Below are 144,179 nucleotides of genomic sequence, written 5' to 3' on the forward strand. Positions count from 1 at the left end.
TCAGAGTTCGTGGTTTTAGGCCCCACATTGGGCTCTCTACTGTCAGCAAGGCCAACTTCAGATCCTGCCTCCCTTTCTCTCAGCTCCTCCCTCCATTCACGCTTTCTTTCCCTCTAAAAAATAAACATTAAAAAAAATTTTTTTTTAAATCAGAAGGGTAGATGTGGTAGCAGACACTCTATTGTAGATTAGAGGACCAGTATTTCATTTCATGAAAGGTTTTGTAAACTTTACTACTCAAGAGAAGTATCAAGTTACTGTTTTCGCACTAGACGAACTAGTACATTAGTTTTAAAGTCATGTGCCCCTTTTCCAAAGAAGACATCCAGATGGCTAACAGACACATGAAAAGATATTCAACATCACTCGTCATCAGAGAAATACAAATCAAAACCACAATGAGATAACACTTCACACCTGTCAGAATAGTTAATATTAACAACTCAGGAAATAACAAATGTAGGCAAGGATGTGGAGAAAGGGGAACACTTTTGCACTGTTGGTGGGAATGCAAACTGGTGCAGCCACTCTGGAGAACAGTATGGAGATTCCTCAAAAAATTAAAAATAGAACTACCCTACGACCCAGCATAGGTATTTATCTAGACGATAAAAAAATGGTTATTCAAAGGGGCATAGGCACCCAAATGTTTATAGTAGCACTATTAACTATTAATTGTTATTAATATAAATTATTAACAATAGCAAAATTATGGAAGCAGCCCAAAAGTCCAGCAACCAATGAATGGATAAAGAAGGTGTGTATACTGCTAGGAATTTACCCAAGGGATACAGAAATGCTGATGCATAGGAGCACATGGACCCCAATGTTCATAGCAGCACTCTCCACAATAGCTAAAACATGGAAAGAGCCTAAGTGTCCATCAACGGACGAATGGATCAAGAAGATGTGGTTTATCTATACCATGGAATACTACATGGCAATGAGAAACAATGAAATCTGGCCATGTGTAGCAACATGGATGGACCTTGAGGGTGTTATGCTGAGCGAAATAAGTCAGGCAGAGAAGGAAAAATATCACATGTTTGCACGTATAGGAGGATTGGGAGGAACTTAACTGAGGACCATGGGGGAGAAGAAGGGGGGAAATGGTGGGGGAAAGGGAGAGAAGCAAACCATGAGAGACTCTTGAATGCTGAGAAACAAACTGAGGACTGATGGATGTGGGGGGGAGGGGGGAGGGGCATGGAGGAGGGCACTTGTGGGGATGAGCACCGGGTGTTATATGGAAACCAATTTGACAATAAACTATTTGTTAAAAAAAAAAATTAAAAAAAAAAAAGAAGGTGTGGTATATATACACACACATACACCATGGAATATTACTTGGCAATCAAAAAAGAAACCTTGCCATTTGCAACAATGTGGATGGAACTAGAGTGTATTATGCTAAGTGAAATAAATCAGAGAAAGACAAATACATGATTTTCCTCATATGTAGAATTTAAGAAACAAAATAGATGAACACAGGGGAAGGGAAGGAAAAATAAGATAAAAAAAGAGAGGGAGGCAAACTGTAAGAGACTCTTAAATACAGAGAACAAACTGAGGATTGCTGAAGGGGTGTTGGGTAGGTAGATGGGCTAAATGGGGGATGGGCATTAAGGAGGGCACTTCTTGGGAGGAGTGCTGGATGTTACATGTAAGTGATGAATCACCAAATTCTATTCCTGAAACTATTATTACACCGTATGTTAACTAACTTGAGTTTTAAAATCTTTTTAAATTACCATTATAAATAAATGATAAATATAAAGTCATGTGCCCATTTAGTACTTTAGGGCTAAGTAGAGAATGGAAGATATGCCTTTGTTTGAGAAGGAAGGATGAACTAAAAATATTATTGGATTAATATGCAAATGACCATGTGAGCATTCTGAAGGGAGAGATATTATGTGGGTTTCTTGTGCCCAACATGATGAGAAAGGTAGGAGGTTTATACTGAGGAATCAAAGAAAACTATAGGTCATAGAATGATATGTGTGCATTAATGGCAAATGTGTAAAAATAACATGTATAAAATAGTAGAAAGAATAGGTGTGATTATCTAAAATTTTAGAGGACAGGTTTAATCTCTTTAATGGTTATATATATATATTATATTAATCATTAAAATTTTCCATTTAACTTTCATTGCAAAATGGGTTATATATGGGATGAAAAAATTCTTGCCCTAACTTTTACACTAATCTACTGGGTAACTTTAGACAAGTGATTTAATATTTGGGGTACTTGAGAAACATTATCATGATATTTTTGCATTTGGTGGATGATTTTAATAATGATATATCCAAAAAGGTTTGAGGGTTCTTTTGGAAGAAATTTTACATTGTTTCATTAGAATTTAACATAACTTGCATTTGCTACAAATTTTTTAAAAGCCTTTTATCTTTGGATTGTTTTTCTGGTCCAACAGCTCTTATTAGGTTACTCCAAGGCTTTGCCAAGCTATAACTAAGCCAATATTGATTCTCTGCAACTACTTTGAGCTCAGCATTGACCAATCAATATTATAGCACTTAGAGAAAGAGAACTTTCTAAAAGGATTTCTAAATAGTGGAATAATACATTTAATCCAAAACATTATATGCTTTCATAAGAAAGTTTGTTGGCCCTAAAATTTAATTTAAAAAATCTTTAAGTGGTATGTATTAAAATTTACTTATTATAACTTTACTTGGAATTTTATAAGCCAAGTTTACTTCGAATTAACTATAGCTATAAATGTACTACTTCTAACTTGTGCCCATATTAATTAATTTTCATGTTTATTCAAGAGGCATAGTCTGATAGAAGATTGATCAAATCATAAAATTTATCACAAAGAACAGTTCTGTAAATAGAAGAAAAAGGGGAGACAATTAATGGGAATATAATAGACTAAATACTTTGTTACTGATGAAGCCTGAAGTGATGTGCCCTTCCCTAGGGCATCATCCTAAGAATTGTGATTTTACTGCTTACTCAAGATCCCTCTGCCTGAAAAATCATATTGCTCTTCATCAGGGGGTATATAATTTATCAAAACACTCTAGAAATTAATTGAATTATTGCTCATTCTATATCACAGTAGAATCATTCTGGATCCTAGTCACTATCCAATATAGTCCCTGTGCTCTACAAGGATTAGGCAGATGACTATACCAGTTGAACCCACCAGACTCTATGTCTCTGCCAGGAATCTGAATCCTCAGCACAGTGACACTTGGGTGGAATGAAGGCCCTTGGAGTTAAGTCATTCCAATGATCATACCGAAAAGACCATCCTTAAGTGTCTTCTCGAAAGACCAGAGTTGTTCTGGTTTCTATTCCTCCCGAGGTGAGGTGGTTCTGTTCTCCTTTCTTTGATTCTGTGAATCACCCAATATTCTTCCCATATTGGGGGCAGGGAGTAATAGTGATCACTGAAGTTGGCTGAAGTTAATTTCTGTAGTTTGTAATCAAAGATCCCCAACTAAAGCAGGCCAAAACATGTGTATACACAAAATCAAACACACTATATAAGACAATAAATGATAGATGTCAAGTGAATGATATAGACAGTAAGTGTTATAATAGCTCAGAGGTGCTAGATATCTCTGGGGTCTGATAAAGCCAATGTAAAGAGCATTTTTATAAAGGAAATGGGGCATACATCATTGAGTTACTACCATCTGCCCAGTGGGTGACATCCATGAAGATTGGTGACAAGAGTTCAGACTCTGCTCAAATCTTGGCTCTGTCTGGCTATATGATCTCATTCAAGGGAGTTAGCCTCTTTGTGCCTCAGCATCCTTTATTTGTAAAATGGAAATAGCAATACTCCTATCCATAGGTTCATTATAAAGGTTAAATCACATAACATTTGTAAAATTGTAAAATGGTATTTAGCACAATACTAATAAGCTCTCCATTTTATTTTATTTTTTCCTTAAATAGTTTATTGTCAAGTTTGTTCCCATATAACACACAATGCTCATCCCAACAAGTGCCCTCCTCCATGCCCATCATCCCCCTTTCCCTCTCCCCCACCCCCTTCAGCCCTCATTTCTCAGCATTCAAGAGTCTCTCATGGTTTGCCTCTCTCCCTCTCCCCAACTATTTTTCCCTTTCTCCTCCCCCATGGTCCTCCATTAAGTTCCTCCTAATCCACCTATACGTGCAAACATATGGTATCTGTCCTTCTCTGCCTGACTTATTTCGCTCAGTATAACCCCCTCAAGTTCCATCCATGTTGCTACACATGGCCAGATTTCATTGTTTCTCATTGCCATGTAGTATTCCATCATATAGATAAACCGCATCTTCTTGATCCATTCATCAGTTGATGGACACTTAGGCTCTTTCCATGATTTGGCTATTGTGGAGAGTGCTGCTATGAACATTGGGGTACATGTATGCACCCCATTTTAAAAAGAAATGAATCAATTATGTATTTCTTGGCAATGGTTGAGAAATCAAACTCAGCTCTCTCCAGAGTGAATGGCTGAAATGAAGCAATATAATTGGTGTAAGAAGATGACAACACAAAAGGGACCCATTCTTCATCCCCCTCACCCTACCTCCCTCCACACACGCACACATGAGGGAATCTCATCAGGGTCTTCGACTGTGAAGCCATGATCCACTATTAAAAGTCTTTAATCACTAAAATTAATGACTTAATTTAAGAAGTCTTTAATAACTTGCTAATGTTATTTCATTAGCCTTTAGTTGACTGTGAGATAAGCATTCTTGTCACTATTACCCAGAGAGAGGCACAATGAGTAAAACATCTTTACTCAAACAATCCAAACTATCACCAGAAGGTTAAGAAATTGATTTTCATTAATTTGATGTTTTCCCTAATTCATAAAGCCATGTTACATTTATGTATGGCCCAGTTAGACTAAGAAGGCAACTAATTGAATATTTCTTTTCATTAGGAAATCTTTCAGAATTTCCAAACAAAACCAACTAAATTCTCAGCTCCTTGAGGGAGACGTCTGCCAATGAATAGAGTACATTTATAGGTGACATGCTAGAAGTAAGTCAAAGATGAAGTAACTGGTTCTGACTGGGACACATTAGGGAGCCTTCATACGTCTTTTTGCTTCTACTCAGTATCATTCTCACAGAAACCTAAATGACGTTTTAAAATATGAACAAATCACACAGACTTCCTTATTTGTACCCTTTGTCCCATTTGCTGTAGCTATGTAACAAATGACCTCAGACTGTTGTGGGGGGAAAATACCCAGTTTTTATGCTCATGAATTCTGTGTGTCAGGAATTCAGACAGGGCACAGCAGAGATGACTTGTCTCTGCTCCATGATGTCTGGAAGCTTAGCTGCTGCATTCAGAGGTTGGGGCTGGAATCATCTGAGGACTCGTCTTCTCTCCTGACTGGTGGTTGAAGCTGGCTGTTGGCTGGGAGCTTCAGTACCTCCCCACGCGGACCCTCTAGGTGATCTTTCTATGAAGACCAGTTTGCATTTCACCACAGCACAGTAACTAGGTCCCAATGGAAAGTATTGAGAGAGAGAGAGAGAGAGAGAGAGAAACTGTATTTTTTATGACCTACCTGCAAAAGTCACATGGTTTCATTTCTGCCATATGAGAAGTGATAAGCCCCATGCCTACCCCTCAGACTGAGGTAACATAAACTCCACCTTACAAAGGAAGAGTGTCAGTCATTTTGTGTTTCATTTTCTTCCTTCCTTTCTTTCTTTCTTTCTTTCTTTCTTTCTTTCTTTCTTTCTTTCTTTCTTTTTACAATTTTGTTTTTGACAATGAAATAAGTATCCTCTTGTGATTCTTTTTTTATGAATATAATTTATTGTCAGATTGGCTTACATACAACACCCAGTGCTCATTCCAACAAGTGTCCTCCTCAATGCCCATCACCCAGTTTCTCCTCTCCCCTACCCCCTCATCCATCCAAGAATCTCTTCTGGTTTACTTCCCTCCCTCTTGGTTTGTAACTATTTTTTCCCCTTCCCTTCCCCCATGGCCTTCTGTTAAATGTCTCAAGGTCCACATATGAGTGAAAACATATGGTATCTGTCTTTCACTGACTGATTTATTTCATGTAGCGTAATACCCTCTAGTTCCATCCACATTGCTGCAAATGGCAAGATTTCATTCTTTCTCATTGCCAAGTAGTATTCCATTGTATATATATATAAACCACATCTTCTTTATCCATTCATCAGTTGATGGACTTTTAGGCCCTTTCTTTGATTTGGCTATTGTTGACAGCCCTTCTATAAACATTGGGGTACATGTGCCCCTATGCATCAGCACTCCTCTATCAGTCATTTCATAAGAAGAGTGTGTGGATGGGATTCATGTCGGTGCAGCTATCTTTGGAAAACTCCATCTGCCACACTTTTCAATGGCTACTTGTTGCTCTTAGAAAAATTCAAACTTCTGGGGCGCCCGGGTGGCTTAGTCGGTTAAGCGTCCAACTTTCGCTCGGGTCATGATCTCGCGGTTCGTGGGTTTGAGCCCCGCGTCGGGCTCTGTGCTGACTGCCAGCTCAGAGCCTGGAGCCTGTTTCGGTCTGTGACTCCCTCTCTCTCTGACCCTCCCCTGCTCACGCTGTCTCTCTCTCTCTCCTAGAAATAAATAAAACATTAAAAAAAAAAGAAAAATTCAAACTTCCTTAATAATCTATGAGGTCCATGTAGTCTGGATCCCCACCTACCTCTCTGAACTTATCTCCTACCTCTCTCTTTCATTTCCTGTATTCTAGTCACACTTTTTTTTCCGTTCCATGAGCTGATTAAACTAAACTTTTCTTTTACCTTAAATACTTTGACCCCAGATCTTTATAAGCCTGCTTCCTTGACATTCAAGTCACAGCTCATATGCCACTCCTCAGAGATGTCTTTCCTGGCCAAGGCTCCTCCTCCCATTATTCTCTGTTGCCTTACCCCATCTCATTTTTTCAGTCACCCATTAGAACCTGAAGTTAAACTATTCATCTGTTTGTTTACTCATTTAATTTCTATCTCCCACCTACACTGCCCCCTTAGAGCAGGGTTCTAGCCTGCCCACCTTCCTGTCTCCAAGCCTAGAACAAAGAGGCTTGGCACATCACAGATGTTCAGTACATATTTGTTGAGGGAACTGAGTAAGAGGGAATGATGTTTGTTCCGAGCCTTAAAAGACAAGCAGATTGGCTTTTAAAAATAATTTTACTGAACTATATTGATAGTTCCCATAATTCACATATCGTATAGTTGGTCCATTTATTCTTTATTTTTTTAATGTTTATTTATTTTTGAGAGAGAGAGACAGAGCACAAGCAGGGTAGGGGAAGAGAGAGACAGAGTCACAGAATCTGAAGCAGGCTCCAGGCTCTGAACTGTCAACACAGAGCCTGACGTGGAGCTTGAACTCTTGAGCTGCGAGATCATGACCTGGGCCAAAGTCGGAAGCTCAACCAACTACCACCCAGGTGCCCCAAGTTGGTCCATTAAATGTTTACAATGCAGGGTGCCCAGGTGGCTCAGTCAGTTGAACATCTGACTTCAACTCAGGTCATGATCTCACAGTTTGTGAATTTAAGCCCCATGTTGGGCTCTGTGCTGTCAGTGCAGACCCTCTGTCCCCCTTGCTCCCTGCACTTGTGCGCACTCTCTCTCTCTCTCAAAAAATTAACGTTAAAAAAAATAAAGTTTGCAATAAAATGGCTTTAGTATATTCATGAGTTATACAACCATCACTACCATCTGATTTCAGAAACTTTTTGTCACCCAAAATAAATGTCATGCCTATTAGCAGCCATTCTCCATTCCCCCCAATCCCTAGCAATCACTGGTCTACATTCTCTATATATAGATTTACCTATTCTGGACATTTCAAATAAATAGCCTCATACAATATGTGGTCTTTTATGATCGGCTTCTTTCACTTAACAATCTTTTCAAGATTCATCTATGTTGTAGCATATATCAAAACTTCACTCCTCTTTATTGCCAAATAATATTCTATTTTATAGACATACAACATTTTATTCATCCATTCATCAATGGATAGACATTTGAACTGTTTCCACTTCTTGGCTATTGTGAATAATGCTGCTCTGAACACTTGTGCACATGTTTTTATTTGGTCATATGTTTTCATTTCTCTTGGGTATATTTCCTAGGAATGGAATTTTCAGGTCATAATAGTAACTTTTTAAATTAAAATTCAATTTAGGGCGTTTGGGTGGCTCAGTCGGTTAAGCGTCCAACTTCAGCTCAGGTCATGATCTCATGGTTGGTGGGTTCGAGTCCCGTGTCGGGCTCTGTCCTAACAGCCAGCTCAGAGCCTGGAGCCTGTTTCGGATTCTGTGTCTCCCTCTCTCTCTGCCCCTCCCCTGCTCACACTCTCTATCTCTCTCTAAGAAATAAATGAAACATTTTTAAAAATTAAAAAATAAAAATTAAGTTAAAATTCAATTTTAGGGGTACCTGGGTGGCTCAGTTGATTAAGCATCCAACTTCGGGTCAGGTCATTGTCTCATAGTTCATGGGTTCGAGCCCCTCATCAGACTCTGTGCTGACAGCTCAGAGTCTGGAGCCTGCTTCAGATTCTTGGTCTCCCTCCCTCTGCCCCTCTGCCCCTCCCTGACTCATGCTCTGCCTCTGTCTTTCTCAAAAATAAATATTTAAAAAATTTTTTTAATTTAAATTTAATTTTAAATTCCAGTAGAGTCTGCATACGGTGTAATATTAGTTTCAGGTGTACAATATAGTAATTCAGTACTTCCATAGGTCACCCAGTGCTCATCACAAGTGCCCTCCTAAATCCCCATCACCTATTTAACCGTTCTCCCTACTCCCTCCCCTCTGCTAACCATCAGTTTGTTCTCTATAGTAAAGAGTTTCTTTATTGGTTTGTTTCTCTCTCACTCTCTCCGTCTCTTTTTACCTTTGCTCATTTTTTTATTGTTGTTGTTTCTTAAATTCCACATATGAGTGAAATCATATGGGATTTGTCTTTCTCTGACTGACTTATTTTGCTTAGCATTATACTCTCCAACTCCACTCATGTAGTTGCAAATGGCAAGATTTTATTCTTTTTTTAAATGTTTTTTATTTATTTTTAAGAGAGAGAGAGAGAGCGTGAGCAGGGGAGGGTCAGAGAGAGAGGGAGATACGATGAACCATGAGATCATGACCTGAGCCGAAGTCAGACGTTTAACTGACTGAGCCACCCAGGTGCCCCAAGATTTTATTCTTTTTTATGCTGAATAACGTTCCATTGTATTTATATACCACATCTTCTTTATCCATTTATTTATCAATGGACATTTGGGCTACTTTAATAATTTGGATATTGTAAATAACATTGCTGTAAACATAGTGGTGCATGTGTCTCTTTGATTTAGTGTTTTTGTGTTTTTGGCTTGGATCATACTCTATGTTTAACTTTTTGAGGAACTGTCAAACTGTGACTGCCTGTTTTACATACCACCAGTATGAGGGGTTCAATTTTTCCACATCCTTGTCAACACTTGTTATTATCTATCTTTTGGATTATAGCCTGATGAATGTGAGGTTGTATCTCATTATGGTTTGTCCATATGGATGTTTATTGATTCCTGACGGATGTTGAGCATCTTTTGAGGTACTTACTGGCCATTTGTATACCTTCTTTAGAGAAATACCTATCCAAATCTTTTGCCTATTTTTATTTTTTTTAAGTTTATTTATTTTGAGAGAGAGAGGGAGAGAGAGACAGAGAGAAAGAGACAGAGAGAGAGTCGAGAGAGAGAGAGAGAGAGGAGAGAGAGAGAATCCTAAGCAGGCTCCACACACCAGTGCAGACCCCCAAGCAGAGCTTGAACCCATGAACCATGAGATCATGACCTGAGCTAAAGTTGGGAGCTTAACCAACTGAGCCACTCAGATGAGTCTCTCTTGCCTATTTTTAATTTATTTCTTTATTATTGAGTTGTAAGAGTTCTTAACATATCCTGGATGTAAGTCCCTTATTAGATATATGATGTGCAAAGATTTTCTCCCATTCTGCAGGTTGTATTTTCATTTTGTTGGTGATATTGTTTTTATCATAAAATACATATTTTTTAATTTTCTTTGTTAATTGTTTATTTCTGAGAGAGAGAGAGAGAGTGAGCAGGGGAGGGGCAGAGAGAGAGGGTAGGCACAGAATCTGATGCAGGGTCCAGGTTCTGAGCTATCAGCACAGAGCCGGATGCGGGGCTCAAACTCAAGACTTGTGAGATAATAAACTGAGCTTAACCGACTGAGCCACCCAGGCGCCCCTAGCACAAAATATTTTCTTTTGATAAAGTTCAATTCATCTATGTTTTCTTTTGTCACTTCTGTTTTTGGTGTTGTATTTAAAAAAACCCTTGTCTAAAAGGCAAATGTTTTTATATTTCAGGAAAATTCAGTGGGAGAGAGATGTAACGAGGGGAAGCCATCTGATCATTGTTATATAAAGGCACGGGAAAACAAAGAACCAGGTAAGGTGTTTTCAGAATTCAATGTGTCTCGAAGCAGAGAGAGAAGGGGTTGTCTACAGTGCCCTGAATATGCAGGGATTTTACACAGAGGAGGGGTGGAGATTCAGGAGTCATTACCACGGGGATAGTAGCTGAATTCACAGAAGCCCAGTATACTGAGCGAGAAGGGATGAGCTCTGAGGCTTGAACCTTAGGGGGCACCAACATTTAATAGAATAAAAGAAGAAAAAGCTCACAATAGAGGTTGACCAAAGACATGGGAGAAGAATCAAAAGATGTTGTGTCACAAGGATCAAGAGAGGAGCAGGTTCTAGAAAGAAAGGTGTGATCAATACAATGTCCAATGAAATAGTTTCCAATGATGGTTAGTAGGTCAAAGACTGAAAAAATCTACTGAATTTGGTATTTGGTCAGTCATTGCTGACCTTGGTCAAAGCATTTCAGTGCTTTAGTAGCAGAGAGGAAGCCTGACTTTGGTAGAATTGAGTACAATAACGAGATAAAGGACAGGTTTACAATATATCAGGGCTACTCTTTCCAGAAGCTTGATTATGAAGAAAGGAAGGATAATTGCCCAGACAGACACCCAGAATCAAAGCTAGGACTTTACTAAAATTATCTTGAGAGGTGCCTCGGTGGCTCAGTGAGATAAGCATCTGACTCTTGATCTCAGTTCAAGTCATGATCTCACAGTTTGTGGGTTTGAGTCCCACGTCCAACTCTGTGCTGATGGTGTGGAGTCTGCTGGGGATTCTCTCTCCCTCTCTCTCTATCCCTCCCCCGCTGTGCACTCTCTCTGAAAATAAATAAACTTAAAAGACGTTTGAATAAATGAATAAATAAAATGATCTTGAGTTTGTGTGCCCATCAGAGTTCTAGGTATTTCAAAAAGAAGGGAATTTAATTCATGAGATTATGTGCTTAAAAAAATCAATGGAAGGGTCAGGGTACCTGACTAAGTGAGAAGGCCACCACTGACTTTCAGCTTCAAGATCACATCATCACAGCAGTAATCCATGGCTTCCACCACTGCTAGCACATAACTGCCAGCATCATAGCTTTCCTACTCTGAGCTAGTAATGGGAAGGAGACAGGTACTGGTTCAGAAAACTAAGTCACCTGTGCATGCAGGAAGTAGAGGCTTACTCCCTCTAGTAGTAACCCAAACATATCTTGGTTAGAAAGAGAACCCTAGTTTCTAGATGACTAGTAGTTTGTAATTAACCTTGAGCACTATGTGTGAAGCACTATGGTAAGAATGTGTTATTCAGTTTAATTCTCACAACAAGCCCACTTAGTGAGGTCAGTTTTCCAAGGCCATGCTGCTAAGAAATGATGGAGCCACAATTCAAACCCAGGTCTGTCTATTATCACATGTGCCTCTGTGACCAGGCAAAGACAGAGATGTCTGCTATGTGTCCACTTGGGACACAGCAGGGAAGACAGGCTTCTATCCTCAACCGGTCTTTCAAGAAATTGGTTTGGAATCCTCCAAAGTGACCTGGGGTGGAACCCCATTACCAGTCCTGGAAAGAGAGTTATAAAGTGAGTCGTGTTTCTTATTCATGCACCAATAATCTATTCACTAGATTGGTATGTCTTTTCCCTGCTGTAATCAAACTGCCAAAATTATTTCATTTTTTAATTTTAAAAAGAATCATATTACTGCCTTTTAAAACATTGATGAAACCCATTGATCAATCACCAGCACATTCCATTTTACCTTAGCACATTAAGATAGCAGAGGCTATATTGACTATATGCTGTAACACATCAAAAATAAAATAAGCATGAAAGCTTTGGGCATTACTGGTATGGTATCAGATATTCATATAAAAGCCCAAAAGCCTTGATGAAATGCCTTGTCATCATCCAATCTTCATTATTTAGTATAATATTGGAAGCATTTAAAAGAACACTGTAAATAAATTAATCTTAAAATTTAATCTGTTCTATTTTAATCAGAGGTAATCCTATCAAGAAAAGCTCAAAAAATGACTAAGCATCTTAACAAGTTTATATAACAGTAAAGTTTTTCTTAAAGTATTTTATAATCTATGTTATTTCATAATTCATTATTCAATTATTTATTCATTCATCCAGCATTTATTGGTGACCTGTGGTGCTACAGAGAAGAGCTCAAAAGGCTCATCGTGTATTGGGAGAGATAGACAAGTAAAAACATTCAACCAAACTGCTTGTTTGGATCAGCCACAAGGTCAGGAAACCCCACACCTCCTCACATGCATATACCCAGTTAACATCTTGGAGCTGAAAGGGTAGAAAATCTGACATTATCTTTACTTGAAAAGAATAAAACAGTGGCCAGGTCAGGGAAAATACTAGAAGTTTCTTGGGGACTTGCACTTTATAATTTCCTATATTGTTTGAATTTCTCTACAAGCACATACTAGTTGATAACTTTGAAATATGGCAAAATGTAGATGTTAATAAGGTTAATATCAGAAATTATCGGCATGATTTTTCTCTTTTGTTTTTCCTAGCACATATTTCTTCCAGTTTACAAAGACACCAACCAATCTCAGGAGGAGATTAAGAGATTTGTTACAGAATGAGAACATTGATTGCTTACTGGGTGCCAGGCACTATTCTAAGCAATTTACATATAATGCAGAGAGAAAGATCAGCTTCTGACCTTCAAATAAGATTGTGCAGCCAAACAAAAACACCTGTTTTGGGGGCACTTGGGTTAAGCATCTGACTCTTGATTTCAGTTCAGGTCATGATCTCATAGTCCTGAGATCAAGCCCTGAGACGGGCTCTGAGTCGACAGCAGCGTGGAGCCTGCTTGGGATTATTTCTCTCTGCCCCTTCCCTGCTTGTGCTCTTTGTCTCCCTCAAAATAAATAAACATTTTTAAAAAAAGACAAAAGAAAAAATAAAACAGGTTGTTGAATAGGGAGAGGATTTCCTAAATTCTTTTATTAACATTCCTCTCCTAACCACTAGAGACCAGGCCTGGTCGACTTGGCTCAGACCATTCTTTTTTTTTTAAATATTTTTATTTATTTCTAGGAGAGAGAGAGAGAGAGAGAGAGACAGCGTGAGCAGGGGAGGGTCAGATAGAGAGGGAGACGCAGACTCTGAAACAGGCTCCAGGCTCTGAGCTGGCAGTCAGCACAGAGCCCGACACGGGGCTCGAACCCACGAACCGCGAGATCATGACCTAAGCGAAAGTTGGTCGCTTAACCAACTAAGCCACCCAGGCGCCCCTCAGACCATTCTTTCCATGAGTAGAGAAGACACCTTGTTGAGGGGGCTCTAACTACTCTGTGATAGAAGAAAGGTGTGTTCCTAAAGAAGCGGAGAGGGAAGTCATTCCTCTTCAGCCAGCCCCAGAATTGTGGGAAAAGAGAGCAAGGCAAGCCCAGCACAGTCAGACACCTGTGTTGAGTACCTAGAATGGGACTGGGGAAGACACTAAGGGCAAAAGGAGGTCCTTCTCTCCCTTTCCCCATCTGAGACTCTGATAAGAAGCCTCATTGCAGGCTGCCTCATTTCAACCCAAGAAGGGCCAGCATGGCCAGGCAGAGAAAAGTCGTGAAATTTAACTTCAGAGTCACCTATGCTTTCCACATGAGGCCCTCGTGACAGAGAGTATCTGAGAATCTGGCTGAGGATCCAAAGTGCCAGTGAGGTAGGTAAGGGACTGCAAGATGGGATGGGATAAAATGGGAGTCATAGACAGTCAGAAGGTGTAATAGTGGGAGGAGGCCAGGGAAGGCAGAGTGAGTCAGAAAGAGCTATCAGAACGAGAGGCAGAAACAGAGAGACAAAGAGATATCCATGCCTCACAGCAGCCACAGGCTTTAGAGCAATGGCAGCAATGTCAAGAGCAACTAAATGGTTAAGAGTAGAAGAGGTTCCCAAAGACCACAGTGTTCCCCTCAGCCCCAAGGTCAGGCAACCCCACACCTCCCCACATGCATACGCCCAGTTAAAATCTTGGAGCTGAAAGACAGAGTAAGCTTTTATTTTCCAAGACAGACTAACATCACTTTTTAAAGGGAGTGTTTAAATTATTGGATCAGATTAAGTTGAAATCAGGAAAGGCTAAATGGTCATTGTTTTTACCAGCAGGGAGGAATGGAGGAAAAAGACTGGATTAATTAACAAAAGGACTACAGCTTCTCTGTATTTTGGAGATGTGGTATGAGTTAAATTCACAATCCTCCTAAATAAATGTGAAAATCAATTACAATGCAGAATATTAAATGCTATGGAAAGAAGCATAGGGTGCTATGGGAGCTTTACACGGGAGAAGTAATTGCTGTATTGGATCAGACCCACCGAGGATCCAGCCCAGGATTTGGTCTTTCCAGTGAAATCTCGAATGCTGAGCACTAGATTACAGAGCATGACTGATTCTGACTTTGCATTCCATCAACTGGAAAATTGAGGGTATTCCTTGAAATATCACCAGCTTCTCATAGTATCCCATTACATATTGGCATTCATTGATTTCTCCAACTCTTCTTGAACATTTTTACATATTTGTACCATCTCTCAGAGGCTTTTCATCTCTGTAGAGAATATTTCTGAAACTTCTGTTTGTTAACATCCAATTTTGATGAGTTAGGAAGAGTGAGATGACACAGGTCTGTGTATCAGAATCTTCCTCTTCAGATAGCTTTCCCCAACCTTGAGAGGGAAAAAAGAAAAGAAGTCAAAGTATATTAATGTTTGAAATACATATGGTTTGCTCAGAATGGCTGAAAACCTAAGTTTTATTTCATCACTTGCAGTTCTTCCTCTTGCCCCTAGAAATAACTCCAGTATAACCCATGACGTTGTCGCTGTCTCTTAAGTAGAATAAGTCGATGGTCAGTAATTAAAATATCTAGTTTCCTGTCATAAACAAAACTTTAAGCATGGCTTAATCGTCAGTGTTTTCGCCCTTTCCTAGCTTGGGCTTGCTGCAGAGAGAAGATAAAGGGATGTGGTCACTTGCTTTCCTCTTTCCCGCCCCCATGTCAATTCCTCCTCTACCCACATTGCTAAAAAAAGGAGGGGAGGGGAGGAGAGGGAAGGGGACAGCAAAGTTCCTACTTGACCAGTGTTGCTGTGAACCAATGTCTGTTCTCTAGCCAGTATTTAAACTCCTTTCTTTTTTGTTGTGGGTGCTTTGGAAACCCTCCTCCCTTTTTCCCTAGGGTTCTCTCACCTTCAGCTCAGTTGTGAAGATTCAAGGCATCCCTATTCCTAGAGGTCTCTCACTCCTCCTCCACAATGGAACTGGCACTATCTCCAGCCTCTCTTCCTATAGACCTTCCTAGACAGGACCGTTTCCTGTGAGGTTTTAGTTGCAGACCACAGAAATCCTTCCAGATCATTTAAACAGAAGGGGTCTTACAACTAGGTTGTAAAATTGAAAGGGCTAGAAGAACATGCTCTAGGCAAAGCTTCTAGAAACAGCTCCTACTGCCAGGATCACATCTCCTTTATGGTCAGGAAAGCTCTCACCAAGGCTGCAGGATGCTCCTGAAACTACCTCTGCCACCACCCATCTGAGCCAAACAGGTACCTCACATTCTGCTGCTCACCCGCCTTCATGCAGTTCCTCATGTGAGTCCATATGAGTGCAGATGACAGTGGGAATACCGCTCAAGGGAATCCATGAAACACAGCGTTCACTCAGCTCTCTAGCCTCTCATACAGGAAGACACACCAGGAGCCTAGAATAGATACCAAGGGATGCAATTCACAGGACCTGGTACAGGAACCAAGATCTTTGTTCATGTGAAGCTCATACCTGGTTGTGGAAAAGAAACAACAAACTCCGAGAGGGTGTCTTCACCTCAGGATTCTCTCCTTTGCTCAAGGGACATTATTAAGTGATCCCAATCCTCTTTCTCTTGATTTGAGATGAAGAGACAAGCACTCCCAAAATTCTTGGATCACTTTTTACACTCTATTCCATGTTAATAAAACCCTAATTTGGTCTAGGAATAAATCACAGCAGACTCAGGCCTTCTTTGCCAGGGACCACTCTCAGGGTGAGCATAGGACCCTACTAGGGGATTCTGGGAGACATTTTTCTCTCACATGAGAAAGAGGCCTTTGAGGCAAAATCTTTTTTTTTTTTTTTTCTTATCATGCAATCCCTGTTCTCTGCCCTCACTTCTTGTATTGGGTGTTTTGCATGGAGACTCTAACAAGCCATCCAATGAGGCAATGGGGCAAAAGGGCTGAAGATGAAAGCCATCCATTGAGAAGAAAGAGTGGAAGAAGAGAAGTGATCACGTCTTGATGGCACCACTGAAGTGCAAACCAAACTAGGGCCTGTTGTCAGGTTTTTTGTCAAGTGAGAACACAAACACTTCGATGACTTAACCAATTATTAATCAGGCATTCTGATACTCACAGCCTGATACATGTTGACTGAGACTGAGTCCCGGGGACCTGTGATAAATAAGAGAAAGAGAATGAGAGAGCCAGTCTGGGCCTAGGAAAATGATGCAAATACAGCCCAAGTCAGCAAGTAAGTATTTTCATGTTTCTGCATAGTTAGGACTTTCTGAGCAAGTTTTGCCAGAACCTGGGTTAAAGAACAAGCCTTAGAAGTTAAAATATGGCTGTGACAGCATACAATGAGAGCACTGAGAGATTTACCTCCTAAGACATATGTATTTACCTTTCAGAGGTGGGGGTGGGGGAGCAAAACCCAAACCAGGGGGACATCACACAAGTTACAGACCAGGAGAGGCTTCTCTTGTCTTTCTCCTGGAATCATTTACAGTTGACTCTTGAACAATATGCGTTTAAACTGCTCTGGTCCAGTTACATGTAGATTTTTTTAATGTTTATTTATTTTTGTTTTTGTTTTTTGTTTGTTTGGTTTTTTTTTAATGTTTTTTATTTATTTCTAGGAGAGAGAGAGAGAGACAGCGTGAGCAGGGGAGGGTCAGAGAGAGAAGGAGTCACAGACTGAAACAGGCTCCAGGCTCTGAGCCGGCAGTCAGCACAGAGCCCAACGCGGGGCCCGAACCCACGAACCGCGAGATCATGACCTAAGCGAAAGTCGGACGCTTAACCGACTAAGCCACCCAGGTGCCCCTGTTTATTTATTTTTGAAAGAGAGACAGAGAGAGAGAGAACAAGCATGGGAGGGGCAGAGGGAGAGGGAGACATAGAATCCGAAGGAGGCTCCAGGCTCTGAGCTGTCAGCACAGAGTCCAATGCAGGCCTCAAACTCACGAACCGTGAGATCATGACCTGAGCCGAAGAGGAACGCTTAACCAACTAAGCTACCCAGGCGCCCCTACATGCAGATATTTTTTTTGATAAATAAAATACAGTACTGTGTGTTTTTCTCTTATGATTTTCTTAATAACATTTTCTCTTCTCTAGCTTATTTTGTTGTAAGAATACAGTATATAATACATATACAAAATATGTGTTAATCGATTTAATATTATCAGTAAGGCTTCTAGTCAATAGTAGGCTATTAGTAAGTATTAAGGAATTCAAAAGTTGTATGTGGATTTTCAACTGTGCAGGGGGTCCATGCCCCAATCCCCCTGTTGTTGAGGCATCAAACATATTTATGTATTTATTATTTATTTATTTTTTTCATATAGTTAGGCTCTATATAAAGTTGTCACGAGCAATGAATTTGTAAACATTAAACATTGCTCATGGGAAAGATATAGGTAGGTTCCTGTGAGCCTCTGGCTGCATTTTCATCAACTGATCTATCTCTCTCTATATATATAACCTCACCTTATGTTTGTTTCTGTTTGAAGACGGTTTATGTAACTTGTGTGGTCGACACATAGCTTATTAACATTCATCTCATGTGCCTTAGTCCCTTTGGGCTGCTATGACAAACCCTATAGACCAGAGAGCTTATAAACAGCAGAGTCTCATGGTCATGAAGATTGGGAAGTTCAAGATTAAGGTTCTGGTGGATGCTGCATCTGGTGAAGGCCTCTTGGTTCAAAGATGCCCATATTCTTGCTGTGTCCTCACAAAGTGGAAGGGAACAAGGGAACTCTCTGGAGTGTCATTTGTAAGAGCACCAATTTTATTGCCCATGGGGGCAGAGCCTTCATGACTTCGTCACCTCCCAAAAGCCTCACCTCATTTTTCTTTTTTTACAAATAGTTTATTGTCAAATTGGTTTCCACATAACACCCAGTGCTCATCCCCACAAGTGCCCTCCTCCATGCTCATCCCCCCTCCCCCCCACATCCATCAGTCCTCAGTTTTTGTCAGCATTCAAGAGTCTCTCATGGTTTGCCTCTCTTCCTTTCCCCCACCATTTCCCCCCTTCTTCTCCCCCTTGTTCCTCAGTTAAGTTCCTCCCAATCCTCCTATACATGCAAACATATGATATTTGTCCTTCTCTGCGTGACTTATTTCACTCAGCATGACACCCTCAAGGTCCATCCATGTTGCTACACATGGTCAGATTTCATTGTTTCTCATTGCCATGGAGTATTCCATGGTATAGATAAACCACATCTTCTTGATCCATTCGTCCGTTGATGGACACTTAGCCTCTTTCCATGTTTTAGCTATTGTGGAGAGTGCTGCTATGAACATTGGGGTACATGTGCTCCTATGCATCAGCATTTCTGTATCCCTTGGGTAAATTCCTAGCAGTGCTATTGCTTGGTCATAGGGGAGTTCAAACCTCCACATTGACATCAAACATATTTATAATTCCAGCAGGTAAATACCCAGGACCTTTCCCTTCTCTTCCCAAGGAAAATGAGTATACCATAAGCAGCAAAGGGTTTTCTCCCTTTCTCAGGAGGGGAAGGGTGAGAGATGTCCCCTTCATATATAAACTCTCAGATTCTCAATTTAGAGGGGCTTACTCTCCTCCAGTACGGAACCCAGCACGTATTGAGTGACATGTGGCTTTCATCATATCACTTTGGGGGATTGGGCAAGGGAACCCATAGTTATGGATGACTTCAGTCTCTGCTCCAGAAACTCATGTTTGCCTTCAGGATAATATAAATAAATGTAGATACTAAAAATTTATCAGTCATAGTAAGAAGACTGTGTGTGGTTCTTTACTAGTAAATATGTGACTCAGTTACTAAAAAGGCTAATGTGATACTAGATTGTGTTGGTATACAATGAATGTGCTATGCAGGTATATCAAGAGAAACAAATGTATTTCAGTCCTCAGTCCTAACCTGATGCAATCATTTCTGGATTTACATTTTAATAGGATAACAGAGATAGAGTTTCTACCTCCAGAAGAGGTAGCCAGATAAGCTATGGACTTGGAGACCATGTCATTTTAGCCAAGGTTGAAGGATTGGGGTTTTCTGAAGGGTCATGATACATATGAGGGAGAAGATTCACTTTCTTTTGATTGCTCAGAAAAAACTGCCCACACTCAAGGAGAAGCAGATTTTAGCGTCATACAAAGAAGAATTTTTCTTAAAAAGTTCAGTGGTGCAATGAGCTGCTTTGAAAAGTGGTGAGTTTTCTTGTCATTGGAACTGGGGGAAAGTGGGGTGGTCATATGCTGGACAGGTCGCAAAGAAATCTGTGTTTCTGTAGAAGTTGGTCTAATTGAACTTTTGGGACCCTGGCAACTCTGTGTCTCCACAAAGTCTAATTGGTCATCATCTGAATATTCTCTTTTTTGGCCATTGTCCTATAGAGTTCCCCTCCTTGACAGAGTTGTTTCAATTTCCAGACTTGAAGCCAACACTCTAATCACTTACTTTGTCACTTCCAGTAAGTTAATCTCCTCACTATAGTAGAGACACCAATACTTCCTATTTCATAGGGTTAATTATGGTGATTAAATGAACTAGTACCTGGAAAGCATGCACAGCATTTAGAACAGAACCTAACAAGCACTCAATATGTAATGATTAATATTAGTTTTTTGTATCTTTGGTTATTGCCTTTCTACCTTTTACTTGGCTGCCCACTCATCCTTCACACCTCCGTTAGTTTTAATTTTCATGCCTCTTATTTTCAATGAGTTTGAGTCCTTGCTCACACAGTAAAGAGCCATGTGATGAATTACCTGCTCATATCTTTTCTCATTTTAAAATTATTTTCCTACTGTATTCTATTATTTGTTAGTCATTTTACTGCCAAGTTATAGGAGCTTTGTATATACTAGGTCTATGATAATCCTTGTAAATATTTTTCCAGCTTATCCTTTGTGTTTTGACCATAGATATTTGACATGCAAAAAGAAAGTTTTTAAAAACATGTTAGTATTTATCAATCTTTTCATTCCTGTCATTCATGCACAGCCACTACTCCTCTATTCTTCTTGACTCCAAATGGTGATTAAAAGGTGTAATCCCTTGCACTAGCATTACGAAAAGTCCTGATGTCTTTGTAGACACACAAAAGAAACTGCTATGTCATTAAGATGCTTTAACATTGTGCTTTTAAAAGTGACCCTTTCTTGGAAATAATTTTCCAGTGTCTCTGCTGCTAAAGAACAGCTTCTCATAACATCCGATCACTTACACAGCTTGAGTGTCTTTTGTAGCCAAGTCACTACGGAGGCTCCACTGCAAGGCTCCAGACAGACGGGAACTTATTGTAACCATTATCCTTATCTGCCGGTAAACATCAGATTGCCAGCCAAACCACACACCTGTAGCAATAGGGAAACTGAGTCCCTGCTGTTTAAATAAAAGGTCCTGAATTAGGTAGGAGTGATGTTGACATTTTAGCTCCATCTCTGGCCAGTCACCAAAGAAAGCCAACTATGCTGTATTGGACTTGGTGTCAGAAGATCTGGTTCATTCAGTTCTGTTCAATTTCGTTCGTATTTTCTGACCTTTTATTAAGTGTCAGTCACTATGGTTGGTTATAGGGAGAAAGAAGATCACATTAGTCTTCTGTGTAGTATAAAGAGCTCATAGTCTAACAGGGGAAATAGGATAATCATTGACTACATCAGAGTTAATGATATCCAGATACACAGAATATGTTTTGAAAATACAGAGAAGGCGGGGGCACCTGGGAGGATCAGTCTGTTAATGCATCCGACTTCGGCTCGGATCATGATCTCACGGTTCCTGGGTTCCAGCCCTGTATCAGGCTCTGTGTTGACTGTGAGGACCCTGCTTCAGGCTCTGTGTCTCCCTCTTTCTCTGTGCCCTGCCCTGCTTCTGTGCGTGCTCTCTGTCTCTCAAAAATAAATAAATAAAAACATTAAAAAAAAAAGAAAATACAGAGAAGAAACTTGAAAAAGAAACCTTAATTTATCTGTTAAGTTTCTCCTAAACATTATCTGCTCATACCTATTTATTTCCTGAGTAATTTTTATTCATAACACTTTTGACACCAGATGAGAGGTGTTTTTCCCTCCTATCACCAAATACAGTGTCTTTTCCAAAACCACTTCTCTGAGGGGTCCAGAATTCAATTAAGTTCTGACTCTAACAATCCAGAGTTACTTCAGGCTCCACAGGTGAAGGGCTCAAGCCTACCAGGCTGCTCCTACTTCGGACCCCAGTCACAAGTCCTGGGCCTCCCATACTTCTGACGAACCCGCTATAACTGGGGTTCTCATGACCTCTCAGGCTAGATAATTTATTAGAATGGCTCACAGAAGTCAGGAACGCACTAAGGGAATGTGATGGGTTGAATGTTAGCCCTCCAAGAGATATGTACGTGTGTGCCAGGGACGCTGACCTTAGCCTTGGGGTCCAGCAGTGGGCCTGATGCTGGTCTTCCATGTCCCATGGAGTGAAACTGGCCCACGATTCCAGTGTTTCGCCCACCTTTTTGAATTTCTTTGATTTCAATTTTTATATTTCTAATTACCATGGCTTGGGGCAAAGGGAAGCCAAGGAGTCATCTAGACTGATGGCTGTTGCACAGCCATATTTATTTATGCTTCCCTGTTTTCAAAAGAGGTATTTGCTGTCTGGCAAAAAATATGTTTACTGTACATATTCAAGACTACAAAAGCCATTGACAGTATCTAAGTCTCTGTCTCCTAGAAATTCCATAAAACAACTCATTAAGGCATGTAGAAAAACAGACAAAGCACACACAATGGAAACATTAATATATGAATGGGTACAAAGTTATTCACAACCCACAGAACAGTTACATGACATATTGAGATAAGTACCTTTTCTGAGTGGAAAGCCTACTTGGGAGAGTAATGAACAGAAGGGAATTGAGCTCCTCTCTGATCATCCATAAAGTTTTAGGGGGAAAATGGAATTCTAGAATTTGACGATTATACGGTTTCCTTAAGTGAGCAAGCTCTCTACAACCGGCTTGTTTCAATTTAATTCCATTCACAAACATTTATTGTGGTAGGTGCTAGAGACAGTATGTCAGCTGAGTAAAAAAATCTGACTCAAAAAATTCACAGTTGGGGGCGGCAGGGAGAGACATACAAATAATTAAGTTTTGATGGAATGAGCTGTAACTCATGGAATCAAAACTTAATGATGTTATACTCATTATGATGGTATGAGTATAATAAATAGTGTCTACTCAGAGCTTTACAGGGACATGGGTGTGGCAGCAACAGTTTTTCTGGGTGGTTGTCAAGGAAAGTTGCAAAGAAAACGTGATTTTTAGGTTGGACTTTTTGGTGGTCATCAGGCGTTCACCTGGAGGGTGGAGTCTTATCCACGGCAGGGACCAAAGACTGGGCAGCATTTTAACCCTGTGCCTAGTGAGCCCGGCCAAAAAGGTCACCTCTGGCATCCGCAGAAGTTCGGAGTTCGCCCGCCATCAGGGGGCGCTGTGGCCGCGCGCCGTCCGGCCGTTGCGTTTCCGGGCCCTGGTGCCCAGCGCCGCCATCGCCGCCGCGCGCGCCGCCGCCGCGCGCCGCGAATCGCCGGCTGGTCCCGTTACCGGGGCAACCGCCGCGCCGACTCCGCGCAGGCTGGGACCTTCTCTCCGCGCCATTTTCAAACTGTCCCAGATCCGGAGCCCGAGTCTGGGGCGGAAGGAGCCAGCGAGGGGTGGGACGAGGCCTGAGGGGCGATGCGGCCGCAGGCAGAGGGAGCGGCGGCCGGAGCTGCGGGTGAGTGCAGCAGCGAGGGAGGTAGGCCCGGGCGTGCCGGCGGCGCCCTCGCCGTGGCCTCCCCGGCGGTGCCGGCCCACCGGGCCCGGGCGATGCCGGGAGGGGGGCCGCGCGGCCGCGGGAGGAAGTGGGGCCCGGCAGGGCGGGGCGCAGAGACTCCCCGCCCGCCCAGCGTCCGCCACCCCTGCACTTCTACGCCTGGCAGTGAAGCCGCAACCCAGGGGTCGTCCAGGGGCAGCTCGAGCCGCCGGGTTTCCTCCTGCGCTTCTGGCCGCGGGCGTCTGTGCGGTCCTTGCACACCGGCCTGCTGCCTTCCGACGGGTTGATTTAAAAGTTAAATTGCCCTGTTGAGTAAGAATCGTACGTGCTTCTTGTAAAAAATGAAGTGCCCCAAAGCGTAGGACTAGAGCCGTTTGGTAACCTTTGTTTTGCATTTTCGAAAACATCCCCTCTCCCTTCCAGTCTTTACTGGTTTAAGTTTGGCACTGAAAGACTTCGAGACCACCTAACTTAGTTGGCGTTTTGTTTTGTTTTGAGCCCCTGTGCAGACATACGGCAGGTCACTTTTGTAAAAGTAAGATGTACTGGCTCTCAGACACCTGCTTTCCCAGAGTCAAGCTAGTGAGTATTTCTAAACACGTAAGGGTGGAGGACCTTCAAACCTAACCTTTTATATGGTTGTGCTAGAAAATTTCGGGAGAGCTACCTTGCTTGGGTGATGTAGGTGAGCGAAGATAGCAGCCCATAGGTGAGGAAAGCGTACTGCATGCTTTTTGTTCTTCTTGGGGGGATTTTCATCTTTTTTGTCTGCTCTGTGCGTCGATGATTTTTTTGATTAGTTTTCATTCTGCCTCGGCCTGCATGTGAGGAAGTAGCGTTTCTTTCTGGGTAACCAAAGCTGGTAACAGACAAAGAGGAGAAATGTTTGAGTGGTGAGGCCCTGCTAGTTCTTGGTTTGACAGATGTTTGTCTTAATTTGTTTAAGTGTTTGTTTTTGAGAGAGAGAGAGAGACAGACAGACAGACAGACCTGAGTGGGGGAAGGGCAGAGACAGAAGGAGACAGAAGCTGAAGAGGGCTCCAGGCTCTGAGCCATCAGCTCAAAGCCCAACTTGGGGCTCGAACCCACAAAGAGTGAGATGGTGACCTGAGCCAAAGTCTGACCCTTACGGACTGAGCCACCCAGGCGCCTCTTGACAGGTGTTTTTCTGATGTCTTCAGAAGTTTCTCTAAACCATTCCTGCATCAGTCAGGTCCCTCTTGTGGAAGGAACCTAGAAAGTCCATGGAGACACAACTGAAAGAAAAGGTTAGTAAGGGTGTGGAGAGAAGATTTGTCGAAAGGAGTTATCAAGGAGAGGTACTTCCTTAGAAGTGATTTGGTGAGTTGCTGCAGCTTAGTATAGATACTACACTTGCTCTTAGCCAAAAGGCCAAGAAGGATGGCACCTAGGTAGAGAAACCAGAGTGCTGGACCAGGGCTCAGGAGACCTGAATGCCCACCTGATTTGTGGCCCTGTGGTTTGGGAAAACTCTCTAGAGAACACCTTTCCTCGCCTTTGAATTGGGGATATGTCTAGTAGGCCATGTCTCCCTTATAGGGTAAGTTGTGAGGATCAAAGTTTGTGTGTATTCATTTGCATTCACATTTTATAAATTGGGGAAAAAAAACAATAGAGCTGTAAAACAAAATTGTATTTGGCTTAGAAATATCAGTACTAGCACAGTACTTAGAAAAGAGCAAAGGTTCCAAACAAGCAATCTTTGGATAACTCCATTTTAGGGCAGATTGAGAGAGAATCTATTCATAAACATTGAAAAAGACAAGGATAAAAATATGTGCAGAGATACTTTATGTGTTTGTATCTTTTTTTTTCACAGAAGTAAAATTTATGTGGTGAAATGCACAGATCTCAAGTGTACTATTTGAAAACCTTTGATAAATGTGGTATACTTGTGTAACCGGTACCCCAATTAACCTAATATTTTCATCACCCCAGAAAGTTCCCCTTTAAACCTCCTAGCTGGTCTCCACCCACTCTGTTGACCCAGGCTGACCCAGCCCACAGCTGTTCTGATTTCTATCTAGATAGCTTCATTTTGCCTGTTCTTGAATTTCATGTAAATAGAACCAACCATACAGTATATGTGTCTGGCTTCCATTGCTCAGATGTTGTCCAAATTAATTCATGTGTTTGACATACATCATTAGGTCCTTATCTTGTATTTCTGAGTAGTAGTATATTGTGTAAATATCTCATAGTTTATTTATACTTCTGCCATTGATGGATATATATACGTTGCTTCCAGGCTGGGAATATTATGAGTAAAGTTGTTGTGAATATTCTTGTAGAGTCTCTTTGTGGATGTTTATTTTAATTTCCTTGAGTTACAGAGTTATAGGGTAGAAGTTTGTTTAACTTGATAAGAAACTGCCAGACTTTTTCCACAGTGATTGTACATTCTTGTCAGTGTACACTGTGAAAATTCCAATTGCTCCAAATCCTTGACAACATTTGGTCTTGTGCTTTTTATTTTAGCCATTCTAGTATGGGTGAAATTGTACCTCATTATGGTTTTAATTTGTATTTCCTTGATAACTAAAGGTGATGAGCGCCTTTTCATATGATTGTTCCCATTCAGTCACCTTTTGCAAGGTGTGTATTCAAGTCTTTAGCCCATTTTCTTTTGAATGGTCTTTGTTATTGAACTATAAGTGTTCTTTATGTACTCCATATACAAATCCTTTGTCAGGTATTATGAATATTTTCTCCCATTCACTTTTTTTTCTTAATGGGATATTTTGATGGAATGTTTTTAATTTAATGAAGTCTAAAAACTTATCAGATTTTTCTTTTATATTTAATGCTTTCAAAAAAGGCTTCTCTAAAGATTCTCTGCCTACCTCATGTTTGGGAAAATATTCTTCTTTGTTTTCTTCTTTATTTTTTTTTTTTACACATAGATTTATAAAGTCTGAATATTCCAGAAAGCTGCTTACCTGAAGAGAAACAAAAAGTAGTTGATTCATATTAAAATAATATTTTCTTCTTACAGTGAAACAGTAATAGTAGCTATAATAACAGTAACATTTTACTCCTTTCTTTTAGGACTTTAGTTTGGGGGAGTGAAAAAAAACTAGTTTTGGAAGACAAGATGACTACAGCTGCAGAAAGAAAATATATTAATATTAGAAAAAGATTGGATCAGTTGGGATACCGCCAGACTCTCACAGTGGAGTGTTTACCTTTGGTAGAAAAACTTTTCAGGTAAAGATGAAAATGCAGTTCTAAACCTGTGTGATCCTTAATCCCATTTATCTAGTTTCCTTTGAACTTTGTGTTATGGTAAAGAAATGCATGGATTTTTTGTTTGTTTGTTTGTTTGTTTTTATAAAGTCCTTCAATCATCTGAAGCTCATCTATTCTTAGATCCTACTTCCATGTCATCAGTTCAAGGCCTCCACATTGCAAAACTCTCTGGGTATAGTTCATAGTAGATGTTTCTGAGAGTTTTCTCTGTGAATAGAATTACAGTTTTTTTATGAGACTTTTCTGATAGAGTTGGGAGTTCTGTGTCTACCTCTCTGGTCTTTAATTACTATCATTTCATAATGGTTCTCCAGTATGTGGTTGGTTATTATTTTAATGGTTACATGTTACTTTAGGTGAAAGATTCTGTGTGATTTTTGTTCTTTTTTACATGAATTGTTACTGTGATTTGAGACAGGAACAGAGAAATTGCTTGGGAAGCTTTTGCAGTAGGGCTCCAAGCTGTGATGATGGTAAGGAGAGACTGGAGGAGGATACTTGGTGGTCTTTTTTATGGCTTCCAGAACTCTTCATGATGTAGTTCTAGCTCTACAATTCAGGGTAAAGTATGTATAACTTTCAGAAACTGGCAAACTTTTTCTACAGTGATTTTGTACTCCTGCAGCTTCATCTCCCCTGTATTTAACCATTTGAAGCTCCCTAAACGTGTATACTCTCGCCCTCAGTCTGTCCATGTGTTATTCTGTCTGCCTGGGAAATCCCTCTCTCCTCTCCCTCTTGCCCCATGCTCGTTTAACTGTAATGGCCAACAGGAGTCTGTCACATCTGCTAAATGTTAACCTTCACTACTTAAATCATTGTTGGAAACTTTTCTTGTGTTTCCTTTAGAATGCAAACTCTGTAAGACTAGAGACTGACTTTACTATACCTAGGACAGACTGAACACATAGTTGGTACTGAAATTGTTGTTGAGTTTATCACACAGTATTAATTAAACCTTGACAAACTGTCAGCAGGATATAAGCTTCATGATAGTGGTTTCTCTATTGTATTCCCTGCTCAGTAAATACTGATGGATGAATATTCTGGTCTGTGTGCTTAGGGGTAAGGAGCTGATTCTTAATCTTACATGCTAGCAATTAGCATGTATCAGGCATTCAATAAAATTTTGCTGAGTGTACAGATAAGTTTCACAGATTCCACAGTATCAGGTGACTAATATTGGAAGTGGGGATGAGTGAAAGGGGAGCTTGAAAGATGAATATGTGTATATGTTTCATAACTTTTTTTTTTGAGAAATTTTTGAGCACTTGGTACCTTGAAAGACCCCTAGTGTTTCTGTTTTTATTTTTTAAATTTTATGTATTTGCTTTAAAGGTGTATTTGAGAGAGAGAGAGAGTGCAAATGCACGCAAGATTGGGAGAGGGGTAGAGAGAGGGAAGAGAGAATCCCAAACAATCTTAGAGCTGTTGGCACAGAGCCTGACATGGAGCTTGAGATCACAAACTGTGAGATCATGACCTGAGCTGAAATCAAGAGTTATTTGCTTAGGCTGAAATCAAGTCTGATGCTTAACTGACTGAACCACCCAGGCGCCCTTGTTTTTAGATTTGATCTCACTTAGCATCAACATTTAACATTTTTAGAAATATATTTTTAGTTATTAAAAGTTAAAGGAATGTTTCCTTGTATTTATATTTTCTATTCTTTCATTTCAGTGACCTAGTTCATACTACAGAAAGTCTTCGGAAATCAAAATTATGTGCTGTAAAAGCTGAAAAAGAAAGTGCCAATTTTGATTTTGTTTTGGAACCTTATAAACTTGAAAATGCAAGATTGGTAAAGGAAAATAATGAATTATACCTAGAATTAATGAAACTGAGAGAACAATCAAGCCAACACATTAAAGGTAAAATTTTGTGATTTATAAAATGTAATATTTTATGCCTTCTTTCGTTTTATATGTAGGGTTGGCATCTATGCAGAAATGTAATACTCTTCCCCCTGACAGTCTTGAAATAATGTAGAGTGTGTCGAAAGAGTTCCCAACAAGGAAAATAAATTTGCATTTCATAGCTATATTTATCCTCACTATATGGCGATTAAATTTTTAGAATTAAAATTGCTATAGAAAAAGGCACAGCATAGGGAATATAGTCAATGATATTGCAATAGCATCATGTGGTGACAGATGGGAGCTACTTGTGAACATAGCATAACTTACAGAGAAGTTGAATTACTGTGTTGCATACCTGAAAATAATATAACGTGTGACACCTATACTCAAAAAAATTAAAAAAAATTTTTTTTTAGTGTTTACTTATTTTTGAGAGAGAGAGAGAGAGACCAAGTATGAATGGGGAAGGGGAAGAGAGAGAGGGAGACACAGAGACTGAAGCAGGCTCCAGGCTCTGGCACAGAGCCCAGTGTGGGGCTTGAACCCATGAACCGTGAGATCGCGACCTGAGTCCAAGTCAGACACTTAACTGAATGAGCCACCAGGCACCTCCCCCCGTTTATTTTAATTAATAAAAAAATAAAATGCTATAGAATATATTAAGTGCTGAAACTAAAGAAATGTCCTTGAAATAACCTCTTACTAAAAGTAAGAGGAATAAAGTGAGGTGAAAGCCTTCTATCATTCTGAATCTTTAGTACCCTGTCTTTGAACTCAGAGATTGAATAGAATGATTTCAGGGCACCTACGTGGCTCAGTCGGTTGTGCAGTGGTTCGTTGTTGAGGTGGCTCAGGTAATGATCTCACGGTTGGTGGTTTGAGCCCTGTATCAGGCTTTGTGCTGACAGTTCAGAGCCTGGAGCCTGCTTCAGATTCTGTGTCTCCCTCTCTTTTTGCCCCTCCCCCATTCATGCTCTGCACACATGTCTCTCTCTCAAAAAAAGAATAAACATTAAAAAATTAAAAAAAAAATGATTTCAAAGGTCCTGGACAGAGGATAATTGTATGGCTATCTTATTATACATTCTTGTTATATTCAGTAGAAAGCCCTGTCTAATACTTGGCATTAATTCATAATCCCTCAGCTTCATACCCAGTTTACTAAGTTGGATCAAAAGCTGTAACTTATATTAAGCCACATAGCAGGAAAAAAATATAATTCCCTTTTTGTTTAGTGACTTATTTGTAATTTGTTAACTGTGGTAGAATAGGTAATAGTTTTTCAAACAAATCTTGGCTAAGAATTAGATGGAGCCTTTCAAATTAATGTGATTTTGTATTTTGTGAAATGGAAGGCCTTCACAGATTTCTTGATCTGTAAAATAGTTTTTTTAATCTTTTTCATTTTAAGAGTTGAAAACTACACTGAAGAAGTGTGCACATGAAACAGCTGATCTGAAATTTCTAAATAACCAGTATGTTCATAAACTCAAACTTTTGGAAAAAGAGAGCAAAGCTAAGAATGAAAGAATTCAACAACTTCAAGAAAAGAATTTGCATGCTGTAGTACAAACTCCAGGTGGGTCTGTTCCTTCTCAAAACAAATGATATATACCTAATCTTTTAAAAATATTGAAGCTGTTGACTAAAATAGGACTTTGGATTTTCATGCTTAGACTTTAGTATTTGAAAAGATGATTTGGATCATCACAATAAACTTTTCAATTTGTTTCTGAAGATCCAGGTAGTATTTTATACAGTGCTTAGGAACTTCTATAATAGTAGCACCTTAGGTACACGTAGTTTAACTTCAGCGCCTAGAGTTTTAAGGAAACTTAAATCATTATTTAAGTTCCTTTTTAAAATTATTATCATCATTTTATTTTATTATTTTTTTCCAACCCAAATTGTTTGCAGCTTTATTAACGATACTTTTCATAAAGAATCATGGTGTTTCAGAGAGGACATGGACAGTCAGTTATTAACAGTATACAACAACTTTCAAACTCCTTTGAAATGGACTTCAAAATTCAGTGAACTACCAAAATCAGAAAGCCATTTAAAACCCAGTGACGTCTTCATTTGATGCTCTGAACAGGAAAGGTTTAGGGTAAAGGTTGACATTTCACATTTAGCATGTTGTTTAACAGCTTTTTACAAGCCAGCCTTAACTTTCAGGAAATGAAATGAAAATGGTAGAATTATCAGTTTGAAGATCCACAGGCTAAAAAAGGATCTCTTAGATGGCTGCCATCTCAATATTATCATTATTTTAGTTGTAAAGGTAATCCATACTCATTAAAGAATTTAGAAATGATATATTTTCCTTATTTCTTAGTTTATTTTACTGTTTTTTAGCTGTATACTCAATAGTTCTTAAGACAAAAGAAATGATGGGGCATATCCAGAGTTGAGGGTGGAGAGGCATAAAGTTGGTGGAAGAATCTCTAGTATCAGTGACAAGATGTCTGAATGATGGGATGAAGATTATTGAGAGTGAGTGAGGTATAGGAAAATGCTGGTTTATGAGATGAGGTAGAGACTGAGGGATCAGGAGCATAGTGAGAACCAGGAGTGATTTAGTCAGAATGAAGACTGTGATGAAGGGAGTTGGAGATCTATATGCTGGCACAGTTCCAACTGGTGACGAAGACCAAGCGTAGTCATTTTATGGTGTCCCTATAGCCAAATGGAATCATTGAGGATTGAAATGTCAGGAGATGAGATGGAGAGGGAGATTTTGGGGTTTTCTAAGATTTCCTGAGAAAAGAATGGGGCAAATTCCAGAGAGATTCAGGAGGTGGAATCTATAGATTCCACTATATGTGACTAAATGTGAGGGACTTGGGAAGTAGAGGAATTCCCAGATTTCTTGGCTAGTGAATGAGTGGATAGATGATGGTACTCTTTTTAAGATTGAGAAGGTGGAAGGCAGAGAAGGAGTTCACTGTGTTTGTGTCGTGGAACATCCACATTGAGATTTCTAGTATGCAGTGGGATTTGTGGTGTAGATCTGTTCTTAGAAGTGTGGTCCCAGGGGCTCCTGGGTAGCTCAGTTGGTTAAGCATCTGACTCTTGATTTCCTTTCACGTCATGATCTCATGGTTCATGAGGTGTCATGAGATCAAGCCCCAGCTCAGACTCTAGCTCTGAATGTAGAGCCTGCTTGGGATTCTCTCTCCCTTTCTCTCTCTCTGCCCCTTCCCAACTCACACACTTGCTCTCTTGCTCTTTCTCTCAAAATAAATAAATAAACTTAAAAAAAAAAAGGCATGTGGTCCCAGATGAGGATTCGAATTTGGGAGTCATTAGAGTATCATGGTAATTGAAGCTATGGATGGGATAGGAATTAGCTAGTGAGATTATGTAGACTGGGACAGAGGAGAACCAAAGACAGACCCTAGGGAAGTTGGCATTTAAAGGACTGTGGAAGGAGAGGGTCTTTGTCAGAAGCTGAAAAGGAGCAACCAAGGTGAAAAACCAGTAGGTAAGGGAAGGAGATAATGGCTTGCCTTGTTTAGTGTGTAACCATAAGCAAGTCATTTAAATACGTTTGACCCAGTTTCTTCATCCTCAAAATGAGGTAAGTGTATGCAAAATTTGTTAGGATTTTAATGAAGACAAGGTTGTGGATTATGTTTGTTCTTCATGACAATAGATTTGTCTTTCAAGTGTGTGTCTAATCTTGGCCAGATGCTCAGAAAGGTAAGCTATTTATAATTTGGACCAAGACAGTATATATCTACCCATAAAAAGAAATGACTCCTGCTAGTTTCCAGGATAATTAAGTAGATATTTCCTACTAATTCAGGTTGTAGCATCATTTTATGTTATAGATGACTTTGATTATATACTAATTTTGCCACATAAAGTTTCTCTTATCTCTTATTTGCTTAATAAAGCAGTATTTATTGCTTAATAAAGGTTTTTTATTTTAGTTATCACTTGCTTAAGCTTCTCGTTTGACAGTTTCCTTCTGGTGATGATTTCTTGAGTTCATAATAGGAAATACCACAAGGCACACTCAACTTTTAATCTTGCCAAAGTCTTGTCCCCATCCAGTGGAGGAATAGATTAAATCTGAGTATATGTACCAAGCATGCAGAAAATAAAACTTGTTTCATAACCATGTCTTGTTGAGGTTTTCAGGAATGCATTGTATAGTTAAAGATCAGGGTGTGAGTATTTGTAAGGGAGGAGATACTTTATCACTAGGTTATATGAGCTAGTGGCATACTTTATTACAAAAAGCCTAACCTTCTGGAATATTTAATTCTAAGACAATGTTTTGTTTCTTTTAAATGTTTTTGAAGTACACATTTGTTTTTAGGTGGCAAGAAAAGAAGTATTGCTTTCAGGCGCCAGCGTATGCAGATAGATGAACCAGTCCCTCCCTCTGAAGTCAGTTCATATCCAGTTCCACAGCCAGATGACCCTTACATCGCAGACCTCCTGCAAGTGGCTGATAACAGGTGCATTAAATACTTTTTTGCTAATTTCAGTTAATCAATTTGATTAACTATAAGTTTCCTGATGATAGAGCTTCAGTCTTCTTGACCTCTTGACTCCAGGGCCTAGTACAGAATTTTGTGTAAGTACTCAAGAAGTACTTTCTAAATGTATCCTGAATATAAAATGTTTTTATTTGTTTTGAACTTTGATCTCAAATAGATCATAAATCTGATGTTTCTGTTCATATCTGCTTTAAAATAATTTACTGCCATCTAGAACCTATTTTAGTAGAGTTGCTTTAATGTTTAGTTTCATTGCCCAATTCATCTTTTATAGGAGTCTTTATTACTTCAGATTATGTCAAATGCCAATGAACATGATAGATTTGTAACTGGCTTTGAAATTCTTGCTTCATGATTCTCTAGCTCTATGTGTTGGTTTTTCCTTATATTAGAATCAGATATAAATTCTATTTTAATTAAACTTCATTAAACTGAGAAAAGCACAATGTAAGTATTCTGGGGATGTAAAGATGAGTAAGATGGTATTGCTGCTTTCAAGAAGCTTATATTCTAACAGCAAAAATGAGATGAGAAATACATAGAATGCCATTAGGAAAATAATAAGGGGTTCAAAGGAGCAAAAGAGCACTAGTGACAGTCTCTATGGTCATAGCTGGAGACACATTCTAAAATACATACTACACTAGTAGAAGTGGTTAGTGCAGATAACTATTTTTTAGGTTATGTAAAGAATATGGAGGAGTTTTTTCACTTTATTAATCTCAATATAACAGTCCAAAGGAAAATTACTTGAGATACTGATTAGGATCTCTTAGTTATTCTCACTTGGTGTTACATAACTAAATTTATAATTATCTGAACTTAATTGTGAAGTGTTTTATTTTTCTGTTACAGTTGTAATCTAGGACTTCTCAGACAGCATGTTAGTATATTTAAGGAGGCTTTTGGTCTACATAGATGTCATTTTTTGTTATCTTTTACTCTTTAAAATCTTTCTTTTCTATCAGACCATCATGGGTGGCATTAGTCTCTTAAAGATCTTGTTTTTATTTGCACATATACATAGTCTGTATGCAGAGTTATTCATGTGCAATATATATGAGTGCAATTGCATACATACTCTTCTAACCCTAGATAAGTAGGAAAAGTTGGTTCCAGTAACAGCAGGGACCGGGTATTTCCAGCCTCACTGACTCTAGTCCATGGAAAATCTCTCTTAAAAGCTGAACTGGTTTCAGGCTTTATTTTTCCAGTATGAAAGTGGTTATGTCATACTTATGTTAATGTTTGGCAAAATTTGATGTAGTATAAATACATTTGAGCAGTTTGTACAATTAGATAATTTGGACAAATCTTGATTTTGTTAGAATTAATAAGTTCCAGAAAGCAGTAGATTTTTGCTGTAGCTACTTGGTAAATTGTAGTATTTCTCAATATTTTTCTTCTCCAGGATTGCAGGGTAGTTCATTAGAAAATACAGGGTCATTTAGAAAACACACTTTGATTCCTTATTTCACTTAATAATGTTGTGAATTCTAGACTACACCCTCTAGTTTCTTGAACCTAAGAATTGACAGCAGTACCTCAGAGAGCTTTTTTTGTTTTTTTGTTTTTATGTTTGTTTATTTTTGAGAGAGAGACAGTGTGTGCCCTGGAGAGAGCAGAGAGTGAGGGAGACATACAGTCTGAAGCAGGCTCCAGGCTCTGAGCTGTCAGCCCAGAGCCCAACATGAGGCTTGAACCTACATACCCAGACCATGAGATCACGACCTGAGCTGAAGTCGGTCGCCCAACTGACTGAGCCACCAAGGCGCCCCCTCAAAGAGTTTTAAAGGTCAGAATGCAATAGTAGGCATAATGTATCTGAGTTTCAAATTATTTACCACTCAGGGTTTTTTTTTATCCATTCTTAGAATGTGAAATTAAATCTTCAAGCTAATGTACTCTGCTTATATTGTGCTTAGGAACCCTTTGGCACAGCACTTCACACCTTATTGAGAAATAGAAAGTAGAGAATTTGTAGGGGAACACATCTAGTTTCATTTCTTGTTATTTTGTATTTCTTAACAAAACTATATTGGCAGTAGTTATAAATGTGTTTCAGAATTCAAGAACTTCAAGAGGAAGTCCACCAGTTAAAAGAAAAGTTAGCAGTGATGGAAAGTGAACTGAGAGATTATAACCAGCAGGTAGGATTTTTATATGCTTGCATGGTAGGGATGCATGGTTGCATTGTTGGGATGGGTATGCTGTGATTATGAATAAAATTGGTTTATATTTGGGATTACTGATACTGAGTTTTTATACAGCTTTTATCTTTCCTACCAATTTGTTAATAATAATAGTAGCTAGAGTGGCTTAGGTGGCTTTAGAACAAACAGTTCAGTCCCTTCATTATGCATTGAGGTAAATAGTAGTTTTTTTGGGTTTTTGTTTTTTTTTTTTTTTTTAGGTAAGTCCTCTTATCTCCCCAGATATTTTATTTTATTGTTTCCATCTTGGGAGATATTTTATTGAAGTGCATTATGCTTTAAAGTAGTATCTTACATAATTTTTTTGCTCTTACTATAGATTTTGTCATTTTGAAAAGAAGTCATTTTGAGAGTGGTACCATATTTTTTGTTGTATATTCTCTGTAAGAGCTAGTAAAACAGTTTTCTAAAGAAGCTGGGGAATTAATATTGCAGGGTTAGGTCATAACCATAATAAGCTTTGTTCTTTTATAACTTCTGTTGGTATTTTGGCTAAATTCTGATTTGTGTAATTACAGGCTTTCTTAATGTGCTTACTGAAGCTTAAATTGGGTAACATGTTTTTCATTTTCTGTACATGACTATTTTTTTGGAGTGAAGTGATCTGCACATACAAATATAGACGTAACTTATGTTTGGTATAACTGTTAAGTTTATAAAGTACTTTGAAGATTATTCAGATAAAAATGGAGTAAAAAACGATAGTGATAATGTCAACCAAAAAACTTACTATATGGAAAGAGATACAACTTGTCCATATTTGATATTTTCACAGTTGAATGTTATCATTTTTTAATTTATAATCATACTTCATCACATTTTTTTCTAAGTACTTTATGAACATAGCTGACCAGTCTTTATCATCTTTGTGAGGTGGCTGAGGTGTTTGGAGAAAATAACCTGACCATTCTGATTGAAACCATCAATTTATTGTGGTTATCAATCTTAATTGAATCCACTCTGCTGCCTGTCTTTTTTGCTTTTTTTTTTTTTTGCTTGAGTTCATTCTGTTTTATCAGACTATATTCCAAATGTTGCTGTTCTCCCCAAGCTCTTTCACCCAATCTATAATAAATACCCTTGTTATCGAGATACCACCTTGTCTCAACTTCCTGTCTCTATCTTTAAAATTAGCAATGTTGGGGTACCTGGATGGCTCAGTTGATTTAATGTTCAACTCTTGATTTCAGCTCAGGTCATGATCTCACAGTTTGTGGGTTCAAGCCTCGCATTGGACTCTGTGCTGACAGCGTGGAGTTTGCTTAGGATTGTCTTTCTCCCTCTCTATCTCTGCGCCTCCCCCACTGACTGTTTCTTTCCCCACTCCCCCATAAATAAAGAAACATTTTTAAAAAATAAAATAATTATCAGTGTTCATGCTCAGGTTCTCGAGACTTAATGAGTAGTGTGGTATTCTTCCTATTTGGAAGACTACCTGTGTGCTTGGCTCTATTTCCTCCCTTCATATTTTGCTTTAATCACTTTTTCCTTTTTTCTTTAACAAACTCATATATGGTCACTTTACAGCTAGTAATGCTTTTAATTTTCCTAACAGTCCTAGAGGGAGGTGTTATCATGGTCATTACTAACATCCCTTAAAAAGATCTCCTTTAGGAGAATCTGAGTGGCTCAGTCAGTTAAGTGTCCAACTCTTGATTTTGACTAAGGCCATGATCTCACGGTTTGCAAGTTCAAGCTCCACATTGGGCTCCATGCTGACAGTACAGAGCCTGCTTGGGATTCTGTCTCTTCCTCTCTCTCTCTGCCCCTGCCCACTCATGCTCTCTCTGTCTCTCAAAATAAATAAATTAAAACATTAATAATAATAGTAATTTTTTTTAAAAAGGTCTCCTTTAACTCTCTCTCCCTTTTGCTAATGCCATCTCCTCCCTTATGTAAACTTCTCTAAAGACTATCTTACTCTTCTGTCTCCACTTCTTCACCGCCTGCTTCCTGGTGCGTTCTGGCTTCTGCTTCCCATTACATAAATGGGTTTAGTAATGACACCAGTGACATTAATTGCTAGATCCAAAAGGACACTTTTAGTCTCTATTTTCTTGACCCCTTTGTAATATTTGACATTATTGATAACTTCTCTTTGAAACCTTTTCATGACTTCATTTTCTTTGAGTTTTCCCTTTTTTTAATTTTTTAAAATTTTTTAATGTTTTTTATTTCTGAGAGAGAGAGAGAGAGAGACAGTGTGAGCAGGGGAGGGTCAGAGAGAGAGGGAGACACAGAATCTGAAACAGGCTCCAGACTCTGAGCTAGCTGTCAGCACAGAGCCTTACGAGGGGCTTGAACCCACGAACCATGAAATCATGACCTGAGCCGAAGTCGGTCGTTTAACCGACTAAGCCACCCAGGTGCCCCGTCCCCTCCTTTTTTTTTTTTAAATCTCTTATAATTTCGTCTTTGCTTTTTTCCTCTGCCTGTTCCCTGAAATAGTATTGTTTTTCAGGATTCTGTCTTTGGCTCCTTCATCTTTCCTTGTGTATTTTCTCAGAAGGTCTCATCTACTCTCTTAAAATATTCTCTTTATGTTGATAACTTCCCAATCTTTCTGGCTCAAATCTCTGCAGAGGTCCAGACCTATGTGTCCAATTTTATACTGGAAATTTCCACTTGGATGAAAGTTCTTTGTACCATATGCCTGGTACTGAACGTGTTATCTTCTGCCTCAAATCTGTTTTTTATCCTGTATTCTCTACATTGGTTGGTGGCATCACCATCTGCCCAGGCCAACATTCTCTCATCTTTCTAGATCTCATTCTCTTCCCTTTGCTTACCACTCACCAAATTGTCACTTCTAAGTACTTTGTAAACTTACTTATCTAGTAAGATAAAGTACTTCTGCTCTAACTTATCTCACTGCTTATTCTACACCTTATTCATCTCTCGTTCATTCCTCCAAAAGGTCTCCCTGCCTCTGATTTTATTCTTAATCATCTTTTAGTGCAGAACAGTCTTTCTCCTTAGCAAAGTATTCAGTATTCAGTACTTATAATTAGTTCCTGCCTGATTCTTCAGACCCAACCGTAAGTTCGCTTGCACATTACAATCCAGTCTTACTGAGCCATTTCTGCTCTTTCAATCATACTGTATGGCTTTATGTTTCTGTGACACTGCCTGGAACATTCTTCCTTTCTTCTTTCTCTTCACAGCATAATTTATAACCTTTTTGGGCATATGTATTTGATAAAGCCTTCACTAATTTCCGTAGGAATATGGTTATATCATGGAAAGTAAATCAGTTTATTCTCTTAATCACTTTGGTGTCATATACCTATTTATTCTACCATTGAACAACATATTATACAGCAATTATTATTTTACTTGCTAGTTTTCCTGGTAAAACTGTGTTCCTGAAAGTTGGAAACAATGTTTTATTCATCTTCATTTACCTAGAATTGTGTTCAATATTGTTGAATTGAGTGCTTGGTTTTATAGTTTTCATGTTTTTTTGAAAAAATACAAGACTGTAAATGTGTATGTCTGTGTTTCCAAATTCGTGCATGTAAGTGTGATTTCATGGTTGATGGTGATCTCTGTGATTTTGTGTGTGTTGTTTTCTAAATAATAGTTAATTAATTAAACTCACCCCAAATTCCTATCCTTTTTAATATTGAGTGTCAGTAGCACTTCTTTCTGTGCTACATTTATTCATTTATTCTATGTTTATTCCACTAGGTACTGAAGTTGCTCAGATGCTGTTCTAGTACTCAGTCATTTCTTTTTATGTAAACATTGCCTAATCTTGGAGGAGGGGGAAAAACAAAAATTAAAATTAATTAGGAAGAATCTATTCAATAGAAATACTTATAAAAGCTTTGTTGACAATCTTATTTTGACATTTTCTCTGTTTATTTTTGCTCTGTTTATATGCATTTTATAATCCCATATTCATGTGGATACATATAGGAGTGTTAATCTCTTGTATACATGGTGACACATAAGAGAAATGGAAGTATATCCAAAGAAGTGTCCAGCCTTAATTATTTCAGTTTAAAGCAAATTTTTTAAAATGATAGCATGACCTTTTGTCTTCAGATTGAGCTAAGAGAACGAGAGATAGAACGACTGTCAGTTGCATTGGACAGTGGCCGCTCCCCTGATGTTCTCTCTCTGGAGACTAGAAACAAAACGAATGAAAAGCTTATTGCTCATTTAAATATTCAGGTAATGACATTTATTAATTATTTCATTGTGTATATATGATTGTTAAGTGTTTCTGACAGTCCATGGATTTGTAAAAGTGAGAGTTGTTTACTAGTGTATTATTTGCAGTGGAAAAAATTTGATAGAGCCAAACTATCCAAAAATAGGATGCAGCTATTAAAAATCATGTTTTAAAAAATATTTAATGAGCCAGGAAAATATATATACCATAATGTTAAATATTTAAAAGAGGAGAATAGGCATGGCTGAGTGGCTCAGTCGGTTAAGCATCTGACTCTTGGTTTCAGCTCAGGTCATGATCTCCCGGTTTGTGAGTTCGAGCCTACTCGGGATTCTTTCTCTCTCCCTTTCTCTCTGCCCTTACTCTGCTAGCACACTCTCTCTCATTCTCTCAAAATAAATAAACATTAACAAAAATTTAAAGGAGGAGAATAAACCATAGATACAATGTGATCTTGAGTTTCGTTTTTAAAAATGTGTGTATGACACTGGAAGAGAATACACTAAAATATACTAGCAGTTTATCTTTGTGTGACGAGATACTCTTTTTGAAAAATAGAAGATACTCTTTTGAAGAATTTTCTTTATTTTTGAAATTTTTATATTTCTTTATAAATTTATAAATGTCAAAAAGATTTTAAAAAGGAAATCCAAAAATTAAACATGTAATAGATTCCCTTGCCATGTGTCTGACCTAAGAGTAAAAGAACAGGAGAGTTCCATAAAGCATGTTACCTCACCTTTAGAAATTTAGAAATTCTGACTGGACCAGAACCAGAATAGAGTAAGTCATGAATATCAGCAGTAGCCCTAGAGCAGTACTGTCTAATACAAATAAGTTATGAGCCACATATGTAATTTAAAATTTCCTAGGAGTGCCTGGGTGGCTCACTCGGTTAAGCATCCAACTTCAGCCCAGGTCATGATCTCACTGGCCATGGGTTCAAATCCTGTATCAAGCTCTGTGCTGATAGCTCAGAGCCTGGAGCCTCCTTCAGATGCTGTGTCTCCCTCTCTCTGCTTGCGTTCTATCTGTTCTATCTCTCTCAAAAATAAACATTAAATAATATAATTTTCTAGTAACTAGATTAAAAAAATAAGAAGAAACAGATGAAATTAATTTTAATAATACATTTACCTCAGTATATCCAAAATATAATTTCAGTGTGTAATTATTGTTGTAAAATGTTGATGTTGTCAGGGCACCTGGATTGCTCAGTCGGTTAAGAGTCCGGCTTCAGCTCAGTTCATGATCTCACAGTTCGTGGGTTCAACCCCTCATTGGACTCTGTGCTGACAGCTAGCTCAGAGCCTGGAGCCTGCTTCTGATTGTGTATCTTCCTCTCTCTCTGACCCTCCCCTGTTCACGCTGTCTCTCTCTCAGAAATAAATAAAAAAAATTAAAAAAAATTTTTAATGTTGATGTTGTCATATTTTCCTTTTTTTCTTTTTTGTACCAAGTATTTGAAATCTTGTGTATGTTTTACATTTATAGCACACCTCAGTTTTGACTATCCACAGTATGCACATGTGGGTGTTGGTGACTACTATATTGGACAACACAGTCCAGAGTGAGATTATCATTGTAGTGATATTCTTGTCATAATTGTAGAACTCTCTGTTGAGAAAAAGTTCACACAAATGTTTTACTTTTCCTTTCCTTCCATGTTTAAAAATTGAATGCCAATGGTTATATATTTGTATTAAACCACACATTGTCAGTTTTGTGAATCAACAGTGTAAGATTGCAAATTTAAAATACCTCTGGTTTAATTTTCAATATTTTAAAAAATACAGTATTTTGAAATATTTAGGATATTTTTGAAGTATTTATATTTGAAGGATATATTTGAAGTATTTAGGATAATTTCCCAATTCATATACCTATGAATTACAAATTCAATTTAGGTTGACTTTCTTCAGCAAGCTAATAAAGACCTGGAGAAGCATATACAGGAGCTTATGGAAACCAAAGAAACAGTAACTACTGAAGTTGTTAATTTAAGTAACAAAAATGAAAAACTCTGCCAAGAATTAACTGAAATAGACCAGTTAGCACAGCAGTTGGAAAGACATAAAGAAGAAGTACTTGAGACTGCTGATAAAGAACTTGGGGAAGCAAAGGTATGTCTAGGTTGTGGGAGCATTTGTTAATTCGTCTAGAACATAGTGAGCTTAAGCCCATTGATATCTGATTGGGTCTTTTGATTTGTTTGTCTTGTAATTCAAGTTTTTCCACTTTCTAAATTTGGCTGTGTTTCTGAAGCATGCTTCAGGCTAGTTCTCTAGACTTTGTCCTATTTTCCTTCAAGATTTTCATCTCTGTTCTTTTATCTGTCTTGTGAGTGAGCTGTGGAAGTTTGTCTTCTATGTCATTTTGTGCTCATGAACCTTTAAAAAAATATTTTGAACAGTGTATATCCTTGCATACTTTTAAGTTGGTAGCTAACATTTTTCATCTTTAAGTTTAAATAGATACAAAAGGGGGCGGCTGGTTGGTGCAGTGGAGGAGTGTGCATCTCTTGATCTCAGGATTGTGAGTTCGAGCCCCACATTGGGTGTAAAGATTACTTAAAAATAAAATCTTTAAAAATAATAATTAATAAATAGATACAAAGGATGTAATTTCAAGTCTATTGATCTCATAAAACTGTCTCATTGTTCCTTTAAATATAGCTAGTAGAATCTAAATGACCCTTTTTTCTTGAAATTTCCACAGAGTTTTATCCTCTTTTAACATATTTATGCTTGAATATCTTTTCATGATCACCCTATCAAATATCTCTGTAGTAAAAAATACATGAATTGAAATATTTTATTTTATTTATTTATTGACATTTTTCATTTTAAAAAATATCCTCTGGGGCACTTGGATGGCTCAGTCGGTTAAGCATCCAACTTTGGCTCAGTTCGTGATCTCGCGGTTTGTGTGTTCAAGCCCCACATCAGGTTCTGTGCTGATAGCTCAGAGCCTGGAGCCTGTTTCAGATTCTGTGTCTGCTTCTCTCTCTGCCCCTCCCCCACTCGTGCTATCTCTCTCTGTCTCAAAAATAAACTATAAAAAAAAGTAAAAAAAAAAATGTCCTCTGACTACAAGGTTCAAAGTGTTAACATTTTCCTCTGAATAGTGCTATCACCATAATTATCAGTAATTATTGGATCAGAGTAACAAATACAGCACAAATGTGGATAAATACATACTAAATTAAAAAGTAAGATTTTATTGGAAATATATCTCTTAATGAGATGTGTCTTATTAATGCATATCTTAATAAATATGTATCTTTAATAAATTTCAGATTTTCTATTTGCCTGATGCTTCAAAAGTTTTTCATATTTTTGAGATAGTGTAGCATTAGATGCATCCTTTTGCTTAAAATTTTTTTATTTTTTAATGTTTGTTTTTGAGAGAGAGAGAGCGTGTGAGTGGGGAAGGGGCAGAGAGAGAGGGAGATACAGAATCCGAAGCAGGCTCCAGGCTCTGAGCTGTCAGCACAGACCCCAATGCAGGGCTCGAATTTGCAGACTGTGAGATCATGACCTGAGCTGAAGTTGGATGCTTAACTGACTGAGCCACCCAGGCACCCCTCCTTTTGCTTTAAAAAGTGGGAGAGGGGGTGCCTGGATGGCTCAGTCACTTAAGTGTCGAACTGTTTGGTTTTGGCTCAGGTCATGATCTCACAGTTTGTGAGTTCGAGCCCCACATCACGCTCTGCGCTGGCAGTGCGGAAACTGGGATTCTCTGTCTCTTTCCATGTCTCTCTTTCTCACTCTATCTCAAAATAAATACAGTTAAAAAAAATAGTGGGAGAAAAACAGCTGTGAGAGGGAAAGTGGGAGAGGAGAAATCATGAGATATGTAGACCCATCTGCAGGTTTTCAGGTTGATAATTCTTAAAAAGGATTGTATATCCAGGTACATATACACTATAACTACATGTATACAGTAGTTTTACCTAATTTTTGGGAATTCTTCATGTTATCCCAGGAATGGGTGTAACCCAGTTTGAGGACCAGTATTCTACATCACTAAATCAGTTTTATACAGTGTCATCTCCACTAATTAGTAGATTAAAAGGAACATGCTTCAGCGTAATGAAGGCCATATTTGAAAAGCTCACAGTTCATGTCATACCCAGTGGTGAAAGATTGAAAGCTTTTCCTCTAGGACCAGGAACAATGCAAGGATGCCCATTCTCACCACTTCTGTTCAACGTAGTACTACTAGCCAAAGCAGTTAGCAAGAAAAAGAAAGAAAAGGCATCCAAATTGGAAAGAAAGAAATAAAATTATGTTTCTGGATGAACAGATCTTATATGTAGAAAATCCTAAAGATTTCATGAAAACTAGAACTAATATATTTAACAAAGTTGCAGGATACAAAATCAGTGCACAAAAATGAGGTGTGTTTTAGTATGCAAACAAGTAAAATCCAAAAGGAAATTAAGAAAATAATCCCATTTGCAATAGCATCAAAAAGAATAAAATATTTAGGAATAAACTTATCTAAGAAGGTAAAAAAAATCTTGTATGCTGAAAACTAAAACATTGCTGAAAAGAATTGAAGACAGAAATAAATAGAAAGACAAACTATGTTCATGGATTGGAGGACTTAATATTACTTACATATCCATAGTACTCAAAGCAATCTACAGATTCAGTACAATCCCTATCCATATCCCAATGGCATTTTTTTATAGAAACAAGAAAATTATAAAATCTCAAGAGACCCAGAATAGCCAAAAGAGTCTTGAAAATGAAGACTATAAGGGCTCCTGGCTGGCCCAGTTGGAAGAGCCTCTGACTCTTAATCTCTGGATCATGAATTCAAGCCCCACATTGGATGTAGAAATTACTAAAAAAAAAATTAAAAAAGAAAGAAAATGAAAAATATAATTAGTACAGTTTTCATTTTGTTTTTGTGGCTCTGTTTTATTGCAACAGTCCTGTATCTCATTCCTCTCTTTCTGCCTTTTTCTGCATCCTATGCTCATGCACACAACATACTGAACATAGTTTCTCAAGTCCCATTGGCAGTGGTCAAGAATCACAGCTTGGCTCACAAAAGATTCCTATTGGGTCAAAATATTTTAACATTGGCAGTAGCAGTTGGAGAGATAGAAAAATTAGGAAATGACAATGCCCTAAAAGAACTCCAAAATTAAGGTTCAAGGAAGACCCTATAAGTGTACAGGCAAAATAGTTTTTAAGTGGTCCTCTTGTTTCAGATGTTATAAATAGCTCCCTGTAAGCATTCAGGATACCAAGAAATTGAAGAGAATCCTGGACTTTTCTCATCTTCACTGAAATTGAAGTTTAAACTAGCTAAAGCCACAGGGTGTGTGGGTGGCTCAGTTGGTTAAGCCTCCAACTCTTCATTTTGGCTAAAGTGATGATCCTATGATTAGTGAGATCAAGCCCTGTGTCAGACACCGTGCTGTGCTGACAGTGTGGAGCCTGCTTAGAATACTCTCTCTCTCTCTTTCTCTCTCTCCCTCTCTCTCTCCCTCTCTCTCTCTCTCAAAATAAATAAACTTTATTTTTTATTTATTTTTTTTAATTTTTTATTTATTTCTAGGAGAGAGAGAGAGAGACAGCGTGAACAGGGGAGGGTCAGAGAGAGAGGGAGACACAGACTCTGAAACAGGCTCCAGGCTCTGAGCTGGCAGTCAGCACAGAGCCCGATGCAGGGCTCGAACCCACGATCCGCGAGATCATGACCTAAGCAAAAGTCGGACGCTTAACCGACTAAGCCACCCAGGCGCCCCTCAAAATAAATAAACTTTAAAACAAAACCAAACAACAACAATAAACAGCTAAATATCCCTGGTGAGAAGGAACACTACTTGAAAAATGACTTGGTCTTATTTATATGCAGCATGACTTAGTGATAAGTATTCTTGACTTTCAGGTCTGTACTTAATAAGTGTTTTATTCCTAGAAAGAGATTAAAAGAAAGCTTTCTGAAATGCGGGATCTTGAAGAGACAATGGCAAAACTTCAACTGGTAAGTAGATATCATGTCAAATTCCAAGAATTTTTGGTAAGAAAATTTATGTGCTTTATTTTGCATATATTTTTTTAATTGATAGATGTAATTTACACACTATATTCGCTCTAGTAATAACATTTTCATCACTCCAAAAAGAAACATCATACCCATTAGCAGTCACTCCCCATTTTCCTCTACTCAGCCTCTGGTAACTACTAATATACTTTCTATTTCTATAGATTTTCCTATTCTGGACAGTTTGTAGAAACGGAATCATATAGTATGTGGCCGTTTGTGTTTGGCTTCTTTCATTTAGCACGGTATTTTCAAGGTTTGTGCTTGTTGTAACAAGTACTTCCTTTTTATGGCTGAGTCATATTCCTTTGAATAGATGTATTTCATTTCATTTATATTTTTATAATTCTTTAATTTCATATATTGTAAATTGCAAGTTAAATTCGAACTTGGAAAATCTATTGGGAATATTCTTTTAACTACTTCATGACTTGTCAGTTGAGTAATATTAAAACATTAAACTTACTTTAAACATTGTTGCCTTTATTAAAAACACTCAGTCCTGGGGTGCCTAGCTGGCTTAGTCAGTGAAGTGTGCAACTCTTGATCATGGGGTTGTGAGTTCGAGCCCTGGGTTGGGTGTAGAGATTACTTAAGGATAAAACAAAACACTCAGTCTTCTTTGAATAGCTTTGCTTAGTATTGTAAACCATTTTCCTAGATATTATTTGTTCTGGTAGTCTTCATATGAGAAAAGTAATAATCATCCTAGCATAAACCCAGAAATAGCATATAGTTCTGTAGTCTAGAACTGACAGAATGTCTTGCTTACAGGTTAAAAGTCCTGGGTGGTCACCCAAAAGATGATTGAGGATTTTTTTAATAGCCATTAAATTGGATGAGTTTCTGCTATGATTAGAAACTAAGACTAATTTCCAAGTTTTCTCATTATATATACTCTTTATACGGTGTAGCAGCAATGTTCTGGTGGCATAAAGCAAATTAGAAAATGAAATCCCACTCCATGAAGCCAGTGTGAAGTGCTGGCATATTGTAGATGCTTGAGTATTTGTTGATTTTTAAATGCTCACTGTGAATCACAGTGGCTTCCTTTTTATTCAACTACAGGTATTCAAGTCAATACTGAATAATTGAATTAACTAAACCTGCTAGATGTTGTCTACTCTTGAGTCTCATGGATACTGTGAAATTCTCTCATGAGGTCAATAAACAGAAAGTAGATGTTTTGGTGATGTTAGTTTTTACTAACAATGTCATGTAGGGATTTTTGCTTTTGTTCACTACTGTTGTATGTACACTATAAACAGTCAAATGTGATTCATGATACTTGTCTCAGAACTCTGACCAAGTTTCAGTAGTATTGGCTGACAGTAAGATGCGGTGGTTATTTTCTGACCTTTTTTATTTTTCCCATTAGTGCTATATTTATGTATTTTTAAGATACATACTAATGAAATTAATAGCTGATATTTATTAAGCACTTGCCATGTGCTAGACACTGCAGAGTGCTTCACATCCTTAGTTGCATCCTCACCAGTGAATCCTTGTGTCCAGGTACCAATCTTATCCCCACTGTGCAGATGAGGCAGAGAGAATGACCAGCATAGTTACTGAGACTTATGATAGTCTTAGAACACTATGTCTTTGTTCTGCCTTCCTTTAAAAGTAAAGTTTTAAAACTTTAATTCATTCATGTTAAAAAGTAGAACAGTATGCTAAACAAATGAAAACAAAATTTAATAACTCTCATAAAGGAGCACTATTGATATTTGGGTTTTATGCTCCTTTTAGCCACAATTGACAATTAACTAGTTGAAACCGTATATTTGACTAACTGAAAGTGTGTGTCTGTGTGTATGTCAATTACTCTTAATTTAATGTACTTACTAAAACATCTATTTTAAATGCTATAATATTTTATACAGTTGTTAGAAATCTTAATTGTAGTATTAAAATTTGCAGGAATTAAACTTATGCCATAAAGAAAAGGAGAGACTGAGTGATGAACTCCTTATAAAATCAGACCTGGAAACTGTTGTTCATCAGCTTGAGCAAGAAAAGCAAAGACTTAACAAAAAAATGGAAAGTTTTGCAGTTACAGGTAAAATATGAAACGTTAATAACTTAAAAAGTGATTGTGATTACCTCCTGAGGTATTATTTTTCTTGGTAGATTATCTTTCATTCATTCAATAAATATTTGTGGAGTGCTTGCTATATACCAGAAACCCTACTAGGTGCTGTAAATACAGTAAAAAAAATCTCTGTCCCTCAACAACCTTACAGGATTCTTTTATATTTTGACTAGTTAGTACAGGGAACCCTGCTTGAATATTTTCCAGTAGAAGTATATCCTTCTTTGAGGCAGATAATAGAATTAAGACTAAGAGGAAAATTTATGAAATAGTGAAAAACTGAAGTGCATAATCTTTGAAAAGAAATACACTTGTTATCACCTGAGAGAACATGTTCATTCATTTCCCACCCCCCTGCTCCACCCCCAGTAGGGTAACTTTTTGCCAGATACCAGCCCTAAATGAGTTGGTTTAGGAAACACATAAGAATTCTTCCACTCACTCATTCATTCAACAAATGTGTATGAGCCTGTTGTGTGCCAGGCTCTGTTCCAGGTACTGGGATATATAATAGTAAACAAAATATACAGTGCTCCTGCTCTTGCGGAGCCTTTCTTTGTTCTAGTTAGACAATTTAGTAGTGATTAAATGAAAATGCCAATTTGAGATGATAAGAGGTATTAAAATGGGGGAAAATACGCCAGAAGGTGGACTGACCCAAGGTCTCAGAGATAAGACACCAGCCAGATAAAGATTTGGGGCAGAGTTTTCCAGGCAGACGGAATGGTAAGAGCAGAAGCCTGCTGCCCTGAAACTCCATGTGTCTTTGGAAGTAAAAGGCCAGAGTGCTATGTTAAGAAGAGGCTATATTCTAGGCTCTTTTGCATCCATGTGGATAATCTATTTGACCCCTTCTCTCCTTACTGGCTGTAAGCCTTGAGCACATTACCTAACTTCTTTATGCCTTAGTTTCCCTGTCTGTGGGGTTAATGATGGCATCTACCCAAAAGATTCTTGTGAAGACTAAATGGGTTAATACTTTAAAGTGCTTAGACCTGTGTATAGAAGTTTGCAGTTTACTTCCTTTCATAGCTAGCTATGGCCTATCATTTCAGTGTGATCTTTCAGATATATGAAACTCCCTGTTTTTCTGTGTTGGCGAATGCACCCCCCTGCCAAAAATCCAGGCACAGGTCAACCCAAATATTTACCCTCTATACATTTACACTTGAACAATTAAGCACTGCATGTGTATGCACCAGACACATCAATAGTACTGTAAATTAGATGGTCCTGAACCTTAGCAGCACATTCAGTGATATATGGAAATCTTACTCTATATTTCTTACCCTTTGATTTCCTACTGTCTGCGGGAAACATTTCAAATGTTTTCCATGTTCAATAAACCTGTGACTCTCATTCCACTTCCCATTCTGAGTAGGCAATCTTCAGGTTCCCTAAGAGAATGGAAGCCATCAGGGAAGCCTTCTGTCAGTTTCCTGTCCCCAGATCTTAAATTGTCCATCTTTATCTTCCCTCCTGTAACTATGGAAGTCTGTCTCTTAGGAAAGGCCACTGCCTCCATCTGTTTTCTGGATCTCTAATTTTAAAACCTTACATATTAATTGTCTCCTTTCCATAATTTTAGTCTGTACTGTTTTTGTCCATTGGCATTTAAACATGCTCACCTGATATGTTTCCTGAGGCAAGGGAAGCAAAAGAAAAAATAAACTATTGGGACCACATCAAAATAAAAAAACTTCTCCATAGCAGAGGAAACAATCAACAAAACTAAAAGGCAACCTGTGGAATGGGAGAAGATATTAGCAAACGACATATCTAGTAGAGTTAGTATCCAAAATATATTAAGAATTTACAAAACTCAACACCCAGAAAACAAAAAATCCAGTTAAAAAGTGGGTAGAAGACATGAATAGACATCTTTCTAAGGAAGACATATAGATGGCCACAGACACATGAAAAGATGCTCATCAGGAGTGCCTAAGTGGCTCAGTCGGTTAAGTGTCTGACTTTGGCTCAAGTCATAATCTCATGGTTCATGGGTTTGAGCTCCACATCAGGCTCTGAGCTGTTGTTGTGGAGTCTGCTTGGCATTCTCTCTCTCCTCTCTGCCCCATCCCGTCATGCGTGCACTCTTCTCTTTCTCCTCTTTCTCTCAAACTAAGAAAAAGAAAAGATGCGCATCATCACTTACCATCAGGAAAATGTTAATTAAAACTACAATGAGATACCATCTCACACCTGTCAGAATGGCTAAAATCAACAACACAAGAAACAACAGGTGCTGGTGAGGATGTGGAGAAAGGGGAATCCTCTTGCACTATTTGTGGGAATGCAAACTGGTATAGCCACTGTAGAAAACAGTATGGAGTTTCCTCAAACAGTTAAAAATAGAACTACCTTATAATCCAACAATCATACTACTAAGTATTTACTCAAAGAATACAAGAATATTCAAAGGGATACATGCACCCTGATGCTTATAGCAGCATTATCTACAATAGCCAAATTACGGAAAGAACCCAAATGTTTATTAACTGGTGAATAAAGAAGAGGTGGTGTATCTATACAATGGAATATAAAAGAATGAAATCTTGCTGTTTACAACATGGGTGGAGCTAGGGAATATTATGCTAAGTGAAATAAGTCAGAGAAAAACAAATACTATATGATTTCATTCATATGTGGAATTTAAGAAATAAAACAAATGAACAAATGGAAAAAGAAAGGCAAACCAAGACAGACTCTTGGGGTGTCTGGGTGGCTCATTTAGAAGAGCATGAGATTCTTGATCTTGGAGTTGTGAGTTCAAGCGCCATGTTGGGTGTAGAGATTACTTAAAAATAAAATCTTTTAAAAGAAAAAGAAAAACTGATCATTACCAAGAGGAGGTGGGTGGGAGAATGGGTTAAATAAGTGATGGTGATTAAAGAGTGCACTTGTCATGATGAGCACCAGGTGATATACAAAAATAAATGACTTTTAGTAGCTTATATTCTAAAACTTATTGATATAATTTATTTGGCTAATTGTAAAATGTATATCCAACACTTTTATTATTTAACTAATTTACAGAAAGAGAACTTACTCTGGAAGTTGAAAGGATGAGGCTAGAACATGGAATAAAACGTCGTGACAAGTCACCCTCTCGTTTAGATACATTTCTGAAAGGTATAGAAGAAGAACGAGATTTCTATAAGAAAGAGCTGGAAAGACTCCAACATATAATACAGCGAAGATCTTGTTCTACAAATTATTCTACACGTGAAAAAATTCCAATATTTAAAACACTAGAAAAGGTAATACCTCTTTTTAAAGATGATTAATAGGCAAGAGTGAATTTTTATGAATAAACTTTTCTGGTGTTATTGTATTAAATATAACTTTATTCACACTTGCTTTTTAAAAGTTTTTCTTAATTTTGATTCTTGTTTTCTTACATGACCTATACTGTAGGGACACTGCATTTATTAGGAAAACTACTTAAGAACAAAGTATAACATACTGATTTTTGTAAATTAAGGAAAGATTGAATAGCTCATTAAATGTATAGGGTAAGTGCAGGGACATCTGGGCTTCCAGAAACTGGAACCAGTAATTCATGCTACTGGACATTTCCTTTCTTTCTATCCTTTCCTCTTATTATCAGCTGCGTTTTCTTTCTCAAAGCAAAATGGCTTTGTCCACATGGCAGACAACATGGCTTCCTACTATTCCCAGCCTTGGACTAGTCAGGAAGGTGGGTCCCATTGTACACACCAGACATCTTCCATGTTAACCATGCAGCAGAGGGAAGGTAGAGGGTATGAGTGTCAGGCAGATCATCCCATTTGTCTACTATAACCACATTTATAAGCTGTTAATCTAAAACTAGGTAAAGTTAACCGTGGTTCATGAGAGATTAAAATTGTGTAACTCTGTTTTAGGTCTCAGTTATTTTCAGTGTTTTATGAGTATAATTTGAATTCTTCATTAAGTGTTTCTTTTTTTTTTTTTTTCCTTTTTTTTTAAGCTTTGGAGCTACAGGAGTCCTGGAGGCTTATGACGCTAACATTATCTACACACTAGATAAAATTAGGGGTAGTTGGGAGTAAAGCTAAAACTCAAAACATTTCATTTCAAATATTTAAAAATATCAGGTCATTGTGACATATACATGAAGATAATGGGTTTAAAAAATTCAGACTTGGCTGAATTTACTTGTTTCATCATCTTTTTCCTGAAGATCCTGTGTCCATTGTCAAATGGTTTTGGATTGTTTTTATGATTAGACTCTATTTTTTAACCCCATTGGCTAATGACTGAATTTGATTTACTGGTGTCACTAGAAACACTATCTATGTTGTCTGTTACAAGCAGAGGGAATTGGTGGGAAAATATTGTGTAAGTTAATTTATGTGTTACTGAGTTGTTTTTTAAGCCCCATACATACTTAAGGCTCAGAAAAAATAAATCCCTGAATTGATCACCTTCATTGCGTAGGAGAATCTTCCACAAAATGGTTGATTAGTTTAATCAAGTATTTATTAAATAAAACTGAGTAGGAAAATATCTCAAAGCTTTTAACCTAAAGATTTGATTTCATTAACTCCTTGAGTGGGATTCACAATTGAAAAACAAATGAGAGATATTGGTATTAGGAGAGACTTTTATCCCCTTCAACTTATTTTCTTAAAATGTTCTAGTGTTATCTGACTCAAAGAATTCACTTTCTAAAGTTTAGAAAGTTAGAGTATTCAGAGCATTTTGGAATTCTCATAGTAAGTTGGGAGAATGGTCGGGAATCGTGGGTGTGTAAGTGACTGAAGTGGGTGGAGGGTAAAACAGTTGTGATTCCTGGGCACTAGAGAGTGCATCTGCACCTCAACGTGGGTATTTTCAATATGTTTAGAAACTACATGGCAAACAACAAAGATCTCCCTGAAGCCAGTTTGGTTCAAGCTGTGAGTTTTCAACTCCTGCTTTACAGCATACTGTTAGGCACAGTTTCTTGGGATTGCAGTAACTCGGGGGAAAAATTGTTCTTTTTAATATCAGTGATCTTTGTCAAAAATACACCTGTTGATTCTCTGCTGTTTGTTGGGTGGGCACTGCCTCTTCTTACCTCATACTCACTATGGTTCCAGTTGTAAGTTTTGGGTATAGTAGTAGTGGAAAGGGTTTTAGAGTTGGAGGCCTGATAGAAGTTACAACTCCACAAACTGTTGTTATGACCTTGGACAAGTTCCCTCACTTCATGGAACCCGTTTCCTCATTTGCAAAGTGGGGAACGTAGCTCAACCTCTTATAAAGGTTACATGAGATCATTAGGGCCCAGCATAACACCTAGTTCCTAGTAGATATTTCATGTTATTATTTGCTGATTCAAAGCACATTAGGTCTAGGTACAAAGTTAGGTTCAGTTGAGCAGATACATACTGAGTGCCAGCTATGAACTAAGCACTGGACATGAGATGAAGACATAGTTACTGTGCTCATAGCCTTTAGTATTTTGCATGTGTGTGTGTATGAGCTTGTATATGTGTGTGGTAGGAACGATGAAGTGGTATAAGGGAGTTATTAACAATTACTTATGAACACAAATATAAATATCTGCATATTTATGTCCATACAGGGTATATTTAGAAAAGAGCTAGAGTTCCTGCTTAAGAAGGCCAAATGAATGGATAAAGAAGATGTATATATATACACAATGGAATATTATTCGGCCATCAAAAAGAATGAAACCTTGCCATTTGCAACAATACGGATGGAACTAGAGTGTATTATGCTAAGGAAAATAAGTCAGTCAGAAAAAGACAAATACAATATGATTTCAGTCATATGTGGAATTTAGGGAATAAAACAGATGAATATATGGGAAGGGAAAAAAGGAGGGAAGCAAACCATAAGAGTCTCTTAACAATAGAGAACAAACTGAGGGTTGATGGAAGGAAATGAGTGGGAGATGGGCTAAATGGGTGATAGATATTAAGGAGGGGACTTGTGATGAGCACAGGGTGTCATATGTAATTGATGAATCACTGAATTCTACTCCTGAGACCAATGTTACACTGTATGTTAACTAACTAGAATTTACATAAAAAATTGGGGGGAGGGGGTGGAAAGGCCAGTCACTAATGTTAGAGAATTCGTACATTTTACCAAGTACCATGCTAGGCACTGAAGATGTGGTAATAGCAGACAACTACTGTGTCCCTCATGGAGCTTACATTTTAGTGCTAAAGATGTGTACTAAACACATAATCATGTTGGTAACTTTATAAGCTCATTTATAGTGTTAGTGAAGAAAAGATAAAAGATGATTTCATAATGCTCTGAGAATACATACAGGGAGATCTAAATTAGATTGGAGGAACACTTGGATGGCTCAGTCAGTTGGGAATCTGACTCTTCATTTCAGCTCAGATCACGATCCCAGGGTTGTGGGATTAAGCCCCATGTTGGGCTCTATGCTGAATGTGGAATCTTCTTTTTTTTTTTTTTTTTAAATGTTTTGTTTATTTCTAGGAGAGAGAGAGACAGCGTGAGCAGGGGAGGGTCAGAGAGAGAGGGAGTCACAGACTGTGAAACAGGCTCCAGGCTCTGAGCTGGCAGTCAGCACAGAGCCCGACGCGGGGCTCGAACCCACGAACCGCGAGATCATGACCCAAGCGAAAGTCAGACGCTTAACCGACTAAGCCACCCAGGCGCCCCTGAATGTGGAATCTTCTTAAGATTCTCTTTCTTTCTCTCTCTGCCCCATCCCCTGCTTGTACTCTCTCTCAAATTAAAACAATTTGTATATGTATAAATAAATAAATATTTTAGATTGGTCAATCCGAAGACTCCTTAGAGAAAGTCACATTTAAGCTGAAACCTAGACAGTAATAAAAATAGACTTGTCAAATTTTTTTTTTTTTAATGTCCCAACTTTCTTTATAACCAAGACCCCCAGTTCCCACCCCACCCCAGATATTCAGCTTAGCTTTGGGGGAGAAGCTGCATGAGCAGTGACACTTCTGCCAAGCTTGCAGCTCAGGGAGATGTGCAAAATGAGTCCCTCGCTTCTGGGCTTTTGCCGTACTGCTGAATTTTGTTAGCTGTGGCCCTCTCTCTGTGTGGCTCCAGTGCAGTGGGACAATACAAGTCTCAGCTCTGCTTCGTTTTAGTGCTCAATGGTCACATCTGCAGGACTGTCAAATCTTTATTCACAGAAGTTTCCGTTTATTTTTTTTATTTTTTATTTTTTACAAATAGTTTATTGTCAAATTAGTTTCCACATAACACTCAGTGCTCATCCCCACAAGTGTCCTCCTCCATGCAAACCACCTCCTTTCTGTAAGATATTTTTATGTAGATATGGTTAGGTTACAGATTTTCTCTTATAGTTATCTAAGCCTTAATTAAGTCCTCAAACTCTAATCTGCTTTTGTCCTATAAAATGTCATTTTAAAGTGTCCAGATAACTAATCTCACCCATTATGCCTTGATTTTGCTTGCTTAACCAAAAAGATAACTTATTTCCAAGTGGCAGGTTAGGGGTACTTACAGATACCAAGTCTATGTTGGACATGGTTATGTGCACAGTAGATACTGATATCATAGATCAGAATGCTTTCCAGTGTACCAGATTATCAGATTATCTCAACCTGGGGCTTCTGCAATTAGTACATTAATGCTAAGATATCTTAGATTCCAAGTTGACATTTACCACCTTTATTTTCCACTATAGTTGTGAAGATAGTGGGTCTTTTGAATTGGACTAGAACAATAAACCTAATCCTGTTTTAGAAATGTTGGAAGTAGTTGCTTATTTGATGAACATCCTTAATGTATACTCCCAGTAGAAATATTTATATTTATCTCTGCAAAAATAGACCTCACATAGGTTGGGACTGGAACAGGTGGGGAGGTTGGTGTGGCTGGGAAACTGTTCTTAGATTCAGTAAAACAAAACAAAAAACACCAAAGAAACCCCTGAGGAATATGCTAGGCTGTAATAGTTAACTTGCAGTGGGTAAGTAGGCACACACATACCCTCCTAGTTCCTCCCCTGGAGTGGGTTGTAATCTAGTGGTTCCCAGTAGTTAGCTTGCATGCGAATCACATGGAGGGCTTGATAAGCCATAGTTACTGGGCCCTGTGTCCATAGTTTCTGATTCAGTCTGTCTGGGGTGGGCCTACAGAACTTGCATATCTAACAAGTTCCTTGTTACTGTTATAAACAACTCCAGGAGGACATCTGAAGCATCTGATGGGACCTGATCAAGTGGTATCATTGGCACTAGGGACCCTTCCTGGGCATTTGAAGGCTAGGAGATTTGCCCCAATACTGCCTGCACTCTCATCTCCTGTTCTCAAAAAATTGTGTGCTTTTGATCTGTTAGCATTATTTAGTCACTGTCATTACCAGCATCCTGTGACAACCATATGGTGATAATTATAACAAATGATAACTTCTGTTTTTAAATTGTGTTTCAGGGTGATTACAACTCAGAAATTCATCTGATCATGAGAGAAAGAGATGAACTTCAGCGTATGCTGGAAAGATTTGAAAGACATATGGAGGATATACAGTCCAATGTTAAATTATTAACAGCAGAAAGAGATAAACTAAGTGTCTTATATAATGAAGTAAGAAATTGATTAAGCCAACAAATTATATCCAACAGTTTAACTCTAAGGGAACAGTATAAATCTTTTAAATTACTGTAATATATGTACCTTGTGATACTCCTTCATAATTAGAATTTTCTATTACTGTCATCCTTTTCCTAAAGCAAAAATTTCTATTATTTTTTCATATTTATTCTTCCTCTTTTCCAGTTCTATGTGTCAGGTCTATTAGAGATAATCTCTTCTAAAATTACCTGGAACAGATCTTAGCCTGACTCTGAGCCAAGTTTATCCTTGGGATTCAGACATGTTAGTAGTCTGTCACACAGTGGGTAGCACCCATGATTTGGTATATTTGCTCCACACCAATCTCCCATGAAATTCCACTGCTACTTTGAGAGAGGGAGAAGGAAATGTAAGTTAAAAGGTTAAGTTGAGGGGCGCCTGGGTGGCTTAGTCTGTTAAGCATCCGACTTTCGCTTAGGTCATGATCTCGCGGTTCCTGGGTTCGAGCCCCGCATCGGGCTCTGTGCTGACTGCCAGCTCAGAGCCTGGAGCCTGTTTCAGTCTGTGACTCCCTCTCTCTCTGACCCTCCCCTGCTCACGCTGTCTCTCTCTCTCCTAGAAATTAAAAAAAAAAAAACAAAAAAAACATTAAAAAAAAATAAGAGGTTAAGTTGAATACGCTGTTTTTACTTTTGAAGCTTTTTTTGGAATCTCCAGCTGCAAATTGATTCATTTCTGGGCTTTCCCCACTGTTGGCTTGGATTTCCGCTTTCTTGAGTCTGCTTGCTTAATTACTAATAGTCCATCTGCTCTCTGGTTTCCAAAATTCTGTAGCTTGCATTTCCTCTCAATCTCTTTGTCTTTTTGATTTTTTTTTTAATTGTTGTTTTTATTATTTTAATCCCTTTACTCATTTTGTTTAGATTTGGGACGAGAGCAAAGGTAGCATGTGTGTAGTTTGCCTTTTTTTTTTTTCACATGGGAGCATATCCAAAGCATTTTTTATTTATATCTTTTAATTCTTTAAGGCTCAGGAACAGTTACGTGCACTAAGACAAGAATCCACCCAAACCACAGTCTCCCATAATTTTATTAGTCTTATGGAAAAGGAAAAAGAACTTGCATTATCTGACTTAAGAAGGATTATGGCAGAAAAAGAAGCTTTAAAAGAGAAGTTAAAAGTAAGTAATAAGATCAACTTATTTTTGAAAGGAAACTTATGGAGAAAATGGAGGTCTTTCTAAATATATTTTCCTGTAAAGTGATTACTTAGAATGTACAACTAGATTAGGAGGTTGGCAAACAATGACACATGAGCCAAATCCATTGTGTTTTTGTATGACCATGTGCTAAGAATGATTTTTACATTTTTAAGTCCTGTAAAAAGTATTTCATGATACACAAAAACAATGAAATTCAAATGTCATGTCTTCTTTATTATCATCATGCTGGTGGGTATGAAGTAGTATCCATTGTGGTCTTGATTTGCATTTCCTTGATAGCTAATAATTATCAGGCCTCTATTCATATGCTTATTTAGCCATTTGTATATCATCTTTGAAGAAATGTCTATTCATTGCTTTGTACATTTTTACAGTGGGTTGTTATTGGACTGTAAAAGTATTTTATATACTCTTAGTACAAGCTCCTTATCAGATATATGATTTGTGAGTATTCTCCCCCATTCTATGGCTTGCTTTTTCATTTTCTTAATGGTGTCCTTTAAAGCACAGGGGTTTTTAATTTTGATAAAGTCCATTTTGTGTATTTTTTTCTTTTGTCGCTTGTGCTTTTGGTGTCCTATTTAGACACACAGTATTTTATATTTTATAATCTCCAAAAAATATGTTAATGTACATAGAGCACTTAATAGAGTTCAGAACATTATAAGAACTCAACATAGCTATTATTTTTACTATTATGGACTGTGTAGTTTACTTTCAGTAGATATTATTGAATTAATGCTTAGAAATCAATAGCTAAAGTTAGGAATGAGGACATTAAAACATTATAATGGTAGTCTTCATGTCATACATTTTCAGTTAAAATTTTACCCCAACAGAATACTTTTAATTGGGATCTTTTGGAATACTGCCTTCCAGAATGTGCTTTCTTATAAAAATAAGTGTTAAAATTACCAAATGGAAAACTTCTGTGCAATATGGCAACTTTTAGCACAAGCTACTGATCTATTCTTTTCCGTATTTGTTGAAAGGACCAAGGAATGTAAAAATAGGAATAAAAAATGCAGTAGCACTCAAAGATAGAAAAAGTGATATTCTATTACCAGAACCTTTCTAGATTGTAGGAGGTAAGATTTATGAGTTAATAGTAGGTCTTTTACTTAAAACTAACCATCTCAATCCTTAAGCTTCCTCTTGTAATTAATTTCCTCTTATTCTTTTACCCACACAGATGTCAAACTAGGCGGCATCACTGACTCCTCTCTCCCTTAAAGCTCTTCTCTCTCAATCAGTCACCAAGTCCTATCTGTGCTACCTCTTAAATAATATTTAACATTTATTAAGCCCTTTTCATGTGGGAGGCTCTGTTCTAAGTGCTTTTTACATGGCTTCCCTTAGCAAATCATCATAATTGCCTTTTCAGATAGCTAATGCTTACAGATGTGGTCTCTGAGTTACAGTGAGTTTAAATACTGTGTCCAAGATCACCTAACTATAAAGTCACATGGAGTCTGGCTCCTGAGCTCACATTAGTTCCTCTTGAATCTGTCTACTTCTTTCTATTACTCCTCTGCCATCCTCTTCTGGCCATTATTCTCTCTCCACTGTATTTATGTATTAGCAGCCTCTCAAATCTATATTTTATACTGAAGTTAGAGTCATCTTTCAGAGATAAAAATCTGATCATATCATTTCCAATTTAAAATCTGTTAACTGTTTTCAAAGACTTCAGTGATTGGATCTTGCCTACTTCAAGGTCTTGCCTTCTTTTTCCCAAACTTATTTCCTCCATTTCCCACCCCTCATTTTCATGACTCCAAGCTTAATGGACTTTTTCTTGTCCCAGTTTTCTACATAGGCTATTGAAAAACCATTTACCTCTTTGAGTACCGTCACATGGCTGATTCCAACTCATCCTTTAGAGCCAGGTTAAACATCATTTCCTCACATAGGAAATGAACTTTAAGCTCTAGATTGCCTTTCAATATGTTGCATAAAGTTCCTTTTCCTAGCAGAATATTCATGGTTTTATAAAGTGTCTTGTTTAAGGTTTGTCTTTTCTACTAGACTTTAGTAACTATGACGTCAGAGGCTTAATCCATTTTATTCACTATGTATTCCTAATACCTTGCTTGGTGGTTGGTATATAGTACGTACTCAGTACTCGTTGAAGGATTTAATAAACAAAAAATGAATACACATTCACACAGCACAGTGACCTTTCCAACCAGGTATGTAATCCAAACATCGGGTGTCTGTCTGTTTTTAATAAGTAACATGGATAGAAGTATGAATCCACACAAGAAAAATTCTCAGAGAACATAGCTTATATCACTTGTCCTACACGTAGCATCAGCAATAGTTGGATAAAGTAACACAACCGTAGAAATAGCATTGGTTTACACTGTTGACCAGCCCATTGTTGAAATTCTGATCGCTTGCATGGCCCTGTAGTATTATGTTCCTTTGTCATTGTGAATTTTTCTTTGCACTCTGTTCCTCTGACATCTCTCACTAGGGGCATACTCATGATCTTACTTAACCTGCTGGGTTTTTTCCCTTTATAGTTGTGCTAATGGATTGGCCTATATAAATCTTTAAAACAAATCCATACCATTCTGTGTCTTTTGTTACAGTTACACATGGAGGTAGAATATAAAAGATAAGAAACTCCTGTCCCTCTTTTCTTTCAACCAAAAGTATTATTGTAAAATGTCTAATGATTTCCTTTCTAAAACATTTCCATATTTTAAAAAGACAAATAGAATAGTGCTATAGACTTGTTTACTCTGGTAATTTTGTTATCTGATATGAATGAATATCTTCTATACAATTCTTTTTCAGAATCTCCAGGAAATGAGTATTTTTGAAAAATCAAAATTAGAAAAAACTATTGAACATTTGACACGTGTTAATCATCAGGTAATTATCAAACTGGATTTGGAGTTTATTGTGTTGTATGAATAGCTATTTCATTATATATTCAATATACTATACTATAGACGCCCCTATATTATATGTTTTTAAAATTACAAAGTATTGGGGCACCTGGGTGGCTCAATTGGTTAAGCATCTGACTTTGGCTCAGGTCATGATCTCACAGTTTGTGAGTTAGAGCCCCACCTCGGGCTCTCTGCTGTCATACAGAGCTCACTTCAGATCCTTTGTCTCCCTCTCTCTGCCCTTCTCCAGTGCATGCTCACTCTCTCTGTCAATCTCTCTATCAAATAAACATTTAAATAAAAGACAGAATTACAAAATAGTGTGCTAGAATGCTGTATAACAGTTATTTGGAATGTGTACTTTGACGCTGACTACTTGGGTTCATATCCATCTCTGTTACCTGTTACCTGTAGGTAAGCTACTCAAATTTTCTCTCCCTCAGTTTCTTTATTTGTAAAATGGGAATGGTGCTAGTACTTAATTCTTAAGCTTTTGTGAAGATTAAATGAGTTAATATATGTCAAGGACTTAGGAGGGTCACTGACATGTTGTAAGCCTCAGTAGGTATTAGTTACGATTATTGCTGTTTTGTTCTTTTTAAAAAATCATTATACAGACAGGGAGGAAAAAATGAAATTTGTTTTCATTATTGCTTTTTCCCTCTATATAGTATTTTTAATAAATTGATATGTGTTCTGGAAGTCATTTTTTTCTTGGTATTTCATTTTGGCTAATTTCCTTTACTGTGTCTTCACTGTTTTTATTTACCATGTCTACTAATTCTGTCATCTGTTTCTATCAACTTTGGGTCAGTTTGGTTTTTTTCACCCCATCATGGGCTATATTTTCCTGATTCTTTGCATTCCTGGTAACTTCAGATGTCAGATGTTGTGAATTTCACCTTCTTGGTTGGTGGATTCCTATAAATATTTTTGAGGTTTGTTCTGGGATATAATTAAGTAGATGAAAGTAGCTTGAGCCTTTTCAGTTTTGCTTTTAAGCTTCTTTAGGTGGGACCAGAGTAGCATTTAGTCCTGGACTGATTTTGTTCCACTGCTGGGACAAAACCATTTGAGTACACTGTGTATTGCCCCATGAAATCTGAGGTTTTCAAATGACTCTTGGGAACAGGAATTACTCCAGGCCTACATTATTCCCTTTAACTTTTTGACATTTTTTTTGTCTGGCCTTGGGTAGCTTCCTCTATTGAGCTCTGATCTCAGGGTGTACCTTTAAAAGATCTCTGGAGCTTTTAGCTCTCCTCCTATATATGCTCTGCAAACCCTAACTGCGACCTTCCTTGATTCTCAGTCTTATCTTCTGAACTTAGGGGAATGACTAGCCTTCACCTGAGTTCCTTTCCCTGTGCCACAGCTTGGATTTTCTTGAAGCAGTAAGCTCGTAGGGCACATCTCATTTGTTTCTTGTCCCTCAAGGGTCACTGTCCATCATTGCTTGATGTTAAGTGTCTGGAAAATCATCATTTCATGTATCTTGTTCAATTTTTAATTATTTCAGGTAGAAGGGTCCCTGTCACTACATCTTGCCCAGAAGCTGAAAGTGAGAATTAATGAACTGAAAAATAGACCTAAAGTACTAGAAGTCATTGGAAAGAGATTGGGTTATAGAAAATGTAAAATAAGTTAAAGCCTTAGAGAATAACGTGAGAAAGTCTCAGATGTATTTAGTCACAATTGTAGGAAAATGCAATAGAACATGAGACAGGTAGTATTTGAAAAGATAATGACTGATAATTTTCTAGGTATTTTAAAGACACAGGAATCCTCAGATTCCAAACGGACAGTGAATGCTGGGAGTATGACAAATCCCAAAGAAGATAAATAAAAAGAAAATCCATACTATTTTAATAGAGATGAGCAATGTAAAATACGTATGAATTTGCAGGACCTTTATGAAAAATATTATACAGCCTTATTGAAAGATATTAAAGAAGATCTAAATAAGTGGAGAGCTATATCGGGTTTATAAAAAGGTGACAGACATCATGTTTATAAAAAGAATAAATTCTCTTCAAGCTGATCTATAGAATTGATGTAATTCCAGCTGAAATCTCAAGAAGGTGATGTGCGTGTGTGTGTGTGTGTGTGTGCGCTCGCACGTGTGCGTGTGAGAAAATCAACAATAGATTTTAAATTTTACATGGAAACAAAGAGCTAAGAATCACAAAGAGATTTTAAAGAAGACCGTGGGTGGAACTTACCCTACCAAGTATGAAGCCTTTAGAGTCAGTAATTAATATAGAGTGGTAGATCACAAGGATTAAAAGAGAATGATAAAATCCAGTAGATAGTAAACCTAGAAATATATGAAAACTTGATATATCAAGGACTCAGATCAATGGGAAAAGAAAGGATTATTTAGTAATTGTTTCTGGGACAGTTGGCTATTCACATTATATGTGTATTAAAAAGGAATTAGAGGGCACTTGGGTGGCTCAATTGGTTGAGTGTCGATTCTGGATTTCGGCTCAGGTTGTGATCTGGTTTGTAGGATCAAGCCCCACTTGGGACATGCTGACAACCCAGAGCCTGCTTTTGGGATTCTCTCTCTTCCCCTCTCTCTGCCCTTCGCCCACTCATGTGCATGTGCTCTCTCTCAAAAATAAATAAACTTTAAAAAAAGAAAAAAAGGAATTATATTCTACCTCAAATATACCATACCCAAAAATCAGTTCAAGTTTACTTGAAATTTTGAATGTTCAGGGCGCTTAGGTGGCTCAGTCAGTTGGGTGGCCGAATTTGGCTCAGGTCATGATCTCACTGTTTGTGGGTTCGAGCCCCACATTGGGCTCTGTGCTAGCAGCTAGCTCAGAGCCTGGAGCCTGTTTCAGATTCTGTGTTTCCCTCTCTCTCTGACCCTCCCCTTCTCACGCTGTCTCTCTCTCAGAAATAAATAAAACATTAAAAAATTTTTTAAAAAAAGAAATTTTGAATATTCAAGAAATAGTGACAAGTTTTGAAAGAAAATACAGGAGAAAATATTTTTGATGTTGGGGAAATAATAATAACAGCAATCATTTATATAGCATTTACTCTGTGTCAGGCACTTTGTTAACATTTTATGTAATTTTAATTCTGATAACAACCATAGGAAGTAAATGCTAATGTTATCCTTATTTTGTAAAGAAACTGAGGCAGAAGGGAAATTTACCTAACATCACACAACCAACAATTGTCTGTGCCAGAATGTATGCTCCTAAACAAAAATGAAAGGAAACATAAATAGGGCCATATTGACAAAAACTTGGTTTTTTGTCACTTGGTTGTTCACCAAATAGCCATAAATTGAAAAGACAAGCCACTGAGAGAATGTGCTGTACATTTAACCTAGAAAAAAAAACAAGACGTGAATTGACACTTTATGGCAGAAGAAATTACAAATGTTTAATAAACATTAAATGGGGTTCTATCTCAGTAATAGCAGAAATACAAATTAAAACTAAAGTGAAAACATTTTACATCTATCAGAAAATTGTATCACATCAGAAATTAACAAGTTATAACACATTATTTAACAAATATGTGTTGTGTCAGGAAGTGCAAACTGATACCCCTTTGGTGGGTATTTTGGCATTACTTAGCATTCATTCTATGATCCAGCAAATCCATTTCTAGACATGAATCCTGCTTGGAGGTCAACAAACTGTGGTCCCCAGAACAATTGTGGCCTCTAATCTGTCTTTGTAATAAAGTTTTTATTAGAACACAGTCATGTTCATTTGTTACACATTGCCTGTGGCTGTTTTTATATTACAACGAAGTAATGGCAGCAGACCATAGGGCTCACAAAGCCTAAAATAATTAACTCCCTGGTAGAAAATGAAAAACAAACTTGATGTCAGTTTTGAGGAAAATATAAATGGGGGTAGTATTTCATACAGTGAAGTATTACAAAGCAGTGAAAACGAATAATAGCTGCAAACATCAGTATGCATATATCTATGTCATATATATATATATGTCATATATATATGTCAAAGAACATACAGTATCTATGTAGAGTTCAAAAATATATAAACCTTAAGATGCCTGGGTAGCTCAGTTTGTTGTGCATCCAACTTTGGCTCAGGTCATGATATTACGGTTCATGAATTCTAGCCCCACATTGGGCTTACTGCTGTCAGTGTGAAGCCTGCTTGGGATTCCCTTTCTCCCTCTCTCTGCCCTTCCCCCCCCCCATCAAAAGTAAATGTTAAAAAATACATATATATACTTACATACACATATATAGATAGTTACATACACCTAAATTATATATTGTTTAGGGATCCATACTGTTCACAAGTATTTTAAAGGTTCAGATAATATATTTTTATGCCAGGTAATATAATAGATACACAAATGTTCTTTTTTTATTCTTTTTTTTTTAAATATTTTTATTTATTTCTAGGAGAGAGAGAGACAGCGTGAGCAGGGGAGGGTCAGAGAGAGAGGGAGATACAGACTCTGAAACAGGCTCCAGGCTCTGAGCTGGCAGTCAGCACAGAGCCCGACGCGGGGCTCGAACTCACGAACTGCGAGATCATGACCTAAGCGAAAGTCAGACGCTTAACCGACTGAGCCACCCAGGCGCCCCTCTTTTTTTATTCTTTATACTATACATGGACTCTTGTTTGTACAAAGAGTTTTGAAATATTTTTAATGCAAAATAACCCCACAAAAAGTTTCCGACTTCTTTATCTCCGAAACTACCACTCACAACCCCTAACTCCTCCTGTTGTTTACCTCCCTGTTTCTAAATAATGTACTTGTAATTGCTTAGTCTTACTTAATCGATTTAAGATTATTTAATGAATTTCTGTGATGTTAGATGATGACTTAGCACTCTTCCCTTTTTCTTCTGCCATTACTTCAAACATAATTTTATTACATAGTATACTTACCTTAGTAGTTACTGTCTATGTTATGACTTCTAATGGCTCATGGGTCAGCCATATGGGATAGCACCACTCTTGCCTTTTCTCTTACATATCTTCTTCCTGGAGTTAATAATTGCTTTTGTTTTGTTTCATTTTGCTTTTTGTCACTTTTCTGTTTTCATTAAACCGATTGCTAATTTTTGTTAAGAACGCCAACCGCTGCCCCATGCCTTTCAATATTTTTTGAATATTCAAACCCATCAATTCTGTTGTTTCCCGCTGAAAACTTTCCATCTTGAGCTTTCTATCTTCTTGTTCAGTTGTAGACAATGTCTTTCTCTTAAGAATTTCCTGTCTCCCTCTCCTGTATTGAATCTCATGTTTTCTTCTTGATTTTTCCCTTTATTCTGGTATAGGACATTCTCCAGTTTCCTGGAAAAGAATACATGGGAGGAAATTTTTTTGGTACACTACTTATCTGAAAATGCCTTTATTCAGATTTCATAATTGATCTATGATTCAGCATAGGTATATGGAAATCTAGATTAGAAAATTATTTTCACTAAAACTTTTGAACACTATTTTCCATTTTTAACTTTCTTTGAGATGCCTTATACTCTTCTGTTTCCTCGTCTTTTGTACATGTTTTTATTTCCTTTTTGTTGTTGTTTATTTTTGAGACAGAGAGAGACAGAGCATGAGCAGGGGAGGGGCAGAGAGCGAGGGAGACACAGAATCTGAAACCGGTCCCAGGCTCTGAGCTGTCAGTACAGAACCTGATGGGAGCTCAAACCCATGAACCGTGAGATCATGACCTGAGCTGAAGTTGGATGCTTAACCGACTGAGCCACCCAGGCACCCCAACATGTTTTTATTTCTGAAAACTTTTCTCCTTATCTCCGGTTTTTAATTTCTTGGGTAATTTACTATACTATTCTATTTTCTCTCTCTGGAACGTTAATTTTTTGTTTTTGTTTTTTAAAATAAGCTCTGTGCCCAACATGGGGCTTGAACCCTTGACCTCAAGATCAATAGTCACATGCTGTACCTACTGAGCTGGCCAGGTGCCCCTCTGGAACTTTTATTAGTTGATTTTGGTCCTCCTAAAGAGATCTGAGGTTCTTATCCTTTCTCCCTTATTTTCCTGTTGACTTTTTATTCTTTCTGGGACATTTCCTCAACTTTATCTTCTAAGTCTTCTATTGATTTATTTAAAAATTTTTATTTTTGCTTCCCAAGAAAAATTTCTAGAAAGAGGTGTGAGGAGCTCTCTGGTGTGTGATGGTCCCAGTGTAGATTTTTAGCCAATCTCCTTGTTCAATTCTCTTCCTGACCCCAACCCACCACTTGGTGCCATCATGTGTTGAGTTTCTTCAGGGCAAATCAGCTAGTTACTCATAAATATTACCTACTTTTGTCACTTTAGATCAGTGTTTCTCATGTGGGGTCAGTTCTGCCTCCTAGGAGATATTTGGCAATATCTGGAGAATTTGCAGTTGATATAACTAGGGCAGAAGGTGCTTCTCATACCTGGAAATACTGCTAGAAGGCCTCGCCTACTCAGAAGCCTGGGATGCTGCTAAACATCCTACAGTGCACAATGCACAGGTTGGCCCCTCCTCAGCAAAGGATTGCCTGGCTCCAAATACCAGTAGCTCCTAGTTTCAGAAACCTTGCTTTAGGTTATATCCTTCTTCCGCTCTGAGTCACTATTCTATCTACTTTTTGTCTTCCACAAATTATTGAAGTCACTCATCCACTCTTGTTCTCCTTCTTGTTCTCTATGCTCTTATGAGTGGGTAACTTTCTATTCCTTTACTGTCATTTTAGCACTGTTTCCAGATGGAGGAAATATGTGTGGTCAGTCTCCAGTTTTCACTGGAAGACTTCTGTTTATCACAAATATTTTTTTAGTTTTAAGTTTTACATATAGATCATTATTCCATTTAGAATTTATATGTAAAATAAAATTGAAATCTAGCTAATTTTCTTCTCTAATGAGTGGCTCTCCCAACTCTGTTTTTAAAGAGCTTTTTCTTTTCCCACTTCCCTAAAATGCTACCTTTTCTAAATTTACATCTGTGTATATGCATTTGTTCATCCATGTGAAATCCACACTGTTTTAATAGTAGCTTTCTAATTTATTCTGATATAAGGTAAGTCTACCTATGTTCTCCCCTAACCCCTACAATTTTTCCTATTTTCTTAACTTATTTTCCCTAAGTGAACTTTGGAATGAAATCTAAGCCACTTTCCCTGTTTTAAAAAGGTCCTGTTAGTATTCTTAATGAAATTTCACTGAATTTACCAGTTATTTCAGGAACTTTTGATACATTTCCAATATTGTATTTCCATTCAGAAACGTGTCTTTACATGAAATCCAGCTGTGTTTTATGTCCTTCAGGAAAATTTTATAGTTTCTTCATCTAGGTCTTGCCCATTTTGTGTTTGTGTTACAGTATTTTCTGCTCTGATTTTTCCTCAGTTCAGGTCTATGTACTTACTGTCTTTTAGAAATTTCTCAGTGTTCTTCTCGCTAATGGTTTACCTTCCTTTTTTTATTGCTGTTATGCATATATTCTTTTCTTCCTTTATTGCTTTTTTTTTTTTTTTTTGGTATCTTCTTTTTCATTTCACTGACCATGAAAAGGAGAGATAAATAAATGTATATGCCCATTCTGACATCTAGAACCTAAAGTGCACACGTGACTATTAAAGAATTGTTAAATAGGGGCGCCTGGGTGACTCAGTCATTTGGGTGTCTGACTTCGGCTCAGGTCATGATCTCGCAGTCCATGCATTTGAGCCACGCATCGGGCTCTGTGCTGACAGCTCAGAGCCTGGAGCCTCTTTCAGATTCAGTGTCTCCCTCTCTCTCTGCCCCTCCTCAGCTTGTGCTCTCTCTCTGTCTCAAAAATAAATAAACATTAAAAAAATATATTGTTAAATAAATCTATTTCCTTAGTTTTCTTCCAGAAATAATATTAAAGAGTGCTTAAGGAAAACAAAACTTACGCCTATTAATTTTTTTAATTTAAATTATAGCATGAAGATGAAAAATGTGAATTAAAGTCTAAAATGTTAATATTGAAAGAAACAGTAGAGTCATTAGAGAACAAAGCAAAACTCCAAGCTCAAAAACTTAGCCATGTGGCTGGTGACTCATCTCATCACAAAACAGAGATGAACTCACTCAGGTAAGTTTTTTGAAAGTTTTGTTTTTTCACTTCCAGGAATGAGTTAGTGGCTATAAGGTTCTTAGTGGTGAGCATTTTGGATGAGACCTTTGAGCAGTGAAAGTTGGGTTTGTAGCAGAATCACTTGGGGAGATTTTGAAAAGTATGGATTTCAGGGCTGATCTCTGGACGTTCTTATTCACTGAGTAAACCTGAGTAGGTTTTGAGTATCCCTGTTTTTAAAGACTTTCAGATTGATATCATTGCAGACATAACAGAAGTTTTTATACCTACTTCCTTCAAAAATTCCCCTTAGATATTTTGGATTGTTTGTACTCTGCAGTATAGAATTGCTGAAAATTACAGAAATTTTTGCTTGTCATTATCCTTTCCTCTTTCAAAGAAATGTAAAATCAGAACATTCATATACAGAGTCTAAAAAGGTGATGTGTCTGAAAGGTAAGAAGGTCAATATGGAAAAATGGGCAGTGTCTACAGGTTAGAAGAACTTGGTTTTGAGTTAGGGTGTGAAGAACTTGGTTTGATAAGAGTGTCTGGATTTTACTTTATAATAAACATGGAGAGTAAACAAAGTTTAACCAAAGAGGTGATGTGATTAGCATGCCTTTTAGGAGGTGAACCCTAGCAGAAACTGGGAAGAGGGATTTGGGGTCTTAAGAGACTGATGGCAAACAATGGAGACTGTATGTCTGGACTGGAAATAGCGGCAAGGAACTTGAAAAGAGGCTAGATTTAGGAAACATTTCTTACATAAAATCAAAAGGATTGGATGAGAAATCAAAATGGATTCTATGAGATGAGAGAAAGATACAGTGATTCAGAAATGTGTTTGCCTTACCAGACTGGGTCCTCGCTAGCCATTAGTGAATTTAAAATACAGAACACTGAAGGAAACAAAATGTCAACAAAGTTACTTTTTTTCTGGACCTGGTAGCTGCAATAAGTAAAAAGACTTAAGGTTAGAAGGGAATCACTGTGAAGAATCAGAGGAGATAGTCCTCTCTAAATTACATTTGCAATAAGGATCAATAAAAGATATTCAGATGCCAGCATGACATTGCATATGTAATGTTGAAGTAATAACAACTTGAGATCAGAAAGAATTATAGTAATGATTAGAAAAAAGATCAATAAGTTAAAACTCAAAGTGGTAGTGAACAGTAGAATGGGTATTCTTTTGTTTTTATTTTTTTATGTATATATTTATTTATTTTTTTTTACAAATAGTTTATTGTCAAATTAGTTTCCACATAACACCCAGTGCTCATCCCCACAAGTGCCCTCCTCTATGCCCATCCCCCCTCCCCCCCACATCCATCAGTCCTCAGTTTTTGTCAGCATTCAAGAGTCTCTCATGGTTTGCCTCTCTCCCTTTCCCCCACCATTTCCGCCCTTCTTCTCCCCCTTGTTCCTCCGTCAAGTTCCTCCTAATCCTCCTATACGTGCAAACATAGGATATTTGTCCTTCTCTGCCTGACTTATTTCGCTCAGCATAACACCCTCAAGGTCCATCCATGTTGCTACACGTGGCCAGATTTCATTGTTTCTCATTGCCATGTAGTATTCCATGGTATAGATAAACCACATCTTCTTGATCCTAGAATGGATATTCTTTTAATCCACTTTAATGGATTAAAAGCCCTTTTAATCACATAAAGTTATCTTACCCTTGACATGAAGACATTTATGAAGCTGATACTCAGATAGATGAAGCATATGCTCCTTTCCATCTACCTGGTAGACCCATATTCTCTTCCCCGTCTTGAGTCAAGCATCTTTAGGCAAATTTCAGTGCCACCAAACTATATAATGCCCGTTTCCCTGTTTAGTATGACCTCCAGTTGACTACCCACCAAAAAAGTCAAAATAGAAAGCAAAATTAAAAGTTCACTGGTAAGGAGTTCCTGGCTGGCTCAGTTAGTAGAGCATGCGACACTTGACACTTGATTTCAGAGTCGTGAGTTCAAGCTCCATGTTGGGCGTGGAGCCTACTTAAAAAGAATAAAGAAATAAAAGCTCAGTAATCAGGATTTATGGATAATCCTTTGAAGAAGTACCTGACAATACTGTAAAAACGGGACTATGCCTTTGCCTTCACTATTGAAAATAGATTTTATAAGGGAACGAGTGTTGATACCAAGAAACTGAGAAGAGAAGGTAACTTGCCTATAGGAAGTTTCCACACTGAGCTACACACTGGTGGGAAAGAAATTATGCAGAGCTGTGAGCCGAGTCTTGATCCAGTCTTGATATTAATGACCAACATGGTTAAAAGTTAATTTCTTCTGAACTCTGGACCTGCATACCTATGAAATCTCCTCGGGAATGCTCACGGGCATCTCACACTGAAAATGAACTCTTGTTCCCCCTGAACTTGGAGGAAGTGACACCACTCTTCAGACTTCATGCCCAGGCTGTGACCTCAAGTTGGTATGAGAAGGACAGCTTTCCCATGAGGCCTGCCAGCACTTCTCTCCATTTGCTACAGAATTTATTTATAATTAGCATCCTCCTCCACTGTCAAATGTATACTCCATGAGGACAGGGATTTATGTCTTTTTTCTAATGATGGAGATTCAGCAGCTGGAACATACGTGTTGAAGAAATGAATGTATAAAAATGCCCATGAGGCAAAATGGCGAAGAAATAGGGAGTTCCATACTTCCCTCCTGCATCTCTCAAAGAAAGGCTGAAGCCAAAGGAAACTGAACTGCAAGAGTCTGGGAGGAAAAGAGATGGAGTCCACTAAGAAGACAGCCTCATAGGTGCATGATTGCAAACTGGGGAAGATAAAAATGGGCCGGAATGCAGAGGCACAGAGGGAAGGGAGCCCCCTCTGTGGAGTGACAAAGGGAAGAGAAAGAGTGGCTGGGGAATCTTAGAATGGTCCCTGGAGAAGAGAAGAACCTCAGCCCGGGACGGAGAAGGATCCTGTCATCCCATCTCAAACCACAGAGCTTTCAGAGAGAGATCCTATCTATAACGGCAATGCTTTCCTTGGCCTGAGTGCCCTGGTCCCTGAAATTCCCTGCAGAATAGACGCTACACAAGGGACCCTTGTGGCATCAGGAGGAACCAGTCCCCTACTCGATCCCCTGCTAGGAAGTGCCCCGGCTTGTGATATTACATTTCTGGCAGTATCATTAATGCACACGGAGTAAGGTCTGGAAATGAGGCTGAGTGCAGGACATAGAACACAGCCCACCTTTACTGCACCTGTGGCACAGTGAGATCAGACCCAAGAGATTGATTTGCTTGCCTGGTTTGAGAAGGTACTGGGGATCACCATTTTTCTCCCCACAATCACCAAGGGGGTGGGCCTCAGGAAGGGGCCAGCAGGACCCACAATGGAGGCAAGACCCTCCTACACCAAACCACGCTCATCTGTGCTGGGTAGCTGCTTTGTTAGAGGAGACGGATAGATGATATGGAAACAACCCCTCTTCCCAAGATCAGCACTAATGCATGGCCATGATTAACTCAAGATCAATTCTTGCTATTCAAATATATTCTCCCTTATCTCATTCTTATCTCTTCCCTACATTGGACCAGGTATTCTGATTATAGGTTTGCTTAAACAGGCATATAATAATCCGTTCTCTTGATGCATGTTCTATACCTCCATCTTTACCTTCCTCTCTCTCTCTGAAATAATCAGACTATATAGTTTCTATGGGTAACATTATCTTCTTTTTTTCCTCCTCACCTCCTGCCGTATTCTACTTATTCTCTATCTGAATTAAGCCTTTTAAAAAAATTTTTTTAAATGTTTTATTTATTTTTTAGAGAGAGGTAGAGACAGCATGAGCAGGGGAGGGTCAGAGAGAGGGGGAGACACAAAATCCAAAGACAGGCCCCAGGCTCTGAGCTAGCTGTCAGCACAGAGCCCGACATGGGGCTTGAACCCACGTATGAACCCTGATATCGTGACCTGAACTGAAGTCGGACTGAGCCACCCAGGCGCCCCTGAATTAAGCCTTTTAGTCTCTCTGCATGGTCAGTGTTCAATTTCTTTCTCCCCACTGCTGTCATTTCTCTTTGTATATGCTCTTCCATCAGCACTGTCTCCACCCTTCTCTATTTGTAGCTGGGATTTCTGGTTTTATACTTTTAGGCTGTCCTTTGCCTTTTGTTGTTTTTGGTTTTGTTTTTTTTCCCTTTCACTTTGCTTGCTTGTTTGATTTGTTAGTGCGTTTCCGTGTTTTTGTTCCCTGTTTGTTTGTCTGTCTGTTTTCCTTTCCAGGGCTACCTTAAGAAACAAACCAAAGTACACATGGTGGAGAGTCCCAAATATCACTACAAGTAGGGAAATAAAATAAACAAAGTCTCAATAAGAGAGACCAAGGGACACCATTAAAAGAACATTTTCTGAATGGACAGGCCCTGGACTGTCTATGAGCCTCCTTTAATATTGCAGTACTTGTAGCTGCAGAGCGCATCACAAGCTTTTAAAACTGACAGGAGACAGAAAACTAGCCAAAATGATGAAATGGAAGAACTCACCTTAAAGAAATTCCAGGAAGAAATGACAGCTAAAGAATTGGTCAAAACAGATATAAGCAACATAACTGACCAAGAATTTAGAACAATAGTCGTAAAATTAATCGCTGGGCTTGAAAAAGGCATGGAAGACACCAGAGACACTATTGCTACAAAGACTGTGGAGCTTAAAAATAGTTGTGATGAATTTAAAAATGCTATAAATGAGGTGCACAATAAAGTGGAGGCAGCCACAGCACAGATTGAAGAGGCAGAGAGGAGAATAGGTGAATTAGAAGACACAATTAAAGAAAAAGAGGAAGCTGAGAAAAAGAAAAATTGATCCAGGAGCACGAAAGGAGAATTCAAGAGCTGAGTGATACAATCAAATTGAACAATATCCCTATCATAGGAATTCCATAAGAAGAAGAGAGAGAGAAAGGGACTGAAGGGGTACTTGAACAAATTATAGCTGAGAACTTCCCCAATCTGGGGAAGGAAACAGACATTGAAATCCAAGAGGCAGAGAGAACTCCCCTCAGATGTAACTTGAATTCATTTTCTGCATGGCATATCATAGTGAAACTGGCAAAATATAAGGATAAAGAGAGAATTCTGAAAGCAGCTAGGGATAAAAGGGTCCTAACGTACAAAGTGAGAGACATAAGAGACATATCAACTACTAGATAGTATTGCAGACCTATCTACTGAAACTTGGCAGGCCAGAAAGGAATGGCAGGAAATAGTCAATGGGATGAACAGAAAAAAATATGCAGCCAAGAATCCTTTATCCAGCAAGCCTGTTATTCAGAATAGAAGGACAGATAAAGATTTCCCAAACAAACAAAAATTGAAGGAATTCATCACCACTAAACCAGCCCTACAAGAAATCATAAGGGGTACTCTATGAGGGAAATGTTGCAAAGAACACATGAGACACCACTACAAGCATGAATCCTACAGAGAACACAATGACCCTAAACTCGAATTTTTCAGTAATAACAGTGAATGTAAATGGGCTAAGTGCTCCAATCAAAAGACATAGGGTAGCAGAATGGATAAAAAAGAAAAAAAGGCCATCTATTTGCTGTCTACAAGAGACTCATTTTAGACCTGAGGACATCTTCAGATTGAAAATGAGGGGATGGAGAAATATCTATCATGCTACTGGAAGTCAAAAGAAAGCTGGAGTAGCCATACTTATATTGGACAAACTGGACTTTAAAGTTAAGCCAATAACAAGAGATGAAGAAGGGTATTATATAATAATTACAGGGTCTATCCATCAGGATGAGCTAAAATTATAAATGTCTATGCACTGAATACAGAAGCACCCAAATACATAAAACAATTCATCACAAACAATCTTATCGTATTGATAAGAACGTGCTAATTGCAGGGGACTTTAATACTCCACTTACAGCAATGGATAGATCAACTAGACAGAAAATCACTAAAGAATCAATGGACCTGAGTGACACATTGGACCAGATGGATCTAACAGATATATTTAGAACTCTATATCCTGAGGCCATAGAATTCACTTTCTTCTCGAATGTACATGGTACATTCTCCAACATAGACCACATTCTGAGTCATAAAGCAGCCCTCAATAAATATAAAAGAATTGAGATCATACGATGCACACTTTCAGATCACAATGCTATGAAACTTGAAATCAATCACAGGAAAAATTCTGGAAAACCTCCACAAACATGGAGGTTAAGAAACACCCTACTAAAGAATGAATGGGCCAATCCGACATTAGAGAAGAAATTAAAAAATGTATGGAAACAGATGAAAATGAAAACACAATAGTCCAAACTCTTTGGGATGCAGCAAAGGCAGTCCTAAGAGGAAAATACATTGCAGTCGAGGCCTATCTCAAGAATATGAAAAAACACAGGGGCGCCTGGGTGGCTTAGTCGGTTAAGCGTCCGACTTTCGCTTAGGTCATGATCTCGCGGTTCGTGGGTTCGAGCCCCGCGTCGGGCTCTGTGCTGACTGCCAGCTCAGAGCCTGGAGCCTGTTTCAGTCTGNTGCTGACTGCCAGCTCAGAGCCTGGAGCCTGTTTCAGTCTGTGACTCCCTCTCTCTCTGACCCTCCCCTGCTCACGCTGTCTCTCTCTCTCTCTCCTAGAAATAAATAAAACATTTAAAAAAAAAAAAAAAGAATATGAAAAAACACAAATACAGAATTTAACAGCACACCTAAAGGACCTAGAAGCAGAGCAGCAAGAACACCCCAAACCCATAAGAAGAAGAGAAATAATAAAGATAAGGGCAGAAATAATATAGAATCCCCCCCAAAAAAAAAGTTGAACAGATCAATGAAACCAAGATTTGGTTTTTTGAAAAAGTAAATAAAATTGACAAACCTCTAGCCAGGCTTTTCAAAAAGAAAAGAGAGAGCATCCAAATAGACAAAATCATGAGTAAAAATGGACTTATTACAACCAATCCCTCAGAAATACAAGCAATTATCAGAGAATACTATGAAAAATTATATGCCAACAAACTGGACAACGAAGAAGAAATGGACTAATTTTTAAACACATGCACACTACCAAAACTTAAATGGGAAGAGATAGAAAATATGAACAGACCCATAACTAGTGAAGAAATTAAATCAGTTATCAAAAATCTCCCAACAAATAAGAGCCCTGGGCCAGATGGCTTCCCTGGGGAATTCTACCAGACATTTAAAACAGAATTAATACCCATTCTTCTCAAACTATTCCACAAAATAGAAATCAAAGGGAAACTTCTGGACTCATTTTATGAAGCCAACATCACTTTGATTCCCAAGCCAGACAGAAACCCAGCAAAAAAAGAGAACTACAGGCCAATATCCTTGATTAATACAGATGCAAAAATGCTCAACAAGATACTTGCAAATCGAATTCAACACCCCATAAAAAGAAATATCCACCAAGATCAAGTGGGATTCATTCCTGGGATACAGGGCTGGTTCAATATTCGCAAATCAATCAATGAGATACATCACATTAACAAAACAAAAGAGATAAAACCATATGATCCTGTCGACAGATGCAGAAAAAGCATTTGACAAAGTACAGCATCCCTTCTTAGTAAAGACCCTCGAGAAAGTCGGGATAGAAGGAACTTACTTAAACATCATAAAAGACATCTATGAGAAGCCCTCAGCTAACATCATCCTCAATGGGGAAAAACTGAAAGCTTTCCCCCTGAGATCAGGAACACGACAGGGATGTCCACTCTCACCACTGTTGTGTAACACAGTGCTGGAAGTCCTAGCATCAGCCATCAGACAACAAAAGGAAATAAAAGGCGTCAGAATTGGCAAAGAAGAAGTCAAACTTTCACATTTCGCAGACAACATGATACTCTACATGGAAAATCCGGCAGACTCCACCAGAAGCCTACTAAAACTAATCCATGAATTCAGCAAAGTTGCAGGGTACAAAATCAACGTACAGAAATTGGTTGTATCTTATACACCAATAATGAAGCAACAGAGAGAGAAATCAAGAAACTGATCCCATTCACAATTGCACAAAAACCATAAAACCTAGGAATAAACGTAACCAAAGATACAGGAGATCTGTATGATGAAAACTATGGAAAACTTATGAAGGAAACTGAAGAAGACACAAAGAAATGGGAAAACATTCCATGCTCATGGATTGGAAGAATAAATATAGTTAAAATGTCTTTACTACCCAAAGCAATCTACACATTCAATGCAATCCCAATCAAAATTGCACCAGCATTCTTCCTAAAGCTGGAACAAACCAACCATAAAATCTGTATGGAACCACAGAAGACCCTGAATAGCCAAAGCAATATTGAAGAAGAAAACCAAAACAGGAGGAATCACCATCCCAGACTTTAGCCTCTACTACAAAGCTGTCATCATCAAGACAGTATGGTATTGGCACAAAAACAGACACATAGACCAATGGAATAGAATAGAGAACTCAGAATTGGACCCACAAATATATGGCCAACTAATCCTTGAAGGAAAGCAGTATCCAATGAGAAAAAGACAGCCTGTTTAACAGATGGTGCCGGGAGAACTGGACAGCAACATGCAGAAGAATGAAACTAGGCCACTTTCTCATACCATACACACAAATAAACTCAAAATGGATAAAGGACCTGAATGGGAGACAGGAAACCATCAAAACCCTAGAAGAGAAAGCAGGAAACAACCTCCTTGACCTCAACTGCAGCAATTTCTTACTTGACACATCCCCAAAGGCAAGGGAATCAAGAGCAAAAATGAACTACTGGGAACTCATCAAGATAAAAAGCTGCTGCACGGCAAAGGAAACAGTCCATAAAGCTAACAGGCAACCGATGGAATGGGAAAAGACAGTTGCAAATGACCTATCAGATAAAGGGCTAGTATCCAAAATCTATAAGGAACTTACCAAACTCCACAACCGAAAAACAAACAAAACAGTGAAGAAATGGGCAGAAGATATGAACAGACACTTCTCCAAAGAGGACATCCAGATGGCTAACAGACACGTGAAACGATGCTCAGCATCCCTCCTCATCAGGGAAATACAAATCAAAACCACACTGAGATACCACCTCACGCCGGTCAGAATGGCTAAAATGAGCAACTCAGAGGGCTCTAGGTGCTGGCGAGGATGTGGAGAAATGGGCACCCTCCTACACTGCTGGTGGAAATGTAAACTGGTGCAGCCCCTCTGGAAAACAGTGTGGAGGTTCCTCAAAAAATTAACAATAGAACTCCCCTATCACCCAGCAATTGCACTGCTAGGATTTACCCTAGGGCTACAGGAGTGCTGATGCATAGGGGCATATGTACCGCAGTGTTCACAGTAGCACTTTCAACAATAGCCAAAACATGGAAAGAGCCTAAGTGTCCATCAACGGACGAATGGATCAAGAAGATGTGGTTTATCTATACAATGGAATACTCCATGGCAATGAGAAAAAATGAAATCTGACCATGTGTACTAAGTGGAAAGAACTCGAGGGTGTTAGGATAAGTAAAATAAGTCAGGCAGAGAAAGACAGCTACCATATGCTTTCACTCATATGTGAAACAGTAGAAACTTAATAGAGGACCAAGAGGAAGGGGAAAATATAGTTAAGGAGAAGGGAAGGAGGCACACCATAAGAGACTCTGAATAATGAGAACAAACTGAGGGTTGATGGAGGTAAGGGAGAGCGGAAGGAGGGTGATGGGCATGGAGGAGGGCACTTGTTGGAATGAGCACTGGGTATTATATGGAAACCAGCTTTACAATAAACTATAAGAAATAATAAATAAATAAACCGAGAAGAGCTTGAAACTACCAGGAAGCCTCTAGAAAAATGTTTACAGTTACTTTGATTTTTATACTATATTATTTTTCGAAAGTGGAACGAACCAATTTGAAGAAGAATGGTGGACAGCAAGAAATAATATATAATGCCATTAATTATACTTAAAAAGCTTTAAAATAAGAAATGAAAACATTTCTACCAGAGATAAAGTAGACTGGTTTTTGTTTTTGTTTTTTGTCCTCTGATTCTTTAGGATAGTAAATGAGCAGCTACAGCAGTCACTTGATGATTGTCAGCATCGGCTTTCCAAAAAAAGGGGTGAACTTGAATCAGCCCAATTACAGATTAACTTACTGGAAGAAAAAATAGGTAAGGTTTTTAAACTTTTGTTTTCACTTAACCTAATTTACTTTGTCTAACAAACATTTCTCTTTGTTACTAGATAAACTACACCTTCAGATGACTTCACAGAGTGAAGAGGCTCATGTAATGAAAAAGACCATTGGTGCTATTGATAAAGAAAAAGACTTTCTTCAGGAGACTGTAGATGAGAAGACAGAAAAGATTGCAAACTTGCAAGAAAACCTGGCTAATAAAGTATGTGACTGTTCAGTACCTTTATATAGCATCTGAACAGAAACTGTTTCATTCTCTATTTCACAAATATGCAGTTCTTACCCTCCATATACACGTTGCTGAGATCCAGAGCCCTATCTTCTAATATGTTTAAATTTCATTTTATGCCAATAATTTGAATCTTCAAAAATTCTGTTTACAGAATAATGTAATTTTATCAGATATGAGTACAGCAAACTTAAAGAAACAATTCAAGGTCTTAGAGGGGGTAAGTGCCAATATGTGAAGTACAGTTGGGATATAGAAATGTTTACATTGAAGCTTTCTTTTATAGCATAATTTATATAAATGTGATAAATTATATGTTCAAGGATAGACATTTCTAAATGAGTGTTTGAGAATCATATATTTTCATAATTTCTCAGGAAAAAGCTATTGCTCAGATGAAGATAACAGTCTCAGAGTGTGAATCTTCTATGAAGTAAGTGATAAATGGTATCCAGCTTTTTTAGAAATTTTCATTGAGTGCAGCTTTACCTATTTAAGTAAGAATTGGACCATAGAAAATTTTCCTTCTTCAGTTTTCCTCTTTTTGCTGGTGGCAGCATCTAAGTCTACTAAAGAGGATGAACATGCCATTCTCTTTAACTTTCTCCCCTACTCCATCATCAACATCTCAACAGTTGTGGCTGATTCATTATTCTTTTCATGCCAACTTGCTTTTTATTTCTATGGTAAATACCCTATTCGGACCCTAATTATTAAAACTTAGACTATTTTAGTAGCCAGTATTGAATTGGTTCTACATCACAACCTATCTTGAACAGTTGCAAAAGTTTACATTTTATGTCTAATCTCTACTTCAGGACAAAAATCACTAATTATATTTATTATTTGTATCTTTACATATTACATAGTAGTGGGGACTTAAACATTAAGCAGTATTTGCCAGTTGAATCTATTCTGTTTTGTTCATAACATTTGAAAGTCCTCCATTTTACTTGACTTCTGGAATTATAAATTTATTTTATGACTGCTATTTCCATTTAATGAGTGATAGAGATCTAAAATATCTGCCTTACCTAATTCATCAGTGTCTTAATGCAGTGTGGTTTCTTGTATCTTACTGTACTTAATTCAGAGTATACAGTTTTCTTTTAAGTGATTTACAGTTTTCTAAAAAGCTTTCTTTATTATTTCCACATCCATCACGTAACAGCCAGCTAAAGGAAACGTTGAGTAATCGGGACCGAGAAATAAGCAGCCTCCGGCGGCAGCTTGATGCAACTCACAAAGAACTTGATGAGGTAGGAAGATCTAAAGAAGTGTCTTTTAAGGAAAACAGAAGATTACAAGATGATCTGGCTACAATGGCAAGAGAAAATCAGGTATGTGCCCAATGTATAAATGGATTGTTTTACAATATATTCATTCCTTGCTAAGTTTTAAAGCTATAAATATGTTTTCTAAAATTTAATGCTATAAATATCAACAACATAAACAACTCTGTAAGGAGAATAGTATTTATAAGAGTATTAAAAATGTGGCTTAGAAAGCTGCTGTATATCACATAGTGTCTAATTGATGCAACTGTGGTCTCCTTACCATTTTGGTATTTCTTCCTGAGAATCATAAAGCTGGGAGCATAGGATTCTCTGTGGCAGAAATTATTGTCACCCTCAGGAACACTCCTAAGGCAAAGTGTTGTGTTTTAAAGACCCATGATAGATTTTAATTATTCATACTTCCTTCCAGCAGCTTAGAGATATACCTAAATTAAATTAATTAATATTTTAGAATGGCAGATACTCAAAAGTATTGGCTTTGTTTTTGCTGGTTTATTAAAGGATTATACCAAGAAGATGAATGATTTTCCTGTTTTAAAAAATTACTTTCAGTATTCAATATAAAGCATATTGCTGATATATGAATTTTTTAAAATGTCAACCATGAGCATAGCTAGCCCCATAATATAAATGCCAGATACATAGTCAAGACAGTTGTGGGAGATCAATGGTAATATTTGGTTAAAATGTCGAAATCAGTCAGGAGAAACGTGAAAATAACTCTTAGGAACAGTTTTACTTTTTCCTACTCTTATTCCCCCAATTCAAAAGGAACTATTTGAATATAAGTAGAACTCATTACGTACCACATTCATTGAAGATTTGTCTTCAATTTTCTGATTTATAGGAAATCTCATTGGAATTGGAAGCAGCAGTACAGGAAAAAGAAGAAATGAAGAGTAGAGTTCATAATTACATAACTGAGGTGTCACGATGGGAGAGCTTAATGGCTGCTAAGGTGAGAAAACATTATTTAAGTTGGATTTAAGACTAATTTAAAAAATGTTTTCATGTGTATTTATTCTGTCTCATTTATTTATTTCTATCTCTTAGATAATAAGGTATGAGTGGAGATGTTGTCTACTATGTTTTTATACTTCCCCACAGATCTTACTTAGTATGCTGTCTGCAGAGATAGCATATCTTCCTAATTAAAACAAAAATTCCAGTGTCTGTATATGTTTACAATTTGAGTGTTCCAGTGGGTGACAGTTACTAATTTAGAAACAATGTTTTTATGCTTAAAACTAGGAAAAAGAAAATCAAGATTTGTTAGATAGATTTCAGATGCTTCATAACCGTGCTGAAGACTGGGAGGTCAAAGCCCATCAAGCTGAGGGAGAAAGCAGCTCAGTTCGACTGGAACTTCTTTCTATTGACACAGAGAGGAGACACCTTCGAGAAAGGGTGGAGCTACTAGAAAAAGAAATTCAAGAGGTAATATATTCATTTGTCTTGTGATGACATTATTAGTAAAGCTATAACATTCAAAGATACTTCATTGATGTGAGGTTTAAGCATTGATAAAATCAAGTTCAATGGTAATCTTTTGTCATTAATTCTTATAATTTGCTTAGCAGCCCCATTACTTCTTTTTAAAGAAAGTATATTTACTGTAGTAAAATATATATGACATCACATTTACCATTTTAACCATTATTAAGAGTACAGTTCTTTGGGCAATTAGTGCATTCACATTGTTTTTGTTGTTGTTGTTGTTTAAAGTTTATTTATTTTGAGAGAGAGAGAGAGAGCCCAAGTGGGGACAGGGGCAGAGAGAGGGACAGAGGATCCCAAACAGACTCTGCACCACCAGTGAGATCCCTATGCGGAGATGCACAAACCAGCAGGAGATCATAACCTGAGCCTGTCAGTTGGGATGCTTAATTGACTGAGCAACCCATGCACCCAGTACATTCACATTGTTATCCAAATTCACCACCATCTCCAGAACTTTTTCATCTCCCCTGACTGAAACTCTGTCCCCATTAAACACTAACTCCTCATCCCTCACCCCTATTCCCTTACTCCCTTTACATCCCAGCCCCTGGCAGCTACCATCCTACTTTCTTTCTCTATGAATTTGACCACTCTTTGTTCCTCATATAAGCAGAATCATACAATATTTGTCTTTTTGTGACTAAGGTTTTGTAACTGGTTATTTCACTTAATCTTAAAGTTCAGTTAACCTCAAGGTTCATGTGTGTTGTAGCATGTGTCCAAATTTCATTTCTTTTTAAGGCTGAATAATACTCCATTATGTATATACATCACATTTTGTTTATCTGTTCATCTGTTGATAGATATTTCCTTTGTTTTCATCTTTGGCTACCAGAAATTATGCTTCTATGGATATTGATGTACAATATCTATTCAAGTCCTTGCTTTCTTTTATTGAGGATATACCTGGAAGTGGAATTGCAAAATGATGGTCATTTTTATGTTTGATTGCTTTCAGGACTTGCCATATCTTTTTCCATAAGGAAAACTATAACAAACTATGACAAACAAAAGAAATGTGAAAGTGACTTTGGAATTTGGTAATGGACAAAGGCAGGGAGAGTTGTGAGGTGTTTGGTAGAAAAAACCTAGATAGCTTTGAAAAGCTTGTGGTAGAAAGATACATATTAGACAGGATTCTAGTAAGGGCTCAGAAAAAAGAAAGGAGAGTGCGAGAAAACTTCTGTTATTTACAAAATGCATAAATTGTCAAGAACAAAATTTTTCCAAAAATCTTAATTCTTCTAATGAGGTCTCAGATGCAATTGAGGAACATGTTATTAGACACTGAAAGAAAGGTGATCCTTATTATAAAATGGCAGAGAACTTGACTCCATTATGGTCTACTCTTGGGAGGAAACTAGAACTTATAAGTAAGTGATGAACTTGGATATTTAGCTGAGGAACCTCCTAAGCAAAATTTGGAAGGTGCAGCCTGGTTTCTTCTTGCTGCTTATAGTAAAATGTAAAGGAAAGAGAGAAATTGAGAAAGGAACTGCCAAGTACAAAAGGAACTAGGTCTTATCAAAACGCCAACATTTTTCACAGAACTAGAGCAAATAATCCTAAAATTTGTATGGAACCACAAAAGACTGCAGATACCCAAAGCAGTCTTGAAAAAGAACAAAACTGGAGGTATCACAATCCCAGATTTAAAAATACACTACAAAGCTATAATAATCAAAAGCAGTATGATACTGACACAAAAAAATAGACTCATAGATCAGTAGAACAGAATAGAGAGCCCAGAAATGAGCCCACAATTGTATAGTCAATGACTCTTCCCAACAAACGAAGCAAGAATATGCAGTGGGAAAAACATGTCTCTTCACAAATGGAGCTAGAAAAACTGGACAGCTACATGCAAAAGAATGAAACTGAACCACTTTCTTATACCATATACAAACATAAACTCAAAATGGATTAAAGACCTAAATGTGGGACCTGATATCATAAAAATTCTGGAACAAGCACAGGCAATAATTTCTCTGATTCGGCTATAGGAGCATTTTTCAAGACCTGTCTCCTGAGGCAAGGGAAACAAAAGCAAAAATAAACTATTAGGACTACGCCAAAATCAAAATCTTTTGCACAGCAAAGGAAATAACCAACAAAACTAAAAGACAACCTACCAGCTGCATCTGACTGGCTCAGTTGGTAGAGCATGACTCTTGATCTTGGGGTCACAAGTTCAAGCCCTACATTGGGTGTAAAGTTTACTTTATTTATTTATTTTCTTTTAATAGTTTATTGTCAACTTGGTTTCCAGTAACACCCGATGCTCATCCCAACAAGTGCCATCCTCCATGCCCATCACCCACCTTCCCCTCCCCACCCCCATCAGTCCTCAGTTTTTTCTCAGCATTCAAGAGTCTCATGGTTTGCCTCCCTCCTTCTCCCCCACTATTTTCCCCCCTTCTTCTCCCCCACGGTCCTCCATTAAGTTCCTCCTAGTCCTCCTATACGTGCATACATATAGTCTCTGTCCTTCTCTGCCTGACTTATTTTGCTCAGCATAACACCCTCAAGGTCCATCCATGTTGCTACAAATGGCCAGATTTCACTCTTTCTCATTGCCATGGAGTATTCCATTGTATAGATAAACCACATCTTCTTGATCCATTCGTCCGTTGATGGACACTTAGGCTCTTTCCATGTTTTGGCTATTGTTGAGTGCTGCTATGAACATTGGGGTACATGTGCCCCTATGCATCAGCACTCCTGTATCCCTTGGGTAAATTCCTAGCAGTGCAATTGCTGGGTGATAGGGGAGTTCTATTGTTAATTTTTTGAGGAACCTCCACACTGTTTTCCAGAGGGGCTGCACCAGTTTACATTCCCACCAGCAGTGTAGGAGGGTGCCCATTTCTCCACATCCTCACCAGCACCTAGAGCCCTCTGAGTTGCTCATTTTAGCCATTCTGACCGGCGTGAGGTGGTATCTCAGTGTGGTTTTGATTTGTATTTCCCTGATGAGGGATGCTGAGCATCGTTTCACGTGTCTGTTAGCCATCTGGATGTCCTCTTTGGAGAAGTGTCTGTTCATATCTTCTGCCCATTTCTTCACTGAGTTGTTTGTTTTTCGGGTGTGGAGTTTGGTAAGTTCCTTATAGATTTTGGATACTAGCCCTTTATCTGATAGGTCATTTGCAACTGTCTTTTCCCATTCCATCGGTTGCCTGTTAGCTTTATGGACTGTTTCCTTTGCCGTGCAGCAGCTTTTTATCTTGATGAGTTCCCAGTAGTTCATTTTTGCTCTTGATTCCCTTGCCTTTGGGGATGTGTCAAGTAAGAAATTGCTGCAGTTGAGGTCAAGGAGGTTGTTTCCTGCTTTCTCTTCTAGGGTTTTGATGGTTTCCTGTCTCCCATTCAGGTCCTTTATCCATTTTGAGTTTATTTGTGTGTATGGTATGAGAAAGTGGCCTAGTTTCATTCTTCTGCATGTTGCTGTCCAGTTCTCCCGGCACCATCTGTTAAACAGGCCGTCTTTTTCTCATTGGATACTCTTTCCCGCTTTGTCAAGGATTAGTTGGCCATATATCTGTGGGTCCAATTCTGAGTTCTCTATTCTATTCCATTGGTCTATGTGTCTGTGTTTGTGCCAATACCATACTGTCTTGATGATGACAGCTTTGTAGTAGAGGCTAAAGTCTGGGATGGTGATACCTCCTGTTTTGGTTTTTCTTCTTCAATATTAGTTTGGCTATTCGGGGTCTTTTGTGGTTCCGTATAAATTTTAGGATAGTTTGTTCTAGTTTTGAGAAGAATGCTGGTGCAATTTTGATTGGGATTGCATTGAATGTGTAGATTGCTTTGGGTAGTAAAGACATTTTAACTATATTTATTCTTCCAATCCATGAGCATGGAATGTTTTCCCATTTCTTTGTGTCTTCAAGTTTCTTTAAAAGTTTTCTATAGTTTTCATCATACAGATCTCCTGTATCTTTGGTTAGGTTTATTCCTAGGTATTTTATGGTTTTTGTGCAATTGTGAGTGGGATCAGTTTCTTGATTTATCTTCTATTGCTTCATTGTTGGTATATAAAAATGCAACCAATTTCTGTACGTTGATTTTGTACCCTGCAACTTTGCTGAATTCTTGGATCAGTTCTAGTAGGCTTCTGGTGGAGTCTGTTGGGTTTTCTATGTAAAGTATCATGTCGTCTGCGAAAAGTGAAAGTTTGACTTCTTTGCCAATTCTGATGTCTGATTTATTTATTCCTTTTTATTTCCTTTTGTTGTCTGATGGCTGATGCTAGGACTTCCAGCACTGTGTTACACAACAGTGGTGAGAGTGGACATCCCTGTCGTGTTCCTGATCTCAGGGGGAAAGCTTTCAGTTTTTCCCCATTGAGGATGATGTTAGCTGAGGGCTTCTCATAGATGTCTTTTATGATGTTTAAGTAAGTTCCTTCTATCCCGACTTTCTCGAGGGTCTTTACTAAGAAGGGATGCTGTACTTTGTCAAATGCTTTTTCTGCATCTGTCGACAGGATCATATGGTTTTATCTCTTTTGTTTTGTTAATGTGATGTATCTCATTGATTGATTTGCGAATATTGAACCAGCCCTGTATCCCAGGAATGAATCCCACTTGATCTTGGTGGATATTTCTTTTTATGGGGTGTTGAATTCGATTTGCAAGTATCTTGTTGAGCATTTTTGCATCTGTATTAATCAAGGATATTGGCCTGTAGTTCTCTTTTTTTGCTGGGTTTCTGTCTGGCTTGGGAATCAAAGTGATGTTGGCTTCATAAAATGAGTCCAGAAGTTTCCCTTTGATTTCTATTTTGTGGAATAGTTTGAGAAGAATGGGTATTAATTCTGTTTTAAATGTCTGGTAGAATTCCCCAGGGAAGCCATCTGGCCCAGGGCTCTTATTTGTTGGGAGATTTTTGATAACTGATTTAATTTCTTCACTAGTTATGGGTCTGTTCATATTTTCTATCTCTTCCCATTTAAATTTTGGTAGTGTGCATGTGTTTAGGAATTTGTCCATTTCTTCTTCGTTGTCTAGTTTGTTGGCATATAATTTTTCATAGTATTCCCTAATAATTGCTTGTATTTCTGAGGGGTTGGTTGTAATAAGTCCATTTTTATTCATGATTTTGTCTGTTTGGGCTCTCTCTCTTTTCTTTTTGGTAAGCCTGGCTAGAGGTTTGTCAATTTTGTTTATTTTTTCAAAAAATGAACTCTTGGTTTCTTTGGTCTGAACTCAGCTGTTTCTTTGGTTTCTATGTTGTTTATTTCTGCTCTGATTTTTATTATTTCTCTTCTCCTACTGGGTTTGATGTGCTCTTGTTGCTCTCCCTCTAGTTCCTTTAGGTGAATTGTTAGATTTTGCACATGCGCTTTTTCTAATTTCTTGAAATAGGGTGCCTGGATTGCTTAGTCGGTTAAGCATCCGACTTCAGCTCAGGTCATGATCTCACGGTTCGTGGGTTCGAGCCCTTCATCGGGTTCTGGGTTGACAGCTAGCTCAGAGCCTGGAGCCTGCTTAGATTCTGTGTCTCCTTCTCTCTCTGACCTGACCCTGCTCACATTTTCTCTCTCTCTCAGAAATAAATAAAACATTTAAGAAAAAAAATAATAATTTCTTGAAATAGGCCTGGAGTACAATGTACTTTCCTCTTAGGACTGCCTTCGCCGCGTCCCATAGAGTTTGGATTGTTGCATTTTCATTTTCATTTGTTTCCATATATTTTTTAATTTCTTCTCTAATTGCTGATTGACCCATTCATTCTTTAGTAGGGTGTTCCTTAACCTCCATGCTTTTAGAGGTTTTCCAGACTCTTCCTGTGATTGATTTCGAGTTTCATAGCATTGTGATCTGAAAGTGTGCATGGTATGATCTCAATTCTTTTATATTTATTGAGGGCTGCTTTATGTCCCAGTATGTGATCTATCTTGGAGAACGTGCCATGCGCACTTGAGAAGAAAGTGAATTCTATGGCCTCAGGATATAGAGTTCTAAATATATCTGTCAGATCCATCTGGTCCAATGTGTCACTTGGGTCCATTGTTTCTTTAGTGATTTTCTGTCTAGTTGATCTATCCATTCCTGTAAGTGGAGTATTAAAGTCCCCTGCAATTAGCACGTTCTTATCGATAAGAGTGTTTCTGTGTGTGATTGTTTTATGTATTTGGGTGCTTCTGTATTCGGTGCGTAGACATTTATAATTGTAAGCTCTTCCTGATGGATAGACTCTGTAATTATTATATAATGCCCTTCTTCATCCCTTGTTACTGTCTTTAATTTAAAGTCCAGGTTTTCCAATATAAGTATGGCTACTCCAGCTTTCTTTTGACTTCCAGTAGCATGATAGATATTTCTCCATCCCCTCATTTTCAATCTGAAGGTGTCCTCAGGTCTAAAATGAGTTTCTTGTAGACAGCAAATAGATGGATTTTGGTTTTTTATCCATTCTGCTACCCTATGTCTTTTGATTGGGGCATTTAGTCCATTTACATTCAGTGTTGTTATTGAAAAATATGGGTTTAGAGTCATTGTGTTCTTTGTAGAATTCATGTTTGTAGTGATGTCTCTGGTACCTTGCGTTCCTTGAAACATTTCCCTCAGAGAGTCTCCCTCAGGATTTCTTGTAAGGCTGGTTTAGTGGTGATGAATTCTTCAATTTTTGTTTATTTGGAAAGACTTTTATCTCTCCTTCTATTCTGAATGACAGGCTTGCTGGATAGAGGATTCATGGCTGCATATTTTTTTTCTGTTCATCACATGAAAGATTTCCTGCCATTCCTTTCTGGCCTGCCAAGTTTCAGTAGATAGGTCTGTCACCACTCTGATAGGTTTCCCTTTGTATGTTAGGGCCCTTTTATCCCTAGCTGCTTTCAGAATTCTCTCTTTGTCCTTATATTTAGCCAGTTTCACTATGATATGTTGTGCAGAAGATGGATTCAAGTTACGTCTGAGGGGAGTTCTCTATGCCTCTTGGATTTCAACGTCTGTTTTCTTCCCCAGACTGGGGAAGTTCTCTGCTATAATTTGTTCAAGGATCCTTCAGTGCCTTTCCCTGTTTCTTCTTCTTCTGGAATTCCTATGATACGGATATTCTTCCATTTGATTGTATCGCTGAGCTCTCGAACTCTCCTTTCATGTTCCTGTATCAGTTTATCTCTCTTATTCTCAGCTTCGTCTTTTTCTATAAATTATGTCTTCTAAATCACTCATTCTCCTTTCTGCCTCTTCATTCCGTGCTTTGGATGCCTCCATTTTATTTTGCATCTCATTTATAGCATTTTTTAATTCATCACAACTATTTTTAAGCTCCATAGTCTTTGTAGCAGTAGTTTCTCTGATGTCTTCCATGTCTTTTTCAAGCCCAGAAATTAATTTTATGACCAATGTTCTAAATTCTTGTTCAGTTATTTTGCTTATATCTGTTTTGAGCAGTTCTTTAGCTGTCAGTTCTTCCTGGAATTTCTTTGGAGGAGAGCTCTTTTGTTTCATCATTTTGGTTAGCTTCCTATCTCTTGTTTGTTTTAAAAGCTTGGTATGCACTCTGCACCTGTGAGTGCTGCTGTACCAAAGAAGGCTCTTTGACTGTCTAGGGCCTGTCCGTTCAGAAAGTGTTCTTTGAATGGTGTCTCTTGGTCTCTCCTATTGAGACCTTGGTTATTTTATTTTACTACTTGTAGTGGTATTTGGGACTCTCCACCATGTGTACTATAGCTTGTTTCTTGAGGTAGCCCTGGAAAAGAAAACAGACAAACACACAGGGAACAAAGGCACACAAAATGCACAGAGAAATCCAACAAACATGCAAGCCAAAAGGGAAAAAGAAAAAAGCAATGAGGAAGGAGGGAAGGTGATTAATAAAAATAAATATACATAAAAAGAAGAAAGGGAAAAAGAAAAAACCCAATAGACAAAGGACAGTCGAAAGCATATAACCAGATTTTCCAGCTACAAATAAATAGCCAGGTGTATGCAGTACTGCTGGAAGAGCATAGAGAAAGAGAGAAATGACAGGGCGGGGATGAAGCGAAATTGTAAATGAAATGAACAGGCAGAAGGAGTAAGAGGCCTATTTCAAAGAAAGAAAGAGTGGAATATGGTTGGAGAGGAGGCGAAAGAAATGATGATGATGCTACTTAGAGAAACTATTTAGTCTGATTACTCCAGAGAGAAAGATATAAAAAGGTAGCGGTGGAGGTATAGAATTTAAATCTAGAGAAGTGATTAAATGTGACTATTTAAGCAAGCCAGTGACCAGAGTTAATCAGAGCAGTGCATCCATGTCGGTCTTGCCCTGGCTCCTCTTAAAAAAAAAAAAAAGAGGGCAGCTCTCCAGCGGGGATGGCGTGGTTTGGTCCAGTGCATCCCTCAGGAGTCCTGGCTTGGCACTTGTGGGGAGAAAAGTTGCTGCGCCCCAGCCCCTTCTTGAACCAAGCGTTGCAACTCACTTTTTATGCGTGTGATCTCTTTGTGCCGGGGGCATAGCCAAGGTGGGCCATGCTCTATATCCCAAGCCAGGCCTCATTTCCAGATGTCAGTCTGCACACGCCTCATTGAAATTACCCAAAATATAAACTCACAGGCGAGCCCCTCCGAGCAGTTTCAAGCCTCTCGCCTCCCCTCTGGGGATCCAGCTGAGCCAGAAGCACAAAGGTGTGGCTGCCACCCGTCCCCTCCAGGTTGAGCTGGCAAGCAGGGAGCAGTTTTCCCGGATGTTGCCTGGGAGGCATGTGTCCTGCCTAGGGTCAGCTGGAGAGCAGGAAACCAGGTCCCTCTGTGTCCCGAGCGGAGGTTTTTCTCTTCTCCAGTGACAGGGATAGTGTCTTGAGCAGTTTTGGCCACTTTTTTTCCCCCTAGACTCACTGCGGCTCCCCACAAAGGGGGATACCCCCCTCCATTTGTGTCTCTGGTCCCGGCCCGATTTTATCTTCCCCAGTTCACACTCACACTATAAGGTTTTCTCAGTGGACTCTGTCTCCTTTCCCCCCCAAACTCCTGGATTCTGTAAGGGTTCCTATGGCTTCAGGCCTTCTCCTTTTGAGAGATGGGGGCGAGTGAAATGTACAGAGCTCCCTACTTCTCCGCCATCTTGCTTCCCCCCCGTAAAGTTTACTTTAAAAAAGTAAAATAAAATACAACCTATTAAATGGAGAAGATATTTGCAAATGACATATCTAATAAATGTATAAAGAACTTAAACAGCTCAACACCAAACAACAATCTAATTTAAAAGTCGACAGAAGACATGAACAGATATTTCTCCAAAGAAGACATACAGGGCCAACAGACACATGAAAAGATACTCAGCATCACTCATCATCAGGGAAATGCAAATCAGAACCACAATGAGATACCACCTCATAACTGTCAGAATGGCTAAAGTAAAAAACACAGGGAACAACAAGTGTTGGTGAGGATATGGAGAAAAAGGAATCCATATGTACTGTTGGATGGAATGTAAAATATTAGTGCAGCCACTGTGGAAAACAGTATGGAGTTCCTCAAAGAGTTAAAAATAGAATTACTATCTGATCCAGTAATCTCACTCTTGGGTATTTACCCAAAGAATACAAAGACACTAATTCAAAAAGGCATATGTGCCCCTGTGATTTTTGGAGCATTATTTACGATAGCCAAACTAGGGAAGCAGCCCAACTGCCCATTTATAAATGGACAAATAAATGTCTAAAATATCCATAAAATGGATAAATGGATAAAGATATGGTGTCTGTATATACATATATATACAATGTATACACACACACACCACACACAATGAAATATTACTCAGCCATAAAAAAAGAATGAAATCTTGCCATTTGCAACAACATGGATGGATCTAGAGGGTATAATGCCAAGTGAAATAAGTCATAGAAAGACAAATACCATATGATTTTACTCAAATGCAGAATTTAGGAAACAAAACAAATGAACAAAAAAAGAAAAGACCAAAAAACAGTACCTTCCTCCTCCCCCCCCCCCAAAAAAAAACCCAGACTCTTAACTACAGAGAACAAACTGATGGTTATCAGAGGGGAGGTTGGTGGGGAAAGGGGTGAAAATCGGTGAAAGGGATCAAGAGTACACTTACCATGATGAGCACTGAATAATGTATAGAATTTTTGAGTCACTATATTGTACATCTGAAACTAATATAACACTATATGTTAAGTATACTAGACTTAAAATTTAGGGAAATAGAACCTAAAATAGAACCAGGTCTTGATGATTTTGAAAATTCTTAGCCTATGCAGATAATGTGCTCTGGAGACAGAGCTAAGTGTGTGACTCCACACACAACCTCTTGGTGAACAGATTTGGTATGTGGCTCATGTATGCAGTCAGTCATCTCTATAGAAATACTGCCAGCTTCTACTGATATGGACAGAAATAGGATGAAATGAATTCAGGAAGGCTGTTGAATATCTGGAATCCTACTAGCAGAAAACATGCTAGTAGAGTTACTTGGCTACAAATATGTGTTCTCCTTTGAGAAAAGGGAAGAATGGCTCTGAAGGTAGCTCAGAGACTGGCAGGGCTGCCAAGGGCAGCTCAAAGGCTAATGGGACTGTGCCTCCACAGGCCCAGAGGACGCAGCCCCAGGAGGTGAGGCTACCGCCTTCTCGGACAGAGTGCAGAGCCACTGCCACTGAGGGCCAAAGAGGGTGAGGCTGTAGCTGAGGGATGAGAAGGTGGGGCTGCCCTCGCAGGCCCAGAACACAGACTATCGTGGCACAGATCATTATTCTTAGGCCTTAAAATCAAATGGAATTTTTCTTGCTTGGTTTCAGACTTTGGACTTCTAACCCCTTCATTCCTTCTATTTTCTCCTTTTCAGAGTACATGTGTCTATTCTATGCCTGTTTTGGCTTTGTTTTTGTAAGCAAATAACTTGTTTGCTAGCTCACAGACCTGGGGAGGGAGAGTAGTTTTGTCCCCGGATGGGCTGTAACCAGAGTCTTACCCATATCTGATTTAGATGATGCTTACATGAGATTTTGGGCTTAGAATTGATGCTAGAATGTGTTAGAATGGAATGAATTTTGCACATAAAAAGGACAGGAGTTCTGGGGAGCTAAAGGGTAGATAGAACTGTGGACCTCAAAAAGTTATGTTGAAATCCTAACCCCCAGCACCTGTGAAGGTGACCTTATTTGGAAATAAGGTTCTTACAGGTATAGTCAGGCTAAGATGAGGTCATACTGGACTAGGGCAGGTCATAACCCAAAGACTGGTATCTTTTGTAAGAGAAATCTGGACATAGAAGATATAGGGGAGGACACCAGATGAAGACAGAGGCAGAGACTGGAGTGAAGTGTCTATAGGGCAAGAACATTAAGGATTGCTAGCAACCACCAGAAGTTGGGAGAGGGACGTGGAACAGATTCTCTCTCAGAACCTCCAGGAGAAGCTCTCCTGCGAACGTCTAAATTTCAGACTTGTAACCTCCAGAATTGTGACAGAGTAAATTTCTTTTGTTTTAAACCATTCAGTAATTTGTAGTAATTAGGTACAGCAGTCCTATGAAACTGACACCCTGTCTCTAGAAGTTTTCCTATCAAGAATATAACTAAAAGAATGTTTTTCAGCTTTCAGAATTCGTAGAAAAAACTATTTTTTTGCTCTCTGTCATTGTTCATGTTCTTATGTGATATGTAAAATTGACTTTTACCTATTTAGTTTTAGGGAACTCTGATTTTTAACTCATTAATTTAGAAAATCCAAATATTTACTTTTCTGCACAGTTAGATTTTTTTTTTATCTTCTCTAGTTATTTGTTCTTTTTTTTTACAAATAGTTTATTGTCAAATTAGTTTCCACATAACACCCAGTGCTCATCCCCACAAGTGTCCTCCTCTATGCCCCTCCCCCCCCCCCCCCCCCCCCATCAGTCCTCAGTTTTTGTCAGCATTCAAGAGTCTCTCATGGTTTGCCTCTCTCCCTTTCCCCCACCATTTCCGCCCTTCTTCTCCCCCTTGTTCCTCAGTTAAGTTCCTCCCAATCCTCCTATACATGCAAACATATGATATTTGTCCTTCTCTGCGTGACTTATTTCACTAAGCATAACACCCTCAAGGTCCATCCATGTTGCTACACATGGCCAGATTTCATTATTTCTCATTGCCATGGAGTATTCCATGGTATAGATAAACCACATCTTCTTGATCCATTCGTCCGTTGATGGACACTTAGGCTCTTTCCATGTTTTAGCTATTGTGGAGAGTGCTGCTATGAACATTGGGGTACATGTGCTCCTATGCATCAGCATTTCTGTAACCCTTGGGTAAATTCCTAGCAGTGCTATTGCTGGGTCATAGGGGAGTTCTATTGTTAGTTTCCTGAGGAACCTCCACACTGTTTTCCAGAGGGGCTGTACCAGTTTACATTCCCACCAGCAGTGTAGGAGGGTGCCCGTTTCTCCACATCCTCGCCAGCATCTCGAGTTCTCTGATTTGCTCATTTTAGCCACTCTGACTGGTGTGAGGTGGTATCTCAGTGTGGTTTTGATTTGTATTTCCCTGATGAGGAGGGATGCTGAGCATCGTTTCATGTGTCTGTTGGCCATCTGGAAGTCCTCTTTGGAGAAGTGTCTGTTCATATCTTCTGCCCATTTCTTCACTGGGTTGTTTGTTTTTCGGGCGTGTAGTTTGGTGAGTTCCTTATAGATGCACAGTTAGATTTTTAATGTCAATTTATTTTGTTAATACCTATAAAAATAATTTTATTTTTCAAGTGTGGAATTCTTATGAAACTCTCGACTAGAATTTATGTCAGTTTGTATTTATCATTCACAATTTAAACTGAGAAATTTAAAATGTGGATTATTCTAGGAAGAGGGCTTTACAGTATTTCAAACTTTGCTCATTATTTCAGTTATTAAAATCTGATAAAGTTGTGGATTACTATTAGGTTATATTAAATTTAAGTAGAACTTCAGGTACTTAGTTCTAAAGCAAACTTCATTTTGAAATTTCTTTATTAATTTTTTTTTTACTTTTTATTTAAATTCAAGTTGGTTAACATACAAAGTAGTCTTGGGTTCAGGAGTAGAACCCAGTGTTTCATCTCTTCCAGTGCTCATTGCAAAAAATGTGCCCTCCTTAATGCCAGTCACCCATTTAGCCTATACCCCCCCAGCTCCCGTCCAGCTGTTTGTTTATTTTTGATAGAGAGAGAGAGCGCATGCACAAAGGAGCAGGGAAGGGGAGCAGAGAGAGAGAGAAGGAGGCAGAGAATCCAAAGCAGGCTCCCCCTGCCTGCTGTCAATACAGAGCTTGACTTGGGGCTCAGATTCACAAACTGCGAGATCATGACCTGAGCCGAAATCAAGAGTTGGGCACCAGAGTGACTGAGCCACCCAGGCGCCCCTCCATTTTGAAATTTAGAATTTAAAGACAGCTGAGGAGTGAGAATTGAAGTATATATGTTGCTTTTTCTTAAAAACTTATAGTAGTTTATATGATAATAGTTCTAACTTCCGTGATTCCTTTTTTTACCCTAAAATAATAATTTTCATTTTTGCATCTTCCAAATATATACATGAGGTAATTAGTTACCATTGTTAATAGTTACATACAATTCATTGGGTTAAACATTAAATAGGCCATCTTTAAATAGCAGGCAGCTTCCTCAGAGTATCTTAAAATATGCAAAACTTGAGTCTACTATTTTTTTAAAGTGAGGTCGTGGCTGCACAGATTCAAGCTTTTAAAATTACTGGGTTACTTGAACTTTTTACCAGTTTCTTTTTCTGTTCTCAGCACATAAATGCACATCATGCTTACGAGTCTCAGATCTCCTCAATGGCAAAAGCCATGTCTAGACTAGAAGATGAGCTGAGACATCAGGAAGATGCAAAAGTAGCAGCGTTGAATGATATGTCATCTCTTAGAGAACTTTGCATTAAGCTGGATTCAGGCAAAGATCTTATGACCCAACAACTGAATTCCAAAAACCTGGAGTTTGAGAAGGTAAGGACTTAAAAGACTTTGTAGCACGTTATTTTATTGAGCCGTACTGTCATTGTTCTGCTTCCTCATGCCCTGCACAATATATTTGTTTCCCTTTAAGGAGTTACTTCTGGCTACAGGATTTTGAAAGCTAGATTCTTTGCCAAGATTTTTTTCTGGCAAACATAGTGATGAAATTAGGCGCTTTCAGTTTTCGAGTAGATGGTATTTAGGAAAATAGGACTGTTGCTATTATAGAATAGGAACATATCCTAGTACATTCTTCTCTCTTTGGAGGTAAGATTTAAATGAAGACTGAGCAGTTCATTACTTCCTAAATGGAAAATCTCAAGGCATTTAAATCTTAATTTTGAAAGTCTAGTTACCTAGAACTTCCCATTGTCAAGCTGAGGCATTACTTTAAACATCCCAAGGTGTGTTTTCAAACACAGGTGTTTTCAGTTTTCATTCATTTAATAGTATCTTTATTTTCAGCTACTGAGAAGCTCTAGTGCTGGCTTGACTGTTTGATCAGAGTACACATAATAGATCAGAAGGGCTTCCTTGCTGATAGGATGATTTTCTTACACTTAAAGAAATGGTTCAAAATCTTTAACTGGTACCCAAAATAAAGCAACTGATGAGTGTATATAGCTCTACAAATAATTTTTTAGAGTGAGTCTCAAATTATACTGAAGTAGTCTTACTTTGTTTTCCCTGTAGGTCGTGGTGGAATTAGAAAATGTAAAATCAGAAGCAGACCTGTTAAAAAAACAACTATCAAGTGAGAGACATACAATTAAAAGCCTTGAATCATTGTTGGCTACAAATAGAGATAAAGAATTTCATTCTCATTTAACCTCCCACGAGAAGGATACAGAAATTCAGCTACTTAAAGAGAAGTTAACCCTTTCAGAAAGCAAATTGTAAGTGGCATAAATCAACCTGTGTAAAGAAAATAGCTTGTCAAAGATAAGTTTTCAGTTTTTGGTGGGATAAGGGAATGGGAGTGTGTACAGTGGCACAAAATCAAAATATTTTACTAACATTGTGCCTGCTTTTAGGAATTGGGGGGTTTTATTTAGGAGAGACATTGTGTTTTGAGGTAAAGATTTGTATATGTCTTCACCACAGAGATTGTACCCATGGAAGTAAATGAGTGAACTTTAGAAAAATGCCTATAGTTGAGGAACAAAGCGGAGTCAGTAAAGGGGAGAGCATTTCAGGATGGGGAGAGCCGCCTTTGTCTCTTACTGTGTAGACCAGAAAAAGACTTCAAAATGGCTGTGTGGTTTGACTCACATAAGTTTAGTTGATTAATTACCTTTTAGGAGATTGATGATAGTGTCTATTAGATGGACATATTTGGGCATGTTTGATGGAAGAGGGGAGGAAACCCAGAGTACATTGTACAAGTAGAATAGTTAACTTTTAAAAGAAGTTAGAAATATTTGTCTTTCTGAGGCAAGAGTCCAGAAAGAGCCAATGAAGATGCTTTACATCTTGATGTTATAATTCATGTCTTGTTCAAATTTGTATTTTCAGCATTGGTACAGTGCCTAGCACATACTGGAAGGTTAGTTTAACTATTAAATAAATCAGTGAATCAATGAAAACTTTAGTGATAGAAGCTCCTGAAGTTGAGAAAATTAGTGTTAAAAAGTCTTGTTCTTCTCATTTCTTGTCTAAAGTATCACCTCCGTTTGTATTAATACTAACAATAACAAAAATCCATAGCACTGGACTCTACAACACAGCACATTTGTTATTTATTTATTTATTCATTTGATTTTTAAAATTTATTTTTAAGAACTAGTCTAGGCCGGGAAAACACCATGCTTCGGGCTAAAGTGGCACAGTTCCAAACCGATCATGATGCTATGAAAAGGCAGATTTCAACTGAAAGATATGAACGGTAAGAGAAAAATTCGAGCATTGGACAGTGTTTTTATTTATTCCCTATCCCAAAAAGGATTTAATAGGGCTTAAAAATAGCCAACTTCCTTTTTTTTTTTTTAATTTTTATTTTTAATGTTTTATTTATTTCTAGGAGAGAGAGAGAGAGACAGCGTGAGCAGGGGAGGGTCAGAGAGAGAGGGAGTCACAGACTGAAACAGGCTCCAGGCTCTGACCCGGCAGTCAGCACAGAGCCCGACGCGGGGCTCGAGCCCACGAACCCCGAGATCATGACCTAAGCGAAAGTCAGACGCTTAACCAACTAAGCCACCCAGGAGCCCCCAAAATAGCCAACTTTCTTGTAGTGTTCATACAAAAATAAATTTCTTTTGATATTTCTTCCTAAAAGGCAACAAATGTTGTGGAAGATAATATCCTTACAGTAAATAAAGTAGCAAGTATTATCTACATGTTTTCTATAGCATTTCTCAGGGCAAAATTAGGGCATTATTTGAAAGAGTATAATAAGGAATCAACAGGCTAGTTAAGGATTCTGCAAGAGCCCAAACAATATGGTCCAATAGGAAACTCCAAATATAGATCATCACAAAAGTGATGATGATCATAAGAGCAGTTGATAAATATATGCCAGATACCATATACACACCTGATTAATTCTACCAATGATCTATTATTATGCGTATATTACAGGAAACCAAAGTCACACAAATAGTAAATGGCAGAGCCCAAACTAAAATCAAGGTAGATCTTATACACCTGAAACTAACAAAGCATTTTGTTAATCATACGTGAATTAAAAAGATAAATAAAAATTTGAAATAAAGACAGATATGTTTAATTTTAAACCCCATGCTCTTATATACAGTATATTCCCTACAGCTTAGTAATTTTCATACTCACTTTTATTTCATTTCATTTGCTTTGTTATATTGAAAACTTTAATCTCCAAGTGTTACAACAGGAATGAGACCTGCTTTCACAGCTAAAAGTCTAATTTGCAAATCAATTGTCAAATTACTTTTCTTCCATTATTCTTTATTGCTCTATTAATAACCATAGACATCAACATTCCTGAAATTTCATTCTCAAATAGTGGTCAAATTGTTGCTTATCATAAGGTCAATTTTTTATTTCTCTTATTATCTATTTGCATCAAAACTTTTCAAAGTTGTGCCATTTGTAGTATAGACAAATTTGCTAGGAAATCAGTATTTATGATTTCAAAGAGAAATGAAGCCTGAGAAATAAAGAAGAGCATCAATGTCATATAAGCAGTGTTACTAACTTCTCACAGTTGAGAAGATTTAGTTTCTCAGTGTGCTAAACTGTACACATATGATTTCCATTTCTTAATGATAATTTAAATTCTCTTCAATCCAAGGGTCCTACTGCCTAGGGCTGTAACACTCCCTTAATTCCTCTTTTTCCCTTGCTTCTGGTCCCCAAAGAAACGTAGGCCAGCATGACCACGTCGTCTTTTCCTTGTCATCCAACTAGGTTATGCATTCTTAAAGTGGCAATATCGCCACCCCAGAGAACAATATTGGTTCTTGGGGATTGAGAGCGTAGCAAAAAAACTTTAGGTATTACAGTGATTTATAGCCCTCCAGAGGACCTCAGTATGTAAATAACATATCTATATATTAAAATTTCATGGAGAGGAGTGGATCATTTGGGAGGAGGGAATATCTTAAAAAGTTTCTTTAGGGGGATCGTATTGAAAAAAAAGTTTGGGAGACACTCAACTAAGAAATCCTGGATACTGAAGAATATAACACAGAAAGTCTAGGCCAGAGACTGAATAGTCCACAAAAGAGGTAGGAACACAGTCCTCATACTTTGTGAGGCTGACCCAGACACAGGGAAGCAGGGCATAGGAGAGAAAATGGTTATTTCACTTCTGACATTTGGGAGTTTTTAGGAAGAAGGAAGAAGCTAGATTTATGTGCACTACGAGGTGAGAAAGGAGGGGACAGAGGAGGGAACCAACAAACTGCAAATCTGTATTCAGCAGGGCTTTGAACAATCTCTTATAGTACATATTCCTTTAATTGAAATCTTTTATTCACTACTTAAAAATTATAAGGATGTAGGATTTAAATTTCATAGAAGTATTAATAGAAGAAAAATTATTTAATCAGTAAAAATCATAACACGTTATAGTTTGTATACCACTTAATGATATAATCTCTTATTTGATCTTTACTACAGAGAAAGAGCAATCCAAGAGATGCGTCGACATGGTCTTCCCACACCACCCCTTAGTTCAACTCTGAGGTCTCCTTTACGTTCTCCTGAACATATAAGCTGTTAATTATCATAAAGGTATGTATGTAACACTAGGACAAGCAAAACCAACCTGTAATTATAAAAATTGAGAAAGTAGTTTCAATGTGGGGGGAAGGAAGATTGCCTACAAAGGCCGTCAGGGGAATTTTTGTGAAGTAATGAAATTTTCTGCATCTTGGTTGATGGTTGCATGGGTATATATAGTTGTAAAAACTCATTGACCTGAACATTAACAGTCCATGCATTTTATTGTATGTAAATTATACCCCGATCAAAGAAGAAAAGACATCCACAACAAAATATTAAATGACAGGATGAGATATCACACGATGATATTTGATGAAGTGCCAAATTCAAGAGACAAATAATAGATGGTAAAAATATAGACAGAGGTATACAAATGGGAATGTACATGGCACAGTAGACTTAATCCAACAGGAAGGGCAGGTTGTCAGGGAAAAATGAGGGAGAAAGGTGTGGAAGGCAGAGGATATACTGAATGTGAGGCTGAACTGGAGATTGTAGTCTTATCTCTGTAAGTCAAGGGGAGTCGTTGAAGGTACTTCTGTGTATAATATGGGTACAAGGGAGAGATGTAGGTGGTGGACTAACTTTATAACCGTATTGGGCCATATTGGAGAAGATAGAAATGAAAGGCAGGGAGACCAAAAAGAGATATGAAATGAACAGTATACTCAGTTCAGGATCTGTAGAATAATATTGAAAGCTAGGACAAATTTTAAAAACAAATGACATATATACAGAAAAGTGCCATGTCCTAGTGAGTTTTCACAAACAACACAAAACACATCTCTCTTGGTCTGTTTCCTGGTTATAAGCCCTGCTCTGGAAATAACTATCCTGCCTGTTAAAAACATAGATTTCTTACCAACTTGACAATAAACTATTTGTTTAAAAAAAAAAAATGTTCTGTTAAAAAAAACATTTCTTTTGCCTGTTTTTGGACATTTTTGAAATGAAATCCTACATCTCTGGCTTGTTTTCCTCCACAGTACATTTGTGAGATTCGTTTGTACTGGTGTGTGTACTTGTAGGTTGTTCAGTCTTGTTGCTGCATAGTATTGCACTGCGTGAACTCACCACAGTCCATTTACCCATTTTATTGTTGATAGGCATTTGGTAATTTCCAGTTTGGGCTATCATAGAGTTATGATGAACATTCATCATGTGTGTTGGTGAAGAGAGGTGTGCATTTCTTTTGAGTATACACGTAGGAGTGAAGTTGTTGGGTCACTGGACATGCATGTGTTCCGAGCTTGAGTAGACAGAGCAAAGTGGTTTTAAAGAGCTAGCATACATTTGACAGAAGAAGGGTAAGGGATGTGCTGAGTCATTGGAGATGGGAATGAATGGGAAAGAAGTCCGACGACAGAACGAGGGCTTGAAAGGTAGGTGACTGCAAAATGCAGGCTCACTGACAGAAAGAGTAAAGTCAGTCTTCTGCCTTCTTTTAAATAGAAGTATATAGAAGATAATTACACATTTCCTTAGTGACTCAGAATTCTCATTATGAACGTTAATTATGTACTGTGCTTTACCATACGGATGCCCCCAGGTTTTATTGGTATTTGTAGGGCCGAGGTTTAAATGATTCCTGATTGCTGGGCTTTTCTTTTGTGTGTGTTTGACTAAAACATGCATTTTCCTCTTTCACTTTGAGGACCACATCTCAGTATTGGCTACAATCACTGTGTCCTCACAACTTCTAAGCTGCTGCATTAATTTGAATGTGATTAGATGGAAGTTCAGCTTCTCGTTATAAAGCCTTGTAACAGTTGTGACACGTACATTTTCTCTTACTAGATTCACAGCTGCATTTTAGACCAGAGACTGGGAAACTAAGATCTGTGAGCCAAATCCACCCCACTGCCTATTTTTGTAAATTGAGCATAGCCACACCTGTTTGTTTACACATTGTCTAAGATTGCTTTTCTACAGAGGCAGAATCGAATAGTTGTGACAGAGACCCCATGGCCCACAAATCTGAAATATTTACTACCTGGCTTTTCATATCACGTAGCCTCTGGAAAACTCCACTGTGTACCTGTGAGATAATAAGAGTGAAACAACAAATAATTCTTTGGTTTTATGAAAATAGACTTTATCTTATAGACACCTAAAAAGGGTCTTGGAGACTCCAGAGATCCCCAGATTATACTTTTAAGAACCACTGATATACAACATACTGGATTTAGCAGTCCATCTAAAGCTGTGATGAATTAGAAAACTTTGTTTTCAAGATTTTTTAAAAATAATCTCCATGCCCAACATGCAGCTCAAACTCACACACCTGAGATCAACAGTCACATGCTTTACCAACTGAGACAGCCATGTGCCCCAAATTAGAAAACCTCTAATTGTGATAAAATATATGGAACATGAACTTTGCTATCTTAACTATTTTTAAAGTGTACAACTCGGTGGCATTAAATTCACAATGTTATACAGCCAAAACCACTAATTCCAAAATTTTTTCATCACTCCAGACAGAAACTCTGTATCCAATAGTCCGTAATTCTCCAGTCCCCTGACATTCCTTCCCCAGCCCCTAAAAGTCTCTAATCTACTTGTCTGTTTCTTTTGCCCATTCGTCTAAGTGAAAAACCTTTTGTGTAGACTCACCTAGCATGTTTCCAGGATTCATCTGTGTTGAAACAGAACTTGTTTCTTTTTTTTTATGCTTCAATAATACTCCTTTGTGTGTTTATGCCACATTTGTTTATCCACTTGTCAGTTGATAGACAACTGGGTTGGTTTTACCTCCTTGCTGTTGTGAATAATGCTGCTATGAACATTGGTGTTCAAGTCCCTGTTTTCAAATCTTTTGGGAGTAATTAAGAGTAGAGTTTTTTAAACATCTTTCATTGTGGTAAAATATACATAACATCAAATTTATCATTCTAACCATTTTTAAGTACACATTTCTCTGACAATTAGTACATTCACATTACTGTGCAAAAGTAATGTCCATCATCCATCTCCAGAACATTTTTATCTTCTTCAACTGAAACTCTTCCCATGAAATACTAATTCCCAATCTCTCCTCTTCTCAGCTCCTGGCAACTGCCCTTAAAATTTCTGTCTCAATGAATTTGACTGTTCTGTTTAACTCATATAATTAGAATTATACAGTGTTTGTCCTTGTTGTGACTTACAGTGCTTTCAGGGTTCATCCACATTGGAGCATGTGCCAGAATTTCTTCCTTTTTTGGTGCTGAACAATATTCCACTGTATGAATATACCACTTATGAGTTGGTAGATACTTGGGTTCCTCCTGTCTTTTGGCTGTTGTGAGAATCTATGTTCAAATCAAAATCACTTTTAATCCTATAACCTAGGGAAAATATTAACTAGCATTTTGGTATATACTTCCTTCTTGTTTGATTTGTAGTAAATGCATACACACATTCATAGACATACATATGCCATTCTAATAGAGATCATACTCAAAATAGTTTTTTATCCTATCCTATATTTTGTTTTGTTTTCTTCTTTGGGGTTTTCCCCCTTAATAAATTGTTGAGAGCATCTATTCTTATCATTAAAAGTATTTTCAAACTGCCATTTTATTCTTTCCTTCCCGTCCCTCTCCTCTTCTCCATTCCCATCTCTCCCCTCCCCTCCCCTTGCAGTTTCACAACCCCCAAGATCAAGAATCACATGCTCCACTGAATGGAGCCAGCCACATGCCCCTCAAAAATGGGGTGATGGGCATGGATGAGGGCACTTGTTGGGATGAGCACTGGATGTTATATGGAAACCAACTTGACAGTAAACTATGAAAGAAAAAATGCTATTTTGAAATAGTTATCTAACAGTTCATCACGTTTCTGTTGTGGAATTTTTCGTGTGTGTGTGTGTGTGTGTGTGTGTGTGTGTGTGTGTGTGTGTTTTAATTGGGGTGGTGATTAGATAGCACATAAGGTCAGAATGTTTGGAAAACTATTTGACTATGCATAGTATGCTGTTTTAAGACTCAGACAACATAATTTACAGTACTTGTACATTAACTTAGACATTATATTATTCCTCACTTTGAGTGATTTTTCTCAGTTAATGTCCTGTGTTAGCCTTTTCTTTTCACTCTGTCATTCACTTAGTCCCATATACTTTGATGTACTTGGGTGGTCTGAGGGGAATATATTTTAAAGTATAGAGCTATTAACGATAATTTGATTATGGGTAAAGGCTTTTATTAGAGACTGTAATTTCAGTTAAAACTGAAAACAATCTCAGTTTTTTGGTGAATTTACTAAGTATTTTTTGTTCATCGTTTTTCTCTTAACTCCCCTTTCCTGTCCCCTCTTTTTCAGAATGATGTCTTTCATTGAGTTACCTGTATGCATTTTTTAAGGGACAGAACAGTAATGAAATATTTGAAGTACTTGTTCCTGAAAATCATGAACATTGACACAAATTCTACCTCTGTCAACTCTTATTTAAATCAGTGAATATTTATGTAAAAAATTTTGGTTTAAAAGAGCCATATCTATGTGTATATTTTTATGTATATGACAGAACAAAATATGTATTAATAGTGCTAACTAATGTTATATCTTTATTTATATTATTCCTGACTTAAATTGCTCCTCAGAGTGTGTGTTTATACTGTGAATTAATATAATGTATTCACATTATGCTTTAATAACCTTTTTCATAATGAGCCATTATATGTGTATATAAATATTATTGCAGTACTTGTTTTCAAAGTGTTTTTAGTTTTCATGCCTGTGTTTGTAACCCATATCTTTAACGCATTCATATAGGATTATCAATCTTGATGCTGTGCTGTCATGCTTTGTTCTTCAAAATGTAAAATTAATTATTCACCAATTTGCTATCTGTCATCAAGGGTAATACATTCAGGTCTGTTCTTACAATAGCAGAGGTCTTGATAAAATAATGATTACCATATATCATTTGTTATTGTCAACTCGAAGAACTGTGATGGGAAAGATACATTTATATATTATATAGAGTATTATATTATCTTGGTTATCACATGGACTCTTCATTTAATATCAATTCTATCAAAATCAAACTAAAAGCCAGATTCAGAATTTTATAAAACAGGATAACAGAAATTTGGGACACTTTTTCAGTAAATAAAATTCTTCCCTGTATTAATCAAAAATTTCAGAGTATGAAAGTACATGAGGTAAATATAGTAAAAGATTTTGTTAAAATGCTAATACACATTAAATAATATCTTTTTTTTTGCTTCTAAGCTTGCATATTGTAAATTTATCAGTCTTGCAGAATAGTATGTAAACACTGAACTGTGGCATGTTAAATAGAAAACAGCTTTTCACAATTAATTTTCAAGGTTGCAGTTTGAAGGAATTTAGATATATGCATACATAAATAAAAGAACAGAAATACAAAATAGAATGTCAGATACAAAAACTGTAATCGTGTTTGAACCATACACATTTGAAGAAAATCCTGTTCTTAGTAGGTTTCATTATGATTGAAAAAGAAGAACTTAAGAACTAACATAATAAGGAAGTGGAAGACCAGTTATTTATATGATACATTTTGTTTCCTCTTGTGGTTTAATTCAGTGGAATTTGTGTGTGTGTGTTTGTGTGTATCTGAGGGTGGGCAGTGCTCTTTTCTAAAACTAGTATGCCTTATGTGTTTGAAATATACCCTTTGCAATAATTCACTGTGTATTTGGGTGTGATGTGGTTTACTTTTCTACCATATTTGTAATTTTATGTATTCCATCTTCTTTGTGTGAATTCATGTATTATAGCAAAATACAAGAGAAATGGGACTAATTTGCAATGTCATATGGAAAATCTTTTAATAAATATATGTAAGTAAAATAAAAAATATTTGTCCCCACCTTTTCCCCCAAAGCAATAATAGCAAGACATATTTTGTTAGATATTTTATTTTTAATGTTTTCTATAATTTAAAAATGTATAGCTTGCCATAATTGTTATTTTCTTAACCATGTTACTACAATTTTCCTAAATTAGTTTTATCTTAAAATACTGAATGTTCTCACTGTTTGTAGATGTTTTTAATTTGTTTTAAATAATTTTAAATTATGCTTGACATAGATTTTCCAATAAAATTTCCAGTCAATTTATTTTCTCTTTCTTAAAAATAGTTTTTTCTTAAATTTAAACAATATTCTTAATTCTAAAATTAACAATTCAAATCAAACTTTATCATGGTAGGATTTGGGTAAATCCTTGTACTTGTGTGAGATACTTTTTTTTAAATGACTGATGTATTTCTAGTCAAGAAATGAAGTCAAAACTTCTGTTTGAAATCCATCTACAAAATGGTTGAATAGCCTTGTATGTTTACATTTTTCTGTCTTGCATATGCTCTGTGTTGAGAACATTAACTTGTATTGACTATGCCACCTGCTACATCACCTTATTATAACTTCCCACACATCTGATCTCCCTCTCTCCCCACTTAGAAGATTTACTGTCTATAAATTCTATCATCAGTCTTTTTAATTTCACTGTCTTCTTGAAACAGTGGTTATTGACCAGGCCTGCACATTGCTGTTACCTGGACAGTTTTAATGAAAAGCTGATTTCTGAAATGAATCAGAATCTCTGGGAGTTAGGTGTGGACATTTTTAAAATTTTTAATTTTAGGTTCTCTAGATGATTCTAATGTGTAGCAGATTTAAAATGCTAATTTAGAAACTGATCCACCAAACTGACCTACTAATGGAACTCAAATTGCAGCATGAAAACACTGCTGTAGATCTTACCATTACCTCCAAAAATCTCAGCTTCTAGCATGCTACTCCCAACTCTTTCTAGGTCATTCTATCATGCCTAGCCAATCCTTAGACTCAACTAGGATATCCAGACAATTGATTTTCTCCCCTATTCTTTGTCTATAAGTCCCTCACTTTACTCTGTCTTGCATAGGGATCATTTTCTTTCAGTATACGCTAGTTCTCTTGTCCCTCTAAACTGAAAACTCAAACCTTTTTTGTATCCAGCAACTTCAACAACGCTGCATCACTAAGCAGCAGAACAGGGCTAGAGGAAAAAAAACAGCCATGCTGGTTCAAATTTCACTTGAAATGTATGGCCCTGAAAATCAAGGGTCCACAGCATTCTGTGAAGATCCTATACATTGTCCTGGTCAATCCACACTTAACCTCTCTCTCCCCAACAAGCATTTCACACCTCTTTACTCAGACCTTCAATCCCTGCCTTTTTTGCTCTCAGGTTGTTTGTTTTTTCACTGAGAAAATGGAAACACTAAAGAAACTTTCTCACCCTTCAAATCTATTAATAATACATCTGTATCCATAGAACTTCCTTCCCTCTTATAACATGAACTATCTTTACTCTCTATAGCTATTTTATCTAGTTGTAATCGGTATTCATTCCTTACTATTCACAAGATTCTACAATTAACACCACATTCCTGGGTCAGTTTTGCTCACTTAGCTTGTTCCCACTTGCTTGCATACCTCCCAAGCATGAGAGAGTGAAGGAGAGAGACTCTTAAGCAGGCTCTACGTCCAGCACGGAGCCTGCTGCAGGGCTCAACACAGGGCTCAATCTCAAGACCGTGAGATCATGACCTGCACCGAAATCCAGAGTCAGATGCTTAACAGACTGAGTCACCTAGGCATCCCTTTAATGGGTTAATTTTAAAACCCTCCCAGACCTGACCATTCCATTTTTTGGCACCCTTTAGAGCAAAAAATCCTTAAGAAGTGTTATCAATAGTCACTTCATCCCCCCTTTACACCCATCTTTCCTTCTTGAACTATCCCAATCATTTTTTTATTCCCATGACCCAAACCATTTTTTTGTCAAGGTACTAACTCCCATGTGTTCTTTATTTCCTTTTTCACACTTAGTACTTCCTCATAGTGCTTTTTTGTTACATTTTGTTCTTATTTGATACTGCTGCTATCTTCCTTTGAGGAAGGATTGGGTATAGATAATAGCTTTAAGATAAGTGCGTTTGAAGATGAGATTAAGGACTTCTTCCAGAAGACATCAGAAAAAGAAATTGAGTCTATGGCCATACCACCCTGAACGTGCCCAGTCTTGTCTGATCTCGGAAGCTAAGCAGGGTTGGGCCTAGTTAGTACTTAGATGGGAGAAAAAGATTGAAAGTGTAAAAGAAAAGCATAGAGGATATGTGTAGGAGTGCCAATATCCAGGTGATACTGAGCCTCACAAGAGAGAAATATTAGAAAGTAGTGCAAGAAATATTCTAAGGAATAATGGAGATAAATGTCACCAAATCAAAGGATACAGTCTGAGGCCATAATTAAAAGGGCTCAGAAAGGGGCTTCTGGATGGCTGAGTCAGTTAAGCGTCCGACTTTGGATCAGGTCGTGATCTCAAGGTTCGTGAATTCAAGCCCCACATCAGGCTCTGTGCTACAGCTCAGAGCCTGGAGCCTGCTTCCGATTCTGTGTCTCCCCCCCACTCTCTCTACCCCCCCCCCACTCTCTCTTTCTCTGTCTCTCTGTCAAAAATAAACATTAAAAAAATAGGGCTCAGAAAAAGCCAAGTAGGAGGCAAGGAGAAAACTCACATCTAGATACAATATTAAAGACAAGGAAAGAGGGGCACCTGGCTGGTTCAGTTGGTAGAGCATGTGACTCTTGATCTCAGGGTTCAAACCTCACATTAGGTGTAGAGATTACTTAAAATCTTTCAAGGTCCCTGGGTGGCTCAGTCATTTAAGTGTCTGACTCTTGATTTCAGCTCAGATCATGATTTCATGATTCATGGGTTCAAGCCCCAAGTTGGGTTCCATGCTGACAGCACAGAGCCTGTTTGAGATTCTCTCTCTCTCTCTCTCTCTCTCTCTGCCCCTCCCCTGCTTGCGCACATGCTTTTTCTCAAAAATAAACTTAAAAAATATCTTTTGGGGCACCTGGGTAGGTCAGTCAGTTGAGTGTCTGACTTATGAATTGGGCTCAGGTCATGATCCCAGGGTCATGGGATCAAGCCCTGCATCAAGCTCCGTGCTGAGCATGGAGCTTGCTTAAGATTCTCTCTCTCTCTGCCCTACTCCCCCACTCTCTCTCTCAAATTTAAAAAAAAAAAATTTTAAATAAAATAAAGACAAGGAAAGAAATTTTAAAAGGCCCAGAGAGAAACAGTCACCTGAAAGGAACAAGGATCAAAAATTTACATTTCTTATGGACTGAATGTGCCCCCCCACCCCCACCAGATTCCTATGTGAAAATCCTGCTACTCAATGATGTTAGGAGGTAGGCTCTTTGGGAGGTAACTAAGAAGGTGAAGCCCTCATGAATGGGACTGGTGTCCTTGTAAAACTAACCCCACAGAGCTCTCTCACCCTCTCTGACATGTGAGGACACAACAAGAAGTTGGCAATGTACAACCCAGAAGACCCCAACTGTGTTGGCACCCTCCTCTTGAACTTCCAGCCTCCAGAACTGTGAGGAATAAATTTCAATTTTTTTATAAGCTACCCAGTCTATGGCAAATTGTTATAGCAATCCAAACAGACTAAGACAACATCATATTTCTCAATAGCTACACTAGGGACAAAAGAATCACATTATTTTTAGAATTCTGAAAGAATAATTTTGAAACTTTTATGACTTGCTGTTGAAACACTTTTGGAGGAAAGAGTCAATTAGAGAAGTAAGTATAGGAGATACTGCAAGAGATGTGTGAATTAAAGATAATCTCAAATATTTTGGTAATTATTGTCTTAATAAAAAGAAGGAAGGAAGGAAGAATGGAAGGAAGGAAGGAAAAGAGAAAGAAAGGAATGAAGGAAGGAAGAAGAAAAGGGAGAGAGGGAATCTATAACAATTCAGACCAAAACTTCTAGGATCTGGATAATACCAACATGCTAGATGGTGAGGAAGAAGAAAGAGAGACAATAAAAGAACATGAGAAAAGGTAAAATATTTGTGTTATTGGGAGAAGATAAAAATACTGAACTCAACAGGGAGAAATAACACAGCTGGAGTCTTAAAAGCAATTATCATAATGATATAATAGTAAACACTTTTCCAGAACTTTCACTTAGCAAAGTATACTCTAGTTTCATTCACGTTGTTGCGAATGGCAAGATTTCATTCTTTTTGACTGCCAAGTAATATTCCATTGTGTATATATACCACATCTTCTTTATCTGTTCATCAGTTGATGGACATTTGGGCTAAGTGAAACTGGTGTAGGTGATAAATCACTAAGTTCTATTCCTGAAATCAATATTACACTGTATGTTAACTAACTTGGACTTAAGTTTTTAAAATTTGAATTAAATTTAAAAAAGAAATAAAATAATAAAAGGATAGGGAAAACTTCATTGTATTTGGAAACTAAAAATTGTCCTAAATTATCTTTGATAAAGATGAAAATCATAAGATGAAATAATTTAGACTGATAAGTAAACCACTAGAATCAAAATTGTGGTATTCAGCTGAAGTAGGAGTAGAGGGAAACTATAACTTTAAATATGTTAATCAAGGAATAAAAACTGTTAACAAATGAGCAAGGATTTAATTCAAGAGATTGGGGAAAAGGAATAGCAAACCTTGCTCTGTGTCCCTCCTCAAAATAACAGCTAAATAAGGATGGACAGAAAACAATGAGTTAGAGGACAGTAATGTCAACTACAAAAGTTGAGATTAACAAGCCAAGAATTGGACCATTAAAAGAACTGATTAATAAACTTTATTTGAAACAAGACTTACCAAGAAAAATATACAAAATTCAAAACAAAAAGGGGAAATAATTATAAATACATAAAGTTTCAAGAAAATAAAAGAATGAAGAATGGTTATATGCTAATATCATGTATGAAATAAAGTACATGAAAATTTAAAAAAGCTGAAATTTGGTGTAATAACATAGAGCCCAACTAGAACAATATGTTTTAAAGAAATACAGTCAAATATAAGTGTGTGGGATTATATTTTTCCTTAGTTATAAGCTAATAAGTTAACATATCCCAGTTTACTAGATGCTGGTAGAAAATAGAGTCTCTTGGGTCAGAGACAAAGGCCTTTATTACTTACTCACAGCACAGCAAGCAGCATAAGCATCATGTCTGTTCTGGTTTTCCTTAGCCTCCCAAACACCAAAGGGAAAGTATGGAGGGGCCCAGATAAATACCAACACGCTGAGGTTCATGTCATAGCCTAGGAACACTAAGTTTAGAGAATCCATATCCTTGATAACAAGCAATAAGTAATCCTGCTCTTTATCCCAGAAGGAGACGTTGCCATATCCCCCTCTATGTTGCTTGCTGCAAACACAATACTGAAAAATGGCCTAGGTAAAGATCAGTTAGGGCCTTGCATTCTTGGCATACCCACAACAGGAATATACAGTGATCTTTAGAGTCCACGGAAGGCTTTCCCAAAGACAATCTACACCTTGACCCAGTATCTTCTTGGCCAAACTTAAGTTCTTATATAAGTATGCCACTCCATAGCCATGCTGCCTAATCTGACCAACAGAAGCTGGGGCCAAACCTGTTCAATTTGTCTCATAAAGTATTAGTTAAGGCTAATATCAGTACAATTTTAAGCAGCAGGAAGAAGCTGACCAGCAGTACCGGCTTCAATCATGCTTCCCAGGATTGCAGACACAGTCGGTTTTGAGTAAATATGAGGATCAGTGAGTGTTACTTTAGATAACCAGGATGTAGTCTAAAGTCAATCCGTTATTCATTATAACTCTTGCAATGTATACTGATCTGCTAATCTCTGGTATTATTGTTAATGGGACAATAGATGAGCCAAAAAGCATCCCTCATCCACAATAGAGTGATAGGCTGTGGCCATCTCTCCCCCCACTCCCCTACAGACAGCCCAAAGAGTCACTTAGTCACTCCAGTTTAGGGGTTATTTTGAAACTTGATTTAGATCATCATTACACTGATTTGGTTAAGAAACATGGGCCATGTCACTGAGTAGTTGCAGCCTTGATGGGCATACATAAGGGGTTCAGCAGTCAGGAGAAGCCTATGAATTTGTAGCAATCAGATTTTTATTTTATTTTTTTTATGTTTTATTTTTTTAATGTTTATTTATTTTTGAGAGAGAGAGAGAGAGACAGAGTACTAGCGGGGGAGGGTCAGAGAGAGAGAGGGAGACACAGAATCCAAGGCAGGCTCCAGGCTCTGAGCTGTCAGCACAGAGCCCAATGCAGGACTTGAACCCACAAACTGTGAGATCATGACCTGAGCTGAAGTCAGGATACTTAACCAACTGAGCCACCCAGGTGCCCTGTAGCAATCAGATTTTTAAAAGATTGTACTGAGAAAAAATATTGTGCCTATTTGTGTGTTTGTACATATATAAGGCAGAGTCCATGTTTGGGAGGGGCCACTGATGGCAATTAGGCATGACAAAATGGTTCCAGAGCAGCCATGCCTACATGAATGTTTCTGTTCTCATAGCACATGGACAGGGATGACAGATACAGAAGCAGGTTAGATTGCCAGCCACTGCAGTTTCTTGATTCAGGCAGACCATATGATTTTTTGCCAGGCTGTAGTGTAGGCTCTTTGAAGGGAACAAAGAAAGCATTCATTGCTATTGGTTTGGGCCTAGCTCAAAGAATGCTGATTTGTGGATTAGCTGATATAAAGGACCAAATAGAATGCCCAGTAAAGGCACATACTATCTCCTGTTCTCCCAAAGTCCCACAAGATGCTCAACCTCCTTTTTGGTTGGAACATGGCTGGAGATACAGCACTTCTTCCCGAGGTGCCAGAGGAATGGAGCACTGTGAATCTGCCCATACAGTCCCAAGAAACTTCAGCTGGCAAGTAGTCCTCTGAATTTTGTTGAGAGTTATCAGCCACCCCTGCTGTTAAGTGTGAGTATCTAGGGCCTTGAAACGGAAGCTTCTGACTTGTCAACCAACAGGATATCATCTTCAGGGTGAAAACTTTGAACTCAGAGGATAGAGGCATGCATGCTAGCTCCTGGCTCACCTGCTATTGACAAATGGCAGTGAGTTTGTCCCACAGCATGTCTCTACTTTCTGTTCTTCCTTGATGGGGATAATCCCCTCTGACACAGGATGGGAATATAAGCATGTAACGCCTCAATTCCTACTATTCATGCAAGCAGCAACAGTGCATTGAATTAGTCCAAAAAAATCCTACCAATGAGGACATATTAGCTTCTCATCCCCATGCAGAACCCTGTCCAAATACCATCAGTTAAATCTGAGTACCCTTGGACCAGGTAGTATGGTGACTTGGATGCCTCTAACCAAAGGAGCTGTAGAAATTTGAGTCCCTCCCCTCCCTGAAGTTCCTCAGTATATTTGTACAGTGTGTATGGATTTCAGTCTTCCATGGAAACAGGGAGATCTTGGCCAACTCATTCCTCCCTTAAAGTAGCAGGACATTCCTAAGGCCAGGAAAGAGAAGGAAGGAGAGATCAGAGGGCACAGAGGAAGACAGCAGCTCTCTTCAGTAAGCAAAGCTTTGTGTTGATTTTTGCTTTCGAGTGGCTGATGGTGGCTCAGGCTCAACAAAACAAACATTCTGTTTCCTTCCTGCTGACATCATTTATTTCAGCTTTAGAGATCTCTTGACTTAGCAGCCATAGTCACACTGCCTTTTATCTGGGGCCCCCACAGGCTTGCATCTCTTATCCCACTTGAGGAGAACACCATTCAGTTTGTTTCAAACCCACCTCTCATTGCTCGGATTCTAAATATTCATGAACAGGACTGAATAAAATACTGTAGGATGTTGGGGACTGTTGGGTGAGAACATTCACTACCAGTTTCTGTGTAATCTTCTCATATCTCCTAACCTCATCCTTTCTCTTCCAGATAGCCACATCTATCAGCAGCCTATCCTTGTTGCCTAAACTGTGAAGAACTGTGAGTGGTCTGAGATTTTTGCCCTATTCCAACCTGGCAAGTGAGCCTGTCACAAGTTCTTGAGTGCTGGCAGAAGACACGAGATTTCTGGATCAGAGACAAAGCTCTTTATTACTGCACATGCAACAGGAAACGTGTTTTACACCAATTCTTCATGTCCCCAAATCCCACAGGGATCACACAAGTAGGCCTAGATGGATGCTGCATATAGAGTGGGCTTATATCACAGCTGAGAAATAGAAATTAAGAAACTTCTGTCTTTTATAAAAAGCTTTAAGCAAACATGCCTAACCCTTGCGTTGGGGGGAGACATTATCTTTTTATATTGGATAGCAAACAAATCTTCCCCCCTGGGCTGGAGTGACACTATCTATGTTCTCCAAAGCTAGACAAACATCTTTGAAAGATAGTCCAGAACAAAAATTGTCAGGGCCTCTGTTCTAAAATGGCAGAATAAGAACTCAGTGGAAAATAACTCCCAACACTTGTAATATTAATTTCTTTTATTGTGGTAAAATATACATAAAACTTACCACATTAACAATTTTTTAAGTTTATTTATTGATTTTGAGAGAAAGAGTATGAGCAAAGGAGGGGCAGAGAGAGAGACAGAGAGACAGAATCTCAAGTAGGCTTCATGCTCTCAGCGCACAGCCCAGGGCTCAATCTCATCAACTGTAAGATCATGTTCTGAGCTGCAATCAAGAGTTGGACACTTGGGGCCCCTGTGTGACTCAGTTGGTTAAGCATCCGACTTTGGTTCAGGTCATGATCTCATGGTTCATGGATTCGAGCCCCACATCGGGCTCTGTGCTGACAGCCAGCTCAGAGCCTGGAGCCTGTTTCGGAGTCTGTTATCTCCCTCTNCCGACTTTGGTTCAGGTCATGATCTCATGGTTCATGGATTCGAGCCCCACATCGGGCTCTGTGCTGACAGCCAGCTCAGAGCCTGGAGCCTGTTTCAGATTCTGTTATCTCCCTCTTTCTCTGACCCTCCCCTGCTCACTCTGTCTCTCTGTCTGTCTGTCTCTCAGAAATAAATTTTTAAAAACATTAAAAAAAAAAAGAGTTGGACACTTAACTGACTGAGCCACTCAGGCGCCCCCTACCATATTAACAATTTTTAAGTGTACAGTTTGAACTGTATTATTATTTTTAATGCACTGCTGGTTTTGGTTTTCTAGTATTTTATTTATATTTTGTATCTGTGCTTGTTAGAGGGACTGATCCATAGTCATCTTTTGTGTGAAAGCAGCACTGTCTAGTTTTTATGTTATAGTTCTGTTGGCTTCCTAGAATGTTTATTTTTTGTGTGTGTCTCTTCACTGATTGACCAGAGACTGGCCAATTTTTCCCTAAGAATCAACTTTTTATTTTATTGATCAAATCTACTATTTTATTTGTTTTCTATTTCATTGATTTCTCTTTTCATTCCTTCCTTCTTTCTGCTTTTTTGTTTTTGTTTGTTTTCATTTTTGAGTTATATAGTTAATTTATTTTTAATCTTTCTTATTTTCTAATATATTCATTAAAAGTTACAAAATTTCCTCTGAGAACCTTTGGCTATATCCCAGCAGGTGTTTTGTCATTATTTGTCATTGCTTTCTAAACACATTTCAATTTCAGTTCTGGATTATTTCTTAACTGGGGTCACTATATAATTTGTCATCCAAATTGGACCCTTTTGCCAATGAAGTATAAATCTTATGTCAGGACAATAGGTATAAGTCAGGACTGTTCTGGGTGAACTGGAAAATATGGTCATCCTATTTTTAACACAGGACTTATTTAAAAGGAGGTATTAAATTCTTCACAGAAGTATTACAAATTTCCATTTTATTGAATTTTTTAAAAATATGTTTATTTATTTTGTGAGAGAGGGAGAATGAGTGAGGGAGGGGCAGAGAGAGAAGGAGACAGAAAATCCCAAGCAGGCTCCACACTGTCAGTACAGAGCCCCATGTAGGATTCTGTCTCACAAGCTGTGAGATCATGACCTGAAATGAAATCAAGAGTTGGATGATTAACCAACTGAGTCACCCAGGTGCCCCATTTTATTGAATTTTGATCAAAGAATGCTGTCTGCATGGATTTTGTTTTTTTTGAAATTTATTGAGGTCTGGGTTTTTTTGGCCCAGAACTTGGTTAGTTTTTGTGACTGTTCCCAATAGTTTTGTCAGAATACATTATTTGTTAAAAATTTTTAATGTTTATTTTATTTTTGAGAGAGAGAGAGCAAGCATGAGTGGGGGAGGGGCATAGAGAGAGGGAGACACAGAATACCAAGCAGGCTCCAGGCTCTGAGCTGTCAGCATAGAGCCTGACATGGGGCTCAAACTCAGGAACCAATGAGATAATGACTTGAGCCAAAGTTTGTTGCTTAACCAACTGAGCTATTCAGGTGCCTCAGAATACATTATTTTCTGTTTATCTAGTACACAATACCTGATATGTTTTATTTTTTTAATTAAAAAAAATTTAATGTTTATTTTTTGAGAGACAGAGAGTGAGTGGGGGAGGAGCAGAGAGAGAGGGAGCCGCAGACTCCAAAGCAGGCTCCAGGCTCTGAGCTATCAGCATAGAGCCGGACACAGGGCTTGAAATCACAAACCGCAAGATCATGACCTAGGCCAAAGTTGGATGTTTAACCGACTGAGCCACCCAGGCACCCCAGATACCTTTTAGATCAAACTTGTTAATTCTCTATATGGTTATCTTTGTGTGATTTGTCAATTTCTAAGAAAAGTTAAAAAGTCTCCCACTATAAGAGCAAATTTTTAACTTTTCCTTTTATTTCAGTTTTTGGATTAAATAATTCAAAAGCTCTGTTGTTTGAAATGTAAAGTTTCAGGACTGTTACACTTTTTGTTCGCTTGTAATTTTTTGTAATTTTTTACTTTCTTGGCTTGTACCTTTTAGCATTTGATACCTTTTATCTTGACATCTTTTTTCTCAGGTATTAATACTGCTACAGCTTTATTGACAATAATTTATATTTATTCATACAATTCATCCATTTCAGTCATATGATTTAATGATTTTTATTATAGTCACAGAGTTGTGCAACTATTACCACAATCAATTTTAGAGCATTTTCATCATCCCCTAAAGAAACCTTGTTCTGACCAAGAGCTGCTCACCATTTTCCCCCAATTTCTCTCCTCCAACCACAAAGCTACTACTGTCTCTATAGATTTGCTTGTCTGGACATTTGGTATAAATGGAATCATACGATATGTGGCCTTTATGTCTAACTTCTTTTACTCAGTATAAAATTTCCAAGGTTCACCCATGCAGTATGATGTATCAGTATTTCATTTCTTTTCAGTGCGAAATAATATTCCACTGTAAGGTAACAACATATTTTGTTCAATTCATTCATCAGTTGATGGATATTTGGATTGTTTCCACTTTTGGGCCATTATAAATAATGTTACTATAGACATTCATGTACAAGTTTTGCATGGATATGTTTTCATTTCTCTTGAGTGAATACCTTGGATTGGAATCCTGGGTCACATGGTAACTCCATACTTAACATTTTATGGAACTGCCAATTGTTTCCTAAAGTGGCTGCACCATTTCACATCATCATCAGCAATGTATGAGGGTTCTAATTATTCTACATTCTCACCAACACGTGTTTTTACCTAGTGAGTATTTCGTTGTGGTTTTGCTTTGCATATCCCTGATAGTTAATGGTGTGTTGCTCATCATTTCATTTGCTTCATGGCTATTTGTGTATCTATTTAGATCCTTTGCTCATTAAAAAATTTTTTTTTAACAATTATTCATTTTTGAGAGACAGAGCATGGGTGGGGCAGGGGCAGAGAGAGAGGGACACACAGCATCTGAAGCAGGCTTCAGGCTCTGAGCTGTCAGCACAGAGCCTGACATGGGGCTTGAACCCAAGAACTGGGAGATCATGACCTGAGCTGAGGTCAGATGCTTAATCGACTGAGCCACCCAGGTGCCCTGATCCTTTGCTCATTTTAAAATTGGGACATCTGCCTTTTTAATTATTGGGTTGTACGAGTTCTTTCTATGTTCTGTATACAAGTCCCTTTATCAGACATATGATTTTCAAATGTAGTTTTTTCATTCTGTGGGTCATATTTTCACTCTATTGCTGGTATCATTTCAAAAGTTTTAAATTTTGATGTAATTTATTTTATTTATTCATTTTGTTATTGATGCTTGTGCTTTGGGGTATCATCTAAGAAGTCATTGTCTAACTCAAAGATGTAAAGATTTACTCTTTTTTAAAATTTTTTATAAATATTTTTATTTCTGAGAGAGAGAAACAGTGTGAGCAGGGGAGGGTCAGAGAGAGAGGGAGACACAGAATCTGAAACAGGCTCCAGGCTCTGAGCTAGCTGCCAGCACAGAGCCCGATGCAGGTGTTGAACCCACGAACCATGAGATCATGACCTGAGCCGAAGTCAGACGCCTACCTGACTGAGCCACCCAGGCACCCCGGTAAAGATTTACTCTTATGTTTTCATCTAAGAGTTTTGTAGTTTTAGCCCTTACCTTTAGATCTATGATCCATTTTGAATTAATTTTTCTAAATGGTGTGACATAGTTGTTCAGCTTCATTCTTTTGCATCTGGATATCCAGTTGTCCCATGTGCTTTTTTAAAATCAGTATTTACCTACTATACCTTCCTATTACTTTATTTTTACATATCATAATAAATTTGTAATTTAGATGTTCAATATGTGACACCCAACGTAATCCCCATTTTACAGATTTGATGAAGTGTCTGCAGTTGAATGACAGACCCATGCATAGAGACAGAAAGTCAGCACAATGGATAGGATAGCTGCTCTGATTTCTCACCCCACCACAGGAGCTACTGCTTGATTTCTGAGCCATTTAAATAAGCCCACCTCATTCACATTGAATTCTGAATATTCACAACAGCACATCCCCTGGAGTGGTCAGGAAGGAATTACTAACCTTATGCCTGTTTAATGGAAACTTTCAAAATGATGGTATACTTCGATTTTCTCACTTTGGAGGTCAAGGCTGTTGGGAAGACACAACAGGGCTTTAAAAAAGTTGCAAGAACAGTTAAGATCCTCCCTCACCACAGTATTTCTACTACTTTAGCTTTTTCCTATCTTTTTTCTGTATTTATTATCCATATGACTTTTATTTGCACAAATGCTTTTTGTCCCGCTCAGTTCATTAGTCTCTCCACTCAGAGAAAGACTTTGTTATGGTACTCCTTTACTGAGCACTAAGAAAATGTGATGTTAATATACTTGGAAAGGGTTGATAAGCAGACATGGTGGAGTATAGAATTAAGAGGCTTTGGAAGTCAGTCGTCTAACTTAGGGGTTCTTAACCTTGGCACTATTGACCTTTTGGACTAGATAATTCTTGGTATGGGGGCTGTCCTGTGCATTGTAGGAGGTTTGGCTGCATCCCTGGCCTTTCCCCACTATGCTGTGGCAACCAAATATGTCTCCAGACACTGCCACTTGTCTCCTAGAGGGCAAAATTACTCACAATCGAGAATTACTGATTTAACAATGTAATCGCTTTTGCATATCCTTTCCATAACCCCTAATACACCAGTTAAGTAGTTAAATATTTTAAAAGTTCCTAATCTTCTGCATCTTTTGTATTGTATTATGGTCTCTGAAAATCTATGTCTTAACTGAAAGGCAGCTATTTCAAAATTGGAATGGTGGGCTAATAGTTGGTTTGATGTATCACATGATTATTAAAGGCCTGTATGTAGGAACTATAATTTTCAAACAATGTGTTTGAAAAGTTAGGGAACAACCCTGGAATACAGTATGGAGTTTCCTCAAAAAGTTAAATATAGGGGCGTCTGGGTGGCTTAGTCGGTTAAGCGTCCGACTTTCGCTTGGGTCATGATCTCGCAGTTCGTGAATTCGAGCCCCGCGTCGGGCTCTGTGCTGACTGCCAGCTCGGAGCCTGTTTCAGAGTTTGTATCTCCTTCTCTCTCTGACCCTCCCCTGCTCACGCTGTCTCTCTCTCTCCTAGAAATAAATAAAAATATTTTTAAAAAGTTAAATATAGAACTACCCTATGAGTCAGCTATTGCACTACTAGGTATTTACCCAAAGGGTACAAAAATACTGATTCTGGGGTACCTGGGTGGCTCAGTTGGTTGGGGGTCCATCTTTGGCTCAGGTCATGATGTCGTGGTCTGTTAGACTGAGCCCCACATTGGGCTCTGTGCTACAGCTTAGAGCTTGAAGCCTGCTCAGATTCTGTGTTGCCCTCTCTTTCTGCCACTCCCCAGCTCCCACTCTGTCTCTCTCTCAAAAATAAACATTAAAAAAATTAAGAAAAATACTGATTCTAAGGGGCACACGCACCCTGATGCTTATCACAGCTCCATCAACAATAGCCAAATTACAGAAAGAGCCCAAATTTCCATTAACTGATGAACAGATGAAAAAGATGTGGTATACGCATACTGAAATATTACTCAGCCATCAAAAAGAGTGAAATCTTGCCACTTATAATGACATAGATGGTGCTAGAGTGTATTACGCTAAATGAAATAAGTCAGAGGAAGACAAATATGATTTCACTCCTAGGCGGAATTTAAGAAACAAAACAGATGGACATAGGGGAAGGAAGAAAAAAAAGAGAGGGAGGCAAACCATAAAAGACTATAGAGAACAAACTGAAGGTTCCTGGATGGATGGGGGATGGGCTAAATGGGTGATGGGGTGCACATGTTATGAGCATTGGGTGTTATGAGGATTGAGCATGTAAGTGACGAATCACTTAAATTCTACTCCTGAAAACAACATTACAGTATATGTTAATTAACTAGAGTTTAAATAAAAATTTGAAACAAAAGAATAGAGGGAAAAAGCAGCACCTGTCAAAAGTGGTGCCTTGATAGCTTCTGATTTCTAAGGCCATGAGACACAAACTCCAACCAGAAAGTTCTAATATGAGTGTAAATTCTCTAGAACTCTTTTAATATTTGAAGGCTGCATAACTTGGGTAACTTGCCCTGCAAAATTAAAAGACAGTAGATCTACACTTGGCTTATGTAAATATGAATTGTTATAGATTGTTTTCAGGTAGTTGGGAAGACTAAATATGTCTAGAAAAAGACCTCAGTTATATGTCCAGCACAGATTTAATTTTTGATTTTTTTTAATGTTTTATTTATTTCTAGGAGAGAGAGAGAGAGAGACAGCGTGAGCAGGGGAGGGTCAGAGAGAGAGGGAGTCACAGACTGAAACAGGCTCCAGGCTCTGAGCTGGCAGTCAGCACAGAGCCCCATGCGGGGCTCGAACCCACGAACCCCGAGATCATGACCTAAGCGAAAGTCGGATGCTTAACCGACTAAGCCACCCAGGCACCCCTCAGATTTAAATTTTGACTCTAAGAACTCCTAGTGCTCTTGGATCCAATCAGTTTAGTTAACATACAGTGTTAGTTTCAGGGGTACACTATGGTGATTCTCAGATCAGAAGGAACTTGCTGAGCCCTTTGTAAAATTCTTCATTGTGCTTATTTGGAATAAAGCAGACATCGTGTAGAATATGCAAACATTGAACAACTGAATGAAACCTGTATTTACAAAAATACACAACCGTATTTCATGCTGGTAATTAAAATGTTTATTTAGAAAAACCCAGTCGATAAAGCAACATGCACTAGATTCTCCTAGGATCAAAATTTATTCTTCAAAGCCACACACATACATTATAATCATTAATCCTGTTTTTGGCACTGGGGCATCTCACTCAATATTAAGTACCTGATTAGGGTTACCTGTCATCTTTTGTCACAGAGGATTTTTTGCTTTGTTTTCAATTTCCTGATTTATAATGACAGTAAATTATTTTTAGCATCTTTGCACGCATAGTGAAGGAAAAGATCACCAGAAAATGCTTTCCGAATTCTATTGAAAGTTATAGCAAAAAGTATGGAGAGGGGCGCCTGGGTGGCTCAGTTAAGCATCCAACTTTGGCTCAGGTCATGATCTCATGGTTCATGAATTCGAGCCTCATATCGGGCTCTCTGCTGTCAGCACAGAGGCTGCTTCAGAGCCTGCTTTGGATCCTCTGTCTCCTCTCTCTCGGCTCCACCCTGCTTTCTCTCTCTCTCTCTCTCTCTCTCAGAATAAATAAGCTTACAAAAAAAAGTGTGGAGAAAAAGTCTGTGTTCCCAGTTAAACCACAATACGAAAAGTTAACATAGTTTCCTTAAAATATCACATTCAATATTTAATGTCATTATGGCTGGGGACAATAATAACCAAAGTCAACGTAACTCTTGTTCTGATGTACAGAGGCTCAGCAAAGCAATTCTGTGCCTTTCTGTGTGGCATCTTTCAACTTGTTTGACTTTCAGGAGTCCCAGGGCGCTCTCTCACTCTTGGGCCTCTGCGGCGGGGCAGGGGTGGGGGTAAACTCCCTCTGGAGTCCAGCTGGCTCGCATTATCCTCCGGCTCACCCGGTTACCAGGGGCCGGCTTTGCCCGCCGCGGGGGGATGACTGATGGTCCTGGGTTCTCTCCCCACGCGAGCCTCCCTGTGAGCCCACACAGCAACCTCAGACCCCTTGCGTTCGGTGGTCCCTCGAGCCGTCCCCTGCAGTGCTGGGAAGGCGTTCACCAATCCCAAACCCTTCACTTGGCAGGCTCCCGCTTTCTGGGCACCTCCAGGGAGGGGAGCTGTCCGGCGCGCGCCCTTCCCGGCGGGCGCGAGAACTCGGGCGCCGGGTGCCGGGCGGCGGCCGGCGGTTCAGGGCGCAGCCGGGCGGGGCGGCGGCGCGGGTCCGAGCGCCCGAGGCGCCGGCGGAGCACGTGACCACGCCGCGCGGGGCCTGGCGCGCAGTGCCGCGCGGTGGCGGCGGCGGGGAGAGCAATGGAGGCCGCGGCCGCCTGAGGGGCGGGTGCTTTGCTGGTGGTGCTGCTGCGGAGGCTGCGGGTGCTGCGGGGCAGCCGCGGGCTGGGTCGCGTCCGCCGCCCGCGCGGGACCGCCGGTCGTCGTCCAATCGCTTTGCCAGCCACGGCGCCAGGCGGGGACTCAGGTGAGCGCCCTGTCCGCCGCCCGCGGCCAGAGCCAGACAATGGGGGCAGCGGGCGGGCTGCTCCCCTGCACTCGCGACCCCCCCCGGGCTGCACCCCCGCGACGCCCCGGGATTCCCGACCTTGCCCTCGCCCTGGGGGGTGTGGGCTCGGCGGGCCGGGCCGGTGGAATTTGGGGCGGTGTCTCCGCGTGTACTGTGCGGACCCTCCCCGAGGTACCGGCGCAGGGTGTGCGCCGCTTTGGATCTCACGCGAGGGAACCTGCGGACGGGCTGCGCCCCGGGAACTTGCCGAGAGCGAGGGACCTTCTAATTCCCTCTCTCCTTCCCGCGCCGCGGCATCCTATCCCGGGGTCGCGGGGACGGGTCCCAGCTGCGGCGGGGGCAGAGCGAGAATTCGCCGTCTGGGATCTCGGACGCTGACCGTGCTCAGCCCTCTCCCCACGCCGGAGCTGCATTGCTTTGTTTAACCTCTGCCAAACCATTTCGCACAAACTCTTGTTGCCCCAATTCTGATGAGCCACCAGTTTGATGGCTGAGGCAAGACAAAGGTTCTCCCTGTTTACCAAGGGCTGGAGCCGGGAGACTGCACGCTGCCTGTGGTGTAAAATGTGTTCTCCTTATCTTCTCCCAGGCGTTCTTGAGATGGTTTTCCTGGTCCTGTAACCGTCATTTCTTGCAGAGCTCAGTATTGGTGAGATTGGACCTCCTAACCCTACGGATACGGTAGGTGGGGTATGGGTTTTATTCATGGTTATCAGTAAACAGAAAGGCAGACGTTTACATGTTATGTTTGTTGTTCTCAGAAAAGAAGCATCGTAATATTGTCTGAATTCTGGATCTTCAGAGAGAATGTGTATATAAAGACACATTGACTCAGTAGGTGGAGGGGGCGAGAGGGGGAGAAAACCTAGTAATTACGACCATGTGTTGTGAAATTTTAATATGGTTTGACGAATAATGGCCCAGAAACTGATCCGGTGTAGGTGAGGGAGTGTGAGTATGTTGGGGGGGGGGGGGGGGGGGGGGGGGGGGGGGGGGGGGGGGGGTGGTGGTGGTGATGGAGAGGGAGTGGTTAGAATACAAAGAATAAGGCAATTTTAGTAAATGGGTCTTAGTAAATACCGTGTAGCAAATTTCAGTTTATTAAGTTGTCAGTATATCGATGTTCACCTGTAAAAATCACCTATCCTAGTTGTTAAATTATATATAAAATGGCTAACAATTATTTGGCATTGTATGTGACTCAGGAATCTGAATACAACGATCAATTTTAAGTAATTTTAAGATGTCAACAAAGGAAACACACTTACACTACTGCTTCCTTTATTCTGTGAGAAAACTGAATCCTAGTTCAATATATTCAACAGAAAATTATCTGTAAGAAGAAATTTCAAAGGCACGTTTTTTAAAGAAACATTTTGAAAAATGCATCTTCTGTAGGTGATGCTTGCACTATAGATTACTTCAACTCAGAAATGTGAAGGAAAGAAAAATCATGCAACTAGATTGCCCCTTTCCAGTATTAAAATGTATTTTCTTCAACAGCTTATTTTTATAGTCACCTCCGACATCAAAAAACTTTGACTCCAAGGACAGGACTTAGCACTGAATTTGGAGTCAAGAAAATAGTAATGCCAGCTTGACATACTTAGGCAGTTGGTGCAGGAAACAAAAGCTACCACGCAATTCATAGGACTATAATAAATGTAAGCTGTATTACTGCTAGATGAAGAAATTGTATTTAACAAAATTAATTGACATTAATATGAAATTCTCCAGTGCAAGGGACAGTTTATAGTCTTTCTTTGTAGTACACATTTCAAATTTGGCATAGAGTAAGTGAACAGTAAATAATTATGGAAAGAGGGGTGCCTGGGTGGCTCAGTTGGTTAAATGGCCAGCTCTTTTTTTGACTCAGGTCATGATCTCAAGGTTTGTGGGTTCGAGCCCCAGGTTGGGCTCCACTCTGAAGATGTGGGTCCTGCTTGGGATTCTCTCGCTCCCTCTCTCTCTCTGCCCCTTCCCCTCTCTCACTGTCTCTGTCTCTCTCAAAATAAATAAATAAGCTTAAGTAGTTATGGAAAGAATGAATTAATGAAAAATAAAATATAAATGGATAAAACATGCATACAGATTGAATTTGTTTACTTCTTTTGGTTTAATGAACAATTACTGAAGGCCTACTATGTGTCAAAACTGTGCAAAATGTTTCCACCTACATTTATAAAAGCCTGGTGACCTTCCTTTTTTGATCTTATTTGATGTATGTTTCCATGAAGAATGAGGCCCTTTGGGTGGTGTCAGTGATCAACTCAGATAACCGAGTAGCACAATAGAGTATTTCACTTGTTGTATGTACATATACTTTCTCACAGTGGCTTATGGGGAGGCAGGCCAGATATTATCATTCCCGTTTTGTAGGTGAGGAAATCCAGACCCAGTGAGATTAAATGACTTGCCAACTCCTTGCCACTGAAGCAGCAATGCCAGGGACAGAAGCTGGATCTCATGCCTAGTGTTTTCACCTCTGAGTCACACTGCCTTTTTCAGGATATACTGTACTCCAGAAAAATCACTATCAGATTAGGCTTCATGAAAAAATTCTGCTTTTTGAATAACTTTCATACTAGGAAAATCTATGTTTTATAGCCTAGTACTTACTGAAGTAATTAAATGTACAGGTTCTAGAGTCAGGTGACTAAATTTGAACCCTGGATTTACCAGTTACTAGCAATGCATCTTTGGCAAATGACTTTGTATCAGTTTCTTCATCTGTAGAATGGTGGAAGTAATAGTACCTACCTCACTGCGTTTTTGGAAGGATCACATGAAATCATGTATGTATGTAGTACAAGGTCTAGAACAAACTAATCATTCAGTGTCAACTAATTATTCTTATTCTCATTATTATAATATAAAGGAGTGGCTTTTAACCTTTTTGTACACTAAGAGGTGAATTTTATATTGCCATCTAGTATATAGACACATTACAAATATGTTTAAAAAACCTCATGAATCAATGCTTAGACTTCCTATGAGCAATGCATTCTTATATTTTTATTCTATCTTATTTAAAGATGCTGGCTAAGAACCACTAAATGAATTCAGATTCCATTAATGGGTTAGGACCTGCAGTTTGAAAAGCACTAATGCAATGGATGATCAGATTAAGGGCAAGAAAAGTCTGCTAATGAACCTTTGTATTTTTCCTTTTAATAATTTGTATTAGTTGGAATTTCAATATTAAATTACACTGAAAATAGATTCTTAAACATTCTTAGTAATTGTATTCATTTATTGAGTATTATGATTTAGGTACTGTGCTAAGCAGTCTATTTATATATGTTATCTAATTTAGTGCTCATAGCAGCCTGTAATTTGGCCTTGTGTTTCCATTTGATAATTGAGATTAAGACTCAGAGAGGTTTTATTAACTCACCCAAGGTCATAAAGTTAACAGAGATGAAGCAAGAATTCACACTGAGTTCTCTTTGACCCCAAAGTTCTCTGCTGTCTTGCCCCCACACTCTGTTCTGATGTTATCACAGTGATTTCTGTAAATATATCATTCCTTTTATATAAATTTGAATGTCAGTATCAAGAATTTATCCCTTGTGGTACATCTTTTGTGGTGTCCTTTGAAAGGACCCACTTGAAGAAAATTTTCAACTTAAGTAAGAAAACATTGGGTAGACTAGTAATTCATTTTGACTTTGGCTGTTCTTTGATGTAAATATTTGAGAATAGCTTCTTAGGTTTTTATGATAAAGTCAATTAATTGGTCAGTAGTATTGAGCATCCAAAGGTTTAATGTGTCTTCAAAAGAGACCTGAAATATCTGTGTAACTATAAAAAGCTTTCATTACAATTGAACGCCAGCTTTTGTTAAGGCACAAAATGAAGACTTAAGAACTGCAAAGAGTATTTTATAGTATATTGATTTGTCTCAAAATCACTGAGCAGTTAAGTATTTACTTTGTAAAGTACTTGTAAGGAAGCACAACTAATTGCCCTATTAATTTTTTAAAAAAATTTTAGTTCTTTGCAAGTGCTTCTTAATTTTTAGTAGTATTTTATTTATTTATTTTTTATTTCTGGAACTTTCCTCTTTTAAAAATATTGTCAGAAAGAAAGAACACTTTAAGGGACTATGTTTTATAAATAGTACTTAGAATTTACAAGTAGATGATTTTAAATGACAATACAAAAGCAGATTTCACTGTTTCTTTCACATCTACATCTTTTGGATTCAGATTCTTACAGTGTCTGGTTTGCCTACTGCTGTTGACATGAAGTGTCTCTTATATATAAGATGACTACCAGGCACTTAAAGGTATATAAAATTATGTTCCTTTTGCATTTTAGTGTCTATGTGTATGGAGCTTTAAACTTTTAACTGTATGTTTAAATAGTTTATTTGTTGAGCCAAGGTTAGTCTATTCAAATTTGATAATTTTAAAGCCAGAGTTTGTGTAGATCATGATAATATATTAGACAAAGAACAGCAGTTTCATGGTTTATTTATGTGGCTTGAAAATCCATATGTTTCTGTTTCTCAGTCTTCATTTTCTGCTAAGATTAGATAAAAGTGAATATGTTGTTTTATTTATTGATCAGTATCAGATTTCATCCTTAGGTTAGACCTCAAAAAATTGTTTTCCCCTTAATAAAATGTGTACCTATTTAGTAAGCTTACATCTTATGTTTAATTTACTAACTTATTCCTTTTGTCTAACACTTGACCCTCTGTGAATTGGTATAGTTTCTGTGAGCATCAAGAAACATTCCAGCTATTGAATGGTTGTTGTAATTTGATACTAAACTTGGTTACCATTACATTTTGCACTATTCTTTTTTTATTGAAGTATAATTGACATACAATGTTATTAGTTTTAGGTGTACAACACATTGATAGTGCTATTATTCTTGATGTGAAAATCCTTAGAGATAAGAAGAACAAAATCAATTTAGATGTTTATTTATACTAGTGATTTTGAGGCAGATACATATGTGTATATTAGATTTACATATATGTGTGATTTCCACAGATATATGAGAAGTGCAAGATTATAAATTCTTAATTCATAAATTAAAAAATTTTTGAAGTAACTTTGTGGAAATAAAACAAATGGAGTAAAAACCTTTAAGAGATGTTGAGTGTCTTATAGTTACATGTTATCAGAAACATTTAAGAAGCCAAATAGCCCAACCATATGTAATAGCTTTTATATTGTAGTAAGTTTGCCTGTGGAAAGGTGATTCCATTTGAAATGTGACAATGAATATTTTCAGTCAGATTTAAAATTCTTCACCAGCTGTTCCAGATGTTTGTAGAATTTTTAGAAGCCATGGGGCACCTGGGTGGCTTAGTCGGTTAAGCGTCCGACTTTCGCTAAGGTCATGATCTCGCGGTTCGTGGGTTCGAGCCCCGCATCGGGCTCTGTGCTGACTGCCAGCTCAGAGCCTGGAGCCTGTTTAAGTCTGTGACTCCCTCCCTCTCTGACCCTCCCCTGCTCATGCTGTCTCTCTCTCTCTCTCCTAGAAATAAATAAAAAATATATTAAAAAAAAAAAAGAATTTTTCAAAAGCCTACTATGAAGATTAAGTGGAAATTTCAATAAATTTGCTTCTGAAACTGGTACTGTGTTAAATATTAAATGTTTAAGGAAAAGATACAGAAATTGCATCCCTGAGACACTTTGGGGAAATATTTAAATCAGAAGTAAGTACTGAGCTCGTTAGAGATGGGTTGTTAGATTTTAAGAGTAAGAAGCAGCTGCTAAGAGGAATTGCTCCCAGTAACAAGAAAGGAAGGACAGTTTACTAAAAAGGTGTTGGGCTTTTCCAGGGAAGGAAAGAACAATCCACCTAGATGTTCACTGGCCTCAGCCCACTCACCTGGTGAGGGATTGGCTGGCACTAAGAGGGATAATGGGAGCAGGCAGGGAGTGGATGCAATAGAGAAATTTGGTTATTATTTAAATCTGAGATAAGCTGGATTCAATAAATAATCTGTGAAAATTCTTGTATATGATTGTTAACCTTTAGTTTCCTCACATAGGAGACATTAGAAAGGAAAGGACATAGTCCCTGATTTTGGAAGAGGAAACATCAGTGCACTGAACCCCCTTGGCAAAGCCACGTGTGTGTGGTCTTAGGTGGGGGCTGCAGCTGATGTTCTCAGGGAAGTTTGCAACTGATCCAGCAGAGCTAGTAAGACACTGCTGCTGAACTCCAGACTGTTTTAAAGGAGGCTTGCAGGATTTTCTTTATTTTGAAAAGTTCTTCACAAATTTAGAATGACTTTTTCTCTACCAGAGTATTGTGACAGACACAACCGTGGACTTTGTTGGCACTATTTAAGATGCAGCTGCCCAGGCAAGTTTGTGAGGGGTTAACTATTTTCTAGAGTTAATGAGGTCAGGGTCACAGGTTCAATTCCTGGGAAGGCCAGTTAGCTTTGCTTTGTTCTCTGATCTCATATTGTTGTCTTAACCCAGACTGGCCATCTGGCGAAGGCAGATCATTGATCACAAAGGGACTAATAAGCAAGGCAGTGTGAGAGGAGCAGCATGACTCTTTCTAGAACAGTGGATGTTGAGTAATTAGAGAAACAATTCCAAAAGGACGTGCAAATTGTTTTTCATAGCATTATCTTCATACGTGGGAGATAACATGATTGCCAATTTTTTTTCTTCTGTTGTTTCTGTTGAAGTGTCATTTTAACAGTTGTTTTTTCCTAGAAGTCTCATTCATTAAGCAGTTGTACACTGTCCTGAATGTGCTTAATCTCCCTCTAGGTTTGTAGGATGGTGGCTCTGGTAGCAAGAACAGGGTAAGTCTGCAAGTAGTGGATCAGACTACCTACTCAGTTGTTTACAGATCTAACTTCACTGAATTTAACAGGGGAACACTTAGAGTTTTTATGTCTATCTTGATGTATACATCCCTTCTTCCCTTTATTAAAATTACCTTCAGTATTGAGAGGAATTCCAAATATCATCTAGATTTGAGCTGTCTCATATGGTGCCGCTGGTCCCATGTGGCTGCTGAGCATTTGAAATGCGGCTTGTTCAGGGCACCTGGGTGGCTCAGTCAGTTAAGCGTCCGACTTCGGCTCAGGTCATGATCTCACTGTGGGTTCGAGCCCCACGTCGGGCTGTGTGCTGACAGCTAGCTTAGAGCCTGGAGCCTGCTTCAGATTCTATATCTCCTTCTCTGTCTGACCCTCCCCTGCTCACACTGCCTCTCTCTCAGAAAGAAATAAAACATTAAAAAAAAAAGAAAGAAAGAAAGAAATGCGGCTTGTTCAAATTGAGATATGAGGTAGGTTTCAAATACTTGGTATGAAAAAAGAATGTAAAATACATCATTAATACTTTCAAAATATTGATTCTATGTTGAAATAACATTTNTTTTTTTTTTTTTTTTTTTTTTTTTTTTGCTTTTTTAAAATGTGCCTTTGGAAAATTAAAAACTACATATCCAGCTCACATTTGTGTCGTGCATTCTACTGATCAGCACTGTTCTAGACCAGCCCCTCATTTTACAGATGAGAAGGCTAAGGTTCAGAGGTTAAGTAACTGAGCTGAGTTCTTTCCGTTGTCTGTAATCTCTTCTTGCTAATAGGTTAGGTACTCTGGAAGATGGAGCTCTTTAAACTATTAGAGGACCATTTAGTGCTTGCAATTATCATTAAGTTGCAAGATCTGTACTTGAGTCATTGTATATTAGGTGTTAATGCCAATTTGTGTGTGTGTGTGTGTGTGTGTGTGTGTGTGTGTGTGTGTGTGTATGCATGTACATATATAGGAGGGAGAATTTGTTTTGCTTATAATGTTGATTTTTAGACTCAGTTTAAGCTTCCTGTGTAGGTCAGAGGCCTCATAGCTTTATTTACTAATAAGAAAAACACATTAAGATATTAGACATTAACAGCTGTAACTCAGATAAATAAGATGGTGCTCATTAAAGAGGTCCTTTAATATGTATTTCTTATTACAAAAATTTCAGACAGTGTTAAATAATCCTTGATGGATAAAGTGGCAAGATTTTCAGGCAGTATACCTTTTGGGAGGAAAAGAGCTAAAGTGAAGACAGATTGCTTACTTAGCCTGTGTTCTGAAGATAGAGCTATGAGCTGTTAGTTATTTTCTTCTAACCCTGGAAGCTCCTGATGTTCCACTTGACGAAGAAGTAGCCAGAATTTGCCGGTACAAATCCATAGCTTCAGAATGTGGGGTTCTTGTCAGTTTTGAGAACATACTGATCTTTAATTGGCAACGATAAAATGAAAAAAAATCTCAGGACCAAATTTGTTATCTTTATTATTTCTAGTTGAGATTTCTGTTTCTTGATCAGCATGGGCAGCTCAAATTAACATCCTAAAGATGTTCACTTTATGCACCTTCAGGTCTAGTCTTTCTTTTCGGCCCATATAGTTCTAAGTCACTATCAGTTTCTTATCAGTGACCTAATGACAACTAGTGAGCAATGACTTTTGTCAGGCAACCTCCGAGGCTTCAATTAATCTCATCATCCATCCTAGCTAGTAGGGGTGGTGTGGAGATTGAAAGAAGATACAGCTTTATTTCCAGAAGGTTGGCTTATAAAAATATTTCCTAATTTCCATCTTTCTATGTTTTTTGTCTGTTACAAAAAACTGGTTGGTTGGGGTATAGAGAAACAAAACAAAACAAAAAGATAGCAGTCTCTTCAGGTTACCTTTGAGTAGGCCAAAATAAGTAACAGTGCCCTCTGGTACGAAGTTTAATGAAAAATATGTTAACCTTAGAAAATATAACTGCCATTTATTTTACCAGCAAAGGATGTGTTTATTTGGGAATAGCAGAGAATTACAATCTGGGACATGGAAGGTATGGCAGTATCGTGGGCAAGACTGGAAAACAAAGCAGAGGACTGCTCTTTTATAGAGGAAAGGGGGGTGTTGGGAGGGACGATTATAAAGTAAAAGCCCATTGGGGTAAACTGGGAGTGGGAAGTATAGTGGCTTCTGATTGGCTGAACTGTGAGTGCATGCCTGTGGCTGGGCTATTGGGAAAGGGGAGGAGGAAACATTTCTTCCTGCAGCTGGGATAGTAAAGTAGTATCCACCTGCAATGTGCCACTTCCCTTTGGGTGTGTAATTGACAGTGAGTGCTGGGCGTGAGAGCTTCCCCTGCTGGTCCCTCTACTTCATTCTAAATGAAGTATCCTTTGGTGAATTTTTACAAGTACCATGACCATCCATTTCCCATCCAGCCTGAGTCATCAGAAACCCAGTTTATCTTCAGTTAGCAGACATGCATTGAGTATACACACACCCTGGGCTGGGCACCATGGGTGAAGCATGAAAAGAACAAAGGTTGGCAGAGTGCAGATTACTTGAGTGTAAAAGTATTAATAATTTTGTTGCAGAGTTAACTTAAGAAAAGAAGGTGGCATTTACATTGTTGTAGAACAAATGTGTTATAATTTATGTTCTGCATTTCACTAGCTGATTTCATGAGCCGTAATTTTTTTTAAAGAGAGAGTACAGCACACATGCGTGTGTGAGTAGGGGAGGGACAGAGAGAAGAGGAGAGAATCAATCCCAAGCAGGCCCTTGCACTGCCATTGTGAGCCAGATACGGGACTCGAACTCACAAACCATGAGATCATGACCTGAGCTAAAACTGAGTCAGACACCAACTTACTGAGCCACCCAGGCACCCCCATGTGCTGTCATGTTTAATTTTTAACCATAGCTAATTTTTGTCCTTTGTCATTGGGGCAACCAGTTGGGATGCTGGGAGGGTGTTGTTACATTGGGAGTCCTACTGAGCATAGAAGGGTAGCACACCTCCTCTGTATTCCTTCCTTTTTCCCTTGATCCTGCTGTTTATATCAGGCACTGTGGTGTTGCTAGTGAATATAAAAATGAAGACTGGGTCACCTGGGTGGCTCAGTCGGTTAAGCGTCTGACTTTGGCTCAGGTCATGATCTCGTGGTTTGTGGGTTTGAGCCCCGCGTCGGGTTCTGTGCTGACGGCTCAGAGCTTAGAGCCTGCTTCAGATTTAGTGTCTCCCTCTCTCTCTGTGCCCCTCCCCTGCTTGCATTCTGTCTCTCTTTGTCTCAAAAATAAATAAACATTAAAAACAATTTTTTAAATGAAGAACTTGCGGAGTGCCTGGATGGCTTAGTCAGTGTGCTTAGTTATGTGTGCTTAACTTTAGCCTGTTTGGGATCTCTCCCTCTCCTTCTCTGTCTGTCCCTCCCCTGCTCGTATTCTCTCTCTCTCTCAAAATAAATAAACTTTAAAAAATATTTTTAAAAACAGTCTAGTAAAGAAGAATGACCAGGCAGAATGTAAAGTATGCTATGGTAGGTCAAAATGTGATGGGAGCTGAGAGGAAGGAGTGAATATTTCTGGTGAACAAGGATATTATAAGGGAAGATAAGGTGGTAGCTTACAGAGGAGGTGATTTTTGAGCTGGGTCTTGAAGGATGGGGAGAATTTGGATAGGTGGGGAGGGGATGGAAAGGTAAGCATGGAAGCCATGCTATCCTGAGGTAGCAGACACACATGGTGTGGAAGAGTGGCAGAGGTAGGACTAGAAAAGTGGGTCAGGCAAAATTTGGAGAGATTTGAAAAAAGTAAGGAGTGCTGACATTTTTTTTTTAAGACAGTGGAGAGCCATCAAAAGCAGTGAGTGGCATAATTGCATTAACATTGGAAGGATGATTGGGATTTGAGAGGCTGGGTTGTAAGTGCGGCTTTCCCTCTAATTAGCTAATGACCCTGTGCAAGTCATTTTACTCCTCTGGGCCTCAGGTAATCTCATGTATAAAATAAAAGTGTGGGGCAAGAATTATTCAGTCCGTCAGTAAACAGTTACAGTAGTTACCAAGGGTTTGGTCTGTGCCAAGTGCTGCTGTTGGTGCTGGGCTGCAGGAGCAGACACACAGGGCCCCTCGCTATGGAGGTGATATTCTGGTGGGAAAGGGATAGTAACTAGTAAACATGTAAGTAGGTCATGTAACATCAAGTTGCGATAAGTGCTTTAAACAAAGTTAAAGCTGTTTTTGGATAGAGTAGCCCAGAGAACTTTGAATGAAGTGGAAGAGCTGTGGGAATATTTGGAATCTCTTCCAGCTTTCAAATCACAAGTATAATTAAGTGAAAAGCTATGGGAGTTCAATCTCTTCCACATTGATTAAAATCAGTTTTTAGATAGATGCTGTTCCTACAGTTTCGATTATTTCCATTGATCTGGTTATTGATGGACAGAATCTTTTTAGCACTCCATCTTTTAAATAGCTTAACTAAGTACAGCATAGTCTCATTTTTAGAAAACAGTTTCTTTGGCCTGAAAAAGGCCACTCGTGTTGGTAATTTGGATGCTGCCTCTCTCCCTCAGCACATTATCCATCTTACACCTATGGCTTATGGAAAGGGAAGATGCTAACATTTAACCAACCGGATTTAAGGCGGTTGTTCAATATATTGAATAGCTCTTCTGAGTTATTTTAATATAAATTAAAATTAAGTGGGAGCTCTGGGACAGCCCTGTTTTAATTAGAGCTGGAATTCATCTTAGGAGACCATTTCTGCCAGTTATAATCATAACAGTGGTGTTATGATTTTTTTTTTTAAATAATCGTTAGTAAGGTCCATCCAGTGCGTTAAAGTTTGGTTTATAGATTATCCTTGTGAAATCAAGTGAAAGGCAAAAGAATGCAAACATTTTTCTTTGGCCTATAACCTTTTTTCTTGGAGATGTGATATAGTTGAGCAATAATCAGCAGAAGACTATGGATAGAACTGGCTCGTTCTTTATACGGGATATTAGGCTGGGAAATCCGAATTTAACTCTCTATTGAGGACCATGAGAGTTTTAAATTGATTTCCCACAAACGGTGTCTGCAGTGTTAGGAAGCAAGAGTGGTAAGCTGTGCTTCTAGAGAGAGTGTAAGATGTGATCCTTGACCTCCTCTGGCATGGAATCCAGGCTGTTTCTTTGTTTCCTTGACTAGTAGTTCACAGTCAGTGAAACTGGCTCTGCCTGAATTATTTAACTCATCTTATCCTTTAAGATAGTTACAAGGAGTTGTTCTAGAACTGAAGGACTTATAATTTGGGGCTTGCACATGTATTTTTGTTCTTTCTTCATTTTCCCTTTTGCTGAAGATAGAAGTACCTTCTGGGGTTTTAGTTTTGCCTGCTGGTTGTTTATAATCCCTGCTCTAGATTACCTCATTCTGCCCGTCCCGGTCGTAATATGATTTATCGTTTTAAAACTAAATTCTCATTAAAATTCCCTTATGCATCTGTCTTCCTCAGAATGTTTAGTTATTTGCTATAGAAACTGAGAAAGAAGGAAGGACCTAAAAAAGAAGGAAAAAAAGGAAGGAAGGAAGAAAGGAAGGGGAGGGGAGGAAGGAGAGAAAAAGGTGAATTCTGTATAGACACTGTACTAACAGGTCATGTTAGTATTTGATTATTATATTTGAATTTCTAGTATTCTTGGTTTTTCCCTTAAATGGTTAAAAACATGTATTTTATTATTTATTTTTTAAAAATGTTTATTTATTTTTGAGAGAGAGAGAGAGCACAGAAGGGTAAGGGGCAGAGAGAGAGGGAGACAGAGGATCTGGAGTGGGCTCTGCACTGACAGCAGAGAGCCTGATGTGGGGCTAAAACTTACAAACTGAGATTATGACCTGAGCTGAAGTCAGTTGCTTAACTGACTGAGACACCCAGGTGCCCCTGTTTTATTTTTTGTAATGTATGTTTATTTTGAGAGAGAGAGCCACCCAGGTGCCCCTGTTTTATTTTTTTGTAATGTTTATTTATTTTGAGAGAGATTAGGGGAGGGACAGAGAGAGAAAGAAAGAGAGAGAGAATCTCAAGCAGGCTCTTTACCCATCATGAAGCCCAACTCGGGGCTCGATCTCACAACTGTGAGGTCATGACCCTGAGCTGAAATCAAGAGTCGTAGGCTTGACTGACTGAGCTATTGTGGCACCTCTAAAAGTATTTTTACTATGGCAAAATCTATATAACATAAAGTTTACCATTTTAAACATTGTAAGTGTATAGTTCATTGATATTAAGTACACTGAGACTGTCACACAACCATCTCCACTGTTCATTTCCAGAACTTTTTCATCATCCCAAACAGAAACTCTGTACCTGTTAAACGGTGACTCCTCATTGCCCCCATCCCCTGCTAACCTGGTCATTCTGCTTTCTGTCTATGAATTTGTCTATCATACGTACTGCATGTAAATGAAATCACACAGTATTTGTCCTTTTGTGGCTGATTTACTTCATTTAGTGTAATATTTTAAAGATTCATCCATGTTGTGGCATATATCAGACCTTTATTTCTTTTTGTGGCAGAATAAAATTATATGTATATAACACATCTTAAAAAATTCATTTATCTATTGATGGACATTTGGGTTGTTTCTGTCTATTGGCTATTGTGAATGATACTGTCATGAACATTGTTGAATAAGTATCTTTTTGAGTTGCTGCTTTCTATACTTTTGCATATATACCTACCAGTAAAATTGCTGGAATCATATGGTGATTTTATGTTTAACTTTTTGAAGACCTGCCATATACTATTTTTTACAGTGACCATACCATTTTTTAAAAATGTTTATTTCTTTTGAGAGAGAGAGAGAAAGGGAGGGGCAGAGGGGGATAGAGAGAATCCCAAGAAGGCTCTGTGCTGTCAGTGCAAGCCTGAAGTGGAGCTTAGCCCCACAAACCACCAGATCATTTCCTGAGCTGAAATCAAGACTCAGTTGCTTAACCAACTGAGCCACCCAGGTGCCCCTGACCATTACCATTTTAAAGTCTCACCAGCAGTGTGTAAGCATTCTGATTTCTCCACATCTTCACTGGTTATTACTTTTTATAATAGGTAATACAGGTTTTTCTTGCTGTTCGAAAGTAGAACATTTCTATGGGATAAAGTGAAGCAACAGTTACAACTAATTTAGATGAAAAATATTTTGAATATTCCCAGACCTCAAAAATAACCCTTGGGCTTTACTGATAATATATGACACCTCTTGCTAATGGATGCACAGAATAAGTCACAATAAAGCAAAGATGCTCACAGACATAGTTCAGAGCTATGCAAGCTTGATGCTGAGAAGCTGAGTGTAGTTCCTGGGGAAGGAGCTTGGCAGCACCTCTCTCACTGCTCAGGACGGATGCTGCCTCCATAATCGATTGCTCGCTGCAAAAGAAATGCTGAATGCTATTTTTACTTTTTGCCTTTTTAAAAAATAAAACCAAAAATCCTCTTCAGATTTCTTTCAGTTAGTGAAAATAGGTATTAATGTGGGTATTTTGTAAAAGTGAAGTGGCATAACATAAACTTTTGAAAAGCAGGGGAATAACTATCACATTCAATGTATATACCATATTTTGCTTATCCATTCATCTGTCAATCAATTGGTTGAGTTGCTTCCATATTTTAGCTATTGTGTATAATGCTGCTGTGAACATGGATGTACAGATATCTCTTTAAGATCCTGCTTTCACTTCTTTTGAGTGTAGACCTAGAAGTGGGATTGCTGGATCATATGGTAATGACATTTTTAATTTTTTGAGGAACTGCCATACTGTTTTCTAGAGTGGCTGTACCATTTTGCACTTCTGCCAGCAGTGCACAGGGGTTCCAATTTCTCTACATCCTTGCTAACACTTGTATTTTTTTTTTTTCTGAGAGAGAGATAGAGTGAGAAAGAATGAGTTGGGGAGGGGCAGAGAGAGAGAGAGAGAGAGAGAATTCCAAGCAGGCTCTGGACAGGGAGTGCAGACCTGACATGGGGCTCAAATCCACGAACCGTGAGAGTGTGACCTGAGCCACAATCAAAGTCAGATGCTTAACTGTCTGAGCCACCCTGGCACCCCTGGTTTTTGGTTTTTTGTTTGTTTGTTTTTTGATAATAACCATCCTGACAAGTGTGAGGTGATGTCTAATTGTCATTTTGATTTGCATTTCTTTAATGATTAGTGATGTCGAACATCTTTTCATGTGCTCATTGGCTGTTCCTATATCTTCTTTGGAGAAATGTCTATTCAAGTTCTTTGCTTTTTATTCGGGTTATTTGCTTTTTTGTTGTTAAACTTTAGAAACTCTCTGTATATTCTGGGTATTAATCCCTTATTCATTATATGATTTGCAAATATTTTTTTCCATTCCGTGGGTTGCCTTTTTATTCTATGGATAGTATCTTGCAATGCATAAAATTTAAAAATTTTTGCAAGTCCCAGTTTGTCTATTTTGTCTTTTGTTACATGTGCCTTTGATGTTGAAATTGTTGCCAAAACCAACATGTTCAAGCTTTTGTCCTGTGTTTTCTTTTAAGAGTTTTATTGTTTTAATTCTTACATTTTGGTTCTTGATAGATTTTGAGGTAATTTTTTTATATGGTGTTAGGTAATGATCTAGTTTCCTACTTTTGTATATGAATAAGTTTTCCTAGCACCAGTTGTTGAGACATTTTTTCCCCATTGAGTGGTCTTAGACCCTTGTCAAAATCATATGACCATGTATGTAGGGGGTCTAGTTCTGGGTTTTCTACTTTATTGTATTGTTTTATAGGTCTCTATGCCAGTGCTACACTGTTTTGATACTGTAGCTTTGTAGTAAGTTTAGAAATTAGGAAGTGTGTGTCCTCCAGTTTTGTTCTTTTCAAGATTGTTTTGATTATTCTGGGCCCCAGAGATTCCATGTGATGTTTAGGATGAGTTTTTCTATTTCTGTTAAAAAACACCTTCAGGATTTTATGGGGATTATATTGAATCTGTAGATTACTTCGGGTAGTATTGACATTTTAGCAGTATCAAGTCTTCCAACCCATGAATGTGATATGTTTCCATTTGCTTATGTCTTTCTTAATTTCTTTAAGTAATGTTTTGTAGTTATTTCTTTACTTAAAGTAAAATCTATGCCCATCATGGGGCTTGAACTCATAACTGTGAGGTCAAGTCAGATGCTCTAATGACTGAGCCATCCAAGTGCCCTTGTTCTGTAGATTTAACCATATAAGTCTTTTACCTCTTTGGTTACGTTAATTCCTAAGTATTTTATTCTTTCTAATGCTATTGCAAATGGATTTGTTTTTGTAATTTCCTTTCCACATGGCTAATTGTGTGTAGAAATACAACTGATAATTTTTTGTTGACTTTGTATCCTGCTACTTTGCTGAATTCATCTCTCTTACACCTTTGTGTGTGTGTGTGTGTGTGTGTGTGTGTGTGTGTGTTTGGAGTCTTTGGGATTTTCTACATATAACATCAGATTATCTGCAAACAGAGATAATTTTACTCCTTCCTTTTCAATTTGGATACTTTTATTTCTTTTTCTTGCCTAATTGCTCTGGCTATAAATTCCAGTACTATGTGGAATAGATGTAATGAAAACAAACGTCTTGCCTTGTTCCTGATTTTAGAGGAAAGACTTTTAGTCTTTCACCATTGAGTATGTTGTTTGCTATCAGGTTCTTTTTCTTAATGGAAATAAAAACACCACCTTATTTTTCTAATCACTCTAAGTTTGGAATTCTAAAATCAGAATGTAAGAATTCTCCTTTCCTTTCCCCAGTTTTCATGGAGGGGCCAGCTGAGTAGTAGTTCAGTATTACTGGTCTACAAAGATCACCATCTTTGTTTCTGTAGAACAAAAAACTGTGCTGTGGGTTTTTTTTTTTTTTTAAATATATGACTTTTATTAACTTGAGGTAGTTTCCTTCTATTTCTATATTGTTGAAATTTTTTATCATGAAAAGATGTTGAGTTTTGTTAGATTTTTTTTTTCTGCATCAATTGAGGTTATCATGTGGTATTTTTCCTTTATTTTATTGATGGAACATATTACATTGATCAGTTTTTATATGTTGAACCATCCTTGCATTCCAGGAATAAATCCTACTTGATCAAGGTGTATAATCTTTTTAATATATTGCTGAATTCTGTTTGCTAGTATTTTGTTGAACATTCTTAAAAAAATGTTTATTTTGAGAGAGAGAGAGTGAGAGAGAGAGACCATGCAAGTGGGAGAGGGACAGAGAGAGAAGGAGAGAGAGAATCCCAAGTAGGCTCCTTGATGTCAGCAGAGAGCCTGATGCAAGGCTCAATCTTATGAATCTTGAGATCATGACCTGAGCTGAAATCAAGAGTCAGATGCTTAACTGACTGAGCCACCCAGGTACCCCTTTTGTTGAAGATTTTTACATCAATAATTCCAAGGGATATTAGTCTGTAGTTTTCTTTTAACTTGGCTTGGCTTTGGTATCAGGGTTATGCTGGGCTCATAGAATGAGTTAGGAAGCATTTCTACCTCTTCAATTCTTTTGAAAAGTTTGAGAAGGATTGGTATTAGTTCTTTAAATATTAGGTAGAATTCACAGTGAAGCTCTGAGGCCCAGGACTTTTCTTTGTTGGGAGATTTTGGGTTAATGATTCTATTTCTTTACTTGTTATAGGTCTATTCAGATTTTCTCTTTATTCATGATTTAATGTTGGTAAGTTTTGTGTTTTAAGCAATTTGCTCATTTTGTCTAGGTTATTGAATTTTTTGGCATATAGTTGTTCATAGTACTCTCTTATAATCCTTTTTGTTCCTGTGGAATCAGTAACAATGTCCCCACTTTTATTTCTGATTTTAATAATTTTGAGTCCTTTTTTGTTGTTGTCGTTCATCTAGCTAAAAGTTTGTCAATTTTATTCATCTTTTCAAAAAACCAATTTTGGTTTCATTGATTTTTTTCAATTTTTATATTCTCCATTTCTTTTTATTTAATGTTTATTTTTGAGAGCGAGATTGTGATGGGGAAGGTGAAGTAGAGAGAGAGGGAGGGAGGGAGGGAGAGAGGGAGAGGATACAAAGCAGGCTCTGTACTTTCAGCAGAGAGAGAGAGAAAGAGAGAGAGAGAGAGAGAGGATCCAAAGCAGGCTTTACACTGTCAGCAGAGAGCCTGATGTGGGGTTCAAACCTATGAACCATAAGACTATGACCTGAGCTGAATTCAGACACTCAAGTGACTGAGCCATCCAGGTGCCCCTACTCTCCATTTTATTTATCTCTGCTTTAAGTTTTATTTTCTACTTTCTGCTAGCTTTGGGTTTAGTTTGTTCTTTTAATAATTCCTCAAGTCGTAACGTTAAGTTGTTGATTTGAGCTTTTTCTTATTTTTTTAATGGAAGCATTCATAGCTATAAATTACCCTCAGCCCTTTTGCTGTACCCCATTAGTTTTGGTTTCTTGTGTTTTCATTTTCATTTATCTCATAAGTATTTTCTAATTTTTCTTGTGCTTTTTTCTTTGGTCCATTGGTTGTTTAAAAGTGTAGTATTTAATTTCCACAATTTTGCGAATTTTCCAGTTGTACTTTTGTTACTGATTTCTAACTTCATACCATTGTGGTCAGAGAAGATACTTTGTATGATATTTACCTTTTTGAATCTATTTAGACTTAGTTTGTGGCCCAGCATATGGTCTGTTCTGGAAGATGTTCCATGTAAAGTTTTTGCTTCATGTATTTTGATAGTCTATCATTAGATGTGTGTTTATCATTGTTAAATCTTCTTGCTGTATTGAATCTTTTATTAACATTGAATATCCTTTTTTGTCTCTTAATAGTTTTTGATTTAAAGTCTGTCTGATACCAGAATAGCCACCTTTGCTCTCTTTTGGTTACTTTCTGTATGGAGTATCTTTTCTATCCTTTCAATTTTAAACTGTTTGTGTCTTTGGGTCTCAAGTGAGTCTCTTGTAGACAGCTTTATAGTTGGGTCCTGTGTTTTTATCTACTCTGCCAATCTTTGTCTTTTAATTGATGAGTTTAATTCAATTATATTTGAAGTAATTACTGATAAGGAGGGCCTTCTGTTATTGTACTGTTTGTTTTCTATTTTCTATATGTCCTATAGCTTTTTTTGTCCCTCATTTCATATATCATAGTCATCTTTTGTGTTGATTTTTTTGTAGTAATACATTTAAATTCCTTTCTCATTTTCTTTATAGCTATTCTCTTTATGATTACTATGAGGATTTCATTTAACATCCTAAAGTCAAAACACTCTTACATGATTTTATAGCAGCTTAACTTTAATGACATATAATAACTCTTTTTTACAGCTTCATTCCCACTCCTTTGGTAGTTGTCACAAAATTACATCTTCATGGTGTGCCCCAAATCATAAATGAATAATCCTTTTTAAATGCATTAAATCCTTCTTAAATTACGTAGAAAACAAGATTGGGAGTTACATACCAAAGTTATAGTAATACCAGCTCTCACACTAATACTATCTTTTTTCTTTAAATGTATTAGTCTTTAAATCATGTTGAAAACAAAGAATACAGTTACAAACCATTGTTACAATAACAATGCTTTTATAATTGCCATGTATTTATCTTTATTGGGATCTTTATTTTTCCATACAGCTTTAAGTTACTGTTTTGGTGTCTTTTCATTTCACCTTCCAGGACTCCCTTGAACATTTCTTTAAAAAGTTTTTTTTAATGTTTATTTATTTTTGAGAGAGAGACAGAGTGCAGACAGGGGAGGGGCAGAGAGAGAGGGAGACACAGAATCTGAAGCAGGCTCCAGGCTCTGGCCTGTCAGCACAGAGTCTGATGCACGGCTTGAACCCACAAACCACTAGATCATGACCCCAACTGAAGTCAGGCACTTAACAGACTGAGCCACTCAGGCGCCCACACCCATGAGCATATCTTGAAGGGAAGATCCAGTGGTCACAAACTCCCTCAACTTTTTTTTTTAAATCTGGAAATGTCTTAATTTCCCTCTCACCTTTGAAGGACAGATTTGCCAGAAATAGGATTCTTAGTTGACAGTTTTTTTCTTTTAGCACTTTGAATATATCAGTCCACAGTCTTCTTGCCTCCAGAGTTTCTGGTGAGATATGTAGCTACCTTATTGAGGATCCTTTATATGTAATGATTCACTTCTCTTGCTGTTTTCAAGATTTTCTCTTTGTCTTTTGAAAGTTTCGTTATAATGTGTCTTGGTAGGTTTTTTTTGAGTGTTCCAATTACTTGGGAGTTCATTGAAATTCTTGGATGTTTAAATTCATGTCTTTGACCAAATCTGGGAAATTTCAGCCATTATTTTTTTCAAATATTCTTTCTGCTCACTTATGTCTGTCTCCTTCTTATGGGACTCCCATGATGCATAGGTTGTTCTGTTTAGTGGTGTTCCACACACAGGTCCCTTAAGCTCTGTTTGCTTTTATTTGATATGATTTTTACCCCCTGTTTCTTAGTGTCAGTAATTTCCATTGTCCTATCTTCAAGTCCACTGATTCTTTCTTCTCCTTCCTCACATTTGTCTTTAAATACATCTAGTGAAGTTTTCATTTCTGTTACTATGCTTTTTCGGCTCCAGAAGTTTTTTTTTTTTTTGTTTCTTTTTAGGTTTTCTCTATCTTTATTGATATTTCCATTTTGTTTACAAAATCATTTTCCTGACCCTCCATCTCTCTTTAGTTCTTTTAGCATCTGTAAGACACTTGCTTTAAAGTCTTTGTCTAGTATATCAGCCATTAGGTCTTTTCTCAGGGACAGTTTCTGTTGATTTGTTTTTTTCTTTTGAATGTATCATACTTTTCTGTTCCTTTGTATGACTTGTGATTTGTTTTGTTTGGTTGAACACTGGGCATTTTAATCTAATAATGTGGTAGCTCTGGAAATTAGATTACCCCCTTTACCCAGGGTTTGGTTTTTTGTTTTTGTTTTTGTTTTTTTGATTGTTAGAGTCTGTGTCTGTGCTGAGGATTAGCTTAAAGTATAAATTTAATGCCTTCTCAGGTCTCTTCTGAGCCTTTCTGAGCGTGCATGATCATTATCTAATATTTCTTATATGCAGTTGTTTTTGAATGTCTTAGTCTTTAATGTCTAGCTCCAGAAAGGGGAAAAAGTGAAAAATGAAGTAGAGGAAGGTTGGAGAAACTGGCCCTTTTAATTCTCTGGAAGTCATTTCAGCCAGAGGTGGGGAGAGACTTATAGTGCCGAGGGAGGTGAAACAGTAGCGGTTGCTGGTCTGTTTGTCTGCACATATGTGGACGTGGTCAGAAGCAGCAGACAGCAGAGTATAGATCTTCAATATTTGTAGTAAAGAGTGATTTTTACCCACCCTAGCTCCCACAGTTGTGCAAGCTATTCTAGGAACATATGCATGCACAGTTGCCTACTACTCACTGGCAGGTGAGTATGGATGGAGGATGGGTAGCTGCTACTGTGCTAAGAACTGAAATTGACCAAAATTAACTACATTTTGCAATGCAGGTGCACTCCTGGAAGTTGCAAGCCTTCAACAAATTCCCGAATTCCAGAATCATTTCATCAGACAGGTTTTCCCAGTGGGTTATTTTCTAGGTGGGGAGATGGATTTCTGGTGCTTCCTACTCTTCCCTCCTCCCA

General features: G+C 38.1%; 1 protein-coding gene and 1 long non-coding RNA gene across 3 annotated transcripts; one reads left to right on the top strand and one right to left on the bottom strand.

Moving 5' to 3' along the window:
* Window positions 1-14,456: 14,456 nt before the first annotated feature.
* Window positions 14,457-16,894, bottom strand: LOC120243049. The gene is made up of 3 exons (XR_005531208.1): window positions 16,852-16,894; window positions 16,031-16,162; window positions 14,457-15,128 (listed from the first exon to the last, which is right to left on the bottom strand). It is a non-coding gene; the product is annotated as an uncharacterized LOC120243049 (long non-coding RNA).
* A 6,425-nt stretch (window positions 16,895-23,319) lies between these two features.
* On the top strand, window positions 23,320-105,910 carry CEP135 (centrosomal protein 135). Of its 2 annotated transcripts, none has more exons than XM_039249059.1 (26): window positions 23,320-23,481; window positions 26,590-26,748; window positions 28,471-28,661; window positions 30,061-30,228; window positions 32,980-33,121; window positions 35,229-35,313; window positions 39,427-39,555; window positions 41,464-41,679; window positions 45,497-45,562; window positions 47,546-47,684; window positions 50,754-50,977; window positions 56,142-56,294; window positions 57,311-57,463; window positions 60,311-60,388; window positions 68,334-68,485; window positions 78,506-78,621; window positions 78,695-78,849; window positions 79,254-79,309; window positions 80,048-80,216; window positions 81,022-81,132; window positions 81,426-81,611; window positions 95,410-95,619; window positions 96,322-96,524; window positions 97,409-97,513; window positions 99,727-99,840; window positions 104,140-105,910. In XM_039249059.1, exons 2-25 carry the CDS (start codon window positions 26,636-26,638, stop codon window positions 99,827-99,829), a joined length of 3,423 nt encoding a protein of 1,140 aa, XP_039104990.1. In that variant the 5' UTR covers window positions 23,320-23,481; window positions 26,590-26,635; the 3' UTR covers window positions 99,830-99,840; window positions 104,140-105,910. The 2 variants fall into 2 exon arrangements, with proteins under 2 accessions (XP_039104990.1, XP_039104991.1); XM_039249060.1 differs by lacking the exon at window positions 23,320-23,481 and adding an exon at window positions 24,035-24,102.
* Window positions 105,911-144,179: the final 38,269 nt, after the last annotated feature.

Source organism: Hyaena hyaena, unplaced genomic scaffold, assembly GCF_003009895.1.
Source record: "Hyaena hyaena isolate Hyena2069 unplaced genomic scaffold, ASM300989v1 scaffold_329, whole genome shotgun sequence".
NCBI classification, from domain to species: Eukaryota; Metazoa; Chordata; class Mammalia; order Carnivora; family Hyaenidae; genus Hyaena; species Hyaena hyaena.

Excerpts from the sequence above, each read along its gene's own strand:
- CEP135 (XM_039249059.1), top strand. The coding sequence starts at position 26,636 with ATGACTACAGCTGCAGAAAGAAAATATATTAATATTAGAAAAAGATTG. Across the intron at positions 45,563-47,545 it reads CAATGGCAAAACTTCAACTG|GAATTAAACTTATGCCATAA; the intron begins GTAAGTAGATAT and ends TAAAATTTGCAG. Across the intron at positions 95,620-96,321 it reads AAAACCTGGAGTTTGAGAAG|GTCGTGGTGGAATTAGAAAA; the intron begins GTAAGGACTTAA and ends TTTTCCCTGTAG.